The sequence below is a fragment of the Apodemus sylvaticus genome, chromosome 8 (assembly GCF_947179515.1).
Source record: "Apodemus sylvaticus chromosome 8, mApoSyl1.1, whole genome shotgun sequence".
Taxonomy (NCBI): domain Eukaryota; kingdom Metazoa; phylum Chordata; class Mammalia; order Rodentia; family Muridae; genus Apodemus; species Apodemus sylvaticus.
In genome coordinates this window covers 113,269,577-113,391,472 of record NC_067479.1, presented here as the reverse complement: position 1 = coordinate 113,391,472, position 121,896 = coordinate 113,269,577, and the positions used below count along the sequence as shown (strand labels likewise).

Sequence of the window (121,896 nt, the reverse complement as noted above, 5' to 3'; positions counted from 1 at the left end):
AGAACTGGAGAGATGGCTCAGTGGTTGAGAACATTAGCAGAGATTAGAATGCAGTCAACACAGACCTTTAAGTGGGCTATGGGGAGCAGTAGCAGAAAATGTTTTGCGAGCACTGGAAGAATCTCCATTGTAAGCAGAGGAGTACCAGGCCCACCATGAGAACACAAGGCTCACCAAGAGAACTCACCTCAGATCAGGCGGGCAGTGAGCTCTACCAAGGCAAATAGTGAGAGACTCCCATCCTGGTAAACAACAGTAACAATAGTCCTGTGTGTGGCAAGTGTAAACTATCTCCCAAGTGTAACAAAACTTTCCAAAGTTATATTTTTCTTCATCTCACTCCCATTACTTAACAATTTTACAATGAGACTCAAAAAGGTCTTCATGTGAAAAACAGGAACAAAGTCAATCCAAGTCAAAATAAAATTAATCAAGAAAAACAGGCCTTGAGCAAAGAGGTCAGTGTTGCCAAGAAAATAGTAACACGCCAGAGTAAAGGTTTTAAGTCTAAAACAGAAGCAAAAGTGGGACTGACATTTAAAATGAACATCACCTTCAACATTTCCTAACTATAAAGATGCCATTATAAAGTCATTTATTTCTCCTTCCTTCTCTTCTTCCTCCTCCTTCTCTTCTTGTTCTTCTTCTTACTCTCCTCCGCACCCCTCCCCCCCCCCCTCTCTCTCTCACACACACACACACACACACACACACACACACACACACACACACACACACACAGAGAGAACTGGATGCAGGAAGCAGAAGCCACTCTCTTCCCTTTCTCCCACCCCAGCTTAACCAGAAAAACATTTGCAGCTCTCCTAAAAAAAGTAAAAAAAAAAAAAAAAAAAAAAAAAAAACAACAGCCAATGACTTGCTATGTAGACTTTTATTGCTCTTTCAACTTCCAATAACATCTACAAAAAAATAGTTTTCTCTAACAATTAGGAAACAAATGTGAAAAGCAGGATGGTTCACATTATAGACTCAGGTAGAGACTTGCACTTCATATAGATGAAAAATATCAGGTCTACAATTTGCTTAATTGACTTTGAATTTTATTACAAAAGAAAATACCATTGCAATTATAAATGTCATAAAAATTGTAACTGTATTGAGAAGTTACACAGGTATCAAATATTATATAAATGGACGATAAATTTAAATTTTAATTTAAGCCTAACATAGTAAACACTGGAAGACACCTTATCCCTACAAAGTCAAAAATCTTAAACAAAGAAACAAAAGAAAAGCTACAGAACAGAAACAATGAATGTGCAAAAAATGATTTGAAACCACAGAACTTGGGCTTACACTCTAAGTACATACAGGTTAAAATTTTAAAATAATCTTTACATGATTCCTTTTGACAATTTACTTTGCAGAAAGTTAAAAGAGACCTTACAATTTAAATGATAACATCTTTTGATTAGAACACTATTTTAAAAGTTGAATGTAACTTGTCTTTAAATTTACTTTCATGTATCTGCAATACGAATGGTAACAATGATGGAACCTACCTAAATAAATTTCAGACATGTAAGTTAGTTAAATCAACTCTTTGAATTACAATGCTCGAGTAATGGCTCACACACCCCACTCTGAGCACTCGGTCAGGACACAGATGCAGAGGTGCTGAGCCGTGCGCACTGAGAAGACTAACTCTGGCTCACACACTGCATTGCCAGATAGCATTCTTCTTTCTGTACAATTTTGATCCTGCCTTTGGGACAGGAAAGCCGGAAAGCCAGAAAGCTTATACTCAAGCCAAGCCTTCCAGTATGTGGAAGAAACATACATTTTGGGGATGGAAACAAGAATTAGTGATTCTCAGCAGTAAACAAATCTTTATAAATACATGCATTAACACACAAAAACATTTCATCTTAGAACATGTCTTAGAGAAAGCTTGGCAAATCTGAACATTGGTATGCCACGAGTTTTTAAAAAGTTAAGAGAGTTAGGAGTGATTTCATACACATACACAAACACACACAATATTTTTAAAGACCTTGTACTTCACTTTTGCATATCTAATATTATTAAAAAATATATAGAGAGAACCACCCCTTTAGCATTGGGAAGCTAGTTTACTGTTTTCTCAAAAGCTTCTACTTTAGATTGAAATAGCAATAGAAAGGAATTAAGTATCAGATAGTTAACACCAGGCTTCATTATAGTCTTTGTAAACACACATCTATAAATAAATAAAATATGGTGGAGGGAAGAATGTCCTGAGGTGGCCCCATGGCCATGGTGTTCAGTAGCACTAAGCTCCATCTGAAAATCAAGGCATCTAAGAAAGTGCAGGGCTGTGTCTCTGAACTTATTCTGTAAATGGGTATGTACAAGTTTAATTATTTTGCACCTTGAGGTAAATCAGTACATAGCAATTACTACTACTCATATACACCTATTTAAGGCAGCATTTAAAAATCAATATATATATACTAAATTATCTCTCTTGCTGTCTTGCAATGAATGTTATTCATGATTGTTATTTTCAAAAATAGCACAAGAAATGTAACCACCTGAAAGAAGCAGTGAATTACCTCTGCTCTTCAGGGGAGTAGTCGTATCAGATCTCTTTATAAGTCAAGTAGTCAAAAGAAAGCAGAAGCCATTAATAACCAAAACCACAGTGAAACATCTTAGATGCAAAGTATTCTGTATGTCATAGTCTTTTCTCTCCTGGCACTGGGTAATATATATATATATATATATATATATATATATATATATAAATAAACAAATCAAAGGAAGATCATGATAACAGGTAGTTTTCAGTTCAATTTTAAAATCACTTCCTGTAAAATAGATTGAACCCTTTGATGTCCTGACACAAGGAAATGGTGTGAGGAAATTGTCTTGTTGGGTACATCAAGGGTGGGGGAGGGGATTATAATTAGCAGCAAATGGAAACTTTGGAAATCAATGTGCTGCTGAGTGAAAAGGAACCGCTTCAATGGAGGCCACCTATGACCATAAGCACCATGGCGACATTCCCCCTCATATGCTAAGGAAGTCCACTAGTACTCCTTAGATAGTACCAGATGTTGCCAACTATTATTTTAATAAGAATCTCACTATGTGATCTCAGACGAGGGAATCACATTAATTTGTATACTGTTTAGAATAAACTAACATGATTTCAAACTTGTTAAAAATAATCTACTTTGGGCAATTCTATGCACTTGATTTTAAGATCAGTTTCTTCATACTTTTAAAATTTAGTCTGCAGTGGCTAGAGAACATAAGAATTTCCTTAAAACGTTTGCCCAAACCTTCACGTTCCATCACCTTCGGTGTTTCTGGGGTTTCTCACCATTTCTATGCGTTATCTATCCTTTTGCCAAATCAAGTTTCACGGCCCCAAACATTCAGTCCCAAAGGCTAAAACGGCATTTACCTATTCTGTGGAGAGCTATGAATATTTGCTACATGTTTAAGAGAAAGCTCTGAAATACTAGAAACTCAATGCTATCACAGAACAGAAAAAAATGCCATTGATCTGAACTGTACAGGAAATATCCAACTTCCTTTTAAAATATAAATATGGCAGTGCTTTATAGTAAGGATATGAAACTTGTCACCTGCTTTCAGGATATAAACAGAAATGCAAGTAAGCACCAAATATTTACAACAGGAGCAGTTTACTCTATATTTGTTACTGTCTCAAATATTTATATATTTAAGTATCATATCAATTATAATAAATAAAATATTTTAAAAGGAAATTATGGATAGTAACCAATTAAATACACTGTATATAACAGAAAGAATAAGCACAGAAATGAAAGGTTTCTTATAAAGGAACACTGATCACAAGCCTACCTGAAAGGGTGCTGACGTTTTATTACTACTTACAACAGAAAGATAACTGACCCTGAAACACTAGACCACCTAAGTAAAGAAAAACAAAGAAAAAGGACAGTGGGACTCTGGTTTCTAGGCAAGTACTGAGTAACAAAGGTAACAAAGTTTAACCACTATAAATGGGCACTTCATAGGTTTTAAAACTGAAAACATTATGACTTGTGTGACTGTTAAATTAGAAGTGGCATAAAAATTTTTAATGTGTCCATCAAAATGGAAGCTCAGATATGAAAGTTTTAAAATTTAAAATTAACTCCTAAGACATAAAGTTCCTTCTTAGAAAGTTCCATTAACTTATAATCACCTCTATGTTCATCACCTGTGAAGTATGATGGACAGTTACATGAAGAAACTCCAGAGAAGCCAGGACACGTCTTTCCCCACCACATGGGCAGATTCCTTATTCTACCTATGAACACTACCAAAAGGGAAGAAAAAATCTTTTGAAATTCAGGTCAAAATTTTAAGTATATAGACTAAGTATGTATCACTGAAGATTGATAAGGTTGATTGCCACTGACAGAGATTAAAGAAAAGCAGATTGAACACAGTTCTCCACATCTTTCTATTGAATAACAAAAGGCTTTACCCTCCAAAAAAATATCTGAAGTAAAAAACCGTGTACCTCACTTCTAAGAGACTACTTCATTAATGCAGTCTCCCTGGTGCTCACAACAAACATCTGACGCTACTTGAAAAAGCCCCAAAGTACTGTTATACATAATGGCATGGCACATGTGCTTTTTATACATATATATGCATATATATATACAGATAGGCATATATCTCTATATATTCCTTTTGGTTTGACTTTACAATGAAGTTTCAGCATCCATGTATTTTTTTGATGGTTCATCTTCGAAATTTATTGTCACACTCACAGGCTTTTCAGGGCTGTTTAAAACAAACAATGAGGAAGAAAAATTATTTTTTAAAAAAAAAAAAAAATCAACCCTAAATTCTCAATTGGTCAACAAAGAGTATCTACAATATACCTCTGAGTTATGCCAATTTTTAACTTGGTATTATAACCTGGTCGCTTTTGTTTATTCTATAATCTCATACACAAATATTATGTATTTTATCACATTCACCCCCGTACTCTCTTTGAACCCTTCCCTGGTCCCAACACATCACTTTTTTAGCATAAGAAAGGGGAAGATGGTTTATTTACACATGTGGTTTTGAATAGAGGGCCAACCCACATGATAAGCTGGAGATGAAATAGAATATGGATTTTATGAAAGGAAAATGAATGAATAAGTAAATACTTATCACAAGGAAGAGCTCAAAGAGAAAGCTGCTACACAGAACAGGTTGAAAAGGCCTGTCTGGAATTATATTAACCTAGTACCTGGGCAGAATAATCAACACCCAGCAAGCACCTGGCACAAGCCAGGTCTGGAAGAAACATTCGCAGCATATGAAAAACTGAGCACTCCCAGGAAGGTACCTTGTTTCTTCCAACATAAGAACTAAAGTTCTAATATTATCAAAATAAGGTCCCTGGGGTCTCGGGACTTGAAGTGGGAAAAAAAAAAGTACTGCATAATAAGAAATGCAAGGAAAGGCTCAGAAGTTTAAATACATGATTCGCTATAAAATTGGATTATATTTACTCACAGACACAGATATATATGGTGATAAAAATGGTTTCCTATGTGTATGTGAATTAAATTTCTTCCAAATTATCAACCTGAGAATAAATGTGTACCTTACCAAATATGAATATATATATATATATATATATATATATATATATATACATACACACACACATACATATATACATAATACACTAAATAAAACAAAAAACACCAGGAAAACTTTTTCTTTATTCTTGGGACAAATGACAGCATAGTCATTTATTCACGTATTTATTTACTTGCTCGCCTGCCTATCTATCTACCTACTACTTACCTATCTAATTTGTTTATTTAGACAAATGAAACCTTGGCTGGCCTGGAACTTGCTATACATACCACACCAACCTTAAACTTGGGACCCTCCTCCTACCTTCAACCTCCCAAGGACTGGAATTACAGGTGTGAGTCACTATGCCCAGTAGCATTCAATTAATTTTTTAACTGAAAAATTAAAAACTTTTTAAAAGAAAAGTAACTTTCTTTTAATTTGAATATAATTATATTCAGTTTAACCTTTAATTGTGACTATATATTCAATCTGCTAATATAATTATATTCACAAAATATATATGCACTGCTATGCAGAAATTATTTTTATTATAAAATGGCAAAATCCTTTTTTTGAAAAATGCACTTTTATATTTAAAAGCTATAAAACATAATCATCACAATCCGCATCAGAACACAATTAAGCAAGAAGAACAGGTGAAAGGAAAGGGACTGGATTTTTTTTTTTTTTTGGTCCAGCAAAGAAAATATATTTAGATACATTAGATAAATTAATATGAGTAGAAACTAGCAACAGTTAAAAAGGCATAAACAGTTATAACTACCTCGTGTTAGGTCTGGTTACTTTGGCATTCTCAGTATTCATGGAAAGTGCCTTCCACTGGGCAGTTTTGGCCATTTCATCTGATATATTAACAACTGAAGGGTCAATACTGAAGAACAAATATACTTTTTGGTTAGTATCCAGTACTTGCAAAAGCATTAATGTTGTCATTTTCATTAGCATCAAATAATTTCTTGTTTTCACCAATTTAAAAATTGAGAAAACATTTGGCATGCACTTAAACTAAGATGTAACAAATTATTATAAACTTTGAATTTTGTTATCAAGTCTTCACAGAGAAATCCCTGTTCCTTAAACACCCAAAACTATGAAGAGTTGTTTATGATAGCAAAATTCACTTATAATTCTTCACTGCAAAACTCGATTTGGATTTATGGAGTTCGTCTTTAGTATTCCAGCCACAATACCTTCTGATCATCTGGACTATATCACTGAGTTAACATAAAAACCAGGTTAGAAGCCTAAAAACAGAGATTTATTCAAATCTCTTACAACTGACACTCACAAGTAAAAATTCAAAGTATAAGAAAAAAAACCCTTCTTTTCCAAATTAAAACACACACACACACATACACACACACATACACACACACATACACACACACACACAACTGAAAATGAAGCTCTGAAAGTAGCAATTTGGCAACAAAAAAATGACCTCACAAACTTTTAACTAGATATTCCCACAGGTTTAGCGTCCAAGTGTTATTTCATCAGATGTATCAAAAACAAAGAATAGAACCTTTCAACATTCTGTGAAATACTGAAAAACGATGTGATGTCAGACCCCTCAATGGGATGTTCATACCTATAAATAACATGTTCAATGGTACTGGACACAAGTAATATGAATATCCCACAGGTAAAGTTGCAGGATATCTACGAGCCCCTTTTCTTTACAAAAAGAAAAACAAGCCATGCAAACAAGCTGCAAGCACAAACGTCACAGCAGACCATATGAAGGAGATGGGCAATGCAAGCATGTAGGACATCTACCCAGAGGCAGAGCCTGAAGCAGCAGACCATGGAAGCCCACGGCAGCTGGAACTCAGTAAGACCCTGTCTAAGAACAAGCAATCAGATGTGGGTTGGTGTGCTGGCTAGTTTAAGCCAACTTGACAAAGTGGAGTCATTTAAGAGCAGAAAACAACTGAGACAACACCCCCATAAGAGCAGGCTGCAGGCAAACCTGCAAGGTATTTTCTTAATTAGTTATTGATGGGGAAGAACACATTTGGTGGTGGTGGTGCCATCTAGCAGTCTTGGGTGCTCCAAGTAAGCATACTGAATAAATTATGAGAACATGCTAGTAAGCCAAAATCTTCCATGACCTCTCTGCATCAACTCCTGCCCTGAGTGCTTGAACAGTGATAAGAAAAAACAAGGAAAAATAAATCCTTCCCTCCCCAAGTTCCTTTTAGTCATGGTGTTTGATCATAGCAATAACAACCCAGATTTTAAAAGGTAGGGAGTAGCTCAGTGGGGCTTTCCAAGCGTGTACACAGTCCTAGGTTCAATACCAGATACTACAAAAGAAGAAATTAGATGGCATTAAAATAACAGTGCCCCAGTTATCTTATAAGCAACTAACACTTTACTAATGCTTAAAAAACTTCCACCTCTGTTCATACTTTACATAATAATGTTTCAGGTTCTGCAGCTGGGCATGGCGGACATACCTTTAATCCCAGCATTCCGGAGGGAGAGATAGATGGATCTTTATGAATTGGAGGACATACTAGTCTACACAGTGAGTTCCAGGTCAACCAGAAAGGCACTGTAAAATCTTGCCCAAACACACCATTAAGACTGCAGAGTGGTATCATAAAATAAAGGCAAAGCCTTGAAATGGTTACCAGGCTTTCACCACATCAATCAAATGTTCAATGGCCAGTCTTCTAACCTGCTATTGTGCTTACCCTGAAGAACATTTACTCACCATTATTTCAAAAAAATATTACATGCCTTATCTGTACACTTGGCACATGTTAAAAAAAAATACAGCATACAAAATAAAGTTGTATCTTACCTATATTTTAGGGTTTTCACTGGAATTTGTAGGAGACTCCCTCTTTCAAATGGAAGGTGCACGGTATCCTCATCATCCTGAAGCATCCTCTCAGCTTCCTTTAAAGCACAGACATTAAGAGATCACTACCTCCAAAACATCTCCAGGAGGGTCTGTTACCAGAAATTCCCCTAAAGACTTGGAAAGCCAAACTGATGGCATTATTTAAACGACGTATCTGTGGTAACTGAAAACTCTGGCAATATGAACACATACTTACAGCATGAAATTAAGATAGCTACTTGTACATCCCCAAGGAATAACCTCTATTTCTGAAAATGAATACTGTATAAAATTAGTATGACTTAAGTCTGAGTACTAGTTATCATACATATATAGCAAAGAAGATAAAACTGAAATCTCATGTCTCAACACAATGCAGAGTGAAAGCACTGTCTATGAGGTTGAGTTTCCTCAGTAACACTGCTTGTTTTAGGGGAACATCTGTGGATACAAGACATTTTTCAAGTCCAAATACAACTGTGCCACTGTCCCTCCAGTGGTGATAAAAAAAGGTATCTCTGATACTGAAAATGTCCCTTTGGTGGGACATCATCCTAGGTTGAAAACCATCTGAACAAAAAACATGAACTAAAATTATGATTCATTCCTAATAGAGAAAGACCCAGAGAAGTATAGGGTACAGAGAGTACTCAAGCACATCATCTCCCTATTATCAGAAATCCCACCGTTTCCAAGTGACAATGTAATGGTAACTTTAATATAAATTTATGCTACACCAGTCAGAATGGCTAAGATTAAAAATTCAGGAGACAGCAGGTGTTGGAGAGGGTGCGGAGAAAGAGGAACACTCCTCCACTGCTGGTGGGGTTGCAAATTGGTACAACCACTCTGGAAAGCAGTCTGGCGGTTCCTCCGAAAACTGGGCACCTCACTTCCAGAAGATCCTGCTATACCACTCCTGGGCATATACCCAGAGGATTCCCCACCATGTAATAAGGATACATGCTCTACTATGTTCATAGCAGCCCTATTTATAATTGCCAGATGCTGGAAAGAACCCAGGTATCCCTCAACAGAAGAGTGGATACAAAAAATGTGGTATATCTACACAATGGAGTACTATTCAGCCATTAGAAACAATGAATTCATGAAATTCTTAGGCAAATGGATGGAGCTAGAGAACATCATACTAAGTGAGGTAACCCAGACTCAAAAGGTGAATCATGGTATGCACTCACTAATAAGTGGTTATTAACCTAGAAAACTGGAATACCCAAAACATAATCCACACATCAAATGAGATACAAGAAGAAAGCAGGAGTGGTCCCTGGTTCTGGAAAGACTCAGTGAAACAGTATTTGGCAAAACCAGAACGGGGAACTGGGAAGGGGTGGGAGGGAGGACAGGGGAAGAGAAGGGGGCTTACGGGACTTTCGGGGAGTGGGGGGGGGGCTAGAAAAGGGGAAATCATTTGCAATGTAAATAAATTATATCAAATAAAAAAAAAGACAAAAAAAAAAAAATATATAAATTTATGCAGCAAATTAATATATAGCAGCTGTTTTCTTTATCCTAGTCTCTTCCCCAACAAACGTCATAGAAGAGACCAAGATTTATTTAACCAAGGTTTACCACAATAACTGGTCACTCATTGAACTATTTTAATCCTCTAAAGTAACCTGGCTACCTCGCAGACAGACCCACGAGACATTTCAGTACTGCCTGGCTCTCTGGGCTTTAGATATATTTTTTCCATGATGTTTCTTCTTCTCCTTGTGGCTCACTCTGCTTTACTCTTCTCTGTCTTCCCCCTCCCCTGGCTGGGATAAATCCCACCCTTTTCTCTTTTCTGCCCAATTGTTGGCTGATTGACAAGGCACAGAACAAGATGGTAAAGTTGTTTACACAAACTTGAGACAGGAGATTCTTTATGTAAGCATTACAATGCGTGTTCAGATTGAAGCAAGATATGAGGGCATATACTTCATTCAAGTAGTTACAATGACGATTCTAGTTATAATTCTGACTGAGAAATAGTATATCCTTTTCCTATCTATGAGAAATCAATATTTGAATAACACAAGAATAATCTTTACACACTATAAAAACATTATGCCTACATGACAATGTACCCAGATTTACAATTACTACACTAATATCCCAGCATTCTTTGTAACTCAGTAGGGAAGAACTTGGACAAGCTGAATGACAGTTTTAGAACGTTTCCTCCAAACAGATAATGTCCATTTTTTTCCTGTGCTTTCTTTCTCCTGCTTCTGTTCTTGGATAATAGTTGGGATTTATCAACTATTCTGATCCAGAACGCAAATCTGAAAATGGAGACTACATGCTTGACACAGGGAGCAGTAACACAGAATCCCCAAGAAAAAGCAATGAGAAAATAGATCCCTAGGCATTTAAAATGCATTTTCACTTTTGTTCTTTAAATTTATATGGTTTTGAACCAACTAATACAAAAGGCAAGCAATATATTTTATATATTTTGCAAATAAACAATATCCTACAAGAAAAATAACCAATAACTTACATATTTATGCATGCAGTGGTAAGGGAATCAAAACTTTTTATTTCAAAATCAGAACTTCATTCAAGTAGATATAATGACTATTCTAGTTACAATTCTGGCTGAGAAGTATATCCTTTTCCTATCTATATTTAACTAACATCATGATATTTTAAAAATTAGTACTTGATATAAGCTAGAGTCTTCAGAGAAGGAAGAGCCTCGACTGAGAAAATGCCTTCATAAAAATCCAATTGTAGGCAAGTCTGTAAGGCATTTTCATAATAAATGACTGATGGGGAAGACAGGTGGAGTTACCTCTGGACTGCTGGTTCTGGATTCTATAGGAAAGCAAGATGAGCAAGTTATGGGGAGCAAGCCAATAGACAGCCCTCCTCCATGGCCTCTGCATTAATTCCTGCCTCCAGGTTTCTGCCTTGCATAAATTATAGCCTTTACTGCGTTTGAAAATAACTGTGAATTTGAAAGAGACCTTTTCCTCCCCAAGATGTTTTTTGTCATGGTGGCTAATCTCAGCAATGGTAACCTAACTAAAACAAAATACTACAACCAACAAAACAATGTTCAGTTTCTACTTTCTATTTAGTAACAGAATAAAAATAGTTTAAAAAGAAAACATCAACCCCAGAATACAGTATTTATTTTTAAATATAACTGTGTAGATCAATTAATGGTGGTACATAACAGGGAATATGAGAACAAAAAGCAGGTCAGAGAGAAGGCTCAGAATGAAAAGGGGGCTGCTGCTATATAAGCCTGGCAATCTGATCTGACCCATAACTCACAGAAAAGTCAACAAGACCGGCTTCTCCACATACACATTCTGAGCATTACACAAACACAAAACAATAAATAAACGCACTTTAAACCAAAGCCTAAAAAATGGTGGTATGCCTTAATTCCAGCTACTTGAAAGCTGGGGAAAAGGATCCTTGTACCCAAGAATTCAACAGCAGCATGGACGAGACTGCTATTCTAAAACAGTTTGAGGGACTTATGTTTGATTATGGGTTTATTGCCCCCCCCCTCTGTGTGTGTGTGTGGGGGGGGGGCTGTGCGTGGCTGTGTGTGTATGTACCTATAGAGAAGAGAGATCATCAGGTGTCTTGCTAACTATGGTGATTTGAATAAGCTTGACTCATGGGATGGAGGTATGGCCTTGTTGGAGGAAGTGTATTAATGTGGGAATGAAAAGAGCCTGTGGAATCTAGCTTCTTCTGTTTGCCTTTGAATCAAGATGCAGAACTCTGGGCTTCTCCAGCACTATGTCTGCCTGCAGTCTACTGTGCTTGCCACCATGATGATGATGAATTGAACCTCTTCAATTAAATGTTTTCCTTTATAGGAGTTACCTTGGTCATAGTGTCTCTTCACAGAAATAAAACCCAAACTAAGACAATCACACATCATCTATTGCTTTTATACAGTTGTCTCTTCCTGAATCTGGAGCTATGCTTCCTGTCTAGGATCCAGAGGTACAAACAACTATACTCAGCTTTTAAATTGTGTGCAGGTAAAGACTGTGAACACAGGTCCTCATGCTTGTACAGTAAATGCTTTTATCAGATGAACTACCTTAAACACATTTAAACTTCCTTAGTGTATATCAGACCACTAAAATACTGTTACTGTACTGCACATTAATATAACTAGTGTATTTAAGGTCAGGTGAGTCATAAAATTACTGTGTGATGTTTTAGTACTAAACCTTAATTTTTTGTTTGTTTGTTTGTCTTTAGTTTTACAGACTATGCAAGATGGGGAAAAGGGTGAGAAGCAGTGCTTGGGTAATACGTAATACTGCCTACCTCTCTGCTTCATTTCAGTAAAACAAAAGAATCAACAGTGCTGGTGCTTCATAAGGTTCCTTGAGGACGGTAACAGTATCTGCTACATGGTGCAAATGCTTAAACAAAGGAATGTCTTTTTACCTCTTTCTCTTTTTTCTTTTTGTCATCTTCTTTCTTTTTCTTACTTTCTGGCATGAGGTCATCAAGCCAACTGAGTTCTCTCTTTGTGAAACACAGATCCATGAGCTTGCGCACAAAGACTAATGCAAGAACCTGAAGAAGATGGGAAACAGAGACATAATACATACATTAGGGAGAAAGCAAATCTGCAAAAGCAAATATAAAATAGGAAATGCTGCATTCATTTTGTTTAAAATTTTGTTTATACTACACAGAGAAATCCTGTCTCAGAAGCCCTCTGCCCACCTCAAATTTAAATCTAATAGTAGTTTTCATTTGACTGTCTAGACAATATGATGGAAACACAGAAGTAGACATTAAAACTCCATTCCTAATTATTTCTTATTTTCTTGTGTAAGTCTAGATTTTTAATAAAAACATAATTTCTACATAATAGGGAATAATATTTGTACAGTTTGATGTGTCTGACAATTATACACGTATACACCACACTCAGAAGATACAGAACATTTTTGCCAACCTGGCTTTTAAAACTTGACATTGCTTTCTCTAATTTTCTAAATCTCTTTTAAAAATTAATTAAATAGTTAATTAATTTGAATCACAAACATTGCCCCCCCCACTCCTCTTTCTCCAATTTTCAAAATGATTTTTCTAGTTCACAATAACACTATCATCATCACGACACACACATTTCAAATAAAACTAGTAAAATTCATGCTTTAGTGCTATATCCTATCTATATACACTACTTCTAAGAACGGGGAGTTTTATAACTCCATGAGCTACCTTGCAAAGAACCTAAGAAGCAGCGAAAGAGCGACTCCCTGCAGTTTCAGAAGCTGATACTGAACCTACACCCTGATTTCACACTTTTAGTCTCCAGAATTTGTTCATAGTAATTTTTGTAGTTTTAAGACACAAGGATTGTGAAACTTTGGGAAAAAAAAAAAGATGTAAAAATTGACAAGTATATTACAAAGCTTTTTTTTTTCTTTTAAAAAAAGTGTCTCACTTTTAATCCTTTTATTTCAGTTGATCCTTAAACATTTTCTGGAGTTTAACCACTACTATCAGATTGTTATTTTCCAAGTTGGATACTCAAAATCCAACTGTTACCAATAGTAAGGTTCTCCAGTCTCTTCATTAGATCACAACTGAAGGGCTAACAGGTTGATAGTTCCTTTTGATGCTCAAGTATCACTGTCTGCTTTATTATGGTATATGCTATTTAATAGTGCTAAGCTTATACATGCTAGCATTTTAAGCTGATTGTATTTAATAAGAAGATACTATATATCTTTCACAATTTCATTAGGTTTAGTACAGCGTTTCCTTATCTCTAGAAATATGATCAATATCTGATCATTCAACATTCATCGACCTGAGCCTAGTACTCTCGGCTACGTTTCTAGCCTTGTCTTGCACCTGGATTATGCCCTGGTTTAACCCTTCTGCTTGAACCACTTGTAAACATTCATTACATAGAACACTATGACCCATTCCTATAGATCAAGACGTGGCACTGCATAGGCCCTAGATAAAACATGGACCAACAGTCGTTTCTGTAGAGCTCATGAACTGATGTACAGAAAACTTTTGAATAATTCTGAGAATAGAGGTTTTTCTGTTTTCTTTCTCCCTCCCCCGCCTCCCTCTTGCTCCAGCCTGGCTAACTCAGGCCCCTGCCCACACCCCTATCCGGCCCCCACTGGGCCATTTGCAGTGGCCCATAGGCTCTTTATTTGTTTCTCGTTAGTGAGAGATGGTTGGTTGTGAGCCACCAAGTGGTTCCTGGGATTTGAACTCCTCATCTCCGGAAGAGTAGTTGGTGCTCTTAACCGCTGAGTCATCTTACCAGCCCTCCTTCTCTATTCCTCCTTTATTTCAGTGCTAAAAATCAAACTCCATCTTTTCACATTCTAAGCAATACTGAGTAACACCCCAACTTTGGCAATAATGAAGTATTGACCCTGAACCTGAACAGAGTGAAATGTTCCCTCAGTGAAAGAGAATGTCATTCTCTTTAGTACTTCTACACGAACAAAAAGTCCAAGTATTCCTTTAACTTTACAAGTAACAAATTATGAAAATGTATTTCTCTCTCATATTGTTCAAGTACATACAGAATATTTTTCTGACCAACAAAGCCTAAAGTATTTACTATCTGGCCCTATACAGAGACATATTCACTGACCCTTGTGTTCTAGGTGTACAATGGACTGAAGTCCACTTGAGTCTCTTGTGCACCTGTGGCTACATCTCTTTTCTTCTTGAGCTTACATAAGCACTTTATTCTCATATTTTCTTTTACCCCAGACTTGGAAGACACTGGTTTACTACTGATTTTTGCTACATTTATTTTTTTCCCTTAGTGGATGATAAAACCTATATATGGTACACATCTTCCACTGAGTATACAACCCATGCTCAAAGCTTCAGAAACATTTTGTTACAATGTTTTTCCTTAAGTCCATAGGATTATTTAGCCTGGCATTTTATATAGGGTTTAATTTCTAAATCTGTAAGGTTACTTTAATAGCTTCGCATTGCCATGAAATTTAAACATGATTTAAACATGTTAAGACTCAGCAAGTCTTAACAGTTGAGGCTTTTAATCTTCTAAAGCTAAATCACTATCTTTAAACAGTACTCATAAAAGACAAATATTACCTATGCATAATTCTTGTACAAAAATAATACTGAATGGTGATTTAATGAATTACATGGATTATGATTTATTAAAATCCTCTATGGCCTTCCTAAGTCTTAAACCTTTAGATCTGTCAATTTCTAAAAAAGGTAAATTATAGAATCCCACTTCAACGCCAAGACAGTTTAGTTGCTTTTCTTTATGCATCTGCCTATCATATTTGTTGTAGGAATGTCCTAAGTATCAGAGTTACTTAGAACTGCAAAATAGAGCCCTCCAGTCCAGGAACTAAAATATTAAAAATAACAATTTCAGAATATGAGAATACTCAAAATGAAAAGTACAGTTTATAACTAGAAATAATCCATCAATATTTTAAAAATAATTCAGATATTTAAAGGATACATTTCTTCCTCAAGGCCAATTATAATTTTTTAAACATTACAATGAAAATAATTCCATTATGAATCAGTAACAAAATGAATCTAAAAAATTCACCATCATGGGAAAAACTACTGCAGCAGCAGAGGCTTTGATCACCCACAGCAGGACTAGGCAGGTCAGCTGGACGACCGTGAACACGTGCACCTTCCACAGGGGGACATAGCGGAGGTAGATTAGGTCCGGCTGGTGCTTGGCAGGCATTCCAAATAACTTGATACGGTCAAAAAACTACACATGTAATGAAGAAAAAGAAAAGAACCCATCAACAAAAAACATCTTGGCTATCTAAGAAATAATATTTTAGGGAGTGTGTGTGTGTGAGTGTGAGTATATGTACGTGTGTGTGTGTGTGTGTGTGTGTGTAATAAAATTGTAAGATCTTGGGTATGTTCTAATAGTACCGAAGAATGTTCTAGGAAAGAATCTCTGGATGTAAAGAGAAAGGAGAAAGAAAAAAATAAATAAAAGCAGACAGAGCTGGTGGTTTATACCAGTAATCCTACACATTGACAATGAGGCAAGAGACTTCTGTAGGTTCAAGCCAGCCTATGAGGGTAGCCTTGTCTCAAAAAAGCAAAACAAAACAAAGTATTTTACTTTGGTAGATTATAATATTTTGATAAATGTATCTTATATAGCCAGGTTCCAAATGCCCTGAATCTCTGAACTGTTTCCAGGATGTAAAATTAAATGCGAAGTTTTCTGAGGTTTTTCTCAACTTAATACCACTAAGGCTATGAACAGAAATCACCAATTCATTCATTCATTCAGAAATTGGATATTTCTGAACTTTAATTTCCTCATTTATGAACTGGAAATGATCTACTGAGCTCACAAAACTGTTACAAAAATTAAATCAGATAGTATCATCATCTCTTCACCATGATTGATGTGGTGGTTTGCATAAAAATGGCCCCCATAGGCCAATAGGGAATGTCACTATTAGGAGGTGTGGCTTTATTGGAAGAGGTGGGTCACTATTGGGTGGGCTTTGAGGTCTGATGCTCAAGCTAGCCCAGTGTGGCATTCACTTCTGCTGTCTATGGATCAAGATGTAGAACTCTCAGCCACCTTTCCAGCATCATGGCTGCCTGCTTGCTACCAGGCTTGCCACTATGCTGACAATGTACCGCTGACCTGTAAGTCACCGCCAATTAAATGTTTTCCTTTATTAAGAGTTGTTGTGGTCTTTGGCTCTCTTTACAGCAATGAAACCCACCAATGATAGCTTGGTGACTGTGTTTCTTGATTATTAGTGGCTGTGGCCTTGCTTGTACATACTTATATTGAAAAGGAGCAAGCTGAGCATGTAAACATACAAAATGTACCAAGTGAGAAGAAAAGACACCAGGAAGTGGAATGGAGATGAGTCCTGTGTTCAAGGAGATAAAGGTTAAAGAAAAGCCTGAAGTTAAATGGAATAAAGGAGTGGCGACCTCAAGGCAAAATGCCACCCACATAACCTTCCAACCATGAAAAGGAAGGGAAGGAAAGCATAGATCTGTGCATGGTGGCATTCAGTCTTCAACCTCAGCACTGGGAAAACAGAGGCAGGAAGATTTCAGAATGCCAGGATAGCCTGATCTACAGATCCAACATCCTCAACATCCTGGTTTATACAACAGGAAGTCCCCCTTCCCATCAGTCATCATTTTAAGAATTACAGAAAACAATTTATGTGCTAGGCTTCCTTGTGACATACACGTTTATAAAAGCCAGGTCTTTCCAGCCTGACCCTTTGATACTCCCTCACTACACTAGTCTTCACTGAGTAGGTATATGACCTTTCATTGTGTTTTAGTAAAAGGAGGTTGAGTTGATCATCTCATTCTTTGGGGTAAGATATCCAATGATCAATAATCACATGGTAAATGTCGATTTAATGCAACCAGACCAAAAATAGTCACAAATACAACTTCTGCAATTTTTAAATAGTTCTATTATTAAATACTTGCCTGAATTCCTTTCAGTGATGAAACTCCCATATAAAGGAAAACACCGTACAGAACTGGCATTGGGATAAACTGTAAATAAAATTACTACAATTACAATTCATCATACTGAAATTTTACAGTAATGAGTGTACAGAAATATATTTGATGAGTAACTATGGTGACAGAAGTAAAAGTTCTTTTGTGAGAAGGACTGGGCCAACATTCGCACAGAAAAGAAGCAAAGAGGTGTATTGTTGATCCATTTGAGAGGCAGTTGTTCTACAGACCATTCATTAAAAGGGAGTGTGCTCAGGTATGAGGAGCAAGGGCACTGCAGTCAACAGTTTAATTTTTTTTTTTTTTTTTAAAAAGAAAAACAGCCTTTCTGTGCTTCAGTTTGCTGTACAATTAAATTTCTTTAAATACATAGAACATTCATTAAAGTGGCTGACACCCCACCAGTCACTACAGTATTAAACTGCTGCTGCCCAGCACCAATACAGCAGCACAAGGTTTACTAATAATATCCTTCCAACATTCCAGCATAAGATGCCAAACCGCTATCCTGGCAGGTCTTCTGTAGGAAACCCTGGCTGTGTATATAAATTAAGATACTTTAAATAGCTACTACCAATTTAAAAATAACAGCAATAATATTACTAACCACGATAAGCTGGCATAAAGAACACTTTGAAGAGGGTACACTTATCTATGTATATGTGGGTGTGAACTGCCAGATGCCTTCCTCTATCATGTCCTACCTTTTTATTGAATTTACTTATTTGTTTATTTGACTGATTGTTTTTCAAGGCAGAATTTCTATGTGAAACAGAGTCCTGGCTGTCCTATACTTGCTCTGCAGACAAGAACTCACTCAGATTCTCCCTCCTTCAGCACGCTGGGATTAAAGGAGTGTGTCACCATGGCCAGTCCTTTAGATTTCTTCTCCATCATCATCATCATCATCATCATCATCATCATCATCATCATCATCATTTAGAGAAAGTCCCTTACCACATCCAGACCTTATCAATTACAAAACTGGCTAGCCAACAATCTCAGAGGATGTATGTGTCTCACCTCCAGGATGGTAGGGCATCAGGCTCTTTACCATGGGTGCTGGGGATCTGAAATCACGATTTATGCCTGCCTGCACAACAAGCACTTTACCAACTGAGCTAGGCCTAGGAATACAATTTTATGAAAATCTAGTTTATAAAACAAAGTGTAATTATAGAATAGCACTGTTTTATATTTTGTAATTCTCTTTAGTGCTGCTTAGCAGGAGACAAAAAGTCTTCAATGTATGAAAATATGCTGCAATAGACTCTTTTAAATTAAATACGTAAAATCCCTGCCTTTCACAGATATGTAGCCCTTAGAATGGAAGACCCTAGTGGAATCCTAACAGGATGTCAGGGTCTCCAAAATGCCCTTGGAGCAGACTTTGAAAATCTCTGTTCTGCCGGGCAGTGGTGGCGCACGCCTGTAATCCCAGCACTCTGGGAGGCAGAGGCAGGTGGATTTCTGAGTTCGAGGCCAGCCTGGTCTACAGAGTGAGTTCCAGGACAGCCAGGGCTACACAGAGAAACCCTGTCTCGAAAAAGCCAAATCTAAAAAACCAAAAGAAAAGAACATCTCTGTTCTAGGAAACGTAAGTATAAAAATATAATTATAACAGTACTTAAGGTTACAATGATGGTAACTACAATAACTTACTTCCTTTCTTCCTTTGTATGTGTGCATGTGCGCATCCGTGCACGCATGAATGCCTACACATGTGCATACACGTCTTGATGTACATGTGGAGATCACAGGAAAACTCAGTAATCAGATCTCCTTCCACTATGTGCATTTTGGGCAATGAAAGTAATCTTTACTAATTGACCCATCTTGCCTGTCCTTTTACTTCAGTGCAGGGTCTCACACTGAGCCTGACATAGCCTGGAACTCACTATGTAGTCTAGGCTAGTCTCTAACTTAAAATTCTGTCTTAGTTCCATCCACACCCCATACTTACCCAAGTGCTAGGACTATGGATACAAGTCATCATACCCAATACTACAAGAGCAAGGTAAATAACAGAATTGAGGACCAACCAATGGATCTGTAAGTCAAAGCCCTGCTTGTAAGCCAGACAAACTTTAGTGTTGTCTCTGTAGCCCATTACAGAAGGACAGAAACTCATTTTTTTTTTAAATATTTGTTTATTTGTCTATAGCTGTCCTCAGATACACCAGAAGAGGGCAATAGATCCCATTACAGATGGTTGTGAGCCACCATGTGGTTGCCAGGAATTGAACTCAGTACCTCTGGAAAGAGTCAGTGCTCTAATCTGCTGAGCCATCTCTCCAGCCCCTCAGAAACGGATTCTTAAAAGTTGTTCTCTGACCTTTATATTCCCACTATTGTATATGTGTGCACACGAACACACATACATAATTTTTTTCTTAATTTAAATCACTAAGTTGAAAGAACTGTCTATGAAGAATTGTTTTTGAAAAGTGAAAATCAATATGGAGCCTGAGTTTTATTTTAGAGTTCTCTTCATGTTTGAGTTGTATTTTGTATGCGACATATATTTGCTACTTTCATTTTATGTGCTGTATCAAGAAACATGTATAAAGAACATATTAAGTTCATTAACAGTACTTTAATGAAACCAACTTTCTTACATATTGCTTGATTACTTTTGTTACTATGGTCTAACCACCCTGTTGATTAACTTCTTCCAATTGCAAACTGTAACTAATGGATCTATAGGCTATAATTTATAAGCCCAATGTTTGCTACACATAAAAAACTCGACCAAATGGTATGTTTAAACTTCTACAGATTTTAAATACAGGGGGAAAAAAGCTGGTTTTATATACTCACACATACTTCAATGTTTTATTTCTTTATAAGGTAAGTAAGATTGTTGAACACTGCCACAAGGATTTTACCTTTAGTACTGAAGTCATGAACACGGAGAGGCCCATCAGGATAAAAATCATGAGCCCTGTAACCCGCTGCTCACGAATCCCCAGAAACTTGGGCTGTTCCCCTGGAGCAGAACATTCAGACTCTACTTTTAAGCTGTTGACGTGACTTATAGACAACACTGTTGCAGCCACAAACCACGGCAGGCCCATGATAGAGCAAACTCCCAACATGACACCAACCATGAGCAAGTCAAGGTGATAGCCAGCTCCTTTCTGAAGAGAGAAATGAAGACTCGTAAGTCTAAATTGTTCCTAAACTGTTAATTCATATTAAAATTAGAATGTTATAGAAAATGTGGCAGGCCCTCAAAGAAGGTTTTCAGCATTACCTTGAGCTTGTGCTCTTTTCTGTTGATGATTACAGCCGTGATCTGCTGATCCATAAAGATGAGAATGGTACAGAGGAGAGCTGGCACTGCTGCAATCAGCAAGGTCCACCAAGGGTTATCTCCCAAAGGGCTTATGATCCAGCCCCTACTTGGATCAGTAGGCTATTAAATTTTAAAAATAAGAAACGATTTCATTTCTTTATTGTATTAAATTTCCACAGCACATAAGAGGATCTATTTCATAAAATACCAAGGAACAGAAAAGAAGCTACATTAGGATGTGTGGTAAATATTCTCGAAGACAGAGAAACTCATCCTGTGCCTACACAAGTATGCCCCTGTCATGTGACTTACCCACTCTTTATCTAGAGTGGTATCTATTCCCTCTTCAATTCAAGACAATCTTGTAACTTAATACACTGTAGTGGTGGTTTAATAGAAATGGCCCCACAGACTCATGTTTGAATGCTTAGCCAAAAGGGAGTAGCACTATTAGGACATGTGGCCTTGTGGGAGGAAGTGTGTCACTATGGGAGCGGGCTTTGAGGTCCTCCTATGTTCAAGCTACAAAACCAGTGGGACACCCAGTCTCTCCTTGCCACCTACAGATCAAGATGTAGAATTCTTGACTCTTCTAGCACCATGTCTGCTGGCACACTGCCAAGTTCCCATCATGACAATAATGAACAAAACCTCTACTGTATGCCAGCCCCAAATAATAAATGTTTTCCTTTTTAAGACTTGCCATGGTCATGGTGTCTCTTCACAGCAAAGAAACCTAATTAAGACATATACAAAGAAAGACTAATGTGACATGTATAGTTTTAAATTCTGGATGCAAAGCTGCAGTTTCTTCTTAACCTCTCCAAGTCCTAAGATGATGACTGTGCTGTTGAATACAGTTTCTTTCAGGGAAAGACACGGTAGGAGCAGAGAAGACTACCTACCACTCCAAGTGTTTTACTCCAGGTCAGTAAGTGAAGTTAGAATGACCCCCACAAAGCCACCAGATTACTAGACATGTGAAAAGTGTAAGCCCTAGACCAGACCACATTCCACCTGGGCAAGCCCAACTGCTAAAGAACCTATAAACAGGTTTATTATTCAAAGACAATCTTGGAGTTGAACTTTTGGTTTTCTTTTCCTGATTTTGTTTATTATAAAGAGACAAGGTGGTGCTACAAAGTCTAGGCTGGCCTGGGACTCACTATTTAGTCCACACTAGACTTGAGCTCACAAGTCTCCTGCTTCAACTTCCTCAGTTTAGAATTGCCGACATGCACGACAGTGCCCATCTTAGATGTGTTTGACAAGGTTTGGCACACAGAGACATGTAAGTAAACTAGATGACACTTTAACACGGCCTCATGTACACTACCCATGGTGAAATAACTCTCCTGTACCAGTTCCTAAAGTACCTTCTATTAGATTCTGGACACCAGTGGTCATGGCAAGGTACCATGAGTCAGAATTGGCACAAAAAATTATTGATAAAAATCTGGCACCTTACCACATTCAAAGACATTTCAATGATGTAACATGAAACTGATTTTTAGAAAAAAAAAACAAAACACTGTAGATATGAATTAGAGAATTTTGTACTCTGAAGGACAAGAGATACCAAAATTTAAATTTCTATTTGTCAATGCAAAAGGGAAATTGAGGAGTACAGTTCACAAGAGCTCTCATTAAGAACAAGGTGGTAGGTTCAAGTGCTTTCCTTACTAAGTAGTTTGGTATTTCCAAAACCTAATAGCCACTTGTTTTAATACTTACCTCAAACTTTTCAGGAACGTGAAGTTTAGGAGATGGAATTCCTACAAGGTAGTCGATTGCAACCATTATTACTATTGTGAGAAATACAGCAAAGTCACTGATTGTTGATCGTACCTACAGTAGAGGGATTACAATAGTATAAACATAGGATTACTTCCTATCCTTTCTATTTAATTCATATCTTTCTTATATATTACTAACACATAGATGAGACGTTTAGTAATTAATAATGTAATATAAGTTTATGTCTACCTCATCCTTAAAACATTAGAAACAAGTCACAGCATCACAACTACCTTCCACATTCTCACAGTACTATCGTCTGCCTCCTATGTGCTCAGATATGAGAATGACAGGGTCTCTTTGTCTTGGAACTAGCTCTGTAGACCAGGATGGCCACAAAACTCACAGAGATCCATCTGTGTCTGTGTCCCAGGTGCTGAGATTAAAGGCATGTGTCACCATGCCTGGATAATATTATTTTTTACTAAAAGGAATTTCTTTTAACTATTTAGCATAAAGCACTAACTTTAAATAATAAATTCTTGCTTTGATATAAGCCAGGTATATGAAAACATAAGTATTACCAAAATTCAATCCAGTTACCTTGGTAGGAAAATATCTCTTGGTCTTAAACTGCTTGAGGAATGAAGACAGAAAGAATGTCGTGAAAAACAGGACGACACACCAGAAGAGCACATCAGGAACGTAAGGCCCGTGAGGCCCACAAGCTGATCCCACAAACATACCATGGAAGGTCTTACACTCCTGAATGGGTAGGAGAGGGAAGAAGACAGAGATTCTCAAGTATCCAATAGAGTACTCATGAACATGGTTGAATCTAAGATGTCAATTTCATGCTTTACCTAGAGAGCTTCTGTTAGGTAAACTATTCCACAATATCAACTAGAGATATTCTAATATTCCTATCAAAATCACTCAAAAAACATTTCACCAACTTTCTCCTTTCTTTCTACTGCATGTTCCCTTTAGACTGTGAAATATTTCCTCTACATCCCCGTAGGCCACTTCTGCAGTGTTTGAATAGATGGTTTAAATAAAAGCAACGGACAGAAAATCATGCTGCAGTCTCCTCAGACGCTCAATAGAGAAGGGGTGAGGCACTGCCTTAAAGACAACCAGAGCTGAGGATGGTGCAAACACCTGCATTGCTTCTCTCTCTCAAAGTGAAGCAGGACAGAGAATTGAAGGTGAGTTTCAGTTATTTATAATTTAATGCCAACCTGAGATAAATGGGACTTAACCCATCACCCCTTCCCTAGAAAAAGAAGGAAAAAAAAGGCAATCAATTTAGCTCTGACTTGATTAAAACATGGCTTTTCATGAGCAGCATGAGGTCAATAAAATTTTACTGAAAACACCCCATTCTGGTCTGGTGCTATAGCTCAGCAGTGAAGCACTTGTCTAGCACATGTGCAGCCCTGGGGATAAGGCAGCAGCTCTCAACTTGTAGGTTAAGACTCCCACGGGGGGGTCAGACATTTATGCTATGATTCATAACAGTAGCAAAATTACAGTTTGAAGTAGAAATGAAATATTTTTGTGGTTGGAGGTCAGCAACTGTTTTAAAGGATTGCAGCATTAGGAAGGTTGAGAACACTGGTCTGAGGCCCGACACTTAAAAAAACCAATATAACAGAGGCTACGGAAATGGTTCACAGGTACAAGTTGCAGAGACCCACACTGGGTGCTCACAACCACCTGAAATTCCAGCTCTGAGAGGGATCTAATACCTTTTTCAATCTTTGTGAGTATCTGCACTCACACCCACACCCACGCCCACATACATGCAGATAAATTAAAAATAACAATTGAAATAACAGAACAACATATTTTGAAAACAATCTATATATTCATTATCAAGAAAGAAAGTTAAGTAGAATTAGAAAAGGCTGAGAAAAGCTGGACATGGAGGCTCAGATTTTCAGTCTTAGCAAAGGGGAGGCTGAGACAGGAAGACTGCTACAAATTCTAGGCCAGAACAGGTTACTGTGTGAGACCACCTTTAAAACAAAACAGGGAGAGAAAAGCTAGGTTCCCATGGACCTAAGATACTTCTCAATCCCTAATGTACTTACAGAAACCGTAAGGTTTCCCCAGGAAATACTGTATGCTGTCACATTCTTTCTCTTCCACAGTTCTAGAGTTTCATTGCTAGGGTTAGATGGCTCAGCACATACACATCTGGAAAATAAGCAGAATAAGTGTTTAAGTATCCTACACTTAATTTCTATTTCTTTCTACATCAATTGCATAAGGTGGTAAACATATCAGCATTTCTTCCATGTAGCAAACATACAGAGTAGGAGATGAAATAGAAAGCAGAAGCAGGGTACCCCAAGTCTGAAGCCATGGTGGTGTGTTACAGGGTACTCCAAATCAAGAGTTATATAGAAAGACCTTGTCTTCTACAGTGGAGGAAGAAAGAGGAAAAAGGAGAAAAAAAGAAGAAGTCTGTCAATGACAAATTTACTTAATAACAAAGATTGGATATAACATTTGGGAAGGAAAAACAGACACCACTTTTTTGTTGTTCATTTGTTTTTTCGAGGCAGGGTTTTTCTGTGTAGCCCTACCTGTCCTGGAACTCACTTTGACGAGGCTGGCCTCGAACTCAGAAATCCGCCTGCCTCTGCCTCTCAAGTGCTGGGATTAAAGGCATGCGCCACCACTGGCCCGTAACACCACGTTTACAGTAAGACTTTTATCACAAGCTTATTTCCTTGGCCTGCCTCTACAGCTCTCCCTTGCTTTAGTTCAAGACAGGGTTTCTCTGTGTAGCCTTGCCTGTCCTGTAATCAGCTCTGCAGGGCAGGGTGAACTGCTGTCTCTCTATGCTCCAACAACACATAAGCATTCTAACAAACTCATATCACCACTACTCTACTCCTGCCCACTATCTTTTAAACTCAGGTTTAGTATGGTGGTAGCACAGACCACAATCCCAACACCCTGGACGCACAGGTAGGAGGAGTAAGAGTTCAGTCATCCTTTGCTAATTAGGCAACCTGAACAAAAGATAAGAAACCATCCCTTCCCTTGTAATGCTAGGGATAGAAGCCAGAGCCTTAGGTATAATAGGCTATCACTACCTACGTTCTTAGCCAGTAATACTCACTATTCTGCAAATAAAAGTTTTAAATTCAGATGTGATATGAGATGATTAAAATGAGAAAGCAGTCCATAACTAATTCAACTACCACTTTGTAAATGCCAAAATACCAAGCAAAGAAGACACAAAAAAGACATTACACATGAGATTGAGCATCAAAGTATCTAGTGTTTTCAAGTAGGTGAGTGTTATACAATAACTTTCAGATCCCTTTCTACTTTGTCCAAGGCTAAGACTGTGCAAAGAAGGTAACAAGGGTATAAAAAAGGACTGAGAGACGAGGAAAGGGATCTGTGGCTTAGGGCCTTTTGTTTTTGTTTATTTTGAGTCTGTTTGCCTTTTATAGCTAGCACTGCAATCAAACTTACTCAGGGCTACCTTTGAGCTCTTGGTCTTCTCGACTCCCGGGTGCTATCTACAGGCATGAGCCCCCACCCCCAGGCTGGCCACCCCCACCCCAAGGTAACGGTCAAGTGATGACAACTTTCAGGACAGTTCTCTCCTTCCACCATGCGGGTCCTAGAGAATGGACTCCAGTGTCAGTTTTGGCAACAAACACAGTCCACTCATTAACCAGCTCTCCAGTACACTTTTGTGTTCTAATGCTTACATTTCTCCTTCCAAGTCAATGGAGTGGAGAGCCACATTTGCATCACACACAACTGTTAGAAAAGATCTGGCTTCAACATCATTTGAATTTTAATTTTATGTATCTCCAACTTTAAGAATCTGTTTTAGTTTTATTTTATGTGCTTTGATTTTTGCCTGTATGTATGTCTGTGTGAGGGTATCAAATCCACTGGAACTGGAATGACATACATACATACATACAGACAGACATACATACATACATGGAATTACAATTCCCCGTTGCTGGGAATAGAACCCGGGGCCTTTAGAAGAGCACCAGTGCTCTTAGCCACTGAGTCACCTTCTGCAACCCCAATCAATATCTGCAACGCTTTACAACTACTACATATGACTTTCCCAATCTTCTTTTATTTTAAAGTTTAAAATTTTCATTTCCCATTCAATCAGAGGGGATTTATATCAAGCACTATAACCCAGCCAACGACCTTTAGCTATTGAGGGTGAGAGGCAAAGTTACTGCCACCTTCCTAAACTAGCACAATTCCTAGTTACATTCTAGAAATTCATATATTCAACTATGTGCAATCTCTACCTTCATCTAAGAAGCTTCTTTTTGCAGCAGAGATCATTACAAAGAACCACAATGGATTAAATGCAAAAAACAAATGACTGTGGGGTGTCTTTCCTCAATTGGTGTATCTAAAACACAACCTGCTCAGAGAATATTGCAAAGGAGAGAGTAGAAAGACTATAAAAGCCAGAGGACCAGAACATCGGACCTTCTACATAAGGCAGCAAAGCTGTACCCATGAAATCTTAGCAATACAGTCAAGACCTACAGTGACATTAGCAGAGACTCCACTGGGAATGAAGGCAATCTCACAAGGCCCTACCTCTAGAAGAGCTGCAGACACCTAATGGCTGTTATGAAAGGGAGACTCATTTTCTGACAGGAACAAATCCCGATGGGTTATCCAAATGGTCAGCCCTAAACACATACATATTTGATCACTATTAACTAGGGTCAGCAGGTTGTATTTATATACACATGTGTGTCGGTATGTATGACTGGTATACACATATATGCAAAAATAGTAGTTAATAAGAGATCATGATCCAGGGCTACACAGAGAAACCCTGTCTCGAAAAGAAAACTAATAATAAAATAAAATAAGAGATCATGATTTTAAGAAAGGAATGGATATTGGGAAGAGTTAGAGGGGAAAGGGTTGGGTAGAAATGCTGTTAATAATATAGTACTTATAAAATCCCACTCCCAAAAAAGCAAAAACAAAATGAATTGAATGGCACTTAGAAGTCAGAGTTCAAGTCCAACCAGGTCTATGTAGCTAGATCACGATCAACTAAGAATATATAGTGAGACCTTATCTTTTAAAAATAATCAAATGAAAGGCTGGAAATGTTCAGTGATAAAGATTGCCTACCATACAAAAAGCTCTGAGTTCCATCTCTAGTGACACAAAAAAAGTACTAATGAAATACCTTTCTTGATAGCAGTATACTATATGCAAGGATGAACATTTGTTGAACATTCTATAAATTAAAAACATAATAATATAAAGTGTGAGGAATACTTGAGTACAAAAAATACACTCTACATCCTTCCATATACCTAAGAGGGATTAAAGAATACAGGAAAACACACAGAACATAGACTGACAACTGTGTGGTGGCAGCTGAGACAAAGGGACATGAAAAAGGAAAGTTTTGCTTTCTGCCTGCTTGCCTGCAGTCTACCATCACTGAGGCCGCCCTGATAGTAGAACCAACTTCTTTCAGATTCCAAGGTACAATGAAGTTCAGCAGCCCTCCAGAAATTCTCCAGAATTCCAGCACCTACCCAGGACCGATGAGACAGCAGCTAGCCTCTCAGAACAACTATAGGTTCTCAGCCTCTTCATTGTAGAATGATCCTATAAACCAAACTAATAAACCATTCCCATTCCCCTTACCCCTCCACCCCCACATTTTTCATTCTATCAGCTCTGTTCCTTTAGAGAACCCTGACTAATAACATTTAAATTTGCCAACCCAACTCCAACAGAAGACCACATACTTCAGTTACTTTGTTATTTCAGTTATATTAGTTTTATTTCCTATTGCTCTAATAAAATACCATGACAAAAGCAACATGGAGAGAAAGAGTTTCCTTTTAGCTCACAGTTCCAGGTCTATCACTACGGGGAAGGCAGAGTGGCAGCAGCTTCAAGAAGCCAGCATGCTGCGTCCATAGTCAAGAAGCATGTGCAGACCAGTTCTCAGCTCACTTCCAAGATGCCCTGCACAGGGAATGGTGCTACTCCATTCTTGAGATATCTCAAGGTATCTTCTATCCATAGAAGACTGTCTTCTACAGACATGCTCATAAGGCCAACCTGATCTGGCAACATCGTATCAAGCCTCTTTTCCCAGGTAACTGGGAAAGTTGGTATTACATTCATAAACCAAAGTAAATAAACTTCATCAATTATAATTCTACTCGTGAATGTTTTACCAAAAGTTCATCTGAAATAAATATTTCAATTACCAGATACTGTTAAACACAATGAATACTACATTATAAAAATTCCATTTTCTTTCTTTTTGTTATGTAGCCCAGGTGAACCTTTAGCTTGTGTTATTTACTCTGGCCTCAGTCTCCTGAGTCCTGGGATTAAAATTTTAAAAGTGTATACTACTATGGCTCTATGGCCAGCACTTTAAAAAAAAAATCCATCTTTCTTATGCTCTGGTATCTTAGAAAAACTATATTTTAACATAAGGATGAAATAGAAGCACTTACGTGTAACTGGTCAATTCATCCAAGTTGTTGTGCATATTAAATGCATATATTTCTCCTAAGTGAAAGAGTTTCTCCAAAGCTTCATAGATGAATATGATACAAATGAGAGCCGCAAAAGCTTCTTCTGTGAACCGAGTAATGTAACAAACGAGGCTGCTTGCATCTGTTGCGACCAATACAATGCACAAGAAAGAAGTCCACAGACCAATACTGGTTCTTAATGATAGATAGGAAAGGTGATAATCTCTGTTTCGAAATATAAGTGGAGACAGGATCACCATGTACATACAGATTTGCACCTAAAGTTTTTCATAACAAGCAGTAAAAACACAAACATAGGATCCCTTTTAAAAAATCACAATTACCAAATTGCCAAGTAATGATTAGATGAAGCTCTGTGTCTTTTGCTTCAATTGGAGACTTGATTACTTTATTAAAGATTTACAGTCAAAATATGCTAGGCAATAAAGGGATAAAACCATTAGACCTCACTTTAGCAATCAGCTATGGGAACAAATAACAGATTAAAAACAACCATGGCAGCCGGGCGGTGGTGGCGCACGCCTGTAATCCCAGCACTCTGGGAGGCAGAGGCAGGCGGATTTCTGAGTTCGAGGCCAGCCTGGTCTACAGAGTGAGTTCCAGGACAGCCAGGGCTATACAGAGAAACCCTGTCTCGAAAAAACCAAATCCAAAAAAAAAAAAAAAAAAAACAACCATGGCTGACTTTTTCTGAAGATAAAGAATTCGTATGTGTCAGTAGGGTAAAGACAACACTACCCCAATATCTTACCACCACTATACCTATAGAATTTCAAATAAGAAATTACTATAAAAGGCTATACTTTAAGTCATTTCATTGATTACTAGTCAGTGGAACATGTTACATCAAAATTATATTCAGGTTAACCAGTGAACAGAGAACTAGAGCAAGAGAATGACAACAATCAAGTATTAAAATGTCTACATTGTTTCAGATTAAAAGACTCAAGTCATATATGTCATATAGGGAACAATATTGCTAATGCTGAATTCAAAGTCTATTAACTACAGTATGCCTGTGATACCCAACAGCCTAGTCATAGATACTAACCCTACAATTTGATGGCTTTGAGCCCTTGGCTTTCAAGATCTACTTCAGTGTAAATTTCCTCTGTAAGACCTACATTTCGCCTAACAAACAGGTTTAATTTTGTTAGCACTAAAAATTTGTATTGTTCCTCAAGTGATTTGCTTATCATTACTCCAATCCATTAAATTAGCACTGATGGCCAATCTTATTTTTCCTCATCTCTAAATTACTGGGGTGGAATGGTAATAGGAACCTTGGTAGGACAACTACATAAAAAAACCCAAAGACAGTGAAGATACACATATTTTTAACAAAGCCAAATGTTGTTTACAAACAGTACAACATAACATATACTTAACAGGTATACAAACACAGGGGATAAGAATTTCTACTTACCTACAGAATTTAAATAAAATTTTTTCAAATACTAGGACTGGACCTGTGCTCCCCAGTATTGTTAGAGGTTGCCCAGCAAACAGTGAATAGGCAATCCCAGTTAATGATGCTCCAAAAAGAGATTCTATTGCACTCTGTTTAAGGGGAAAATGAACAAAAGAAATACATCAAAAAATTATCCCTAACCTACTATAGCATATGTAAGCATATGAAAACATGGGTAGTAGCCAAGTAGTTACAAAATCAAAGCAACGACAGTATTGTGCTTTAAAACTAAGTCATATATATGGAAGATTACAAATATATCAAGTATATCAATATATGCAAATTACAAATATATCAAATATATCAATAAAATTAGTTTATTTTGCATATTTAATTGAAGTTTTGGCAAGCATCCTTAATTTAACACACGATACAGTAAAACACAAGGCATAAGGGGAGACACGGGGCTTCAGATTTTCCTCTGTGCTGTTTTATTTGTAAGCCTAGGCAAGCAGAAAATCATGTGTTATTTTTACTAGTTTTATATGACTGAAGTAAGTATTTTTCATTCTGAAAATAAAAAGCACATTACTCAATATAAATAAGAAGGCAAATGTGTGACCCTTTCTCACTGTTTTCCATAAAAGCAACTTTCCATATACTTTTTGAAAATTAGAATGACAGCTTTAATTGATTTACTTCAAAATGATATAAGTAACATAAATAAGGTAGATGGGGATGTGTAAAAAAAAAAAAATCACAAAAACAATGTTAGTTATTTTATCATTAAAGCCCATCAAAATGAAACAAAATAGGACAATAACTCAGAGGAGTTTAGTGAGTAAGACATAGTAATACTGGATTTCAGTATCAGCATTATAGCCTTGCAAAATGAGGTTAGATGGTAAAGCAATGACAATGTACTATGCCACAAGACAAAGGGTAAGATCAGAGAAAAAGGAAAAGAATTTATCAGTCCTAAACTCAAGGCCAACTAGGATATGCTATCCAGAAAGGAGAAAGGCCAGGATTGGTAAAGGCAAGACAAGAAGTAGTAAGAAAGAAAGGCCCTGAAACAAGAGACAGTACAAGACCAGGCAAAAACAGGGCTGCCTAGAAGCCTGCAGGACCAGGGTCTGGAGAGCAGCTGCGGGGCGACTTGTTCCCCTCTAAGTGCCTTCACTTTCAAGTGCAGGTGATGGTAATTATTACTCTACTAGTGTTTGTAAAGGCGCCCTCAAACCCTGTCTGCTACTTAGGGCATATCACACAAATGGAGCAATTCTCTCCATCAAGTCTAACACCATCATCCAAAACAGAATCACAAAGTAGCAGAATAAAATATAATTGAACTATCAGCAATATGGGGGGGAAAGAAAAGAATAACCATATTAATAATGTTAAATGCAAAGAATGTTTTCTTTTTGAAAAATAGGGCTTTACTACAAAACACAGGTCCTCATCACCAACTCCTTAATTCTACTAAAATATGTACATTTTAAATTGAGTTTGAGAAGGTGGAAACATCTATGTGAAATTCAGAAAAAGAAAAAGTAAAAACTGAAAAGGATATCACACAACTCAACTGAAGCAGGTGAGCACAAACTAGACCCCCCCCCCCCCCGCCCAAGTTGTGGGTTAAAAATACAGACACCACCACCAGAAAATGCCTTTACTATCCCTACCCACCAAGGCCGTAAGACCCCCAAGCTACCTCTTCCCAGTGTGGAACTGCTTTACATCCCACACTTTTCATCCTAAGGCTCTGGCTAATTTGTTGGGCCAATTTACTCCTTCTAGTCTATAAATTAGCTAACTTTCTACCTTTCCTTCTCTCCCTATAATCAATCCTCAATTTCAACCCTCATTGACACTTGAATGGTCCAATATTTGTACTTTCTTCTGCTACTATATAACCTCTAAAAATGAGTTCCCTATAATGCCATTTCTGTAATGGACACTGGAAGCAAACACCATACATTCACATGGTTTCTTCTGTAAAATGCTTGCTTTCTCCATTTTTGTAGCTTCAATTTCCACAGCTGTCCTTTCTCACTTGCAACAGTCCAGCAAGCACAGGCTACCGTTTCCCTCCCATGTTCCAGTCAGGTGGTCCTACTACACTTGTCTCTCTCCCTGCTCTAGTGTGAAACACAGTCTTGGCACATGGTGTCAAAGGGCAGAAGCAGAAGACAGACAGTGACAGTCCATGAGCCAAGCAGCAATGCTTCCAAGAGCTAACAGCTAAGCCACATTTCAACAGGGCATGGCAATGTTACAAGCACTATTTTTGACAGTACATAAAACAACAAAAACATGTATACTTGAAACAATGATTAAAGTCAAAAAGGTAGAAAGGAATCTAACAAAAAATAAATTCAGAATTAGACATTTTCAATTTTTAGGTTTTTCACCTCATCTTCTAAAAAAGATATGCCTTTATATTGAATAATTATTGCCATTTAGATTTAGCTATTGTTTTTTACCTTTTATCTATAAAAATACAAAATTTCTTTAAATAGTAAATATTATTTAAAAAAAACTTCAGAAATGAGAAATTATAAATCAAGTCACCTATATGCCATTAAAATATATTTACACCTCCCATAATATGCCATTCAAGATTTTATGAAGAATCAGTTCCTAGCACGGTATCAGCATGTACAGCAAATGGGATTCTACGTTCACATGAAAAAAAAAAGGGGGGGGGGGGAGGCCATATACAATTACAAATAAAAGCTTTGGCAATGTTCAAACAGATTTAATAGCAAAATGAAAGTAAATGTAACTTTAAAATCCCACCCTCTCTACAGCCACATTCTGCTGTTTTGAACAGTCTCAGCTCAGTCACCAGCTGGGGCCATAACCCTGATCCTATAAGAGCTAACAGGACACAAGATGAGGACTCCCATGGGTACATTTCCCACCATGACCCACCCAAAGCATCTCCCCCACAATGCACACATCCCCTTACTCAATTTATAGCCATTTCATCAAGCAAGGGAGTATAAAACTGTTTGGTTTTTTTGTTTATTTATTTATTTATTTATTACCTCAACTGTGCATCTTCTCCTGTTCAAATGTCTTCCCCATGTTTTCCACAGCAATTACCTTTGGGGGAAGTCTGCTTGGGGACAGGTTAATGCTGTGGGGAGACTCTTCAAATACAAGCACGAATAGTGAGACAAATGCATACAGACACTTGCCTCTGAGGAGCTGGGAGCCTGGCCACTAGCAATCTTTTGTACTCACTATTCTGCCTTCTGTAGCTTCTCCAAGCAGCCCTCCAAAAGTGATTACAGGAGACATACAGGCACAGTATAGGAAAAGAATCGAGGCCAGGCACTGCAGACTTAATGCATCCTTGAAGTCACTCAAGAAAAAAGGTGCTTTCCTTTTGATGTCAAGTATCAAACCACCAAAAAGCCTAAATAGGTGAGATGAAACTCGTCAAGCTGTAGACTAGAGGATTCTAACTAGTTCAAACTAAATCTATGGGCTACATAAAATTGTAGGTGCTTACTGTTTTGTCAATAAAAATTTAAATCACAGTATAACTTACAGAAGATAAGCTCATTGACTCTAATGAAATGATGTCAGAGGAAAGATATAGCTCATTAAAATAAAGGAAACATTATATTATGGGTTATATGCTGAAAAGGCTGCGGGCAAATGACTTTATAGGGAACAATTTTAACTTTGAATGCAAATATATATACATAGTGTATATATATGTATATACACTAATAAACATACAATAAACAAAACCTAACTAGCCATTCATGTAAATGTGCAAATGCAACTCTATTCTTTATCTATAATACAGATCTGAAAGGCAAGGGGCAGAAGTACAGAGAAGGCAATTATATCTTACTTAGTTCTTAGTGTGACTGTGGCATGCTACGCTTTTAATACTGAAGTTGACTAATAACTACTCTTATGACTTTTAACTATTTATTTATATGAATAATTCTGTTTGGGAAAAAGAAAAACCATAAAAGCTATTTCTGTTTACTATTATTTATATAAGTTTATATTAATAAAATTAAGAGGTTTTAGAAAGTATAAAAATCTATGTTTGCATTAAAACATCAAAGCCATACCATTTCAACTTTTTTAAAAAAATTAAGCTTTTTTGATATTTTTAATCTGAAAATGTTCCAGTAAAATATAAACATCCTAGGAAATAAAGAGTCTTCATGTTCAATGTCATATCTCAATTTAGCTGAATACTTCCTGGTATACAGACGGCACCAAATAAATACTGCTGAAATGGAAATTCAGAACAGTCTTATGCTTCAGGAAATGGGTGATTATGTATATACTAAATACAAGAATATGGATAAATGTTAAATTTAAGCTATAGAGGGTTTGGATGTTCCAAGCTTTACCACACTAATTTTTTAAAGTTAAATACTAAAATAAACCATGAAGGCATGTTGACATGTAGAAGTGATTCTATAATCTGTAGCAAAAGGAATCAGTTTTAAATTAAGAAGTTGCCAATGACAATGTAGAAAATAAATCGCCACCATCAAATAAACAACTGACTGTTAAGCAGGTGGCAAAGGAGGCTCTCAGGTGCTTAAGATATCCATCGTAGGCATTGGTATTTCTCAGCAACTAACTGTACCTCTAATGTACAAACAAATGGCTGCAGCTAATAGGAGACCAGCACTATTGGCATAGAGATAAAATCTTATTCTGCTACATTCATAAAGGCTCTTACACTTCTCTAGTCAATGATTACAAATTTAAGTCTACACTGAATATATTAGTTACTATTCTTGTCAAAAGTGAGTATGTATATACGATATTCTAATTTTATAAAGCTTTCACTCCAGGTCCTTCTGTTCCACAGTGACTACCCGTACGTACACTGTGCAATACCAAGAGCCATACTTCTCTCCAGTATGGGCATGCTGTCACAATGAACTACTGCAAAGTAATTTAAACATATTTTATTACATTTTACATTTCTATTCTTTACTCTAAAATTAACTTTCTAGTTTCTCTAATAAACCTTCCCGATGCTAATTGTAGGGTCTGCTTGTCTCTACTAATCATGCTTGTCCATCTAAATTTGTATTATTTCAAAAAGAAATGTTCACATAAATTTTAAATCTTGCACAATGTACAAAAATCATTCAGTACAATTCCATTTTCATTCCATAATTCTTTAACTTGGAAAAAGATACATATTTCCTTTTAGAACCTTCTGTAGAGGTCACCAAAAACCCACATACTATAATTCTGAGTATATGTTCCATTATTTTAAAATAAAGATTGGTATATATTATTAAAAATGTTTTAAATGTATGAAAATTTCCCTTAATGTCATACTATCGTATAGAAAATGCATTTTTTAAAACCACACAAAACTAAAAGTACAAGATTAAGTTCCAAATACTTGAGGAATTAAAAACAACTGTTGGTGCCTTTCCTAAATCCCCAAAGTAGTATGTGTACCCACCGTCCAGTCCTCTGCAGCTCAGGCCCAGCATGATGATCCGCCTCCTTAGGAGGGTCAGCAGACATTGGAGCAGATCCATTGGGAAACACAGGAATCTTCCTTTTTTCCTGAATTCCACAAAAATATATTTTCAGAATTCAATTTTAAGAAAACTGGTATCTCAGATGGCTAGAGGGAATATTACATCTCATAAGGATTTTACCCAAGTATTCTCTGGGGAAAAAGTTTCCTAGTATAACTTTTTAAAATAATAGCAATTAAAAAGGAGATAAATTTAGAATAATTTACCATCTACTTTTGTTCATATTTTAAACTTACAATCCTTTCTTTATTATATTCTAACATCAATGCACTATAAGATATATTCATAAAACCATGTCAAATTTCTATTCTACAATAGCTATTGTTTTATTAAACTACTACTGCTGACCAACACGCTGAACACCAAGACCAAAAGCCCCTTGGGGGAGAAAAGGCTTTATTCTTTCAACTAATGTGTCCTGATCACAGTCCTTGGTGAAGGAAGTAAGGGCTAAGAACCCGAGACGGGAAGTGAAACAGAGACCATGGAGGAACACTACTTCCTTGCGTTTCATGGCTTGCTCAGCCTGCTTTCTCATACCATCCAAGACCACCAGCCCAGGGGTGGCACTGCCCACAGTGAGCTAGGCCCTTCCACATCCATCAAGTATCAATCAAGAAAATGTCCTATAGTCCTGTCTATGGAAGCATTTTGTCAAGTAAGACTCCCTCTTCTTGTACAACCCAACCAAAATACCAGCCAGCCTAGCTATGAATATAAGCATTCTCCCAAAGAAATAAATATTTCACCAAAATATTTAGAATACTGTGGTTAATTACCAAGGAAAAAATTTAACTTTTAAAGATACTACTTTCTCCACAAACCTACACTGCTAGCTCTCAAAAGGCTGAGGCAGGAAGACTGTGACTTCAAGATCAATCTGGGCTACAAAGCAAGTTCAGAAAAAGAAGATGGACAGAGGAAAAAGTAAAGAGAAAGAGAAAGCCAATTATTAAAGTATTTTTATTAGGAAAGTAACACAAAAAATTACTTCAGTATCATCTTATATTTAATTTTAAAAAATCAAAACAAAAAACCACTTCTAAGATACAGAATCTTCTCCCCCATGTTAACACAAAAGGAATATTTCAAGTTACCCAAAGAGAGAACTGGCTAAAGAAATATCTGTGTGCAAATAAGTACATATAATGAAAAGAGGGGGGCTGGAGAGATGGCTCATGGTTCAGAGCACTGACTACTCTCCCAGAGGTCCTGAGTTCAAATCCCACAACACTTGGTGGCTCACAACCATCTGTAATGAGATCTGATGCCCTCTTCTGGTGTCTGAAGACAGCTACAATGTACTTTTATATAATAGATAAATCTTAAAAAAAAAAAAAAAAAAAAAAAAAAAGATTAAAAAAAAAAAAGAGGGAGGAATGGAATACATGGAGAACAACAGAGAGACACAGTAAGACATGTAGTCCTAAAAGCCCCCTGAAGTACAAAGACTTAGAAATACATTACCATATTAACAGAGTAGCAAGATTACAAAAGTAAGGTCACATTTGAAAATGCCAAAGATAAAACGAATGTATATCTTAGATCAAAGGGGAAACAGAACACATTATAGAACAAGGGAACATACTAAATATTATAGTCTGAGTAGTATCTAAAACAATATGAGACTATAAAGCAGTGGCTCATTCTTCCAATTCTAGTACTTAAGACACTAAGGCAAGAGGATCACTGCAAGTTTAAGTAGTCTGGCTACATAGTAGGTTTCAGGTACACAAAGCTATGCAGTAAAACACTGTCTCAAAACAAAATTTTCTTTTAGAAAACATTTTAAAAGATAGGGATTGGAGAGTTGGCTCAGCAGTTAAGAACACTGGCTATTACTTTTCAGAGGATCTGAGTACAATTCCCACCATTAACATGGTGGCTCACAAGTATGCATAACCCCAGTCTTGGGTTATCTGATCCCGGGAACCAGGGATGTGTGTGGTACATATTCATTTATGCAAGCAAAATACTTATACATATAAAATAAATCTAAAACAAGCAAACAAAATAATTAAATATACCAAAATTATAAATAAATCTTTACTGAAAGATAGTAGGACTGAAGAAAATCAGCTAAAAGCAGAAATGAAGTAGAAAAATATCCACATTTAAAAAAAATTTCCTATTTGAAAAATATAATAAGTAATTAGCCTACTAGCTAAACTTGATATATCAGTATGGAACATCACAAGTCAGAGAGAGTGTAATAGATAAAACTTTTATGAAAATTTCAAATCTGGGTAAATGGGTAATATACCAGGCAAACAAAATGAATCAGAATTGAATTGACCTAAGAAAAAAAAAGAAACTCACATAAGGCAATTTTCATAAAGAAACAAACAACTTGTTAAAGCTCATACTTGGCAAGTGATACAGTTCAAAAGTGTATGCCAAAAACTTCCCAAAGATGCAAAAACAAATTATTCCATACTATTTAAAGTGCTCAAGAACCAGCACCCCAAAGTTATTTGTGAATATTTGTTTTTGTGAAGCAAATGTACTAGGAATAGCACATGTAGATTTTTTTAAAAAAACCTATACAATGATCCACCTAAAATGACGCAAATAACAAAGAAAGCAACAGGCTGACTATAAATATCTACATGTCCAGGTAACAGAATAAATATCATGATCACACAGCTAACAATCAACATTATCTGTTTGGGGTAGAGATGTACAGGGGCCTGGTAATACTGGTCCATCCTCTGATCTACCACCACCAAGCGCTACTCACTATTTTCAGTGCCAGGAGTCAATGCTAAAGAAGAGCTCTCACTGAGCTCTGCAAATAGTTCTAAGTTTTGTGTCATAAAAACGCATAACTTACATTTTTCATGAAAAGTTTTTAACTTAAAAGACGAAAACAAGTCCCAAAGTATATTTCTAGACTCTTACCTGAGAAGGAACACTTTTTGGTGGCTCTATGCGTATGGAAGGGTCCCACTCTCCGGGAGGAAGGACAGTTACTTGATCTAAGAATTCATCAATTCCAGATAGGAGGTCATTTCGATCTTTTGCTTTATAAGCCACATCATGAAAAATCTACAAAAAAGAACATAGCGAGCACAGGATTTTACAGTAGAAAGAAAAATCCACCTGTGCTATAAAATGCACTTTAGATACAGAAATACTGGGGTAGTCCATGTTACCACCACACACTGCTCACAGGACAGGCTTTCAGTTCCCAGGACTGTGAGGTGGCTCATAGCTCTCTGTCAATTCTGAAGGAGATGACACAATCCTATGGACTGTATTGGACCTGCACTAACATGTCACATACCTTCCGCCCTCCTGCACACACACACACGCACACGCGCACACACACACACACACACACACACACAAACACACACACACGTTAAATAAATAACAAAAATAAAGTTGCACGCAAACATGCACACACACACAAATGACATAAAATCTCATCAGCGGCAGGCATCCACTCCACCTGGCAATATTTAGCTCATTATTACTATTAACAGATGAATCAATAACAAACAACCAAAAAGAGTGATGCGTTAATACAAAAAAAAGTTTCACAAATAAACAGTAATTTGTTAAAAATTAATTCATAACAATAATGTCAGGTCATTCTATTTCTGCTATTAAAGTGTTATTTACCTTGAATGAATAATTATGAACAAAGAAGTTACTTTGTTTAACAAATACTTATTAGTTAACTATGACAAGTTAACTTGTTAGGTGCAATGCTGTATGTGACCAAAAAAAGAAAAGAAAAGAAAAGAAAACAAAACAAAACAAAACAAAACAATGCAGTCCTCCCAGGCAGAACAGTGAGTTACATAATTACCCAGAATGACAAGCTTCCAAGAGGAGCAAACATTCAAAAAGCAAAAAACAAGCAAATAAAAAAATTAGGCCAAGTACAGAACAGAAAGCTGACAGAGAAAAGTAGACAGTCAAGAAAATGTCTGCCTATCAGAAAAGACTGATAACTCTGACAAGTGAATACAGAGGCAGGAGAATTGCTGTGAGTTTGAATATAGTCTGTGCTGGACAGCAAGACTTTGTAAAAACAAACACCAAACAGAGGGGAAATAGAGCTACAGGTAGAGTGGGTAGGGTTGATGAAAACACAAGTCACCTTTGTAACATATAGGGGTATAAACAGAAAAACTCATCCAAGAAACAGAAAGGAAGCAGCTATTGCCAGAGCAAAGTGAGGAGGGGTAGGCACTATCAGGGCGCAAGCATGGGGAAGACAGCAAAGTCCTCTGACAATACCAGGAAAGAGTTTGGATCTGAACTTAGAGCAAGTGTGATGGCTCATGTCATTACCCCAGCAACTTAAGGGGCTGGGCTATAGGAAGACTGCCAAGAGCCCAAGGAAAAGGCCAGCCTGGGCTCTGCGTCTGAGGCATGCTTGGGTACACACACACACACACACACACACACACACACACAAATCAGGACATCATGAAATTCTAGTTACACATGAACATGTTATTATCAATATAGATAAAAATTAGTAAGTCACTTAAATTAAAAGGTCAGAAACCAGAAAAATAACGGATTATAGAAAAGTATTAGTAGTTGACACAGATCAGGTTCAGATATCCAAGGATTCTGATGCCCTGGACAGATAGATGCGTTGTAATGTCTGGCAAGAATTGTTGGAACCTTCTCACAAAGAAACAGAAGTGCTGATCACTAAAGAAGTTACAGCCAACCATGACATCCCCAAACCAGAGAGTGGTAAAGAGACACAGAGAAGTTCCAAGGAAAGGCCAAACAAACATTCAGAAATTTTAGGACCAAACAAATTTCAAAATTTCAATACGATCAATGAAATATAGGTTGAAAACTACCTATTCCCGAGCAATAGGTCTTAAAGCCTCAACAAAGGCATGTGTTAGAATATGAATACGAAATAAAATAGCACAGACATCAAAGAGAACTTTATAAGCTTTACTTTGAGAGAATGGACTATAATTGCATATCTACTGTCCAGCTCACAAGGATCTGACTGCATTTTAATTACCTCATCTGTCATGAGAGTTGCTATGGATCTGCCAATTTCATGGTATTGTGGGGCCTTCCCTGCTGGGCCCAGTAACAGAAACAAAAACCTAAGAAAAGATTAAAATATGCATATTTTAAAAGAAGCAACATATATACACAAATCTAGAAACTTTCAAAAATTATTCTATTATAAACATAGGAACAACACTGAGACTTTTGCAAGCACCTACAGGTACCGATAAAATAATGTTAACTCTATTTAAAGCAGATCTTAACTGAGTGTGGTGGACAAGCCTGCTGTTCTAGCCCTTGGAAAGCAGAGGCAAAGAGCATCTGAGTTCAAGGTCATCCTCGGCTGAGGCTAAAGGAAATCTTATTTCAAATACTAAACAAAATAAGCAAAACTCAGATCAAGAAACTACAAAAGGACCGGGGTGATGGTGGTCCTTTAATCCCAGCACTTTGGGAGGCAGAGGCAAGTGGATTTCAGAGTTCAAGGCCAGCCTGGAACAGAGTAAGTTCCAGGACAGCCAGGGCTACACAGAGAAACTCTGTCTCGAGAAAAAAAAAACAAAATCAAAACAAAAACAAAACAAAAAAAAGAAACTACAAAAGGCAGTCATAATTTCTTTCTTTCCCAGCTTCCTTAGTGTAAAACAGTTACTAAAAAAGTGTTTTTTCATAAAAATTTCCTTCTTTTATATCCTCCTGGATTATACAACTAACTCTGGTCAGAAGTGACAAAACAAGCAAAGTTGCAATAATCCTCTGAGCATCTGCTATCACACTGCTCAGTCAGTCTCTGCTTGCTAGGCTTACAGGTTAGCAGCACTTCACTGTTTCCATGCTAATTCCTCTTTGAGAAAAGAGTTATATATCTCAGAATGGCCTTAGCTTACAGTATAGCCAGAGGTAACCTTGAACTCTGGACCCTCCTGCCTCCACTGCCCCTTCAGCCCCAAGAGGTGGGATTACAGGTGTGCCCAAGCACACCCAGTTTATGTAGTACTGGGAACTGAAACAGGCTTCATGAATGCTATGCAATTGGCCATCTGAGCCTTATCCCACACTGATTTCTTAAATTAAACATCTGTCAAATCAAACAGTTTAGAATATACACACAAAAAAATTCTGCACTCTGAAACTATTCTGGATCAAAGCCTTAACACCATAAATATGGCATTTAGTCAAGTAATCTATTGGGGTAGAAAAAGGATTTCCAGCTTCAACATCAAACCTGTTATTTTTTAATGTTAAATAAAAGTATTTAGCTGCATCCTTGTTAACACTACAGTAGCAGATAATTCATATTTCAACTGTTTTCGTATGTTAGCATATAAAACAATGGGTTTCATCAATACTTCATTCTTATGTAAAATAGTAATATTCTTATCCAAATATGCATCCTCTTGTTTTATGAAAATTTACATATAAAGTGATCAAATCATTCTCTTCACTTATCAACACTGTATCCTTAGTGAAAATGGGAGTTTAAAAAAAACATAAAATGGGTATATTTCTGTCAAATTCCTATTAATTCTTTATATCTTACTGAATCAGTCATGACAGTACTGTATCAACTAATCCTCGTCATGCTACTATGGAACCTCCTTGATTTAAAAACAACAAACAAACAAACAACCCTAGCTCAGTTGCACATTCAGTAAGCTAGGCACTCAGAAGGCTGAGGCAGAAGAAATTCCAAGGATAGAAATTCAACCTGGGCCACACTGACTTCATCTAAAACAAACAACAAAAACTTTCAACAAAAATATACTTTCAAAACAAGTCACATTCACATTCTGATGTTAATAAACCACAGAGATGTCCTTCCTTTCATGGTTTATAAAATGGTTAACACAACTTGCTAATTATTCTGTATAGCCTGATAAAGACTCACGCTAGCCTGGACTTCATAGTAAGTTCCAGAATGAAACTAGCTAACAGTGTGGAGAAGGGGATGTTAACCTGTACTCTAACACTCAAGCATTTGGCACAGTGACTGAGTATCAACAAGTACTAACTAAATAGTACTTCTATTACAGAGCAGATATTCTTCCAGCCAGCAGATCAATATGAAGTCATAAAGAAAAGCTGCTCCTTACCTAGTGGGCACAGGGACCTCAGTCAACCCTGAGAGAAGAACTGCAGGAGCCAGTCTCACAAATGCAATGATAGGTCTCTCCAAGAAGTCCACTTCTCCTACCAAGACATTGGATGCCTCAGCTCCTGAAGGAATTTTCCTCATGAAATTCATGTCAACCTATTGATAAATATTTTGAAATATGATTACTTAGAAATGAATGAAAAATGTATTTTAAGACGACTACTGTCAATCAAAACTAAGATCTAAAAGATGAATACACACCAAAATTCCTACATATATAAAGAATGGAATACACAAATACAAAAGATGGAAGCAACTCACCATTCATTGTAACTACTACAACCTTTATTACTTTAGAGCTCTATAAAATCAAACATAAACTTCGAATTTTTTCAATGAATAGATTATTCATTAAAAACTGGTAAGGACATACAGTGCACAAACTAACGATGGCTCATGAAATGAAATTATACACAGTGCTACAATATATTCATTACATGATTTTCTATTATTCAGACTTATTGCTTCATGTCTTTATAAATCCTTGTTTTAAAAAAACTATGATTTCCTAGAATTTTCCTCAAATGGAAAAAAAATGTTATTATAGCCTTGATTGATGAGACATGCGACAATGTGTAAGGGAGACTCAGCTGTCTGTGTATAATTACAGAAGGTTACAAACATGACACCAGAGTAGGTGAGGTTCTCATTCATACACAGGCTCACACAAGCTACTAAACAACCACTAACAAGACTATCTATTAAAAGATAAAACCAGCACTTACAGCAGGCCTCTTGAGTCCCACACCCAGTGTGCCACAACTACAGTGCCAGGAGGCAGACTCCTGCCCAACAAGAGACAGGGAGGGTATACAATAGGCCAAGTAAAAAAGTCAAACTGTGACAGAAGAACAAAGTCATCCACAGCTGCCACGCCCAGACCAGAGTTATATAATGTCAGTCAGTCATTTCCTTATTCAACCAACAAAGAATAAACTCCAGTTTACATAGAGAAACTTTCTGATCATCTGAAACAGCACCAATGAAAGCAAGGGACATTAGAAGTCATGGCTGTAACAGCCTTTTATTGTCTGTTTTGTTTTTGACAAGATGTTGCTATTTAGTAGTATTTAGGAAATTTAGCTATTTGCAGTAGTCTAGAGCTCAGTGTGTGCCCCAGGCTAGCCACAAACTTGAGATCGTCTTGCTTTGGTCTTTGGGTAACTAGGATTATAGGCATATGCTGGCATACCCGTGTGAACACGTTCAAAACAGTCAAAATCCCTACTGGCAAAATGTGAGGGTACAGAGCTCCACAAAGCGACAATACAAATCATTTCAACTTTGTGTTTCAGAGAGGTGTGTGTGTGTGATTTGTGTACAGATTGTAAGAATAAAAAGCTTAAAAAAAAAAAAAAAACGGGATCCTGTTTGGCATTTAAAACAAAGCCTTAGATATAAGATGTACAAATGTTAGTGTTAAGCAGTGTAGTGGTGGTATATGCCTTTAATTCCAGCACTTGGAAGGCAGAGACTGGATGATCTCAAGGTTTGAAGCCAGCCTGGTCTACAGAGTAAGTTCAGGACAACAACAAAAACAACAAAAAAGTTAATACTGCACAAGTTAATAGTCAATTGACAGGCAGCACATTAAAAGTACACGGCCTGCCCCACCCACTAGAATGTGGTCAAAACTCAGCCGTCACTTATGCTTAGTGCTCTGGTCTGTCTTAATAAGGGTTGTTTGTCCATTCGTTTGTTTGTTTGTTGTTTTGGGGGATATTTGTTTTTATTTTAATGAAGCAAAATAAATTCACAGCTTCTTCTTGCCTTTGTTGATCTGTGCCTATTTTTATTGACTCATGCTTCCCAGTGGCATTTCAAACAGTGCTAACCCCAGACGTTAGTAATTCTGAGATGCAGTCCAGTCCAGGAAGAAGGCTCTGTTAGTGCTGCAATGCCACTCCCCAAAAACCTCTTCAAAATGATTCCAGTGTCATGGTATTGATAAGCAGGTACAAAGAAAAAAATGTCATATTTTTTACAGTGTTGGCTTCTTAACCACTGAAACTGTAAGCATGTAGTTATCCAAATTTTTGGAGCCTATCCCAGTGTCTGTCCATAACATCTCACAAGCATGACATGCAAGTGTATGTGCACCAGTCTACTGAACAGTTACTATAAGCAATGGCAATAAAGCAACACGTTCTTCAGTAGAAAAGCTAATGAAAATTTACAGTTCCTGAGTTACCTTGCTAAAGTCAACAGTACTATTTTCTCTGCTTCCTCCACTTCCGTTACCTTTCATTTCACCACTTTTACTACTGTCCAAGTTTCCAGGAGCAGACTGTGGAGAGGCCAAAATCCCTGTATTTAAGAAAACACACAACCCAAATCAGTAAGGAGGAAACCCACCTTGTAGCCTGAATCTGCTCATATCCTTAAAGCGATGGTTGATTATAAAAGCAAATGTGAGCGGTTAAAAGGTGCCAGATGTTAGCTTCATACCAGCAATATGAATTAGAACACACGAACAAGATAAAGTTGTGTATCTTAATATTCAAAGCCTTATACTAGAATCTACACAGTAGCCTTTTGAAACGTGGGTCAGTGTGAAACTACCAAAGATTTGAGCTAAGACCAGTCTTATGGCTCCAAATACGTCTTTTGATATCCCTAGCCCATGTAAATTGTATGGAATTCAGTGAAGTCTGGCTTCATCTAGGATGCTCATATCAATACTGTATGAATCCACTGACAAATTCTTAGTGTAATTCAGAAAAATTAAGATCTACATTTAATCTTTCTTAATCTTAAGTTTCTTCAAGATTTCTTCTGTAGTATGTCTAATTTCTACTGTCATTCTTCCTAAGAAATCTAAGTAAAAGACCATAAACAAGTCTTCCAAGTACAAAGACTAAAAGTACATAATCCATGAAATTGGGCTAAATAATACTCATCACTTGTAGTCATGTGCTTAACTAATCCACTCAATCTCTATGGATCAGCAAGCCTATAAATTAGTATATGAATAATACGGTAATTATTGGTTGAATTATTGTGTTAGTATATTCACTTCAGGTGACAATTAGCAGCAGTGCTTCATGGTAAGAGAGCTTAAAAGCATCACCTCTACTAATCGATCTTGACCACAAAAAAGCACTTTTATAGAGCTTTTATAAGCTCAAATCTCAAAAAATTTAAAATCTAGGTTGTATTATGATTTCTACCATTAAATACATATTTTTCTTCAAAGATAAAATATCTACTCCAAGAATATAAACTAATTAATGTTTCAAACACTGAACATTTTAAGACAGAGACTGTAATATAATACAATCTACCACTGTATAGAAATTCAGTTAATATTTATTAGTATCAGTCCTTTGTTATAATTAGTATCACTTCTGCAATTTCAAGCATATCAGATGTACTTGATATATCCAAGAGTGTTTATTCTTATAAAATAGAGGAATTATAACTATTGAATATAAAATTAAGGCATTTGGGTTCAAATTTGGACATAAATTCTCTGAGATATTTACTTCTCTGTAACAAACTGGGGTATCACTGTAAATGAAAAGCCTGAAAATTCTATAAATTCTGAAATAGAAGTTACTTCTATTTCATCCTATAAATTCTGAAATAGAAGTTACTTCCTAAAATAAGTACTTTTTGAAATTGTTGACTTAACATGGAAAATATATTAAGATTCCTTATGTTTGACCTTTGCTTCTATGTTTTCAGAATAGTGTTTCTTCCTTGCCCAAGAAGGCTGAGAGGAATTAACTTTATGGGTGGCTTCAAAATGCTCCCACATAAGAAAATCAAGAAGCATTTTATTAAAACTCTGGTGGCATCTGTGATTGAGTATTAGCCACTACCAACTGTTCAAAGGTATTCTACAGATAATTAAAACAAACTTATAATACAGTTTTTAGAAAAACCCAGCCAGATTTGAGAGCTAAGAACAAGGAAATTTGTTAGGATAGGAGGCCAGGAGTATGCAAAGTCAGGAAAAGGAAGAAAAACTAAAGTTCAGTTGAAATTGCTCGGTCATCTTCAACCTGTTCCTTTCTCAAAATGGCAGGTGCATGTTAAGAACATTTCACTTGTCAATCACAGTGGCACGATCCTATTACTAGCAAATGGAAGGAAGAGACAAAAGGATCAGAAGCTCAAAGCTACACAAGACTGTGTTCTTAGAAAAGAAACTCTACTGAGAGTCTCTCTTTCCAAACGCAGCTAAATTAAAACTGTCTTCTTAATTAGTCCTCTGGCTAGTCAGTTCCTACAACTAAGAATCAAGGTAGTCAGAAAATGAAACTTCTTATCACCGCCTAGTCCTCTATCTATCAGGTTCTAGGGAGTCCTGCTAGAAATGGCTCAATGTTCTAAGAAAAAATGGCAGTGACGAAAGAAGTAATGATGGCTGGTCCTGTGACTTTTCCTCAGTAACAATGACTTTTACTTTACCTTCAGAAATCCATCCATTTCCATTTCATCTATTCAAAAAAGCTGACATATCTTGTCATAAAAATTCATGACATAAAGAAAAATGTGTACCTAAGTTTTCAATTAACAAAAGATTTTACCTCAGAAGTATACTTTCTTTTTAAAGATTCTGTGCGTGTGTGCGTGTGCGTGTGTGTGTGTGTGTGTGTGTGTGTGTGTGTGTGTGTATGTTGTGAACATGTTCATGAGTGCTCTGAAGACACCAGCAGAGGGCATCAAACTCCAGGGAGTTACAGGCATCATAAGCCATTTGACAAGGGTGCTAGAAATCAAATCCTGGTACTCTGTAAGAGCAATATGAAATCTTAATCATAGTAATCTCTGCAGCCCCATAAACAAGTTTTGTAATTTAAAAACAATTATAGAGACTTCAGTTCTGAAAAACATGAGGGAAAACTTGGACTACTGCAGTTATAAATAAAAAACTACGTCTGTTCCAAAATACTTTACTCCTCTTTAAATAAAGACTCCATGCAATTATAAGAGAATTTCAATCTTCTCAGAAAAAGAATAGGAAAATGAACATGGTATCCTATCATACAGGAAAGTAAAAATTTACTACTCTTTAGAGAAAAGCATCAAGCAAATTCAAAGGAGCCTCTTCATTACCATTCTGTGCTTCCTCATCTTAAAAGTGCACAAGAAAAGTCATCCTTCTAAGTTCACATCAAAAAATGTTTCCTAAAGCACTCCAATATTACGACCTCTAAAATCCCAGTGGAAAAAATATTTAACCGTCTGACTTATGTAGTATCTTTATACCCTAAATTTAATAAATGTATCCTTTCTATAATACACTGTAAAGAACAAATCATGCAGACATCAATCATAAGCACTATCTACATATGCTGCTCAAGCTATGTGCTGATAGGCATTCTCAGTGCAAGTGACCCAGAGGCAGAGAGCACCACACGTGGAGGACTCTGGACAGTTGCCTGGAGTGAAGTCAGTATTTTCCTCATTCTTCTGCTCTTGGCCTTTGAGTGCTTCTATGTCTTCCTCAGGCGGATGAATTACTACTCTGGGAATATCATCCCTGTCAGGTGTCACCAGTACTTCTGGGGCCTGAGGCTGAGTCTGTTGGGAACTTCTGGAGGCCAGGCGACTGAAGCCGGGGCTGGAAGGAGGACTGCTCTGGGGAGTGGGTACTGGGGTGGTACACCTGGAGCCTGCAGGGGTGGCAGCTCTTGAGGAAGGAAGAAGATGACTGAGAAGAAGGGATAAAGGTGACTCTCCTCTCAAGGAAAGGTTTGAGGCAGACAGACCTGTTCGCAAAGAATGGCGGGAGGCTGACAGGCCTTCCCCTAAGATAAAACAAATAAGTAAAAAATGATGTTCATTGCATTAAGTAACAAAGAACACAAAACAACGTAAACCACAAATTACAAGCTTTAAAGTCCTCTGTGAGGGTTAGCAGGTCAGTCAGATTGTTACCTGTAACATCACTGAAAAGTTCTTAAACTGTAATCAGTTCCCTGGCTGAATGGATATTTAAAAAAAATTTTTTTTAAAATTGTACCAACATCTATAAATCATTATCTCACAAAGAGCCTACATTAGCATTACCTAATAATTAACTTAAAACTGGTATTAAATGTTTGTAACAGGGTCTGGCCAGTGCTCTTAAGAAAAGTTTTAAAAGGCAAGATAAATCACAGGAACTATTTTTCAAGAGAATTATAGCTAGGAGTGGTGAATCTCTTAATTCAAGGCTAGCCTGGTCTATAAAGCAAATTTCAAGCCAGATGGGATTACAACAGTGAGCAGTGAAGCCCTATGTTTAAAAAAATAAATAAAATAAAAAGTGAGAGAGACAAAGAGAATTATATCATTAAGTTTTAAATCAGTATTCCAAAGCACGTTGTCTTGCTTCTACCATAGTATATCATATATATAATCACTGTACTAGCTAACTAAAACCAAAACATTTAGCAAGAACAATAAGAAGTCTAGAATATTTCAAAAGTATAGGAATATTTATACTTAAAATATCTGGTACTACTAGTAAGTGTGGCTTAAAAGAGAAACACTCTCCTTTTTTAAACTTTTTTTAAACTAAACAGTAGTTGCATAAGAAATGGAACGATCTTTTGTAAGCTGCATAATCAAAGCTACATGGTCAGAAGAGTCAAATATAATACAGATAAAGAGTGTGGTAAACCCATTATTTGTTTGATAACTAAAATAAGTTAACAGACAACTGCCAATACATAAACTAATATTTAGTTTTTAAGAGCTACATGCAGAAAAGTTGATTACATTATAATTATAATGCAATGAAATTAACATAACACTGCATTCAAAAATAACCATTGTGTTATGATGAAAAGAAATCAAACTACAGAGAGAATAAAGAGAAAACACTGCATAAAGGGATAAAAGCTTATTAGAGTCCTTCAGATGAATGAACACACTTCAGCACAGTGGAAAACACAATAGAAGAATGACACCAGAACTATCCCATGTATAACTTCTATCTAAATTAAACCTAGATCCCTTAATGTACCATGTCATAATTTTAAACAGATTAAAAGACTCTTTAATGACTAAATTAAATATCTTACTCTGAGCTACAAACAATGGCTGATGTTATCCCCAACATGTTAAGGCCTTAGACAACCACTTGCCAGCCATTCAGGGACTGACAGAGCAAAAAGCTATGGTGTCCCAGGTCCCTTTATCACACACTGTGAGCCTCCTAGGCTTCCAGTTAGAAGCAGTAAGGACCCTGAGAAGCATCTGCATCTGGGCTTTCTAGGTTTTGTTATCCCAGTTCCATTTTAAGAAACAAATGAAAACGAAACTGGTATATTCCTACTTGAGACAAAAGCAAGTAAAGCAAGGCAATGTTCAAGGTGCATTAGATCTAAGAGACAGACACCCGTCTGGCTCTTAAGGTGCAGGAGAAATGGTGAGAGGTGGGTCATCAGTTAAGCGACTTCTTAGCGTTCTTCCAGAGGAACCGGGTTTGTTTCCAGCACCCATGTGGTGGCTCACAACCATCCTTAGCTCTAGTTCCAATGCCCTCTTCCAACCTCTCAGTCATGTGCAACAGATACATATTTGCAGGCAAAACATATACACAAATAATATAAAAGTAAAGTTTAAAAAAACAAAATCACTATCTCCCAAGTCCTATAAAACCTGCTATCACCCTTCAAAAGGAAAGGCAGAACTGAGTCTGGCCACCTGGGTCTGACCCATTCTCAAGGACTGAAAGATACCAACTTGTCTACCATTTGTATAAGATAGGCCTATTATGAAAACCTTCCACGAAGTACATAAATATCTGAAACCAGTTCCTAAAACACTTGTTTATGATTAGTACTTTTAGCATATTTAGGAGGGGAAAAAAAATCAAGTAAAAAGTCTGATACAGGCATAAAGTTCAAACTCAGTATTTAGAATTAAAACCATTAAAGTTTCAGATCATATTTATGCCTCTTAAATAATTTGTACAAGAAACCTCAAATCAAAATTTAAAAAAAGCAAATGTGATTTAGGGTAAGGGATAGAAATTTTATTTATAGACTACTTAAAGAAACATGTATGACATTTTATTAACAGTGAATGCTTTCTTCTCATCCAAGTGTTTTCTGTCTCACATTGGCCTTGTTTATACAGGCCTGTGATTCTAGCCATTGGGAGACTAAAAAAGGAAAACCAAGTTCAAGGCCAGTGTAATCTACAGTTGCAGGCCAGCCATGACAGATAGAGTCTAACTCAAAATAACAAAAACAAACAAAAGGAGCACTCAAGAAATGATAATTCTGAATAAATAAAAATATTTATAACAGTATAGAAATAGCACTTTTCTTGCAACACGTATTAACTGTAACATACTGGAATGCCGTTAGAGAAGTGTTAGGGAAAACTGGACACCACAACTGATCTCACCATTCCTTTCAAGCAAGTGAGGATCAGAATGTTTCTTGCCTATATCTGCAAATGATCGAACCAGGGGAATCCGACTCGTAAACCTTTTCTCATTTTGATGATGATGTCTCTTTAGAAGAGCTTCGCGGACGTTCTCCCTTATGGAGTCATCTAACTGGCCAGAGGCTATCATGTTGTCTAACACCATATCTAGTCAATGAAAAAAGAGATCAGAGTTAATGTTTCTATATAAACACTATGAAAGCATATGCATAAAGATAAATATGAACACTATCCATCCAATGAAAAACAATTATTGAGACTTATTTTACTAAGCAGTATATTTTAAAGAGATATGGTGAATTCTAATTAAAAAATGAAACAAATTGTAAATTCTATTTAGCTAAATATTCAATGGCATAGGCTTCTAAACATTTCCTCCAAGTGTCTGCTATGCTCTGCTAGGAGCAGGGCAGTAGAGTGATAGCTCTTACTCTGCCAGAGGTACAAAACCAATGAAGATGATAAAATCCCTGACATAGTAAATTCTGTCAAGAAATAAAAGGAATGGGAGAATGAGAGGCCTGAAGGCCATGCCCTTCTATGAACTAGTGTGGTCAGGCCCTTCTTTCAATGCATTGTACAAATACGTACAAAGTTTTAAAAGTAATTTATTTATTTTATTTTACCCGACTGTGCCTGGGTGTACATGCATGTGTGCCATGCGACTGCATGAGCCTGCAGAAGTTTGAAGGGAGTGTCACATCACCTGGAACTGGAGTTACTACTATGTGAGCACTGGTCATCGAGGCTAGATCCTTTGATATACCACAGGTATGAACATTTCAAAAAGTAAGTAACAACATTCTTTTTGGGTGTGGTGTCCCCAATGAAGGAGTTAGAGGGCGAACCAGGGGAGCTGAAGGTGTTTACAGCCCCATGGGAAGAAAAATGAGGTCGGCCACCAAACACCCCAGGACTCCCAGGGACTAAAACATCCATCAAGGGGTACACATGGTTCCAGCCAAAAATGTGGCAGAGGAATGCCTTGTCAGGCATCAGTAGGAGGAGAGGTCCTTAGTCCTGTGAAGGCTCAATAGATGCCCCAACAAAGGAAAATGGGAGGGGGGGGAGTGGGAGCGGGTTGGGTGGAGGGGCATATAGTTGGAGGCAGGGGGTGGGAAGAGGGGTTGGGGGTTTTCGAAAAAGGGGAACCAGAAAAGGTTTTAGCATTTGAAATGTAAATGAAGATTATATTCAATAATAAATAAATGTATGTTCTATTTTGTGACAACTATAAAATGAAAGGGAAACTCATCTGTGCATACTGAATATTCCTAACTCTAACTCAATTTTTCAGCCATTCATACATAAATGGGATGTGACAATTCAAAGATCTCCAACACAGAGTCAAATCTAACAGATAAAATTCAAGTTATTTAGAGCACACAAATTAAGGGTAAGTTTTTGGGTTTCTTAATAAACCAAAATACTCTATATATTATTTTTCTGTGGGAGCAATCAGTACTGACTACATAATATTTGGTTTACAATAAACATGATGTTACTGAGCAATTATAGACTGAAATCATTAAATAAACACAACTTTTTCTACTTTTCCAAATCTAACTCCTTATAGTCTTTCAAGTCTGTCTTGTTTGCTTCTACTGCTGTATCTAAGACCAACCTTACTACCTCACAAACTCCAAAGAAATAGCTAGACTTCTTGTTTCTATTACCAACCCAGGATAATATTCACAAAGTACATGTGAGAATCACTCCTTTCCCAACTTAATCACTAAAACTTCCCACAATGTTTCAGGCCAGCAAGTCAAGGGTGACCATAATCTGTCCCTTTTTTGTAAAAGGGGGAAAATGAGGTTAGGCCTGAGCCTAAATAACATCTAATTTTATTTATATTAAATGTAAAAAAAAAAAATCAGTTTGTTATATAACCTGCTATTTCGTCAAGAGTGCTTGCTCTCATATCCAGCATAACTGTTCCATTTAGGATACAACTCCTCAGTTCAAAGAGACTATGCAAAGACAGAGTTGCCACATAGGGTTTACTCCATCGGTCACCACCATCTTCAACGTCCTCTTCAAATTTCAGCCACCTAAATAAATATAGAGAAACTAAAAAAATCATGAACATTCCATTTGTTTATTTTAATGCCACAAACATAAACTTGATTTTTAAAAAGAAAAACATGGGGGAAAAAAAAAATCACTACCAGAACAAAATAGTGCTTCAAATGCATTTCCACAAATTAGGCCAATGGTTTACACTGTCTACAGACATTAAAGCCTAATACCTGCATCTCATGATAAGCCTGAGGTTTAACGATATGTAAATAAGTCATCACAGTTTCTTCCTTTGTGTGATAAACAAAATTTATATTTAAAAAATAAGGCCACAAAAACAAAAGTGCAGCATTTCACATCTTTATGTAAGATATTAACTTCTGTAAAATTTGTTTAAAGCAATCTGAGTATCACTATTATAACCCCTCTTATAACATATTAAATGAGAATATTCAAGGGAATAAATTGAAGGCAAAGAATAAAAGAACATTTCCAGGCATTAACAAGTACCAAGTGACTTGTTCTTATAAGCCCAGCACTAAGCAGAGAGAATCAGGAGGACTAGTGCAAGTTTGCTGCCAGCCTGGGCTACATCCTGAGTTCTAGACCAGTCAGGATTATAAAACAAGACCCTAGCTCAATAAATGAGTAAGTAAGCAAACAAACATCAACTACATCTTGTGCTTTCAAGTCATAAACCAGAGTGAGCAGTACTACCTGGCCGTCTCCTTCCACTCGTACTCTTCCCCATCTCTGTAACAGAGCTCGTCCATCTCTGTGAAGAGGTCATGGGGAATGTGCTCCTCATCGTCATCTTCAGTCCCGAGGATGAACTGGACCCTCTGTGATGGTGTGTCTTAACAAAACAACAGTACAGACATTCTGGGTACAGTCTGAAACTGAAACACTTCTGTAGCTGAAACAGATTTTGGTGGGGTGTGGTGGCTCACATGTATAATTTTAGTCTCCAGAGGGCTGATAAGAAAATAACATCAAGCTGTGGTCATGGTAAGTCCTGGACCAGCAAGGACTAGGTGAGTCTTACTTCCAAAATCCAAAATATAAAAAGTGCAACTTCAAGCTACCAATATGTATAAGTCAGCTTTCCTCCTGTTCTACAGAAATACTGTCAGTTGGGGCTTATAAGGTCAGGATCATTGCTAGAAACATACCTGCAAAAAAGACACTAGACCATTAAATAATAGAAAAATCTTAAGACTTTCAATTAAAAACAAAATCAACCCTGCTATGCATGAGAAATGAGTTCACACTAAAATTTAGCCCTAAGTAAACAATCCTCCAGGCCCTGAGTGCAGCGAATAGCACACCTGAAGAGGACAGTGAGTGAGAGATGGGAAAACAAATGCCTGGCTTCAGAGAATGGGTGAGTTTTCACAGGTTTTATGTTGAATGAATGCCCAGAGGCCAAAGCAATGGCTATGGGCAACTGCTCTATTCTTGAGACGTGCATGATTTTTAATGGCTTTATTACTAGAGAACTTGTTTTAGAGCCACTGTAAGTAGTATTTTTAACTTCCATTTCTGAGTATTCATTGCTACTAGTGAGAAAAGATTGGTTTTCTACTGTGACTAACAAATTCAATCAGTATCATAGTTCTGCCTACTGTTTAGAATAACTGACTCTGGACCCTACATCTGCAGAGACATTTTACTTTGTTGTAATCCATGTGTGATGTGTATACCACACACACACACACACACAGGTTAGGTGCTCCAGGACAATGCTGTATAAAGGTGATAAGACAGGATACTTCAGCGTTTTTCTGAGGCACTAAAAAGAGGTTTTTAAGACATTTGGCAAAGGGCAGCTTTGAATGTGGCCCAAAAGTATAAAGCTACATAAAATATTATGAGATTATTTGTTAAACACAATTACATAATTCTTAAGCATGAGCTTTGTAGATCACAATGTGTGTGGTAAACTCAAAACATAAACACAGGGACTATGCAAAGTTCAGCTGTAAGAGTGCTTTCTCTGCAAGCATGAGAATCTTAGATCAAATTCCCAGCACCCACATAAAAACCCAGGCACAGACATGCATGCCTGTAACCCAGCACCAGGAAAGAGATACTGCTGTGAGTTGAGCCTCACAGCAGAGAACAATAAAGACACAAAGTCACAGAGATCCACCTGCTTCTGTATCTGAAGGCTGGGAATAAAGTATGTATCACTATGCCCCATGATTTATTTTTTAATTATGTATGTGTGATTGTGTGGTGTTTGTATGAGCCTACATGGGGCCAAAAAAGGGGTGTTGGATCCCATGTAGCTAGATTTTCAGGTAGTGTGAGTTGACTGAGGTAGATGCTGAGAACTGAATACATGTCTACTGATAGATCAGCAAGTTCTCTTTACTGAGCCATTTAGCCATTTGCTCATATCCCAGCTTAATATGTTTCACCTTTTCCCTTAATCGCTTAAATTAGAAAATAGTATCACTGACTCCCACTCTTTGTAACAAACAAGGAAACAAGAATCAAATGGCCTAAGTCTCTAAGCATGGCACTGGTAGCACCTGAATGTCTCTGGTGCAGACAGTCTGGCTTCACACAGTTCTGCACTGAATGAAACCTGTGTTATTACTGATAGCTGTGTTGTGTGAGTCTCTACCTGTGTTGCCCGTATAGTTCTCACTCTCAATAAGACTGAAACACTGCACTGCTTTTGAATTCTTCTTTAACCCAGACTCCTGAGAAATGGCCAGGTTCTGCCTTGTGTTACCAGACCAGAAAAAAGTTCCTGAGGAACTAGCTTAGGCAAACACAGGGCTTACCCTTCTTGTCACTTCTCACAATTCAGAGTCTGGACTACCTACCAGAGACTGAACTATTATTTTTCAAAATCTGTCCACCGGAGAACAGTTTCAAAGTGCAAGTCTAAGGGGAGTTAAAAATAATGTATGGTATAACTGCAACTTGCTCAGAGAATGACTATACTCTAAGTCTTCACACAAAGACACCTTGATTAACATAATTTAAAAATCAATCCACAACATATACATAGTATGGCTAGACTATGTACAATCACTAGCTGCACTGGATTATAAACACATGCCATCACTGGCTCTTATGTGGGTACAGGGAATCAAACTCAGGTCCTCTGCTTGAACAGCTAGTTCTTTATCCACTGGGCCATCTCTATAGCCATCAAGGGTGTACACTTGTTAATCTCTTTTCAGAACAGAAGGAAAGCTGGATGTGCTGCGTACCTATAATCCTACCACTCAGGAAGTAGAAGCAGGAGTATCTGAAGTTCAAGGCCAATCTCTGCTACACAGCAGAGTTTGAGTTCAGTCTCTGCTGTAGAAGATTCCGTCAACAAACAAAACAGCAACAACAAAAGCACAGATGTACTTTCCTACTAGAGCCAGGAAGAATGGCTCCTGCAAAGAAAGGTGGGGAGAAAACTAAGGGTCATTCTGCCAACAATGTCCCTTGAATACACCATCAATGTATGTGCTGACAATAATACATAAGTGTTTCAATTGAGTGGACTTCAAGAAGCCTGCCCCTCAGGCATACAAATCCAGACATTTGCCATCAACGACAAGGGGTCTGCAGATGTTTGCATGAATATCAGGCTCAACACAGCTGCTTGGTGTACATTCGTTCAAAAAACATAAGGATGAGAACTCACCAAACAAGCTCTATACTTTGGTAACTGACGTTCTTGTAACTACATTCAAATATACTCTCTTTTCTCTCTTCTGTTTTTCTCTCTCTGTCTCTGTTTTTCTCTGTCTCTGTCTCTGTCTCTGTCTCTCTCTCTCTCTCTCACACACACACACACACACACACAATCACGCACCACAGATTTTGGTCTAGGAGAACTGTCATATACTTCTGATGAAAACAAAAAATGACTACAGCCACTTTGAAAGTCATTCTAGAGGTTTCTCAAGAAATAAAAATAAAATATGCCACATAATCTATCAATACCACTCCTGGACATATACCCAAAGGACTCTAGACCCTGCTAAAGAAATGCTTGCCCATCTATGTTCATTGCTGTTCTAGTAACAGTAACTAGGAAATGAAAATGAACCCAGATGTCCATCAACAGATGACATCTGTTGCCTGTAAGGAACATATGATACATCTATGCTATGTTACAGAATATTACTCAGCTATAAAGAAAAAATAGTGAAATTTAAAAAGATGGAACTTCTTAGAAAAAACATTAAGCCCTCAGCAGAGGGCAACTTCTTCCTACCATAAGACGGAGACTCCCGTCCATCTTCTTTATCTGAGTCTTTGTCCTTTCTTCTCCGATGGTGATGTTTGTGCCCACGATGCTTGTGACGCCGACGACTCTCTTTACTAAATGGTACATGAACACCAACATATACAGCTCGATGACCTATTTCAAGTTTTTAAAATATGTTAATAGTTTAACCAAAGTGAAAGTATGATATTCAAGAAAGCACACCACACTTTATTCTAGAAACAAAGAATTACATTTAAGCTCAAAGTTAAGACGTCAACGACTGTCTTCAATTATTTATTTTATAAAAGTGTCACAACATGTTACAGTAGAGCTTTGCAATAAAATTGATCATTAAACTAGCCACATGGATTACTCATGTAAGCATAACTTTGTCATCTAAACTCAATCAAGAGAAGCTACATATACCATAAAATATAGGATAAATTTATTCTACCTTCCAGAACTCAGGAAGTTAAAGAGGGAAGAATGAGAGTTCATGATTAACCAGGGCTTTGAAGAGATAGGAAACAGGCAAACAAAACAAAACAAAACAAAACCAACAAAAAGCTATGTACTTTTAAAAAATATTAACAAAACTACTTAAGTGTTTAAGTATACAAACACAAATATACCTATACACATTTATTCTGCCCACAATCAGGACTAACTCAAGTTAGTAGACATCCTTAGTATATGTCTTAAGGGTTATTAGGTACCTCGTGTGTCATAATACACTAACATTTAAGTAAATGTTTGTTTACTATTTTTTCAGTGTTTCAAAGGGTTTGTTTTTTGATTTAAATAACATCAAGCTTCAAACATAAATAAATAATCTAAAAGCATCAATCAGGGATAGAAAGATGGTTTAGGGGGTCAAGAGGGCTTGTTTGTCTTTGAGTCTTTTCAGACTTATTCCCAGCACCTACATAAAAGCTCAAAACCATCTGTAACTCTATTGCCAGGGGATTCAAGACCTCGTCTTCTGACCTCTGTGGGTACCAGTATGAACATGATACATACATATATATAAAGGCAAAACACATAAAGAACTAAATATGTCTTTTAAAAAATTAGCACACTTTATATACACACTATACACATAAAGTAACTCCATTACTGTGCTTTTAGAATAAAAAAGTTACTTCTAGGAAAATATTATCCTTTGTATTCTAATCCCTCTAAGAAAAACAAAAGGTAGTCTCTGAATGAAATGGACTGGATACATATAGCAAAATACTATGTCCACTACTGAAAGGTGACAACCTGATTCCTTCAAATAGCTTAACCAGTTCATTATTTAAGTTGCATTGCTTTTTTGAAAACAGAGAGATATGAACTATAAATTTAAAATAAAGGCAACTATAGAAAACGAAAAAAAAACTTTTTGCTTGCTTGTTTTCTTTATATATAACATAAAACATTATGCTGAAATATTGGGCTAATAATATTCTTTTCATAAAAAATTCATAAGATGGTCAGGAAATAAATATATTCAGAAACACTTTACCCTGAGATTTTTCTGTTGATGTTTGATCTGTTGCTGTATTGCAAGGCTATATACTGGCCCCCAAGACCTGGTTGCCTTTGGGACAAGGAAACCTCATATACATCAAATGATATTATGTAACCTTGCTCCTTAACTTAAAACTATTAGTTGACATTGGACTGAGCACAGAGTCCCCAATGGAGGAGCTAGAGAAAAGACCCAAGGAGCTGAAGAAGCTTGCAGCCCCATAGGAGGAACAACAATATGAACCAACCAGTACCCCTAGAGCTCCCAGGGACTAAACCACCAACCAAAGAGTATACATGGAGGGACCCATGGCCCTTGATGCATATGCAGGCCTTGTTAGGCATCAAAGGGAGGAAAGGCCATTGGTCCTGAGAAGACTCGATGCCCCAATATAGGAGGATGCCAGAACAGGGAAGGGGAGCGGGTAGGTTGGTGAGCAGGGGGAGGAGATAGGGGATTTTCAGAGGGAAAATGAGGAAAAGGGGATAACATTTGAAATATAAAGAAAATACCTAATAAGAAAAAAACTACTAATTAAATAACAATGCCTACAGCCTACCTATAACTGGGCAGAAGAGAGGTATGTGGGGCTTCGGTTCCCTGGTTTGGGGTCTGAGGAGAGACCACAAGGAGAGAGGAGAGTGGAGAGTAAAGAGAGAGAAGAGAACACCATGGGGTAAGAAATCATGAGAATTGGCCATGGACTTGCCAGTCAGAGGACAAGTTTCTCAGGTGGAATGTGACAAGTCATATCCTGGGGGTTATTGACAGAGAAATAGGTAAAATAGCTTAGAGGACTGATATCTTCTGCTCTAGTGCTATTAAGGCTTATTATAAATATAAAAGTTTTGTCTTTTATTTGGAAACTGAATGATCAAAGGTGAGGTAGAAAGCCCCAATTAATTTTTACTATAAACAAATTTCTGTTCTCATTTTAGCATTTCACACAGGGTCTTGCTAGACTAGCAAAGAACTCAGAATCCTTCAGCCTCTGAGTGTCAAGTAGGGATTACAGGAATGTGTGGCCTCATAGATGAGTTGGACATGTATACTCGATCCTTACCAACTACATTTGAACCCAATGGTTTGTCAATTTCCTACTTGCAAATATGCTGACTTGATATCAATCCAATAAATGAAGCTGGGCCTGGTGGCACAGCCCATTATCCTGGCACTTGCGAGACTGAACGCTAAGTTCAAGGCTAGCCTAGGATATTACCTATTTTTCTAACATCAGCTTTCTGGATGTTGAGACCAAATACATGACCAGCAACTTTTTTAAAAGGAGGATTTACTTCAGCTTAGTTTGAGAACACACATTAAGTCTATTAAATGCAGTAAGGCATGACAGCAGACACATGAGGCTCTTGCTCATTCCTATCTGGACAGATCAGGAAGCAAAGACAGGAGGCTTCAAAAACTCTGCTGTGTTCTCTGTTTTCCTTGCCACCCTAATGCTGTCTTTCTTCTTTTTCCCTTTCTTTCAGACAGAGCTCCTAGGCCATGGGATATAGTTTTCCTATCATTAGAGGTAAGTTTCCCCTCTTCAATTAAAACTCTAGAAATAGCTACACAGGTGTGTGCTTCTAAAAGCTGACAAGGAAGACTAACCACCAGACCGAGGCTACACAGCACCACCAGACCGAGGCTACACAGCACCACCAGGCCCAGGCTACACAGCACCACCAGGCCCAGGCTACACAGCACCATCAGACCTAGGCTACACAGCACCACCAGACCTAGGCTACACAGCACCACCAGACATAGGCTACACAGCACCACGAGACCTAGGCTACACTGCACCACCAGACCGAGGCTACACAGCACCACCAGACCTAGGATACACAGCACCACCAGACCGAGGCTACACAGCACCATCAGACCTAGGCTACCCAGCACCACCAGACCTAGGATACACAGCACCATCAGACCTAGGCTACACAGCACCACCAGACCAAGGCTACACAGCACCACCAGGCCTAGGCTACACAGCACCATCAGACCTAGGCTACACAGCACCATCAGACCTAGGCTACACAGCACCACCAGACCTAGGCTACACAGCACCACCAGACCTAGGCTACACAGCACCACCAGGCTGAGGCTACATAGCACCATCAGGCCTAGGCTACAGAGCACCACCAGACCTAGGCTACACAGCACCATCAGACCTAGGCTACACAGCACCATCAGACCTAGGCTACCCAGCACCACCAGACCGAGGCTACACAGCACCATCAGACCTAGGCTACCCAGCACCACCAGACCTAGGATACACAGCACCATCAGACCTAGGCTACCCAGCACCACCAGACCTAGGCTATACAGCACCATCAGACCTAGGCTACACAGCACCATCAGACCTAGGCTACCCAGCACCATCAGACCTAGGCTACCCAGCACCACCAGACCTAGGCTACCCAGCACCACCAGACCTAGGATACACAGCACCATCAGACCTAGGCTACCCAGCACCACCAGACCTAGGCTATACAGCACCATCAGACCTAGGCTACCCAGCACCACCAGGCCTAGGCTACACAGCACCACCAGGCCTAGACTACACAGCACCACCAGGCCGGGGCTACACAGCACCATCAGGCCTAGGCTACACAGCACCATCAGACCTAGGCTACACAGCACCACCAGACCTAGGCTACACAGCACCACCAGGCCGAGGTTACATAGCACCATCAGGCCTAGGCTACAGAGCACCACCAGACCTAGGCTACACAGCACCATCAGACCAAGGCTACACAGCACCATCAGACCTAGGCTACCCAGCACCACCAGACCGAGGCTACACAGCACCATCAGACCTAGGCTACCTAGCACCACCAGACCTAGGATACACAGCACCATCAGACCTAGGCTACCCAGCACCATCAGACCTAGGCTACACAGCACCACCAGACCTAGGCTACCCAGCACCACCAGACCTAGGCTACACAGTACCACCAGACCTAGGCTACACAGCACCACCAGACCTAGGCTACACAGCACCACCAGACCTAGGTTACACAGCACCACCAGACCTAGGCTACACAGCACCACCAGACAGAGGCTACACAGCACCATCAGACCTAGGCTACCCAGCACCACCAGACAGAGGCTACACAGCAACACCAGACCTAGGCTACACAGCACCACCAGACCGAGGCTACACAGCACCACCAGACCTAGGCTACACAGCACCACCAGACCTAGGCTACACAGCACCACCAGACCTAGGATACACAGCACCACCAGACCTAGGATACACAGCACCACCAGACCTAGGATACACAGCACCACCAGACCTAGGCTACACAGCACGCTCTTGAGCAGAGTGAGCTATCGAGCAAGGTCTTGTCTCAAAAAACGTATTAAGTAACTGAGCATTTTTAAAATAAAAACTTAGACTTTAAAGTAAAAGCCAGACTTAAGGAAGCTCACTTAACTAATTTGTTGAAACATCTCCTAGTACCCAAGTACTCTTCCTAAAATGCTAAGAACTTGATACAATCTCTACAGATATTAAGACTTTATTATTAGGAAAATTATACCAGAGCTTAGAGATTTAAAATTTAATTATTCAAGGTTTCTATGGGGATGACAGGCATGCTTCTAGAACTAAAGCTGTGACAGTTGTACAACAATGACATGTAAGCACTGAACTGAATGCTTTTAAATGGTTAATTATACGTGTGAATTAGAATGCACTAACTAAACCCAGTGATTTTACAACTCTGTTTTAGTGAAACTATAATGAAGAGGCAATTCCCCATTGCTGTGTATTAAGATTACAATCTCAAGGCTCCAACTAACCCTTGGCACATTGACCTAATACAACCTAAGATAAAAAGTTCTATGAGTTCATAGCAGAAAGACTAGAAAAAGATGAGACTATACTAAAGCTCTAGTCTTAACTGTTTCTTTTGCTCTTGTCTTTGGTATCCTCTGTTATAATATATATTACACTTGGTACTTTTGGACTTTTAAGTCATTTTTACCCAGGCATGTTGGCTCATGAAGATATAAGCCCAGCACTCAGGAGGCAGAGGCAAAAAAAAAAAAAAAATTCAGACTAAAACACAAAGGACTCAATTTCTTTCTTAAAAGCAACAGATTAAGTATCTAATATAGGACAGGAACATTTTAACAGAAAAAGTTCTTAAAGTGTCTATGCAAACTTTTCCATGAACATGAATTTAGCCAAATGTTCCACATTAATTCATCAGTAACATGATATAATATCTACAGCCATGTTGCATGGTTCCTTGCTGTGGTACACACTTCATCTCAATCTTCAAACTGTACAAAGTTACCCCACTTACTCTCCTCCACTGTCAGTGTCATGACCACCAGGCCAGAATGAGAAACTCATACTGATTAGAGGAACCAAAGGAGACACAACAACCTAAGAGTAAAGGTACCACATATCTCAAACTGTGTCAACTGGGGTACTCACTTGGAACAGAAAAGGCCAGTAGTAGAAAACTAGTCAATTCCAAACAAAAGCTAAGGAAACTGTAAGTAAATCCGCTTCTAGTTTCCCAGTGTTAGCTTTTGTATTTTCACAAATGGTATGATTTCATAGTATTAACATTAGATAAGCCCGTGTAAGGTGCACACAAAAATGTTCTATATTGTGTGTGCTGACATTCTATAACTCCAAAACTATTTCTGAAACCAAAGGAAGCAAAGAAATAGGATTTCTTCCCATTTAAGGAGGATAAAGAAATCATTTGCTGCATAATTCTAAGTGGTGGCTACTTTAGCACCAATGAAATAAGCAAATGATACCCGTGGCTTGAAATCTGGTACTCCAGCAAGGCTACCAAAATCAGGGGAAAGAAAATACATTTTCTAATCATTACTTTTCTTTTCACAAGTAATATCAACTGTCAGTGAGGTGAGAACAGCTTTGGCAAATCTATCTATGCCAATACTTCGAGAAAGTGAACATCAGGAAATAGCCTGGTCACAGAGATGAACATCTGAACTAGAAAAGCACTCAACAGTCTTCTAGTAAACAGCATTTCCAGAAACTGTATGTTAAGCATAAGAAAACACTGACAAGCGCATTACTCATTTCCCTGCTAAACATAAATTATTTTAAATGAACTTACTTTCTAATTCTTCTTTTTCAAACTTGGTGTTCACAGTTGAGCTAGTTTTGCCAAGATCCACAACAGCTTCTTCATCAGGACCCTAAAAACAAGGCATTCTCCTTTACTGTAATCCAATGCACACAAGAAACTCATCTTTATTATTTCAAAGAGCCAAATGCAGATGCCTTCTAACAAAGTAACATTCTGAGTGACCATATCTTTTTAAAAAAATATTTACAGCAAATTTTTAAACCCATAATTATAATTCTCATGGTAAGAATGAAAGTAACAGTGTCATAAGCCACTAAAAAAAATACTAAATTTATCCTCAATAAAATATACCCAGGACCAAAGAAAACAGAAATTTTATGTCAAAGGACTGCTGTTCTAAATGCCAGAATGTTTGCTTGGACATTTGCTCCAAAGTCCTATAGTGAAAGAAAAACAACTATTGCAACAGTTAAACACAAAACTGCCCAAAATAAGTGGTAGGCTCAATGTGTAGTACCATTTTTACTTGTTAGTTAACAAATAGCAAGTAAAAGTGAGAACTTTTCATTTCCCTAAAAAGGAAAAGCCGAAGTTGTAACCTCTAGGGAAATTCTGGTTCGTATGTGAAATTAAGACTTAAAGTCGAAGTTTCACAAAGTTCCCTTTGCCAGAACTACAAAAATGATAGTTATGTAAACACATTTATTACAAAATACTGTTTGTAGCATCTTAAAAGAAACATGTAGTTTATACTTTCTCAAGTCCTAATGACTTTAAAACAACATCATAATCACCATCACCTACACAGTATAAACTTATTTGTACAATTCTTTTAAACAGATGCAAACAGAAAATACATACCCTATCTCTCAAAGTCTGGTTCTGGGTCTGAGCACAACCACATGCAGCTACTCTGGACCCTGTATAGACTATTGTGCCAGGAAAGGTTTGCACAACCTTTAGTAGTGCTGCCCTGCAGTGTAATGCTTTTCCATACACACACAGTACACTGACAAGCTGTTTAATAGCTTTCCCCCCAATTCTCACTACTTAAACTCAAGGTCTGGGTTGGTCTGCTTAATTTTTCAAGTAAATTCTTCCTAGCTCAGCTCTCACTATCTGATCCACAAACTTCAGCACCAGGCATAGCATACCAAGGAAATACAGGTTTTCTGCTGTCTAAACTTACTTTCTAAAACTAGACAAACAAAGAAAAACTCACATAGATCTCTGAATGGTAGCATTTAGATTAATTCAGGGAAGTTAAATGACTTCCTCAACACTTCAGCATGCTATTACTATATTCCACACAATAAACTGAGAAAAAAAGCACGTTTGTCTGATTAGTCTAAGTTCTTCAAACTTCCTTAGTAATAAGGCCAAAGTCAGAAACAACACCAGGCTCAAGAGTGAATAACAACAAAACCCCAACTCAACGAACATCTCGTCACCCAATGAATCCTCCAATTTCAGGATGAGTGAAGTCTAATTGAGGTGTTGACCGAAGGGGACCAACCCAAGAGCATCCCCAAAGCCAGGACATTGCCAAGGTTTCTGTCTGCTCCCCACAAACTGATGGTAGGCCTCATTGTTGAAGATGGCAGGCACCTGCACACCTTACTCTGCCTGGAGAAGTTGAGCTGGTGCCTAACTAGAGACTTCATCCCTACTAATAGTGATCATGGTACTAAGATGCTCTATGTCTTATCAGAGGAGAAAGTGAAACAGCAACCCAGCTACAACCCCTTTAACTGACAATGGTAACCGGCCTCTAACATCTACTGGTAAAATAGTGGCACAAAGCTTGTAGGAGTAATCAACTAATATCTGTTTGGTTATAAGGCCTACTTGCAAGAGAAGGAATCCATATGTGACACTGCTTAGGTGGCCAAGAACCTGAGACTACATAAAACATGAATTATGGAAAGTCCAAATATGTTCTGCTAAAGGAACATAGACAATAAAACTACTCCTAATGAAATTCTGCTAGACACAAATCAGTGTCTTGTTCAGCCATTGTTCCTGCAGCAGATTGGAACAAATGCAAAGACCCACAGCTAGACCACGTGCAGTGAGACCTCAGAGTACTAAGTCCTAAAAGGAATGGCTCCATCAAGGCCCCACCCCACCCCGCACCACCTTGCCGCCTCTTTGGGGCTCAGGGATCCCTGCAAAGGAGTAGACTGAAAGAGTGTAAGTGCTAGAGGGGATGAAGGACTCCAAGGAAGCAAAGCCTTCTAAACACAACAGGATGGATGCCCAGATGAACTCCTGTGGCAGAGTGCACAGGTTCTGCGTGGGACTAAGCCAGATGGAGTCCCAGCACTGACAGGAGGAGGGAGACACAAGCCCATCCCTAACCCAGTATCTCCAACTACGTTCTCTCCAATGGAGTCTCAATGGATATGTAAACACTCTTTAAGAACAGACCCCACACCCAGCAGTAGGCAGCCAACACAAAACAAGCTGTGGCATTTTTTAGAAGATCTTTGTCTCATAATGCTTTGTCTAGGCATCATTTTTCTGTTTCTCTTTATTCTTGCCTTATAGGTCTTTTACATTTGTATTAATGGTTTCTAGTGTGTTTTTATGGAATTTCTGTAGGTGGTTATGTGTATCTCTGCATCTGTATGTATTTCTTGTATTTTTTCTGTGATTTTTTACTTGTTTTGTCCTATTCTGGTTTGTTTTTATTTTATCCTATTTTTTTTAAATCACTGTTTGTATTCTAATGAAACAAAGGATGTGGATTTGGTAACTAAAAACCCCCTCCATTAAAAATTTTAGCTGCCCTTCAACAATTACATGTCATTTAAGTTCCCACACATGCATCTGACAAGCTCTCTCCTGAACCTAAGAGGCCAAGTCTGTGTCCTCAGAGGCAACATACTGTCCACACTAAAGGGATTAACTGCTCCCATCCAAGCTTTCATTTAGCCTGCACAACTGCCAGGATAAGAAACAAAGCAATACAACTGCCTCCTGACCTCAAACAAAAAACACAACTCTACTTTACATGTTCAGACATATTAACAAATGTAATCAGTTTGCACTAAAAATTACTCTGCCAGCAATCTACCATTTACTTTATATTTACATTGCACTTATTTTACAACTATATTAAGTTAAAATATACAAACTCTACCATTTTAAGTTATCTGTCAGAGAAAGATACTTCCACCTGCACAAAAAAGCAGAATCCTCAGATGATGTGGATGGATACCACTTTTCCTGATCTACTTAGTCTATTGCTAGGAGGCTACACAGTACAATTCACTTCCACTCTTAATATAGTGGGCTCTGGGTCTTTTTGTTATTTTGTTGTTGTTGTTGTTGTTGTTGTTGTTGTTTTCTGACAAGGTATCACTGTGCAACCATGATTGGCCTGGAACTCTCTATGCAGACTAGATTGGTCTCGAACTCTGAATAACCTGCCTGTCTCTCGGCCTCCTGCACCACACCAGACCTAGAATTTCTATTTATAAAGAAAACAAGTAAAGAAACAAAACAAGTCACTTGTAAGAGGACAATCTTAAACTAAGAAATACAATGAAACAGTTGGGGAGTCTATAGGATGGGAATGTAGCTGTGTAGGAGAATGCAGAAGGCTCTGGGTGAGTAACAGAGGAAGACACAATACCCTGTTCTAGCCTCACAAGCATGCAACAAACAAACATGCACACTGAGAAAAGGGAGGATGAGGCTTCAGAAAACTAGTTATTCCAAGAAGGAATACAAACACACACAGATACAAACTGGGTAGGAAGCAGGGCACTGGTGACCTTTAATCCCAGCATTTGGGAGGCAGAGGCAGGTAGATTTCTGAGTTCAAGGCCAGCCTGGTCTACAGAGTGAGTTCCAGAACAGCCAGCTACACAGAGAAACCCTGTCTCAAAAAAAACAAAACAAAACAAAACAAAACAAAAACCTGGGTAGAGGAGCGAAATCTGAAAAGTGAAAGTAGGTTTTATAACAACAGCAAAGATTAATACCAACCAACACTTGAGAGGCAGGAAGAGGAGAAGTTCGGGAGGACTTTAGGGTACAAACTGCATTCAAGGTTACCTTGAAAGTAGATCATCTAAACACATACTTAGGAAAGATCTCAAGATTATATTATTTAGTGAAATATCAATTTACAGAGGTATAAATAAAATCAGAGATGTTAAAAATCAATTAAGCCAGTTTTGTTCCCAGATGCTTGTTTCCATGTTTGGTTATTTGTATTTACTAATAAGACAAGGAAAAGGTTTAATAGCATCTACACTAAATTATGAACTGCTCAGAAAATGTGACTGAAAGAAAACAAGGTCAAACATCATCTAGTTGCTATTACATTTCTCAAGTGTAACTAGCATAAAGAAATAAAAATAGACAGTTCTTGGGACTGAACCTATGACCTTTTTATGTTAGATGAATGCTCTGGCACCAAGTTTTAGTCCTAGCCCTAAAGTAAAGGGGGAAAGGAGGGAGGGAGGGAGGGAGGGAGGGAGGGAGGGAGGGAGGGAGGGAGGGAGGGAGGGAGGGACTTAATTCTGTAACCCACACTAGCTTTGAACTAATGTCAATCCTCAAATTCCCAAATGCTAAAATTAAAGGTATGAAGCACCAAAATTAGCTTAAAGGCAATTTCTTTTAATCTAAAAATATTATATACATAGGGCATGTGGCGTAGGAGTAGTGTGATTTGCTTGTAATGTAAAGGCAAAAGAATCAGTTTAAGGGTCATCTGAAGCTGCATAGTGAGTCAACGGCTAGCCTGGGCTATATGAACACTGTCTTTTTTTTTTTAAGATTTATTTATATATTATATGTAAGTATACTGTAGCTGTCTTTAGACACCGCAGAAAAGGCCATCAGATATCTCATTACAGATGGTTGTGAGCCATCATGTGGTTGCTGGGATTTGAACTCAGGACCTCCGAAGAGCAGTCAGTGCTCTCAACCACTGAGCCATCTCTCAGCCAAAACCCTGTCTTTAAAACACACACATAACTTGCAGCACTAACTAACCAAAAATGGAGAGGAAACAAATAACAACTATATTTCTCTCTTTTCCACTTTCTCAACTGTGAAACTTGAGTAGTAAAGACTCCATCTGCAGAGGCTGTATAAAAACTGGCCATCTGGCTATATGATAAAACAACAACAAAAGTACACGGGGTACATGTGGCCACAAACTGAAACTCCCAGAAGAACGAAGGCACTGAGTATTGAGATTCAGTCTGTAGCTATGTATCATAAAGCTGAATTCTGTACCAACGGTCTAGTTGCCTACCTACCGGTGAATTTTCAAGTTTACCAGCTTTTGTTGTACAAACCCTATTCCTTAATTTAAAACTGTTAGTTAAATAAAAATGCCTACAGCCTGCAGTTGGGCAGAAGAGAAGCAGACAGGGCTTTGGCTCCTGGGCTTGACCTCGAGGAATGAGAAGACAACACTAAGGAGGTGGATCCTGAAAACATGGCCCAAGGGTCAACCAGGTGGAGCAAGAGCAGCCCAGGAGGAACATGGCAAGTGATGTCTCAGGGTTATTGACAGGGCAATAGACAAAATAGCAGAGGGTAGATATCTTCCCAGCTCTAGTGCTTTAAGGCTTATTGTAAATATAAAAAGTTTGTGTCTTTTATTTGGGAATTAAATGATCTAAGATGGGATAGAAACCCCCCAATTAATGTTTATTACTGCAAATGACTATCTGAAAGGGATAATAATTTCTCCTAAATTCATGGCTTTTAGATGTGATTGTTTTGGAATAATGCCTTGTACCATTTTCAATACACAGTATATTAATACTCCATGCAAAATGTAATTTTTGTTCTTTTTAAAAGTTGACATAAAAATACATGTGCATATTAAATGTTTGTAATGAAGCGGTCACTGAAGACATACTACTGAGCAGAGCCTGGCAGTCCTAGTAGAATTTCTTCTCTTGTGTAATGTCATTTTTAAATATTCTGCTTTCAATGTCAAGTATTTTTACATTTTCACATAGAAAAGACCCTTTCCACATTTTTGCCTTTATAAACATAGTAGTAAACTAAAGACAGCAATAGCTAAGAACACCAACATAAAAATGTTTCCTTCTTAATCTTAGATCTATCACATCACTTACTAAGCCTACCTAAAAAAATAATGCTTTGTCACAAGAAAAATAAACACAAAACAATAAAAAGAAAAGCATCCAAATTATACCAATGTAAATGGGGCTCAGTCTAATCTTAATATCATTCAGCTCTGAAGCCATTTTTTTAAATTTATAAATACCACTATAGTGTATCATAAAAGATAATAATTATACATAAGACACATGAATATCTTATTCCAGAAAGAGATACAGGAAGTTAACAAGTACCCAAGGTAATTTACTACAATAGTGTAATAGTAAAAGGCTGGAGACACCTAGAATTCCTTGATAAAGGAATGTCTCAAGAAAGTATGTTACACAGAGATAAGGCATAATAATCACCGGTCAGGTTTGAGACAAGGCCTCAATCTATACTCCAGGAGGGACTGGACTCTCTCCAGCCAAGGAAATCTTCCATCTCAGCTCCTGGACACTGGGAGGCAGGGACAAGCAGCCATACCTGACTTACTGAGCTGGCATAGCTGACGTTTTAGTGCCATGACATTACACTGGAACTTGAATTTTAACTAAAGACAATCCAAATTCGAACAAAAAGTCTCTATAAGAGATGAAGGAAGGAAATGTAAAGATATGGAAGGTGTGAGAACAGGGAAACTGGTATAAGCATGAAACAAATACTGGCAAGAAAAAGCAAGAAAAATGAGGGTTTAGGCATGTGACACAGAATTACTGTGACAAGCCAATTCATAAACCTCAATGGGGTTCCGTGTGAAACTGCAAACCATAGTATTTTTACACTATTTTACAAGGAGATGTACTCACTCCAAGATTTAACCAAGACACACAAGAATACCTTAAGAGTCATCAAATACATACAAATTAATTGAGATAAAATTTTTAAATATTTCAAACAAGAAATGACTGATGTTAGCCTGAAATAGTGGCTCATGCCTATAATTCTAGCATGAGAGGCCAAGGCCAACAACTATGACAAGTTCCACTCTTGACTCTAACAGCATTTAGAACAGCTTAGGGTACAGAAAAACATAACAGTACACATCTGTAACCCCATCAGACAGGAAGCAGAAATCTGTCAGAAATTCAAGGCTAGCTAGACCTTGTATCAACAAAAACAACAACAAAAAAACTAAAAAACCAAAAACAAAACGAACAAAAAGACCTCTTTATTATAAAAAACCAAAGTGAGATATGATTGAGCAGATTCTTTTCACAGTCCATAAACCAGGAGGGAAGGAGGGAAGGAGGGAGGGAGGGAGGGAGGGAAGGAGGGAGGGAAGGAGGGAGGGAGGAAGAAGGGGGATTAAGACTCATTTCCTTAAGGACTTGGAACTAAAAACTCATTCACTTAGTAAATACCCAGGGCACGTTTTGAGTATTATACCACAAACGGGTATGTGTCAGTGATGAAAACTGATAACTCAAATCTCCAAGTTACTGGAGATTTAAAACATGACTCTCTGACAGGTGGAAGGGGGGATCTGGAGGCAAAGGAATCATCTTTTGAAATCATGATGACTGACACATCTATACATCTATACAGACATTTATAGAGTAAGCTTTGCTCCAGTTCAGTTTCCCCTTCCATTCATTTTTTTTAATCTAAAAGATGAAAGACACACACAAAGTTGAAGCTGTCTGTTCAATCACATTGCCAGCAAAAGAACTACAATGAAGAGCCAGGGCATTCAGACAGGAATGCCATTAGGTGAATTCCTGATCCCCTAGACTACATATCAAGGTCACCTGTCATACACACAATATTTCCTACTTAATAACAAATTCATGGAATCACTTAATTATCTTGCAGGCTGAACAGTAGATTACAAAAGGTAATAACTATGTATGGTTTATTTTCCACTGATATAGTTCTCAGCATCAAGCAATATCCGGGCCCTGGGACATCCCTTTATTAGTTAAGCATTGAATGTCCAACATAGCTCAAGGTATAAGACATTATTACAAATTTATATTGGGTTCACTTAAAGATCCCTTCTGGGTACTGGAGAGGCGGCTTAGCAGTTTAACAGTACATACTGCTCTCCCAGAGGACTCCTAGGCTGCTCTCCTAGCACCCACCCACATCAGGGAGCTCACAAGCACTTTGTAACACTAGCTCCAGGGGATGTGATACAAGTTCACATGCACACACCCATATACTAGCATATACACCTACACATAGTTAATAATGATAAAGCTTTTAAAAGATCCCTTCTAAACATAGAACATAAATATAATACTTTAAAATTCCATACATCAGTTTATATTTTTAAAAATAAATTAAAGTCCAGAATCAGCATAGTGAAAATTCAATTCACAAATGAGAATCCTGGCCAAAAAACAAAACAAAACAAAACAAAAAAACAAAACAAAAAAACAAAACAAAAAAACAAAAACAAAAAAAACCCAAATTGTTTTTACTAAAAATACATGCTATATGTATATAACAGATATTACTAATTTATTCTCTTATTTCTCTTGCCTGCAAAACTAACATTTACAACATATACTTTTCTTGGTTAAATTATGAAAACATGGGACTTACTTAAAGGCATAGCATAAACAATATATTAAATTTCTTAAAATGTACTACAAACCTAGGATAAGAGCTTCTGACACCAAAGTTTGTGAAAGCAATTATTAAAAGATAAAGCAAAGATCATTAGAAATTTATTTTTCTATCACCTAAGACATGTGGCTACAACCCAAGAGAAAGACCTCCCACAGATGCTGATTATTAAATATGTAGAGAGTAATTTCAGCTACCTGCTTCTAAACAGGCTTTATAGGATAATTTCCTTCCTACTATTTTAGCCACCTATTTTTAATTATTTATTTCTGAGATTATAATATATTTACATCATTTCACCCTGCCCTATTGATTCTCGTAGTAAAGATGTTGCAAATGTTCCTAACTTTATACAGGCTTTACGCTTCAGCAGATAAATTCTACGGCCAAGGACTGAGGGAATGAATGATAACAGTCTAAGCCAGTGCTAATAGGCACTACACTTCTCCAAGACTTACTATTAAGCTTAGAAATACTGAAGTATGCAAAAAAAAAAAAAAATCCCACAAATCCTAAGTATCCTAGTGGGTACCTACATGTAATTTCCTTGCCAGCCGAAATCTTTCCATAGTAACACGGACAGGATAAGTCTTGTTTTCGGCAGTGCAGTAAATCTCTTAGAGTCCAGGGACAGTGAGGACACATCTGATTTAGGTCACTGTGCTTTATACAGATGAACTCCTCTAAGTTGCTTTTATGGCACAGCCAATCACTGTCTTCTACATTAGCTAATCTTCCAAGCTGATAACTACAACTTAGGGACAGTGCACTAACCAGTAGTAGACCATCTAGCTGGGGAGCGTTCCATGAAACTTTATCTTTAAAACAAAGTGTAGGGAAAGAAAGGGAGGAGTGAGAAGGAAGGATGAACTGAAAGAATGCAGCAACCAGTTTAAGGAAGTTTCTCTACATTAGAACAAAAAGAACATAGTCTAAGTGTCCTGTGTGTGGATATTAAATGTATGTGTGTCCCTTATTGTATTTTTCAGTAAGTTGGTGACCAGTAAGCTTGTTACTTAATCTCACCAAAAGCCAAGCAATTTTAACCCAGAACTTGTTTTTAAATATTACTAAATTTATAGCAGATAATCTTCAACTTGAGCTGTATTATTAACAGTATTGATAGTCATAATTTATATAACAGTTTGAAGGGAAGACAGAAATTCGCAGCACTGCTCCAGCTCTTGGGACTCAGAACTCTTTCAAACTCTTATTACTGGAGGATTTGAGGTGCTTTTGCTTCTAAGAATTATATCTACCTCTACCATAGCAAAAATAAAACTCAGTTAACTTCAGATTTATTAAAACAATATTATTTAATAAAACAATAAAAAAATACATGATAGTTTATGTAACACCTTAATGGAAATAAGTGTATCAAAACTGTCCAAACTTCAGTGAGGATAGTTTTGTGGTTCTGTTTGGTTGAAACAAATTCTCCCTATGTATTCTAAGCCAGCCTCAAACTTTCCATCCTCTTGTTTCGGCATCCCAAGTGATGGGGTAGTGGTACACTGTCATACATAGCAAATACTTTCTTTCAATTAACAATGGATACTCTTCTTTGATACTAATTCAAGTCATTTCTGAAAAGTTAATTGCAAAGTGAAACCTAAAGCAATTTCAAATTTATATTGCATATATTGTTATCAAAATCCATTTGTATTCTTGTCTTGCTTTTTGTTTTGGTGTAAGTATCTATGAGAGGAGGGAAGCCAGACAGACAAAGTTCCTTATTAAATGGAGTTTAACATTTTGGATAGACTGGATGGCAGGTAAGTCTCCAAAGATCTCGTCTCCGGATGCTAGCACTAGAGTCACAGGTACGCATCAGTTCTGTTTTTATGTGGATAATGGGAATCCAAACTCAGGTCTTATGCTTGTATTTTATCCATGTTACCCCTGAATAGTCTCTTCATTCATTAAAAAAGAAAAAAAAATAAGGTATTTATTCGACAGACTAGAATGATAGAAGTCCCAATAATCTTCCTTATTTAACTTCCCAAGTGCCCCAGCTCTAATTTTTGCAATCTGAATGAATATGATACTAGGTATTAGTGCCTTTCTAAATGTATTTCATGACATGATAAGAAAAATAAGCCCATACATCTATCAGTAAAACCATCACCATGTATGATTAAGACCAAGTATTGATCTGGAATGGGGGAGGGGTATCCCAAAAGCTGTTGTCTGACTGTGGGATATGTTCTTCTAGCTGGGCTGCCTTGTCTGGCCGCAGTGGGAGGAGAACCTAGACTCACAGTAATTTGAAGTGCCAGAATGGAGGGATACCTGGAGGTGAGGAGAGGGGGTTGTGAAGGGGTGACCAGGAGAAGGGGCAGTGAGCAGAATGTAAAACAAATAAGTAAAAATATAAAATTAATTTTGAACACACAGAGAGAGAGAGAGAGAGAGAGAATGAATGAATGAATGAATGAATGAATGAATGAATGAATGAGAATCCAAGTATTGAGAAATACCAGTGTCAGGCTGGTAGACTGAGTTTTCCAAAATCCTTTTTGTCTGAAAGTCCAGATTATTATTACAGAAAAACAAAGCAGAACAAAACAAAACACACACACAGACACACACACTCTCAAAGCCTATTAACTGTCTTACTTACAGGGAGGATCTCTTCATTTATGCTTGAGGAAATCTACCAACTGCTACACTGTCAACTGTTCAAGTGAAAACAAGAACTACAAGAGAGAACAGTAGATGTGATAGGCATGCATCAAGGTCGAGGTTCAATTCTCAGCCCCAAGTAAATAAATTCACATGTTCATTCATTCATTGATCCATACATCCATCTACTTAAGAAACCATGTCCTACTTTGAGAAGTTACTCATTCTTTACTGGGCTATTCAAACATTCTTAATTTCACAAGAGTTCTTTAAGTTACCATGAATGGTCACTATTTAAATCAAGGACTAGATATCCAACACTGCCTTACTTCCTACTGTTATTTTAATAAAATAATTTTAAATACATAAAAATCAGCTGAAAAACCTTTTTATGTGCTTGCAAGTATTACAGAACAAGTCTTCAAGTTGTGGTCTACTGAACTTTCACACAGGGAAATGGCTGTAAAAACCAGAGCACATAATCCATATCCTGTAACGCCAACTGACATTTGTCTGCACTGTTTGTTGGTTTGTAGACAGAGCCCTGCTATGCAGCCCATTCAGAACTCTGCTGCTACATTCTGTTTAAGATGCACTGAATCCTAAGACAGGAGTACATATATGTAATCCTAACAATATGGCTGAAGCAGGAGAATCATTGCTAATTAAAAGTCATTGAAAGTACCAGAACAGCCAGGGATATAAAGGGAAGATTCTGTCTCAAAACAAGAGGGGCCTATTTTGAGCCCTAGAAAATCATCTTGAACATAACTTAAAATAACATTCTCTGCATTTACCTCAGTAAATATGACACTCTTGTTTGGTTGCTTAGTAGAAATGACTATTGTCTAATGCTTTTCTATTGTTTTATTTTAGTGGATTCAGCTGCCTAAGAAGTTTGAGGCAGTCTGCTTCTCCTTTACTTTACTCCTTTACTTTCTTACCCCTGCTACTCCTTTTACTCTGATCATCACAGTTCAAGCCTCTATCTTCACTGGCCTGGAAAATGTGATAATTTTCTAGTTGGCTTCCATCTAGAGGAGATAGTACTGTCCTCAATTAACACCCACAGCTCTCAGAATGAATCCAAGTCAAAGGTCTACCTTACATCGCTTCTCCACCATTGTCTGTGGTCTACCTTGCTATTTATGTGTATGTGTGTTCTGCCTACATGTATGTCTGTGCACCACATGCACGCATCGTTGCAGGGGATTAAGAGCTGCCACAGATGTGCTTGGAAGAGCACCTAGTGCTCACCACCTGTGTACTTTTCCTTCCTGTTCTATACCTCAACCATTCTCAACTTATTAGACTTCAACTAATTTTTTTTCTACTTTTGAGTCTTGAAACACTGTATTTCTGCTCCTTGATAAATATATTAGATAATTGAGTGAATAAGGAAATAAAGTCTGATATTGAAGAAAATGAATACTATTTATTACTTAAAAGTGGGTACTTGTTTTATAGGTCCTATTGATTTTCCAAATGAGTAATATCACCTGCATTCACTTAAATCTCCTAGAGATTCTATGAAATTCCTCTACTATTCTACTATCCTCCCCTGTTTTATTCTTCAAATCTTCTCTCAAGACAGAGCCTCACAATGCAGCCAGACTGGCCTCAAGCCGGCAATCTTCCTTCCTTAGTCCAGTTTACTTTCCTTAACTTTGTCTATTTACCCAAACCTTTGGTCTAATGACCTCTGAGATGTTTTTCTTCACCTCTTATTTTCTGTAACTATTAGTTCTGTTACTATCATTATGGCCCCACACATGCTAAAAGAGAATAGTCCCAAGCTATAGCCCTGCCTTCTTTTTACTTTTTGTTATGAGATAGGGCCTCAGTAAGTTGGCCAGAGTGGTCTTGAACTCACTCTGGAGCCTATGGGGATTCAACTTGTGATGTTCTTCAGCCTTCCAACTGGCTGGGATTACAAGTCTGTGCCACCAGGCCCAGCCAGGAGGTATTTGTATATTTTTATATTGTTAGAGAATATAAAAAATACTGGGAGCATGTTTGGAATCTCTGCGCCTTAAAGAATGTTAAGTAAAATATTTGCTAAAATTATTTATTAATGTATTTGAAATTTTAGCTTATAATCTGTTCAGCATGGTGACTGTTGCACTATGAATTATCATTTGAATATGGGTTGTTGAAATAAATGTCCAAGAGAAGCTTCAAAGAGTAGCTTTGAATGCAGGCAACAAACATTTTCTCTAATTTGGTAAAGACAACAGCTGACCTGCATAACAATTTGACGATGTTTTAATCTGAATTCTTACTTTATTACTATTTCATTTTCTCACTACTAATTCTTATCTCACTAAGAAAACAGAAATTCTTCTCTTGGTTTCTCTAGATATTAGCACCTTGTTTAAACTTTCTTTCTCAGATTCTTTCTGAGATCACACAGAATTCTCTGTGGGCTCTAAGAAGTTGACGAGCAAACACTAAAGGGCAATGAGGACAGGCTCTCAGGGAGTAGCTACCTCTAACCTTGTCTCTGGCATGCATTTCTTTCTCAGGTCCACAAGAAACCACTATCTCCATTGGCTTCAGCTCCATTTTCTCACAACTGAGTCTCTACTCTGGATCCTTCTAAATAAGAGTAAGATTATAGATTTTAACAGATTAGTCAAATAACTGGACTGCAGAAGAATTCACAAAGCCAGCAGGGCAATCATGCCTGTCTGTAATCCAGCACTTAGGAAGCTGCAGCAGGCAGGAGGATACAAGGCTGTGTTGGCTGCCAGGTACATCTGGTGGTGGGAAGACTGTGTGAAAGACTGCGAATGTGTTGCATGTGTTGCGCCGCCTTTTAATTTTCTCATATTTTGAAAGAGTTTGTAAGAACTTGTGATAACTTCTCAAATTTCCTATTTTCTTAATAAGACAGCTAACAAAGTAAAAAGTTGAATGAGGGCTAAATTTATTCTGAATGAATCTCGGGTTCTTAGAAAACTGGAGACCAAGTCTCCCAAATGCAAAAATATTCCCAAGAGACACTGTACCCAGCAGGTACAATGTGCAAAAATACCCACAGTAGTTCCTCCTGGACAGACTGACAACTGGAGTAGAACATTCACTCTTCCTAAAAGGTCCCACTGAGGAATGCACCATGAGGCTAGGGGCCCAGCTTCAATCCCAAACCCCAAATCAAAAAATCAAAAGCTGATAAACTATTAAAAAAAAATTACTCTTACTAGAAATGTAAACAATGATTTAATCTGGTGGCTGTATTTATGTTAGTACCCAATAATTACATAGGTAAAGCAATAATTATTTAAAACTGTACCTCAATAGCTGAGCAATTAAATGATCTACCTTTACTTTCTAAACTAATCTGGCTACCTCCCAGCCCCATCCCATATTTGCATATTATTATTGATCTGCTACTTTGGGCTTCAGGTGTGTTTCCATGATCTCTCCCTGGATCTCTTTCTTATGGCTTCCTCCATTTTCCTTGACGATATAAATCTCCCTCTCTCCCCTCTTCTGGTTGGCAAATGGTCCACCGTATTCTGTGTTCTGCCCATCCATTAGGTAATCCACATTCATTGACAAGGCAGACAATAAATGGTAAGAACTGTTGACACAAACTTGAGCCAGGAGATTCTTGGTGCAAGCATTACAATTAAGTGTCCTGATTGAAATATGACGGCAGAGAAATCATCATCTGAACAACACAAAGGTAAACTTTACCCAGTGCACAAAGACATTATGCCTACAATAAGCACCAAAGGTTCCTACTGTATAGTAATTCTAAAGATGGAATAGAAATAACACAATTTCAGCACTTCCAGAATAGGCAAACAGCTGTCATCAAAGCTAAGCTTGGAAATCCTTGTCACTGGTCACATACATAAAAATCCATGCTTTCCATAAAGCAAAATCCACACAAGGAAGAGCAAACAAGAAAATACATACGGTTTCCAAAAACGAATAAACATTTAAAACTGGTAAAAACTGATTTACATTTTTCTAGTATTCAATACTTATAACCTAATTAAACCCTTACTTCAGGTTAAATGAAAAACAATACCCAAATGACCACATTGTGACTGTAGCATTAGGAAGGGCTAAGGAAGAAGTACTAAACTCCTGGACAGCCTGGGCAATAAAGTAATTAAAACTCACCTCAAAACAAAAAATAAAAATGCCCTCAGAGTATACTGTTGGTTATAGCACATGCTATAACCTTAACTCAGAAGGGGTATGTGTACATTTAAGGCCAGCCTGGGCTACAAAACAAGTCACTGTCTCAAAACAACAGAAAATGATCTTTAGTGGAGTTTTGGCATTTATATTACAGTGCTGTATATTCTGTGAGCACACACTAAGGCTTATACTAAAATACAAACATAAAAATACATTAATAAAAAAAATTTCAAGCCAGGCAGTGGTGGCGCACACCTATAATCCCAGCATTTGTGAGGCAGAGGCAGGTGGATTTCTGAGTTTGAGGCCAGCCTAGTCTATAGAGTGAGTTCCAGGACAGCCAGGGCTACACAGAGAAACCCTGTCTCGGAGGGGAAAAAAAAAAAAAAAAAAAGACCAAAAATAATTCAAGAGAATCAAAAAACGCATCTTTTCCCCAAAAACTTTAAAACTTTAAAAACTTGGTTAAATGAAAATAATTTCCATAGAGTAAACTCTCTCTTTTAAGGAAGTTAACAGATGCAACAACACACGACTGTATAAAAGATATAGACATATGACTTCATTCCTGGGGAGTTCATGGAAAATGGTGAAAATCAGAAACGCAATGAGACTGGGATCCTACAACCATGTCAACATGAGCTCAGCAAAAGCCAATTCAGTTGAGTCAGTTGTTAGGTTTATTTTTCAGGATGTTGGAGATCTAATGCAGGCACCAGAGCACCCGAGGCAAGTGTTTTACCACTGATACATCCCAAGCCCTTGGATAACTTAAAAATATTTATGAATCTCAATAAATAGTTAAGTATTTTCACAAGGGGAAAAATCTAAGTTTAAGCAAGTATATATACTCCAGCTTGGCACAGTGGCAAACACCTGGAATCACAGCATTCAGGAGTCAAAAAAGATCACCTAGAGTTTAAGGTCAGTCAGACCATCTCACAAAGAAAGAAGAAAATCTAAGTTAGTTGAACATAACTGCCCTGCTTGCTTTCTATGGTTGCGCTGAAGACCATGACCAAAAACAACTTTGGGAGAACAGGGTTTGTTTTTTTGGTTTTTTTTTTTTAACATCAGCTTATAAACCAACAAGAGAACTCCAGAAGAACCTGCAGACAAGAACTGAAGTACAGGCCACAGAGGAAGCCATTTACTGGCTTGTTCTACATGGCTTACTCATCATGCTTTTGTAGACAACCCAGGACCACCTGCCCAGAGGTGGTCATAGACATGTCTAGAGGCCAGTCCGATAGGACTCAAGCTGACAAAAAAGCAATACAATCACCAAACTGTGACCACCTTATGCCTAAGCCACTACATTCTAAAGACTGTCTCTAACTTTTCCTTTATGCTTCACTGACTCAAATTCCTGAGTAAATGTAAACAGGATTAGAATACCAATAACTACAAACTCAAATTACAAAAGGATAAATGAACTCAGTAAATAATTGGGTAAGAGGTATGCAGTTTATTGACATGTTATGAAAAATGGTATTTTTTGAAATACCATTATAAACTATGGTATTGATAAAGTACCTTTACAAAATGAAAATTAAATAATTCTTGTTAGATTCTATTAATAACCTCTCAAAAAGTATGTCAACACATGACATAAGGCAGTATTAAAAAAAATCATCTACTGGGCATGGCATTATAAGGAGACTAAGAAAGGAGGATAGTGATTTTGTTCAAGAACAACCTGGAATACATAGAAAGTCTGAGGCCAACCTGGGCTACACAGTGAGATGTCCAATCAGGAGAAGGAAGGAGGAAGAGAGAAGAGGGGAGGAGAAATTAGAAGCTGGTATGGCAGTGCATATATGTGAACAAGTGAAATACCTTAAGTTTGAGGTCAGGCTGAATTCAAGGCCAGCCTGGGCTCAAATTTTTTAATATGTTTAAAAATAAAAATTATTTATATAAAAAGATTACAAATTCCAGTGTACTGATACAGATATTATATTCTTACTTTTCTTTTAAAGAAATCCTGTATTTAATTAGACAGATATTATATTCTTACTTTTCTTTTAAAGAAATCCTGTATTTAATTAGACAGATATTATATTCTTACTTTTCTTTTAAAGAAGTGCTGTATTCAATTAGACCTAGCTATCTCTATCAGTACAAAGAACCACCACCCCCCTCGGCAACTGTTTGATGGCATAAGATGGATATCCCATAATTTACTCTACCTTTGCCATACAAGGGGGTTATTTCCATAATGTTTTTTCTGTTTCTTTTGTTTTATCTTTTAAGATGGTGTCTTCCTATGTAGCCCAGACTTGTCTGGAAGTCACAACAATTGGTTTGCCTGTTTTCCAGGTGGTAGGCTTGAAAAACTGAACCACCATACCTGACTTAAAAAGCAACTTTTAAAATGATACAGGGTTTTTTTGTATAGCCCTGGATGTCCTGGAACTTAATCCATAGACCAGGCTGGCCTTGAACTCAGATATCTGCCTGCCTCTGCCTCCCAAGTGCTGGGATTAAAGGTGTGAGCCACCACTGCCCAGCAAAATGATACATTTTGAATCTCTTCCTATACAGTTAACTAAAACATAGAAGTCTGTCTTATACAGGTTTACATATTTGGTTTCATACGATTTGCTCTTTCAAGGTCTATGGCATCTATTAGTGATTTGGTGCTCATGCTTTCTAAGAACAACTACATGTGGAGCTGGAGAGATGGTTCAGAGGTTGAGAGCACCCCTCTACCAAAGGTCCTGAGTTCAATTCCCAGCAACCACATGGTGACTAACAACCATCTATAATGAGATCTGGCACCTTCTTCTGGTATGTAGGCATAAATGCAGGCAGAACACTGTACATAATAAAGACATTTAAAAAAAAAGACTGCATGTGGCTGCATTCTCTCATCCAAGTTTAATACATTTATCTGTTACAGTATTTCTCAAGAGCCTTTAATATGTTGTTATAAATTATGAATTTCTAAAAAGTATGTGTGACATTTCTCAATTTTATTTGGTTACAAATAGTTCTTTGACAGAATCTCTTATAGACTTCACAATCTGAGAAATAAATTCCAAGTGAATGTTATAGGGTGGATGCAAAAATTTCTAACAACTATTTAAACAAAATATAAGCAAACTTTAAAGATACATAGCTAAACTATGTCAATTTTTAGGACATGTTCTTTAGCTGTCTTCTGAATTCCTTTGAGATTTTAATATAAAGCTATTTGTATCTCTCCTAGAAAAAGAAAGAAAGAATGAATGAATGAATGAATGAACTGAAGTTTTGCAAGTGATTCATAAGCCCCCAGGTGCCATACCATAGTTACCTCTAGTTTTAAATCAATTTTAAATACAGTGCTGTATTAGGAGGTACCATTAATACTTTGCATTGTAGGACAAAATCCAGAATTATTTTCATTTCACACTAATGAAAAAAACCAAATAATTCACCGAGGTTCTGAGTCAAAACAAGTGAACTGACTTACAAGAATCACCTTTCACAATCATTAATTAAGAAAACAGCTATGGAAACTTTTAATGTGGTTAATTTTCATACAGGCATCTTTTTTTATATAAATCACATTCTCACAAAACAAAAATTTGGTCTTTAAATTCATTTCATAGAATATTAAAAAAAAAAATCAAGATTTTCTTTTCTTAAGGGCTTTACTACATGAACTAATGGTGGTCTTGTGGATTAAAGCAACCTCCCTGCATCAGCCTCCCAGGAAGCTAAGTACAACACAAGCATACATAAGACTCAACTTCTGGGAGTTTTCAGAGAGCAAGGAAGTTTATGCATCAAAGAGTTGGTGCTAGGGAAAAAAAAAAAAAGAGAGAATTCTGCTGCCAGTGTAGGTGGAGAGATGTAAACACCAAGGAGAGAGAAACTGCATTTTAAATGTACTTCAAAGCAGCTCCAAATAGTAGGTAATGCAAGCACTCTGGAGGGGCCAGCTCAATGTTCACAGTTCAAGAACAGCCCATTCTCCAGATAGACCAAGGACACACAGCAAGAGCTGGTCTGGGGGGAGGGGCGGGGAGGAAGTGTGGAGGGAAAGGGAAGGGAAGGGAGAGGGAGGTGAGGGGAAGGGAAGGTGAGAGAAGGTGAGGGGAAGGTGAGGTGGGGAGGGGAGGGAAGAGGAGGGGAGGGGAGAATGAACCCAGGAAACTTAAAGCACTGCCTCAGAATTACATCCACAAGGACAGTGAGGACGCTGAAAGCCAACCTTCCAGCTCCACTAAGCTTTGCCACATCTGCCCTAAAGATGTCTCTAGGCACTCATACCCTCTATATAGTCTATGGACATTTGTCTTTCCCTCACTTCCCTGTTCTCTCCCTGCTCAAACTCCAGCCAACCAGCCGTATCAAAGTAGTAGTGAACTTTGAAAGATATTTTCGTAGCAAAGTGTAAAATTATTGCACATCAATAATTTGTTTTGACTGGGTGTTGTGGCTCATGTCTTTCATCAGGAGGCAGAGGACTTTGGTGAGTTCAAGGATAGCCTGGTCTGTACAGGCCAAACAGGACTACATAGTAAGACCCTTAAGACCCTATCTTTAATTTAAGAAATATGCTTCCTAGAAGACTCTTACCAAAAGCATCTGTAGTTATACAGGAAGACTCAAGAGAAAGAAAGACGCTACATAAATTTGATTCATTTTCTTGTTAAAGACACTGATTTTTAAACTAAAAGAAATTCTGTGTACTTTTAGTATTTCCCCAAAATAAAGAATACCAGTAAGCTAATAAGCTGACACACACTTGTAACTCCAGCATTCTGGAGGCAGATGGAGGAGGGTGACTAAATTTTCAGCCTGAGCTGAGGCATGAGTACCAAGCAATCCTAAACTATATAGCAAGACTTGTCTCAAAAAGAATTTGTAAATAAATACTAAAGTAGGAAATATTGTGCATATAAAAATGTAAGAAGTACATGGACAACAAATCATTAATTATACATTACAGTTGTAAGAAAAAAGCTTCTATCAGCCTTCTCTTTACTCACTCTGTAGAAACCATTCTACACTCCTTCATTATCAAATATGCATCTTGTAATTTAAAAATTACTTCCCACCTTGAAAGTAAATGTATTTTCATGGGTATAGTCTTAGATTTCTCATCAGAAATGATATACAATCAACAGATCCTCAGACTGGACAATCTGATAGAAAATAAGTAATACAATCTTGGACTCCACAGGCAGAGGGAGATCTCCACTAAGATGTGAACAGAGTGGACTATACAAATGTCATAGTCCACATAGCATTCTCTGCACAAGAAAGAATAAAGTATTTAAAACAGTGATACAATTTGTCAAAATATTCTGTAACTCTTCACTTCTACACCTTGGAGGGAAAAAAGTCATTAAACACATTAAAATTCAAACAGTATCAGCTTTAGATAAAATGCAAATCTGTATCATAAACACGTAATTTCTAAATCTACTCTTGTAATATCAGTCATGGCACAGCCTAGCGTTTTTCTAGTCATTCAGCCCTCAGCAGTGCTACAGCCTGTATCACAGTGTCAATCACAGACTTTCTTGATTCACCAAAAACAGAAACAATTCTAAACTTTTCTAAATTGTTAAATCTCAACAAAATATGTGATGCTCTCAAGTAAAGAAAGCAAGTTCAAATCTTATTGCTAATAAATGTTGTAATAATTTTCTTATTACTACATGATACAACAAAATTAAAAATTACTGAATGCATAAAAGAATAAAAATGCATGAGGGTAAACAGTTCATGTCTATTATTGCCCTAACTTTTGTATGAAAGTTGTGGCACAAAGGTGGTGAGTTAGAACTGACTTCACACCACAAACAACTGACCACTACTTATTCTTTTGTGCTCTCTCTCTCTCTCTCTCTCTCTCACACACACACACACACACACACACACACACAAAGTAAATATGCACGTGTAACAAAAAGAATGCTTAAACTCTGCATATCTATCTATAAGTAACCCATAGCACTAACCTTATAAACAAGCCTTAACATAAACAGCCCTTTCTGTTACTGCAAGGCCTATCCATCTTAAGATCTTATTTGTGGTAAGATAGAGTAAGAGAAAGAGGAAGAAAAGCAACCCATTACAGGATGTTGACAAGTAGCTACCAAAGTTTAAATATATACTGGCTAGCACACCACATGCCACTAAAACGTTATACTAGGTCCCTCCAGTGCCAGGGTACTCTGACTTTCAATTTAACCTATTCAACTAATGAGAGTTTAGTGTAGGAGCATGCTACTTTTCATATCCTCTGCCTGGTCAAAAGTAAACCTATGTTCTTAAGTCAGCCATTGCCTGGTGTCACTATCAGACACAACTGTCCTCCAATCTAAGTCTAGTTTTACTTGGACAAGTGACAGGCGTACTGCCTCTCCCTTAACTGTTACAAATCCAGAGTATAGCCTCAAATTACCAAGAATAAGCCAAAAAGGTAACGGAAGTTCTGGTAATATGCCTGGGATGCCATATATGTAAAAGTTGTCAGTAGCGAAAGTGATTCACAGTTCCCCAAAAGGAGGATATTTACAAACTCACAAAAACTAGATTGAGTCTTATTCCTTCTAGCCTAATACCTATCTTTTTTCTAAAGAAATACTTCTAACAGAATCATGAAATATTTTAACTGGCATTCACAAATTGAATGTAAAGGCCATCAGCATGTTCACTCAACATGCCAAAATAAACCCTCTGAAAGCAGGGCTCCATCTACCTAGCATGACTATTTTCCAGTACCCAGTATTCATGAGATACTTAGTATCTATAAGGTGAAGCTGGGTAAAGCGAAACATGCCTTTAATTCCAGCATTTGAAGTGGAGGCAGCAACTTTGATGCTGGTCTGTGCTATGTGGTGCATTCAAAATCAGCCTCAAACACACAGGGAAACCTTCCCTTTAAAAAAGAAAAAGGAAAAAAAAAAAAAAAAGCCTAAAAATGAGAAAAACCATAGAAGCAACCTTTTCATGGAACAGTCTCAAAATGCTCAAAAGAAATCTTCCTTGCTAAAACTAGAGAATTGGTACTATATGCTACAACCTACACAGGAAAATATGACTAACAAGTAATTACTTATCCAGCACTAAAACAGTAAGATTCTGATAAATTCTAAATGATACCTCAATGGTGACATTTTTATTAATGCGAAACAAATGCTCCAGCCAGATGTGGTGGCACAAGCCTAGCACAGATAAGCCTCCCCCTCACCCAGTTCAATCCCTCAAAACAAAAGATAATGCAAGGTAAAAGTTTTCCTTCTAATGCTATGGTCAGTGAGAAATCATAATACTAAACTATGAGGGGGATGGGCTCCATTTACAAAGTAATATGAGTGGCCTCCAACATAATGGCTACTCAAATAGTTTTGCATAATTATAAAGTTAAGGTGGTATATAAATATGAATTTCAGTCAACTCTTTTGGCTAGGCCAGTCTATTGTGAAGTAAAAGTTATAACTGAGAGTTGGACATAGTGGCCCATGCCTATAATGCAAGCACTAGTGTGGCTAAAACAGGAGGATTGTAACAAGGTTGAGGCCTGCCTGAGGACACTGTGGGTCCCTGTCTCAAAAAAAGAAAGTTATAATTGACAAACATCACAGTATCTCATTTTTATGATTTTCACCTATGCTCTCCACTATTTTAACCTATTTTCACTGCTGCTTTCGGACTAGGAGCTTACAAAATTTTCTCTATTATAATTTATTTTTATTGCTATTTTGCTTGCATGTATTGTGGAAGAAGAATTACAAACAGCTGTAAGCTGCCAACCGGGTGCTGGGAATTGAACCAGGGTCCTATGAAAGAGCAGTCAGGGCTCTTAACGGCTGAGCAGTCTCTCCAATCCCTTATTTCTATTACTAATTTCTGTATGTTTACTATTGCCAAGTTTTATCCTCCCTAAGACTTAGGGAGTATAACCTTCCAAAATACTCTATCATGCTACTAATAACAGAACTGAGAGTTCCTTTCCATCTGTTTGTCCCCTGTCCTGTTCCTCTTTGTAGACACATGCCCATACCCAGACCCCTCTGAATGAAGCTTCTATTAGGGAAAAACTGGTTCTACTCTGGACACTACAGAATAGATTCTCAATAAGCTACTACACAGAATGAATGAATGAATGAATGAATGGCAATGGCCTTATTATGTACTACTTCTGATACACATTTTGAGAATACATCATTTTCCCCAGGTTTATGAAAACTGATAGTTTACTGTTCAGCTGAAAATGTGCAAATAAGGTTAAGAACAAGCAACCGTGTATTTGACAGATACTCTTGGAGAAGGTCCTAAGGATCATTCACAAGCCATAAAAAGAATCCTTAGGAGTTTCCAGTACTTCATCACTGTGGCCCATCACACCCATAACCACTGCAGAACAACTTCACAGTCTTAACACTGAAGTTTTCCTTTACATTTAAAGAGCTTATATTTGAATACTGTGAAGTAATAAATGACCACTGCCCACGGCCTCCACAATAACCTTTAAAATAACATGGGAAGGGGACTGGGAAGGGGACTTTAAGGAAAATTCTACTTTAAAAAAAAAAAGGGAAAAATGTCCTTTTCCTTGCTTTGAAAAGACTGGAAAATTCATCCCTGCAACCTTCCCTCCCCTTTCCCTGGTCAGAGTAAAAACTGGGAGTAGGAAAATTAATACCACCCCATCCTTTGAGTCACAGACTTTGAAAGGAGAAGGCAGTTTCCTCTGTGGGGCACAGACCCGTTCCTGTTTCTGGAGAACGGGCCACTTGTGTGCCCCACCCCACCCCCACCCCGTCTAAATGAGAATCCCATTTCTGCAAGTCCCACGTCTGCCCTTACTCAAGCTGCTTGCTAGTCTGGCTGGGAAAGCGGGGTCGGCTGGCTGGTGACGCGCAGCGCAGGGCACTGGGGTCTCCCTCGGTCTATCCTCTCTATGGAGCCCGGAGGAGGACATTCCACGCACGGTCCTTCTCCTGGGCCTGTGACCCAACACTCCACACAGCGCCCGCCCCGACGGCCGGTCCCGACTCCGGCCACGGGCTCAAGGCGGCGGCCGCAGGAAGAGCAGCCCAGGCTGAAGGACGGCAGCGTCCACGCGGCGGGAGAACACGGCGGCCGGCGCCCGCCGCGCGTCCGAGAGCTGGGCACCGCGGCGGCGGACACGCGCGTCCTCGGAAGAGGCGTGCCCGAGGGCTCCGGGCCGGCCGTCCCCCGCGACCCCCGCCACACAAAGGCGACGGCGGCGCGCAGCCGCCAGCACAGGCCGCCGGCAGCCCCGCCGCCACGCCGCCTTTGTCTGCCGGCCTCGGCCTCCCCGCTCCTTACCCGCGTGAGTAGCGGTCTCATCTGCTCGCCGGCCCCGTCTGCCTCCATGGCCCGCCCGGGAGCTCTGAGAGGCCGCGACCGCGGCAGAGACGGGCACGCGGAGAGCGACCCTGTGCGGAGCGCTGGCCGCGAAGAGCTGGCCGCCGAGTGCGGCGCCGGCTGCGGGCGCGGGACGTTCTCAGCGAGAGAGGCAACGGCGTGCCGCGAGGACTGAGAGAGCCAGAGGACGCGGCGCGGAGGAGGCAGCCGCGCCGGGGCGGGGGCGGGGCTGGCGGGCGGGGGCGGGGCGCGCTCCGGCACGCCCCCCCGGAGCACGCCCCTAGCTTGTTTGGCACCAGGGCCGGCGTGGAGCGACCGCCTCCAGTGGCTAAGGGGCTTAGAGGTTGGGCGGAGGCAGAAGCAGACAGACATTCGTATCAGCCAATCAGCAGCTCGGGTGGTTCTGTCCGCCCCCGCCCCCCACGGTCAGTTTCCCGGAGGCCCCGCCCCTCTTTGTAAAGGCTTAATTGACCGAGGCTGAGAGTGGAACTCGGTTTTTCGAATCGGAAGTTCTACAGACTTTCGAAGTGGAATGGGGTCATCACCCCCTTCGGCTCCTCACCACGTGTTTTACAAGCAGGAGGGAAACAGAACGACGCCCGATTCTTTCTCCGCCTCTGCAAGTTTCTCTCCTAGTGGTAACTCTATCATGGGTCCTGTAAAAGAGAGGACACACTTAGCCACTTGCCATGTGTACTCTCTGCACTAGCCAAGTCACACGACCCTGTAGGTAGGGCGCTTGTCTAATATCTACCTGAGTGTGGAGGTGATGGTCTCCATCACACATGGTCATTGAAGGATTAAGTACATTTCTGCCCCTCTGTGAAGGTATGTCGCTTGTGGTGTGTTAACAGGATATTCATAAAGACAATAAAAGGTTGAGCTGAGAAAATCTAAATTCGACTATGGAAGGAAATACTTATCAGCAGGTCAAGACTCACCTTCTGCCCATTATCAACAATAAATAGCAAAGTGTACTGGGTACTGGATAACTTTTCCTGCTTTGGGTCCCAGACCCCTTCCCACTTTGTTCTAAATTTCCCAGAGAGGTACAGGGTAGGTTGGCACATGCCTGTCTAAGAGCAGGTGTGCTTCCATTAGTAACAGCTACCATTTGAAAAGACCTAGAATTACAGATGGTGACATTTTGCAAACATGTCTCCTCTTTAATCCACACAATACTTCAAAGTATGTTTGTATGTAATCTGACTGTGTCCCCCAAAAACCTGTATTGGAAACTTAATCCACAATGCAATGGTGTTGAGAAATAGGGTATTTAGGACACAAGGGCTTCAGGAGTTCGTGAGCAGATTATAAACCAAGCGTCTGGGACTGCAAAGGCATCCCTGGCTCTCTCACAAACGCTCATCAGACCTCCTGCTCTCAGATCCGGGTTGACAGGAAGCGGTCTCTCTCACAAAATGCAACCCTCCCACCTTAAACATCATGATTTTCAGAACTGTGAATTTTTTTTCTTTATAAATTACTCAAATTATGTCATTCTATACAACCACACTAAATAGAGAGGCATAGTGTTATATTCCCATTTTACAGATAAAGAAGTGGAGACTTAGAGAAATAAGTAACTCGGAGTTCTACTAAGTAGATCTCTTCTGTTCCATCTAATACCTCACTATACTTTTAAAAGATGTCAGTAAAGGAAGAGGAGTCAAAAAAGAATGAAAGGGAATAATTGATTGAGCAATGAATTTGTTGATGTTTTCTTTTTTCCGTACTAGGAGTTTAAACTGGGACCTTGCTCCTGCCAGACAGGTATTGAACCACTGAGCAACATCCCCAGCCCATGAAAACACTTTATATTGAAGAAGGAGTCTGGCTTGCTGGATAAATTAGTTGCCCAGCAAGTAGGAGAACCAAGTTCAGATCCCTATAACTTACATGAGATCCGGACAGGTGTTGCAGTTACTTGAGATCCTAGTACTTGGGCATCAGAGAACAATGCTCTCCCAACCAAGCCAGCTTCCTAGACTTGTCCATCACATGGTCTGGGTCCAACCGAGCAACCCAGACTCAACAAACAAAAGTGGAGGGTAATTCAGAAAGACATCAACTCAGCTTTACACCTCTGCTTGCACACATAAATTCACATGTATCTCCACATACATGTTCCCACAGACATAACGAGCATGCACACACACACAATTTTTTCCCAACTCTCATACTAAAATATATAATATCAAAGTTGGACAGGATAAACCAATAGAAAGAAAATAACTCGAAAGAATGCACAAGAATCATAGCCCCACTCTTTTTTTTAAAGAATTGTTTATTTTACATAAATGAATACACTGTAGCTGTCTCCAGACACACCAGGAGAGGGCATGGGATCCCATTACAGATAGTTGTGAGCCACCATGTGGTTGCTGGGACTTGAACTCAGAACCTCTGGAAAAGCATTTAGTGCTCTTAACGGCTGAACCATCTCTCCAGTCCAGACCTACATTTTGACTAAGGAATGTTATAATGCTGTTTCAGTCACCGTGAATTCATATAAGCTTTGATCATGTTGATTTAGAGGGCCTTTTTTTCTTGCTGTCCTCCATCACCTCTGGCTCTTAGACTCTTTCTCAGCCCTGAGAAGAGGGATTTGATGGAGACATCCCATTTAGAGCTATGTGTTCGAAGCTCTCTCTCTCTCTCTCTCTCTCTCTCTCTCTCTCTCACACACACACACACACACACACACACACACACATGTCTGACTGTGGGTCATATTATTACTACTTTTCTTTTTTGACCAGTAGTATTTAGTGTTACCATAGGCACTGTAGGGACCATAGGACCCTGAGCACTCTAGACTGTGGCTCTTGATCCACGTTAGGTATGGATTCCATCGTGTAGAGAGCCCCTTATGTTACTTGATTGGTTAACTCACAAACTCTGTGCTGCCATTTTCCTAACATATATTTTAGGCACATCATTGTAGATCAAAGGGTTTGTGGCTGGCTTAAGTTTCTCTTTTGCACATTACCTTCCTGTAATGTAAGACCCTAGAATGTAGGGGCAAAGGCTCTATGTAGGCACCAGCCCAACCTCTCCATGTTCAATGAGTTGTGCTGGTGTTGTCTTCAGCAATGAGCCTTGCTTTCAGTTTGTGAAGAGAATCCTGTTGTCTTGGCAACGGCTTGGGTTGTTTGAAGATTTTGATGGGTGCTCTTTGCCCAACAGCTCAATTAAATTGTAACCTAATCTTGGTACTAGAAGCTCTTTTGGTACAAGAGATGGCCAGTAGGGGTTCTGTTTCCCCACTATTTGGCAATTTCATGGATGAACAAGTGTCCCTGTGGTAGAATGAAGTGTCCTTTGGATATAAGCCAAAGAGTGGTAAAGCTGGATCTTGAGGCAGATTGATCCCCATCTTCCTGAGGAGCTGTCACTCTGATTTCCATAGTGGCTGTGCAAGTTTGCACTTCCCACCCCGCCCCCAGCAGTGGATGAGAGGCTCTCTTACTCTACATCCTTGCCAGCATGAGCTGTTGCTTGTTTTGATGATCTTACCCATTCTGACAGGTATAAGATAAAATCTCAAAGTAGTTTTGATTTGCTTTTCTCTGATAGCTAAAAATGTTGAACGTTTCTTTAAGGATTTCTCAGTGATTTGTGTTTCCTCTATTGAAAATTCTGTTTAGATCTGTACCCCATTTTTAAAAAATATTATTTTCTTGATAACTTGTTTTTTAGTTCTTTACATATTTTGGATACTAGCCTTCAACTGGACATGTAGTTAGTTGGTAAAAATCTTTTCCCATTCTGTAGAGTGCCACTTTGTCCAAATGACAATGTCCTTAGCCATGCAGAAGCTTTTCCATTTCAGGAGATCCCCTTTAGTCATGACAATGTCCTTAGCCATGCAGAAGCTTTTCCGTGTCAGGAGGTCCCCTTTAGTCATTGATCTTAGTGTCTATGCTATTGGTGTTCTATTCAAAAAGGTTTTTCCTGTGCCAATTTATTCAAGGCTGTTCCCCACTTTCTCTTCTTTCAGGTTCAGTGTGTCACAGTTTATGTTGAGGTCTTCGGTCCATTTGAAGTTCATTGTTTTCCCCTCCAAGGAGACAAGTATGAATCTATTTGGATTCTTCTACATACAAACATCCAGTTTGTCCAGCACCATTGCTGTCTTCCAGTGTGTATTTCTGGCCTCTTTATCAAAAATTAGGTGAACCTGGGTGTGTGGATTTCTGTCTGGCTCTTCAATTCAATCTGTTGATCATCCTGTCTGGTTTTTGGCAAATACCATGCTGGCTTTATTACTATATGTTTGGAGTACAACTTGAAATGGAGACTGGTAATACCTCTACAGTTCTTCTGTTATTCAGCATTGTTTTAGCTTTCTTAGAATTTTGTATTTGCATACACAGCTGAGATTAATCCTTTTAAGATCTGTGAAGAACTGTGTTGGAATTTTGATAGGTATGCATTGAATTATTTTTTATTACTTTTAGTAGGATGGTCATTTTTACTATGTTAATTCTACTGATGTATAAGCATGGGAGATCTTTCCATCTTCTGATATCTTCTTCAGTGACTTGAAATTTTTATCCTACAAGTCTTTCACTTGCTTGGTTAGAGTCATCCCAAGATATTTTACATTATTTGAGGCTAGTGTGAAAGGTGTTGTTTCGCTGATTTCTTTCTCAGCCAGTCATTTGTAAAAAGTTAATTTTTATCCAGCTATTTTGCTGAATGTGTTTATCAGCTGTAGGAGTTTCCTGCTGGAATTTTTAGGTCATTTATGTATGCTATCTTATCACATGCAAATTCAGAACTCTGACTTCCCTTCCTGCTTGTATCCCCTTTATCTCCTTCAGTTGTCTTACTGCCTTAGCTAAGATTTCAAGTACTATAATGAATGGGGATGGAGGGAGTAGACATCCTTGTCCTGTTCCTGACTTTAATGGAACTGCTTTGAGTTTCTTTTCATTTAAATTGATTCTGGATGTGGGCTTGCTCAAAAATATGTCCCTTGTACCCCCTAATCTCTCCAGAACTTTTATCTTGAAGGGATGTTGAATTTTGTCAAAGACTTTTCTGCATCTAATGCGGTTTTTGTGTTTCAGTGGGTTTATTGGTTGCTTACATTGATCATGTGGATGATCTTTTTGATGGGTTCTTGAATTTATTTTTGCAAATATTTTATTGAGAATTTTTGCTCCTTTGCTCATAAAAGCAATTGGTCTATAATTCTCTTTGTTGAGTCATTATGCGGTTTGAATACCACAGAGTACCTGTGATCTCATTACATGAATTGGACAGTGTTCCTTTTGTTTTTATTTTGTGGAATAATTTGAGGATTGGCATTAACTCTTTTTTGGTTTGTTTGGCTTTTTTTTTTTTTTTTTTGAAATTATAGTAGAATTCTGCAATAAACTCTTCTAGCCTGGCCCTAAGCTTTTTTCTTTTTCTTTTCTTTCTCGCCTTGCCCTCCTCCCCCAGCCTTTTAATGATGACTTCTGTTTTACTGGGAGTTGTAAGTCTATTCAAATTGCTTAACTGATCTTGATTTAGCTTTGGTAAGTGGCATGTATCATGAAAATTCGCATTTTCTTTTTTAAACTTTCCAATTAGTGGAGTACAGTAATTTTTTTAAGATTTATTTATTATATGTAAGTACACTGTAGCTGTCTTCAGGCACACCAGAAGAGGGAGTCAGATCTCCTTACACATGATTGTGAGCCACTGTGCGGTTTCTGGGATTTGAACTCAGGACCTTTAGAAGAAGAGCAGCCCATGCTCTTAACCACTGAGTCATCTCTCCAGCCCTGGGGTACAGGTTGTAAAGTATGTCCTTATGATTCTCTAGCTTTCCCTGGTACCTGTTGCTCTGTCCCCCTTTTCATTTCTAATTTTATTTATTTGGAGAGTTTCTTACTGCCTTTTAGTTAATTTCAATAAGGGCTTTTTAATCTTATTGAATTTTTCAAAGAACCAACACTTTGTAGCATTAATTCTTTTTTTTAATCTATTTATTGATTTCAGCCCTGAGTTTGATTAATTTTTGCCGTTTAATTCTTTTGGGTGTAATCTCCTTTGTTGTTTTTTTCTTTTGTTGTTCGAGAGCTTTCAGGTATGCTGTCAAGTTGTGAGTGTGTTCTGAGAAGCCTGAGAGGTGGAAGTTGGGGAACTTATAGAGACACAAGATTCTCAGGGTCAATGAAAAGTCAACCCGAACTAAAGAAACTGCTTTGACAGTGGGCGGTGAAGTCAGGCTACAGGGCCAGAACTGCAATAGAACTGAGTCCAGATGCAGAAGAAAAAAGCCAGAACTGAACCCAGACAGACAATCAGAAGGATGGACGGATAGTGGGTCCTAAAGACAGACAGGAGGGCCTGCCGATGGCAACTCAAGTAGGCCTCACCCACAGAGGGATCCAAACCAAGCTAACCCTTAAATAACAGTGAGGTTGTCTGTTACTACTTAATCCACACTAGTTGGTCAGATAAAAGATGGAGTAGGAAGGAGGGAGGGATCACCATTTCAGTACTAGGTATCCATCTCTTTATGGGGTTCAGGTGAAGGGGCTGTACCCCTTTCTTAGTCTGGTGTGCCCAGTAAACTCTCTGTCCTGATTCCTTGATAATATTTTAATACACCTATGTGCCCCTCACCCAGTTCACCTCAAATAAACTGGAGTTGAGAAATAAGTAAGTCCCAGAAATAAGTCATCTATCAATCGTTGCTATCTAAATGTGGGGTCGTCCTCATACTGAAAATGGGGTGCAAAGCTGCTTATTAAAGGAAGTCTCTCAGAGCTAGGCACAGTCTGGAAAAACACCTTTGAACAAAATATCAGACAAGGCACAGCCTGATCTCAGACAGAAATAGCAGTAAGATCGGTGATAAAGCTGCCAACTGTGGCTAGGACAGCTCGAAACTGATTCTCTGGGCTCCTAGTTATGAATTTAGGTGAATCACCTCCCCTTAACAGCTTTCAGAAGCTCTTTGGGGAATAAATGCCGTATCCTTACAGACTTGCAGTAATGTTGGCTAAATGCAACAGTTAAGTAACAACAGGTAATGCACAATGTTATCTGACTGGAAGTCACGCTGGGGAGAGGTGAGCCCAAAGGACGAACCTTGGATCTCAGACTCCCAAGGAACTGACTTGGCTCTTCCTTCTCTGTACCCTTCTGCTAACTAATCCTTAAGGTGAGGCTGAGGTCCACTCCCTGAGGCATGACATTCTAAACTCCAAAGAGAAGCCTCACCTAAGTAATTAAACTATTAAGTGAGAACTAACCCTTCAGATTCAAAAGGCAGAGAACTCTGTTGATCTCTGTAATGCCCTTCCTTACTCTAATTTTGTAAAAGCAAATATGTATGTTTTAGGAAAACATGGGAGAAGAGCCTAGTGTGGCGCCTATAGTTTCAGCACTCTAAAGAGAAGCAAGGAGATAGCTCAAAGATAGCTTGATCTACGTAGAGATCTGTGCCAGCCGAGTTACATAACTGAAACTCTGATTCAACACCAATCAAATAAACAAACAAATCTAATGAAACATAGGAAAAGTGGAGAGTGTGAGAGCATATGCCCATGATCCCAGCATGCAGGAGGATCACGATGTATATACTAAGAAGAGCACTAGGGGAACGGACCATAGGAGATGGGCTGTGTTGAAGAAACACATTTACAATTTGATGTTTAAAACAAAACAAAACAAAACAAAACTGGGCAGTTGTGGCACACACCTGTAATCCCAGCACTTGGGAGACAGAGGCAGGCAGATTTCTGAGTTCGAGGCCAGCCTGGTCTACAGAATGAGTTACAGGACAGGCAATTTACTTGGTACCAAGCCTGATGACTCCTGAAACCCATAGGGTGGAGGAGGAACAACCCTCAAGTTGTCTTACCTCTGTATCTGCATGGTGCCATATTTCCTACCTCCTACTAAATAAAATGTGAGTTTCAAAAACTTAAAGAATTAGCTGGGCATGGTGGTACACACCTTTAATCAAGGCACACTGGGGTCTGATATGGGAAGATCAGAAAGAGTCCAAGATCATCTTCAGCTACACTGTGTTTCTGGCCAACCAGAGCCTCATTAAGAGACACTATGTAAGTTAATAAAATATAAACTTACATAGCTGGCGGTTCCCCAGCAGGTGGTGCTGTTTAGGGAGGCTGTGGAACCTTTAGGATGTGGATGCAGCAACTAAAAGTAGGTCACTAATAGCTGGTCTTTAAAAGTTGTAGCCCCACCCCTTCCAGCCATGGTCTCCTGCTACTGGACTGGATGCCAAGTAACCATGAACTGAACTGTCTGAAACTGTGCACCAAAAGCAATCTTTTGTCTCTTAAGTTGTTCCTGTCAGACATCAGAGTAATGTTCAAGTAACTGATGTAGAACCATACATTAGTGGATGCCATCTATGGAAATGCCTCAATAAATCTAACCTAGGAGCAAAAGATGAGACTAGTGGGTTGCTCTTTCCAATTTTTTTTTTTTTTTGGATTTGTTTTTTTTTTGAGACAGGGTTTCTCTGTGTAGCCCTGGCTGTCCTGGAACTCACTCTGTAGACCAGGCTGGCCTCGAACTCAGAAATCTGCCTGCCTCTGCCTCCCAGAGTGCTAGGATTACAGGCGTGCGCCACCCCCCCCCCCACAACCCCCCCCCCCCCCCCCCCGCTAGGTTGCTCTTTCATTCCCTTGATTTTACCTGTCTGTGGTTCGACACGTTTTATTATGCTTTGCTTTGAAAGAGAACACCATGGCATCCTTAATAACATAATGATAATTTCACTTGTCACCTTTCAGTTATTTTAGGATTTATTGTTGTTGATTAGTTTGTGGCAGGATCTGAGGATGGCCTTGATTCTCCAGCCTCCGCTCCCCGAGGGCTAAGATTGTAGGTGTGTTGCACCTCTTTCTGCAGGTGTCTTGCCAACTGTGCATCTGTTTCTAATTTCTTTTTGCACGTATGCATCTATATGTACTACACTTATTAAAACTGAAGGCGGGAAGTACTCGTATACTTAAGTAGCAGTGAGTTATAAAGGACCCTATTCAGGCTAAGGACCCATTGTTCTTTTGTAGTTCATATTATTTAAAGGCAATTCAAAGTCATTGACCCTCTAGACTTCTCAGAGGGAAGCTTGAATGTTGTAACGTAACTTTGAGTAACAGGCAGGGAGTAAAGAAGTGTGTGCTGGCCCACTCCCAAGATGTCCCAGCATAAAGATGCCATGTGTGTAGATGTCAGCAATAGTCTTTAAAAGAGTCCATTCTGATCACACCTAAGTATGCCTAGGGGTGGGTTACAATCCTGTTACTTTCAAGAGATGGTTCCTCTTTGACAATGGAAGCATTAGATAGATCCCTGTTGTCCATTTTACACAAAGAATACCACTCCTTATACAGAGCAAAGTTTTCTTCAGTAACCCTCTCATAAACGTGTCCTCAGTGAAGTCTCTGAGGTACAGTGCAACAAGCTTAGAGAAAAACCCTGCTCTGATGGAAGGAGACCTAATGTCCTAGGGCACATTTGAAGAAATAGGAAGGTGTACTAGACATCTAGAGAACCAGAAATCAAAGGAAAAAATGTCTTACTGTGGAAGTGCAATTCTTAAAACACAGTGATATCATTCATTAAGGTGTAAGTTATTGCTTGAAGCTGGGTATGGAGGTGTGTGCCTATAGTGCCAAAATTCAAGATGTGGAGGCAGGAAAAAGTTGGAGGCTGACCATCTGACTATACCGGGAAATACTATGTTAAAAGAAGTAGAAAAAAAAAGAGGAGGTGGAGCAGGAGGAGGGAGAGAAGAAAAAGGAGGAAGAAGAGGAAGAAAAGGAGGAGGAGAAAGAGAAGGAAGAAGAGGAGGCCACTGCTGTGCCATGGTGGTACGGGCCTGTAATGCCAATTATTCAGTAGGTTTAAGTAGGAGGATCATAATTTAGAGGTCAGCCTTGGCCTACAGAGTAAGTTCAAGGCCAGCTTGTATAATTTAGTAAGACCTTGTCTTAAAAAATAAAGCTTTTTTTTTTAAAGCGTTGGAGGTATGGGTCAGTAATAGAACACTTACCCATGATGATGGGAGTCGTAGGTTCAACTACTGCGATCTAAAATTGCCAAAGAAGAGTCAAGAGTGGCAGAACACTCCTGTAATTCCAGGACTCAAGGCAGAGGTAGGCAGACCTCTATGAGTTCAAAGGCAGACTGCTTTTCATGCTGAGATCTGAACCAGCAAGTGAGACATACTGAATGCCTGTATCAAAAAAGGGCAAGCAAGCAAAGCGAAAAACAGACGACAAAACAGAAGAAAGGAGACTTGAGTATACATGTCACTCGAGGTGTAGGGATAATCCAGCCCACAGTCCTGTCTCAATTGTAAGGTCCATACAACTTTGAAAGATAAACAGCACTTACTCCATGCTGGGTGTGGCTCCCATGGCGGAGCACATGTCAGACAAGCTGTGCTGCACCCCCAACCTCAGATGATGTTTCTACATAAGCCAATATGGGAAATCTTGGCCTACCAGAATTTCAAACAAAGAAGGAAATTCTAGCTCCTAACCAACCAGTAATATCAGGAGCTCTCATTCTAAAGAAGGATTGTTTGGAAAGTCTTTGAAGATTTCTCATAACAGGTGGCAGAAATCTCATCCCATCCGACTCTGTGTTTGTCCAAGCTGGTGTCCTGTGGATTTCACACAGTCCCAAGGGAGTTTGCACTGCTGGGTAAAGGCTGCTACCCACTGGCTTTTTTCTCTTAGACTTATCACTTTCTGAAAGTCCTTTAGGTTTCTTTGTTCGGGTTTTTTGTTGTTCTGTTTTTCTTTTGCATTGTTTTCTTTTCTACTTCCATTATCTAGAAAAGTTGTTGTGGAAAGTATTTGCTCTCTGCTCTAACAACCACTCTTCGCACAGCATATGCTTATGCCACATGATTGCCCAGAAAACTCCTGTGACACATTCATCTTTGGCTTAACCTCAGAGAGGGAAGGCCGAGTTAGCAAGTCATGTGTGCTGTTAAAAGTGCACTTACAAAAAAAAAAAAAAAAAAAAAAGGCCCCTGGTTCTGGAAAGACTCAGTGAAACAGTATTCGGCAAAACCAGAACGGGGAAGTGGGAAGGGGTGGGTGGGAGGACAGGGGAAGAGAAGGGGGCTTTCGGGACTTTCGGGGTATGGGGGGGCTAGAAAAGGGAAATCATTTGAAATGTAAATAAATTATATCGAATAAAAAAAAGTGCACTTACACTTTTGAAATTTATTGTGTGAATTTTTTATACAGGTATATATTATTTTTATTCCTCATTCTTCTTGTTCAACCCCCCTTCTCTTTCAACCCCTCCTGCCCAACTTTGTGCCTATCTTTTATAATTCACTCACTTTTAAGCCACTGAGTCCAGGTGGTGCCGTCTATGAACACATGGGCATGGACTCATTTACTGGGGCATGAACAACCTTCCACTGACCACATTTCTAAAAAAAAGTGATTCCTAATTGGTTGGTTGACGTTTTGTCCTTTTGACAGTGTCCTTTGCCTTACAGAAACTTTGTAATTTTATGAGGTCCCATTTGTCAATTCTTGATCTTAGAGCATAAGCTATTGGTATTCTGTTCAGGAACTTTTCCCCTGTGCCCATGTCCTCAAGGGTCTTCCCCACTTTCTTTTCTATTAGTTTCAGTGTGTCTGGTTTTGCGTGGAGGTCCTTGATCCAGTTGGAGTTGAGCTTAGTACAAGGAGATAAGAATGGATCAATTCGAATTCTTCTACATGCTGACCTCCAGTTGAGCCAGCACCATTTGTTGAAAAGGCTATCTTTTTTCCACTGAATGGTTTTAGCTCCTTTGTCAAAGATCAAGTGATCACAGGTGCGTGGGTTCTTCACCAACCCTACATCTGACAGAAGGCTAATATCCAATATATACAAAAAACTCAAGAAGTTAGACCCAAGAAAACCAAATAACACTATTGAAAACTTGGGTACAGAGCTAAACAAAGAATTTTCACCTGAAGAACTTCGAATGGCTGAGAAGCACCTTAAGAAATGTTCAGCATCATTCAGCCATTAGAAACAACGAATTCATGAAATTCTTAGGTAAATGGATGGAGCTAGAGAACATCATACTAAGTGAGGTAACCCAGACTCAAAAGGTGAATCATGGTATGCACTCACTAATAAGTGGTTATTAACCTAGAAAACTGGAATACCCAAAACATAATCCACACATCAAATGAGATACAAGAAGAAAGGAGGAGCGGTCCCTGGTTCTGGAAAGACTCAGTGAAGCAGTATTCGGCAAAACCAGAACGGGGAACTTGGAAGGGGTGGGAGGGAGGACAGGGGAAGAGAAGGGGGCTTACGGGACTTTCGGGGAGTGGGGGGGGGCTAGAAAAGGGGAAATCATTTGAAATGTAAATAAATTATATCGAATAAAAAAATTAAAAAAAAAAAAGAAATGTTCAGCATCATTAGTGATTAGGGAAAAGCAAATCAAAACAACTCTGAGATTTCACCTCACACCAGTCAGAATGGTTAAGATTAAAAACTCAGGAGACAGCAGGTATTAGCGAGGAGGTGGAGAAAGAGGAATACTCCTCCACTGCTAGTGGGAATGCAAATTGGTACAACCACTCTAGAAATCAGTCTGGTGGTTCCTCAGAAAACTGGGCATGACACTTCCAGAGAACCCCTGCATATACCCAGAGGATTCCCCAGCATGCAATAAGGACACATGCTCCACTATGTTCATAGCAGCCTTATTTATAATAGCCAGAAGCTGGAAAGAACCCAGATGTCCCTCAATGGAGGAATGGATACAGAAAATGTGGTATATTTACACAATGGAATACTACTCAGCAATTAAAAACAATGAATTCATGAAATTCTTAGGCAAGTGGTTGGAACTGGAAAATATCATCCTAAGTGAGGTAACCCAATCACAAAAGAACACACACAGAATGCAGTCACTGATAAGTGGATATTAGCCCAGAAGCTCTGAATACCTGTACTGGCTGGTTTTGTGTGTCAATTTGACACAGGCTGGAGTTATCACAGAGAAAGGAGTTTCAGTTGGGGAAGTTCCTCCATGAGATCCAACTGTGAGGCATTTTCTCAATTAGTGATCAAGGGGGAGGGCCTCTTGTGGGTGTGGCTTGGCTGGGCTCTCTGAAGATGATATTTAGCTGTGCATGGTAGCCCAAATCCATAAACCAAGAATTCGCTTGAGACAGCAAAGACATTAATTCGTCCCTAACAATTACAAAGTGTTTTCCAGCCAGCTAGGGGTCATAGTGACATCTTGTTTCAAGCCAAAATGAAGAAGAAAAGAAGAGGAGAAGGAGGAGGAGGAGTTGGGGGAGGAGGAGGAAGAAGAGGAATGGGGGAGGATGAGAAAGAGGATGAGGAGGGAGAGAGGGAAGAGGAAGAGTATAAGGGAGGAGTGGGGACAAGATCAAGGAAAGAAAAGGGAACATTGAAAAGCTTTTATAAAGCATTATAAGATGGTATATAGAGACAGTTACTCTATAGTTCAGGCCATCCTGTCATTCTCAATGCAGCTGAAGCTGGGCATCAACTCACAGCAGTCCTCCTGCTTCTTCAAGTGGTATTTAAATTATTTCATCTCAACAATGCTTACTTTTCCTGAGTATAAGAATGATTTATTCTTCATAGAAGTCTGTGGCACTCTGCAGCCTATAAAGAACACAGCTTCAACGGGAGCTTCGGGACAGCTGGCTAGAAGGCAGATTCCCAGGATTCCCTAGGGCTGATGAAGCCGAAGAACTCTCAACTGACACAGGATTTCTTTCTTGTTAGCTACTGGGTTTTGTTACATTCTTTTAGTGAAGGGATGTTGTGGATTTGGTCTAACGTTTGTATTATATTATTTGGCTTCCCAAAATTACTTGAGAATCCGCATGAAAGACACCGAGGGTCCCTGCCCCTAATTGGTTTTGTTTAATAAATAAAGTTGCTGGTGGCCAATGGCTGGGCAGGGAAACAGGGGCGGGACTTCAGGATTCACAAGCAAGGAGATGGAGAGAGGAAGAAGTAGTTAGAACCACCATGGGGGGGGGGGGGGGGCAGGGGTTGGGAATGGCCCAACCATTGAGCTGTTTGAGGCATATTAAAAAAGAAGGCTGTGTATATGTGTGTCTTTCACTCAGGAACCCTGAACATTGGGGCTGGGAGTGAGGAACACAAGCACCAATGCCACCAGGTTGATTTGAGTAGGTTTATTTGCCTACGGCAACAGAAGGAGAATATAATAGCTTATTGAGTATACTTAAGTGGGCAACAGGCTGGGCAGAGACGAGGCAACTTCATGTAACTTTGTAGCATGTTTGGTTTGGCTTTGAGTTTGTGTGTGTGTGTGTGTGTGTTTTGAAACAAGGGCTTTCGCAGACCAGACTGGCATTGAACTCTTAACTCTCCTTCCTTCAGTTCCCAAGCATTTGAGTTACAGGTGAGCACTATCGTGCCAAATTTTGAATGACATCCTTAAAAGAAAAAAAGAAAAGGTGGAGCTGAAGGGAGAACTCAGCAGTTAGGAGCACTCACTGCTCTTGTAGAAGACATGGGTTTGGTTTTTGGCATCTTAATGGGGTTCACAACCCCCAAACTCCAACCAGGGATCCGATTCTGTCCTTTGACCTTCAGAGTCATCAAGCTCTCACATGTGCACACACATAGATGCAGACAAAACAGTTATTTTTGTAAAATATATGAATTCCTGGACTAGAGGAAGTGATTCCTTAGGTCTGGGATAGAACCAGAATATCCAAAATTTGAACAAACGGTGTTTGAGAACCATGATTTTACAACCTTTTCTTTTCTAGCGATTCTTATTAATGGTATTTACATGATGTCCTTATTTGTTGGGTGACTTAATCAGCATCTGTTTCTACTACCAATTAATAAGTTCTGTCAAAACCAGAGATGGGTCTGCTTACTGTACCACCCCTAAGGGCCAATGCAGCATTTAGAATATATCTCGATACAGACTTTGACATTAAGTATGTGCTATTGTGACAGTACTAGGAAGGAGCGCTTGGCAAGAGCTCCTAAAGCTCATGCAGCCCCATATATGGGGAAAGGCTGAAGTTTATGCAGCCCTGTGTGATGGGGGGTAGCCAGTCTTAGCCACTTTGTGGGTTCTTCATTTTTTCACCCTTTATCCCTTTAGTTTTACCTTCATCACCAGATAGGAAAGAGTGTACAGAAGACAGAGAGGAGAGAGAGAGAGACAGAGAGAGACAGACACACACATACAGAGAGAGAGAGGGAGAGAGAGAGAGAGAGAGAGAGAGTCGCAGCATGCACGTGGAGGTCAGAGAACAAGTTGCAGCAGTCAGTTCTCAGGTCACTCATTTGGCAGCAGGCCTCTCTCCAGCCCTCTGCCCAGGTGAATCCGAATTCAGCTTGCCATGTTTATGCTGCCCATCAAGCCAGCCTTCCAGCCTCTAGACATTTAAAAATTATTTTTATTTAAAATTTTTTATACGATATATTTTGATCATGTTTTTCTCCTGTCCCAACTCCTCCCAGAGCATACCCAGTTCCTATTCCCTACCCACCCAACTTTATGTTCTCTCTGTGTCTTAGAAACAAATAAATAAAAATAAAAGCAAGCAAGGAAAAAAAAAAGCCTCCACAGAACCACAAAAATGAAAATCAAATGGGCAGAAGATCAATAAGAACAAAAAAATTCCAAAATGAAGCAAAAGAGTTCACAAAAATACCACTGAGCTCCTTTAATGTTGTCTAACAGCTCCTCTGCAGCTGGCCTGGCCTGGAGTGTGGGTGATATACCCAGTGACACTCCATAGGAGAAAATTGATGTTTCTCTTGCTGGAGTGTACCAATTTCAAGTAGCTTCTTGGTTAGGACTGGGCACCGGTATTCACTTCCTGCTTGGTTTGCATGTGGGCAGGTCTTGTGTGCTTCGCCAAAGCCTAGACATTTAATTCATTCAGCACACATAAATTGTGCAAAATAGCTGCTTTCCTTACCCTTCTGTCCACAGCTCCCACACACTTTGCTTATCGTATTCACGCATCTGTTGTCTTCTCTTGTTCCTCCATTTCTCTTCCACTGGTCTCCCTCCACTTCTGCTGTCATATCCTTTAAAAACAAATCACTCTCCGCATGAGAGAAATTATGCAACAGTTATCTTTCTGAGCCTGGGATATCACACTCAACTGGGATATCATGATCTCCAGTTCCATCAGCTTTTCAACAGCTGGTCACTTCCTTCTCCCCTGTGGCAGAATAATAGTCCATTGTGCACACATAACGCGTTTTCTTTGTCCACCTGTTCATGAACAAGTGGGTAGGTTCCGTAGCCTGCCTGTCGTGAACAGAGCCCTGATAAGAACCAGTCACACCCCTCTCTATAAAAGAACTAACTCTGCAAAACAAATAAAATAAGCCTAAGAAAGTATCAGCTGAACAAGTCTTCAGATCGACTAGAAGTCAAATGTCAAGACACGGGTTTCCATTCCCCATAAAAGCAGGGAACTTTGTGCCTGTGTTTCCTCTTCAGGCCGGTGGGGCAGAAGAGCACAGAGACTCAATAAATGCTTCAGAACAGTGCTGTGACACTTTCATTGGCTGTGTGGAAGGATCTACCAAAGTTTAACCAGTCCTTAGTAGACGTTCACTTGAGTGGACGTACAATGGAAGTGGCTGGCAATTTCAAAATTAATTTGGCAATAATGAATCTTTCTTAAGGTATTAGTTGAACAGTTGACCAAAGGATGATCTAGGGCTCCTAATGAAATAAAGAAGAGAGCAAGAAATACCCTGGCCAATAAAATGGAGATGATGATGATGGTGATGATAATAATAATAATAATAATAATAATAATTTAAACACAGATTTAGCCAGAACCACATTACAGAGAGGAAAGCGTCTATTTATTTACTCAGCCAGCTTTCTGAGGGAGGAAAAAGGAAAGCTTGGCCGATGACTGAGCTGCCGTAATCTGAGTCAGGGGTTTGAAAACAAACCCTTCAGGAAGTGAGCAGATTACAGTGTCATTTCCTCAGATGCCGAAGTTCGTAAACAAAATTTGGCAAAAAAAAAAAACTTAAAAAAACACTTTAGGGGGGCTGGAGTGATGGCTCAGCAGTTAAGATCACTGACTGCTCTTCGAAAGGTCCTGAGTTCAAATCCCAGCAACCACATGGTGGATCACAACCATCCATAATGAGATCTGATGCTCTCTTCTGGTGTGTCTGAGGACAGCTACAGTGTACTAACATATAATAATAAATAAATCTTAAAAAAAAAAAAAAAAAAAAAAACACTTTAGATTCCTACATCCTCTAAAGTAGCAGAAGTAACTAGTGCCCTGTGATAAAAATGAACAGTTTCCCCCCTTTCTCTCTCTCACGCACGCGCGCACACACACACACACACACACACACCCGCCCGCCCCGTGTTGTTTCCCCTTGAATACCTGACTAACACTGTGACCTGCACAGCACCAGAGGTCCTTTTTCTTACCCCTTTGTTGAGCAGTAAATGCCACCTGGAGCTTCGTGGGCACTGAGTAACACACTTGGCATGAAATCAGATGATCGCCACCTGGAAACTTTCCACTTTGCCATTGCCCCCCCCTTCAACGTCTTGTGGTCCAAATGACTGGCAAGAGGAAACTGTCTCTGTGACCTCTCAGGCATAGCCCTGCGTACCTAGTGAAGCTAGCAATAACTTTCCATTCTCCCCTGTCCTTACTCTTAGTGGGTTCCTCTCGTTCCTCAGAATTCATGTGGTAACCTCAGAGGATACAAGCCATGTCAAAACAAGCAAGATGGGGCCAGACGGGTGACTCACGCCTGTAATTCCAGCACTTGGGATGCAGAGGCAGGAGGATTTCTGAGTTCAAGGCCAGCCTGGTCTACAGAGTGAGCTCCAGGACAGCCAGAGCTACACAGAGAAACCCTGTCTTGAAAAACCAACCAACCAATCAACCAACCAACCAACAAACAAACCAAGCAAGACTGACTTATCATTGTCATAACGGAGAGGAAATAATGGCAGGTCATGGCCTGCATCTTCTAGGTGTCATATGCAAGCTTCAGACTGCCGGTATCTACCTCCATCAGAGACCACTTCCCTAAACTCAGGAAGATGTCCCTCTCTGTGCTCAAAGCAGGCTCTCTCTCTCTCTCTCTCTCTCTCTCTCTCTCTCTCTCTCTCTCTCCTTCCTCTCCCTTCCCACACACACACAAGCAGGCACACAGCAGTTAGAAATCCATTGATAAGCCAAGACTCAGATTTGCTAAACGTAATAATTTCACAGCATCTGGATTCTTTTCATGGCCTCCTTCTGCTCTGGACTTGTTCATGTGAGTGATGAGCTCTGCTGCAAACAGTTTTAAAGAATGAGTCTTTAATGCATTTTGAAGGTTTCAGCCCGTGCCGCTGAGGCACTGTTCACAGGTGTTCTGAGTAGTTAATCTTGGTAGCAGTGACCTTGACTTTAATCCCCGCATTCTAATAGAATACACAATGTGGACTGAGGCCCATAATTAAGAAACAGAAATGGTTTTCTTTTCTTTTTTTTTTTTTTTTTTTTGAGACAGGATCTTATTACCCAGACTAACTTCGAATTGGTCCCCAGAGTGGTGTAATTATGTTTTAGTTTTAGTTAATTTTCATTTTATTCTGTACTTTTTCCTTACCTATAATGGTTTTTTTTTCTGTAATTTTTTTTGTTTATTTCTCCTTTTTTTTTCTGTGACAAAGTGAATGTTAATACTTTCTCTTAGTTCCTCACAGATTAATGAACTCTCCTTTGCCTGATAGTTCATAATTTACATCCTTTCTGGAAGCTGTTTGGAGCTTGAGAAAGCCACCTTGACAAGGATCACAGGATTTTCAGGGGAGGGGACAGCAGTAACTCCAGAGGCCTGGGCCTCACCTCACTCTGAAGGGCTGTCCTGCACAGCAGCCGTGCCGTGCCTTGTCACAGTGCGGCTCAACCCACGGACCTTCTGCAGAACAATCTGAGTCTGGTTCCCAGGAACGTCCCTAGAACTTCTAAATAAAATGAGATGACTGAGAAAGGTAAAGCGTGTTGAGCCCATGGCTTAGGGGTACAGCTCCTGCTTAGTGTTTTGAGGCCCAGGGCTCCCTCCTGGCACTGCACAGAGAGGGGAAAAAAAAAGAGGAAATGAAAATAAAAATGTTTTCATCTTTGACTGTAGCTGTAGCTCAGTGGTAAAGTATAAGCTGTATTTGCTTAGCATGTCTGAGGTGCTGGCTTTGACTCCCCAACACCCAATACATAGCTGCCAGCTACGTCGCTTTTCAAGTCATATACAAAAATGGTGTTACAAAAATCAAGAGGTACCATACATATCTATTTTACTAACAAAAACTTATGGAAGAAATAAAATACACACAAAATAATTGTAACAGCACTTGAAGTAGGAAAGGAAATTCCTTTTCCTGAAAATAAATAAATTTTTATTACTTTCTTATAATAAAGTGCAATTTACACTCATCTCATAATTAAAAGATTATGATGCCTTTTAAGTACAAATGATTGTGAAGATTTTTTGAACTAAAATTTTCATCTCTATATCTCTTTCACTGTATCTCTGTCTCTCTCTCTCTATGTCTTTGTCTTTCATGTGTGTGTGTGTGTGTGTGTGTGTGTGCTAACTTTTTGCAAACCCAGTCAAAATAAATGGATACAGAATGGAGAGTGAAGGCTTTAGTTGTTTATTTTGAGGTATATTCTGATAATATGGCCCATGAGGACCCTCCAACTTGTAACCCTCCTGCCTCTACCTCCTACACACATGCATGTGCCACCACACCTGATAAGCATGAGGCAAGGAGCTAGTTTTAAATAAGAGACAAGATTATTCATGAAAACATTTAAACATGAAATAGGTAGAGTCGATAGTAAAGTAAACCTAAAGACAAGGAAGACAACATCCAAACATGTTGGCGTACATCTCTAACCTTAGCACTCAGGACACTAAGAGGAGAGCTCACCAGATGGGCTGCTCCATCCCAAACCACAAAGGAAAGAAAAGATAAAAGGCCGTGCTTCTGAAGGGCATCTTGGGAAGAGACATCAACACCCTTTACCTGCTGCCTGCTCTTGTCATGTTCTAGTTTGCTAGTCCAATGTTTTGTGTCTTCCTCTGCTCTCAGATTCATATGTTGAAATTTGAGATTTCGAGGTGATGGTGTAGGAAGTGGGCCTTTGGGAGGTGGTTGCTCAGAGAGGCCACCAGCCTTCTGAGACTACTGAGTGAGTCCTCTTGTTGCTCTTTCCACCAGGGGAGTTTTCAGTGAGATGACTGAATCCTATAAACTGTCACTGGATAACATCCAAACTGCTTACTACCTGAAGATTCAGGAGCTGAGATCTGGCCAGAAGGAATCAGGTTTGCCAAAGGGTGAGCAATCCAGAAAAGGCAGGGAGGATGGACCTCAAAGCGCCATCTCCTGGACCTCAGTGGCACTGGGGTTTTCAGAGGCTGGGGCAGATGGCCCTCATGCTGAGCAGTACCCTCGTCCCCTGTCTCTGGGCTGCCAGGGCATCCCAGTGGACTTCAGTCTCGGAAGGCGACGGCTAGCATTCTTTAAAGTTTTCGGATTCATGTGTAAAGTAAATAATGCACTTCAATATGGCATGTCGATACATCTGGGCCATTGCACTTTCTTCTTCACTTCTGGTATTTTCTTTAAACTGGCCTATAGTGTTTTCTGCAAATTGAATCTTAAAGCAACTAAAGTAAGGAGGAGTATTAGAAAGCTGATCAGATAGTCCATGCCTGTCTATCTAAAGAGAAGTCATTTTATATCTCAAATGTTAGGTGGACTTCTCTTGAGTTTTGAATATCCAAGGAAAGAAGAATCAACTTTATAGGGGGATTAGTGAAGGGCCATGGACCAGGAGGTCTGAAGGGGCAATGGACCCTGACCTGAAGTGTGCTGTGGTCCTCACCCAGCCTGAGGTACTGGGTGTCTTGAGTTTGAACTCCCAGTGTCTTCCATGTAATTGTCTCTGGTAGCCTGAAGTCAGTAGGACCTAGGGGGAGTCAGTTCTGTGAGCCACAATGAGCAGGCCTTAAAAGATAGAACACTAGAACACAGGGTATGATAGACATTTGCTTCTTACGATTTGAGTCATGGCTTCTGGCTGGCTGGTGGTTCTTCCTCTCCCTTGGCCTCATCATGCTACCCAAAGCTCACCAGGCAGGGCTGTCTTCTCCAAGGCTTCACTGGGCTTGGCTAGTAGCAGGGCAACTCAGAAGAAGTTTGTGGTTTGAAGTAAAAAGAGGAAACTTACTTTTGGATGCATCTCCCAGTCACGCAAGAAGGATTTTTTTTCTTCTTTTAAAAACAATTATTTTTTTATCCACTTTATATCCCACGATCACAGTTCCCCTTCTTCTTCTCTTCCCAGTCCTACACGTACAAGTCCCTCCTCCTCTTACCCCCTTTAAGATGCAAGAAAGATCTTAAAGGTTTTATCTTAGATGCCTGCTGCAACCCAACAGGAGCAGAGATGAACCTGACACCTAATGCCAGGGAAATTCTAACCCTTCCATCATACCTAGTTGATACGCTGCAGGCAGCCAGGGCAAGCCTGTGCACCCAGACAGGACAGATACCTCTTAGGAAGGAAGAACCCAGACTCACAATTGGCTTTCCCCTTTACCTCTAATGAAACAGACACTTTGTTTAGGATGGTTTCTGAGATTACCGTAGGCCTCCTCATCTTGGGCAATGCAATTCTTAGGAGCTAGAATTTCAGTCTTGAAGACCAATTAAATTTAGCCAACTTATTTTTTTAACTTTTGTTTTTTTCAGAAAATGAAGTGGATACTTTTTACCAGATGACAATTAAAGAAACAAATTTTCTCTTGATGTTTATACACAGGTGGGGGGGATCAGAGAAGAGAGAAGAGAGAAAAAGAGGGGAGAGAGAGGAGAGAGAGAAAGGAGAGAGAGAAGAGAGAAAGGAGAGAGAGAAGAGAGAGGAGAGAGAAAAGAGAGGAGAGAGAGAAGGAGAGGAGAGAGAGGAGAGAGAGAAGAGAGAGAGGAAGAGAGAGGAGAGGTGGGAGAGGAGAGAGAGGAGAGAGAGAAGAGAGAGAGGAAGAGAGAGAGGAGAGGTGAGAGGGGAGAGAGAGAGAGAGAGGAGAGAGAGAAGAGAGAGGAGAGAGGAGAAAGGAGAGAGGGAGAGGGAGAGAGGGAGAGAGAGAATAAAACAAGACAAAAAACCCAACAAATCAATATTCACGTCAGGATTACAATTTTATTTTGAAGATAGCAAGTCTGAGGTTAGTGGCATTTCTTTTATATTCACTCTCTTAGATCACAGAGAGCAAATAAATAATTCACCATTCTGAAGATGACCTCCGGGGAGAACTTACTTTTCAAGGACATTCCTAAGGGAAAATCTCTCAGGTTTATGAGTCAGACAAAACTGCCTATGTAGGTCATTTTTGTTCTGTGGCCTGGACAGTTAACTTGGGCCTGTCTACACACACAACAGCAGAACAACAAAGGACACTACTCCCCGAGACGTCAGCTGTGCTTACCAAATCACTCTGATGATTGTATCTTGTTTCAATTATTTATTTCAAACTAGTCATACAGTGTGGGTGGATAATCTTTTTTTAAATACAGCCCCTAAAGGAAAACTAACCATGTAATTAATTTAGAGATGTTTTTCCTTAAAGACACATTAACCACCAGCATCACTTCCATTCAGTTAAGCAAAGAAAGCAAAATAGCATATAATTCTTACAAAAATTTTTGTGAGGTATATGTCATTGCCATGGTATATCAAACTGAGCAAGACAGGAACAAATAGGAAAGATGAAGGCAAAGGGAGGAGAAAGTAGAGGGTAGAATCTGATGAGGGAATGAGTGGACACAGAAGGGAGAGACAGAGAGGGGTGCCACAGGTGGTAGATGAGAAACGCAAAGCCACTAGGTCAAGACCCCCCATGGGGTCTAGAGCATAGGAGAGAGGATGAAGCTGAAGACAAAGCATGAGTTTGGTTTTTGTTTTGAGATGAGTAGGGGATATGTATCCAAGTGAAGAACAGAGGAAAGGAAGCCAGGGAAAACAGAAAGCCTATCATGCTAGCCAGCCCAGCCCAGCCCAGCGGTATTCATAACTGCACCTGCGTCTCCCAAGTTGATGCAGAACTTGGTGATAAGGAGAATGGAGAAGGCCACACCTGGTAACAGGAGACACCATGACTTGCCCTCCAGATTCTTCCTGGCTTCTTGGGGATTCTGAAGAACCAAAAATTAGTTATGATTGAAACTCAAAATAGTCCACAAAATTTCATGTTTTGCTCCCTGTTGTGGATTTAGTCTAATGCTTGTATTATGTTAGTTTGGTCCCCCAAATTCTGCATGTAAGACGCTTGATGGTCCCTGTCCCCAGGTGACTTTTGATTGGTAAATAAAATTGCTGGTGGCTAGTGGCTAGGCAAGGACACAGAGGTAGGATGTTATGATTCTCCGGCAAGAGGACTAAGAAGAGGAAGAAGGATTTGGAACCACCATACCAGGAGGTCCAGGCCTGAGAAGTGCAGAAGAGAGAAGATACCAATCATATAAGAGCAGCCCCAAGAGGTTCCCCCCACTGGGTCTAGGGCAGCAAAGATGGAGTATAGATTTTAGTAAGTCATAACTCAGGAGTTATTACTGTCAGTACTCAGGAGTCAGTACTGGAGAGGTGTTTGCCAAAGTGGTAGCCCAGCCATTGAGCTGTTTAAGGCATATTAAAGTGTGTGTGTGTGTGTGTGTGTGTGTGTGTGTATGTGTGTGTGTGTGTTTCATTTGAAACAATTTCAGTAGAATTAATTTGCCTACTGCAACAGATCCCCAGCTGGTAACAATATTTCAAGAAGCTATGGAATTTTGAAGAGGTGTGGTCGCTCTGTAGAAGAAGGTAACCTAGGGTAAATGTTTGAACACCTACCTTCTAGTCTCTGGTCTACCACGATGTAAACAGCCTCCTTCCCATGTGCCTACTGCTACAATCTGAACTGTTTTGCCTATTTTGTGCTTTCCCTGTCAGGATCGAGTGAACCCTGGGAAACTATGAGCTAGAATAAATCTTTCTTCACTGGAGTTGTTTCTGTCAGGTATTATAATTATTATGATTCAAAAAGAAGTCATACAGAGAAGTTTGGAATGTAGCTCAGTTTGCAGCATCCTTGTATGGTGTGAACGAGACCCTGGGCCCAACTGCTAGTGTGTATACGCTTCAGACTCCTGTATATCCTGGGCACCGGGGAGGGAAAGAAAAGAGAATCAGAAGTGTGAGATAATCTTCAGCTACAGAGAGTTCAAAGCCAACCTGGGGTTCATGGGCTCCTGCCAGAAAGAAAGTAATTAATACTGGATTGAAATAATTCCTGCATTCTAGAAGCTTAAACAAATGTCAGTGACCAAGTTCCCACGAGGAGCTGCTCCTGGCAATGGTATAGTGAAGGCTTCTGGATGATCCAGAGCTTGATCTGATATGTGGAAAGTGGCCAGTTTGGATAAAGAGAATAGTCTAAGCTGTGCCCTTTTGGAAAGAGGATAGAAAGGCAGAAGAAGAGCGACAGAAGATGTAGAAAGTAAAGGGGCCAAGGATTAAGAGCATTTGTACCTGCCTGATGCTCAAGTATCATGATAAGACACACCTGTGGGCAAGCATGGCTGGCTCTTCCAAACACACATGAGAAAATGTCATTTATAAACTGACATTTTGGAAAACCTAACTCATGATAAAGGATAGACGCAAGTAGACATTTTCAGTAAAGAACAGGTAGCATTTTTTTTTAAAAAGGGATTCATTTTATTATTATTACTAAAATGTGGTTCCATTGTATAGACATATCTGCCCTAGAACTTACCACAGAGACCAGGTTGGCCTCTAACTCACAAAGATTCACTTGCCTCTGCTTCCTGAGGACTGGGATCAAAGGCATGCACCACCACCCAAAGCTAAAGATTGACATTTATTACTTAAATATATGAGTCTGTGTGAGTGTATGCCACATGTATGCAGGTATACTTAGAGGTCAGAAGGGGGTTTGAGGTCCCTAGGAGCTGGAGTTCCAGGTGGTGAACCACAGGACACTGGTGCAGGGAACCAAACTCAGGTCTCCTGGCAGAGTTGTAAACATTCTTAACCATAGAGCTATCTCTTTAGCACCATGATGGCAAATATTTTATACTTCTCCAGAGATGCAATTTCTGTTCCTATCTCTCAGCTCTATCATTTACATTGAGAAAGTAGTCCTAAGCTAAGTGAATGGACATGTCTGTGTTCTAATAAAACTTTATTTATGTTAACAGCTGATAGTCTGTATTTGGCCTTCAGGTCTTAGTTTACTTATTATGAGTACAGACTTGCTCATGTAGACTTTAAATGATTCAGCTCCTGCTATCAGGCTGACTATTCAAACGTAAGTGGAAAACTGGGTCTTAAATGTGATCACTCTAAAAATTAAGTGTTTCAAGGTTCAGAAATAACATCTCAAAAATATAGGCAACACTGAAACATCCCCCAACTCTTAAAAAGATAAGGTCTTTCTAGTTAACTTCAGTGGACCATCTTTTCCTTTGGAAACTTGAATGTCTGCTGTAGGTTATAACTGCAAAATCTGTAAATTAAAGCATAAGCAACTACCATTTTATGATGTAGAAGAAGTATTGAGCCATCTGTTGGGGTTCAAGGCTTTATTGTGTTCTCTGTTACTGTTACATTTCTTGAGTATTTGCTGTGTGCTAGGTGCTATGCCAATGGATAGTCTCATCGATGGATAAGTCATCAGAGTCTCTCAGATGATTAGCTTTGAACCTAACTCTCTCTCTCTCTCTCTCTCTCTCTCTCTCTCTCTCTCTCTCTCTCTCTCTCTTTCACACACACACACCTTTACACCACCCAGGTCCAAGTATAAGCTCCCATAATTAATTAGCATTTAAAACATTTCAAAGTTCTACCACCTTGCTCACTAGTCCTTATGCTAATCCTACATAGAATGATTATTAGTCTTCATTTAACTGCTAAGAAGACTGAGCTTCAAGAGGCTCATTATTTGCCTTTTTATGGAGAAGTAAAGGAAGCCTACAGGAAGCTGCAGCTATAATTCAGGCACAGCTGACTTCCAAATCTGTGAGGATGGTCTGCTCTGCCTGTCTTGTGTGACAACTGCTGTGCCCTATCTCTGGGGATCTACCACATGACTTTCTGGGCTAAGGTGATTTCCCAGAATGGGGCACTGCCTGTTACTGTGGTTCTGGTTCCTTTGACTTGGTTCAGAAAGGAAATGACTATGGAGGTCAGTGCTTCTTTCAGTCCCAGGCACTAAGAAGAGCCAGAGGAAGTTCTCTGATACTCTATAGCAGACAAGAACCACCACTGGGGCCAGAGAAGGGCTCTAGTCACTTCTAGGGAGGCTGTGCTGGTAGCATTCATCAGGGTCACATGAGGGTAGACACAATCCAGAGCCACAGATATCAGAAACAGGTTAGGAGAAAGGAAAAGACAAACGGCTATTACATAAGCCAGACGAAGACGAGGACACAGGAAATTTGAACTGAGTCTTAGCTGAGCAGCAGGAAGTGAGAGGGGTTGAAATTGCAGCTGTGACTAGACAGACGGCAATGGACATACATTCATTCACAAAGGAGAAAGGCAGGGACTCCCCCCATGGAGTTAGACTGGGAGGTTACTATAGGGAACTCAGGGAACAAACCCAGGTTCATATCTGACCAGGGAGGAGCAAAGTGTTACTGTGCTCACTGGAAATTTAGTGAGAGGCATTGCTATATCCAAACTGTGTAAGTGCACCAGGTCTATGCCTTACGGTGGCACAGTGTCACAGGAATTAGATATTGGAGACCTTGGGGATAGTAAACACTGGGCACAACACATTCAAGGCCCTGGCTTCTCTTTCCTATTCTGTCAAACAGAAACAGAAATAAGGACAGCCTGCCTCTAAAGCAGGGTGACAGGGCAGAGTGTACACATGGCTGCCGGGTCCTGCATCTCACAAACCTTTGGTGTGTTTGTTGTTTGTCTTTCCGTCTTCAAGGCAAAGAATCTATTTTGGGAGTTTACGAGTCTCTGTTCTGGATGTAGTAAAATGTGGCTCCTGTTCAACATAAAGAATTCTTTTTAAGGTTCTCTGTGAACAAGCAGAGACACAGATAATAGGCCAGTTCAGACACCCGAGTCCAAAGAAAATCTGAGTTAATTACAGTAAGCAATTTCTCCGCTCACACTGAGGCCCACAGCCATCTGACAGTGAAGGAGGCCAAGGTGTCCCTTGACAGGAGGTGCCTCTGAAATCAGCTCCTCACTTGCAGACACATTAGTCTTAGCAGTTAAAACTCTGAGAGTAGAAAGTGCACCTGAGATGCCAAGCTGCGATCACTGGACTGCAGCTTGTTTCCCACACAGCTTTCCAGGCTCAGAACATGGGAGTGGTTTGGGGCACAGTGCTTTTCCAACACGATGGTAGGGAGCAGGTCCTGCCTGGGGCACCCAGTCTGAAGAACTTCCCAATTGACAATGACCCTGCCCCACCAGGTGCTTGGTTGAAGGCCATCACAAAAGTTCATGTTGGGGTCCAGCAAAATACAACCAAGGAAATTCCTTCTATGGGCATTTTTTAAATTATAAATCCTTTAACTCAGTTAAATTACTTAAGTGTGTGTGTGTGTGTGTGTGTGTGTGTGTGTGTGTTGCATGAACAACTTTGTGGAATCATTTTTCTCCTTTTACCTTATATTAATCCTGGGATTGATTTTAGCTTGTCAAGTTTATATAACAGTGCTTTTATTTTCTGAGCCACCTGACCAGCCTCTAGAAATCCCTGAGATCAGTAATATGAAGAAAACAAGTTGAAGAGTGACTGAAAAAAAGAAAGGAAAGAAGGAAGGTAGGTAGGAAGAAAGGAAGGAAGGAAGGTGTCCCCAGAGCAAACATGTTGACTGAGTTTAAAACTATTAACACATTAGTGTGTAGCCACAGTACTCGCCTTGGTTGGAGTGTTGATAGGGCTCAGGCCTAGACTGGAAGTGTCATGGATACCTCAGAGCAATGCCTGAGCTGTTGAGATCTCCACAAAGGTGGAAGCTGCTGCCCAGCATATTCCCTCACTGTCAGGGAAGTGTCGGCAGGAAGATGGCAGCATATGGTGCTTTTTCCCTAAGTAGGAACAGAGCAGGCGGGGCCCAGGCCATCTTCTCAATTGCTTTATGGCATGGTTTGTTAGCAATGTTTGCTCCTACTTAAAACAGGAACACAGGCTTCAGTGATGGCCGACAGCTGTGGCTTGGAGGTGGGGGGTGTGTATGTATCTATATGTGAAGGAAAGTTCTGAACTTATAAAATTTCACCCTCAGCCCCATCATTTCGTGTGTATCATTCTCTCTCTCTCTCTCTCTCTCTCTCTCTCTCTCTCTCTCTCTCTCTCTCTCTCTCTCTCTCTTTCTCCCTCTCTCTCTCCTTTTCCCCCCACTCATGGAACTTGCCATGTAGACCAGAGTAGCTTCAAACAGAGACACCCTGTCTCTGCCTCTTGATTGCTGGAATTAAAGGTATGGGCCACCACACCCACCTCATGTCCCTTCCTATGTGTACCAAAACTCAATTGAACACTGAGTTCTGGGCTGCAAAGGAGGATTTACTTTTACAGCTGCTCTTTGTGCCTTTGTCAAGTGATCACTTTTGAAACTAGTGGCAGAGACATTTTAACCCAAATAATAAGAATTAAAGACGGAGGGAGGCTTCACAAAATCAACGCGAATGCTGTTTTCAGGTGGAGGAATGAGTTCTGATCATGGCAAAGTTAGTGAAGAGAGTTCAAAGCCCAACGACCTGCTAGGAGTGTGGCCCCCTTCCTTGAAATGTGCTCTCTCTTTCTTTTACTTTAGTGTGCCAGGTGCTACAGAGATGACCAAGGGCTTTTGAGGAGTGTTTCTCTAGAAGGCTGTATAGACCTCACCACAGCCATCAGAATTACCATATCACAGAGCTCTGGCCTCTCTTACCTCTAGTACCTCCTTCTCCATCACAGGTAATCTTCTCACATCATAAAATTAGGTGTTATAGAGCCACCCTTCTGTGTGTAAGTAAGTTCTAATCACCCCGGGAACAATCCTAAGCAGTGTAACCCAGGGCTGGATCAGGAACAGTCTCTATCTCCTCTCCCCAGGGCATAGTCATCCTGAGACATATTTCTACCATTTCCCAGAGTTATGATGGATGCTTAGGCTCCAACATTCCACAGAGAAAATATCTTGTCTGCCTTCACTTCCTGTTCCACTTCTCTTCCATCTTGCTACTGGTGCCTCTAGATCATTCCCAAATAAACCATCTGCTTCTGAACCCTTGCTTCTGGGAAGACAGTCAGGGATGGATGTGCCTTCTCACAGGATCTCTTTGCTCAGTCATCAGCAACCAGCAGGTCCCTGTTTCATGGGATGGTAGACATCAGAGAGAAACTGAAGTCCCAAGATGTGTCTTGAGTTCAAGGATACGTGGTGTTAGAAATGACAATGGGACCCGGGTGGTGGCACACACACTTACTCCCCACACTTGGGAGGCAGTGGCAGGTGGATCTCTGAGTTTGAGGCAAGCCTGAGCTACAGATGGAGTTCCAGGACAACCATGACTACACAGATAAAACAAAAGACACCCAAGCAAACAGAACAGTGGGGTGACTATGATGTTTTATAAGCCCACAGAAGTTACTGAACATAAGGGCTTATGCCAAGCAGTCATTCTGGTGTAATTTGGTACTTAGCATTTGCTTGATTTTCCACAAGCCAATAGCATTTTTGACACAAAGATGCCAAGAAATCATATCTGCCTGTTTTTTTCCAAAGAAGCCACCTGAGCACACCTGCCTTGATCTCTGATAGCCCTGCAATGGTGAAGTGGACCTTCAGAACACATGCCCTGAAGGTTAGATGGGAAATCCCTTAAGTACCCAAAGTAACCTCACAATTCTGAGGCTCTGAGCTAAGATGCTGCAATTCACAGGCCAAGATGCATTCCTTCTCCATATTAACTTCTTCAAAGAGCTGAGTAGTTTCTGTACCTGTGCACCTCTCAAAGCTTAAACTCCACCTCCTCCAGTTCCTTTGTTTGCTTCTTCTCCAGCCCACCCCCTCTTCCTCCCTTGAGCCCCTCTCCTGCAGTCATGGGACCATCCCCTTCTTGTTCCAAGTTACCACGTACTCTATTCTGTGTAACTAGGTCCTCTTTATGGACACAGCAGTAACAACTCTTTATTGGCTATGACGCTGTACTTTAACAACAACAATAAAACAAATGACAACTATAAAGGACTTTCTGTGTGTCTGTGTGTCTGTCAGGAAGGAAAAACAAGGATATTTGTACAATTATGTTATGAAATAATGTGGTGTCTATTAAAGAGGAAAAAGTAGAAGTCTATATAGAAAAACATTTGTGCCAATTAAAAAGAAGTTAAATCTATAAAAATACACAGAAGATTTTAAGTGTAAATTGTGGCCAGCCGCAAGTCTTAATGAACCCACACACCTATGGCCACTTGATCCTCGACAAAGGAGCTCAAAACATCCAATGGAAAAAAGATAACCTTTTCAACAAATGGTGCTGGTTCAACTGGAGGTCAGCATGCAGAAGAATGCGAATTGATTCATCCTTGTCTCCTTGTTCTAAGCTCAAATCCAAATGGATCAAGGACCTCCACATAAAGCTAGATACTCTGAAGCTAATAAAAAAGAAACTGGGGAAGACCCTTGAGGACATCAGTACAGGGAGAATGTTTCTGAACAGAACACCAATAGCATATGCTCTAAGATCAAGAATTGACAAATGGGACCTCATAAAATTACAAAGTTTCTGTAAGGCAAAGGACACCATCAAAAGGACAGATCGGCAACCAACAAATTGGGAAAAGATCTTCACCAATCCTACATCAGATAGAGGGCTAATATCCAATATATATAAAGAACTCAAGAAGTTAGACTCCAGAAAACCAAACAACCCTATTAAAAAATGGGGTACAGAGTTAAACAAAGAATTCTCACCTGAAGAACTTCAGATGGCAGAGAAGCATCTTAAAAAATGCTCAACTTCATTAGTCATTAGGGAAATGCAAATCAAAACAACCCTGAGATTTCATCTTACACCAGTCAGAATGGCTAAGATTAAAAATTCAGGAGACAGCAGGTGTTGGAGAGGATGTGGAGAAAGAGGAACACTCCTCCACTGCTGGTGGGGTTGCAAATTGGTACAACCACTCTGGAAATCAGTCTGGCGGTTCCTCCGAAAACGGCACCTCACTTCCAGAAGATCCTGCTATACCACTCCTGGGCATACTCCCAAAAGATTCCCCAGCATGTAATAAGGATACATGTTCTACTATGTTCATATCAGCCCTATTTATAATTGCCAGAAGTTGGAAAGAACCCAGGTATCCCTCAACAGAAGAGTGGATGCAAAAAATGTGGTATATATACACAATGGAGTACTATTCAGTCATTAGAAACAATGAATTCATGAAATTCTTAGGCAAATGGATGGAGCTGGAGAACATCATACTAAGTGAGGTAACCCAGACTCAAAAGATGAATCATGGTATGCACTCACTAATAAGTGGATATTAACCTAGAAAACTGGAATACCCAAAACATAATCCACACATCAAATGAGATACAAGAAGAATGGAGGAGTGGCCCCTTGTTCTGGAAAGACTCAGTGAAGCAGTATAGAACAAAATCAGAACAGGGAAGTGGGAAGGGTTGGGTGGGAAAACAGGGGGAGGGAAGGGGACTGATGGGACTTTCGGGGAGTGGGGGTCCAGAAAAGGGGAAATCATTTGAAATGTAAATAAATATATCAATAAATTAAAAAAAAGGCTACATATAACATTATCCCAACATGATTGTAGTCTAGAAAGGCCAATGTAAAAGACATAAAAAGATCAGGGGTTGCCAGGTGCAAAGGTTAGACAGATGAATACTTTTAGTACAGAGGATTTTTAGGTCAAGGAAGCTATTGTGATTATAGACATATTATTGCACTTGGCAGAACCTACAGAATATACAAGAATGAACCAGTACTCACTTATTGTTTGAGCAGACGCACCACATCCAAGCAAGATTTCAGTAATATGGGGAAAATAAGAGAAATATTGACT

At 39.1% G+C, this 121,896-nt stretch overlaps 1 protein-coding gene and 1 non-coding gene across 5 annotated transcripts; both read right to left on the bottom strand.

The window, feature by feature from the left end:
• Positions 1 to 873: 873 nt before the first annotated feature.
• Slc4a7 (solute carrier family 4 member 7) lies at positions 874 to 89,955 on the bottom strand. Of its 4 annotated transcripts, XM_052190363.1 has the most exons (26): positions 89,701 to 89,951; positions 64,966 to 65,047; positions 58,348 to 58,494; positions 54,831 to 54,969; positions 53,985 to 54,145; positions 52,050 to 52,238; positions 49,088 to 49,456; positions 45,889 to 46,004; positions 43,636 to 43,793; positions 41,550 to 41,637; positions 39,443 to 39,589; positions 36,460 to 36,566; positions 34,239 to 34,413; positions 31,002 to 31,135; positions 29,534 to 29,779; positions 25,106 to 25,211; positions 23,613 to 23,774; positions 23,007 to 23,120; positions 21,231 to 21,392; positions 20,863 to 21,114; positions 17,939 to 18,007; positions 16,038 to 16,211; positions 12,887 to 13,018; positions 8,408 to 8,505; positions 6,359 to 6,466; positions 874 to 4,773 (listed from the first exon to the last, which is right to left on the bottom strand). In XM_052190363.1, the coding sequence occupies exons 1-26, from the start codon at positions 89,746 to 89,748 to the stop codon at positions 4,692 to 4,694; spliced, it is 3,765 nt and encodes a 1,254-aa protein (XP_052046323.1). In that variant the 5' UTR covers positions 89,749 to 89,951; the 3' UTR covers positions 874 to 4,691. The 4 variants fall into 4 exon arrangements, with proteins under 4 accessions (XP_052046323.1, XP_052046321.1, XP_052046320.1 ...); XM_052190361.1 differs by lacking the exon at positions 49,088 to 49,456 and having other exon boundaries at positions 52,089 to 52,238; positions 89,701 to 89,955; XM_052190360.1 differs by lacking the exon at positions 49,088 to 49,456 and having other exon boundaries at positions 89,701 to 89,949.
• A 28,370-nt stretch (positions 89,956 to 118,325) lies between these two features.
• LOC127691787 (small nucleolar RNA SNORA40) lies at positions 118,326 to 118,444 on the bottom strand. The gene has a single exon (XR_007979365.1). It is a non-coding gene; the product is annotated as a small nucleolar RNA SNORA40 (small nucleolar RNA).
• Positions 118,445 to 121,896: the final 3,452 nt, after the last annotated feature.

Coding starts and splice junctions, on each gene's coding strand:
- Slc4a7 (XM_052190363.1), bottom strand. CDS start 89,748: ATGGAGGCAGACGGGGCCGGCGAGCAGATGAGACCGCTACTCACGCGG. Junction 29,780..31,001: donor ATTTTATTTAAATTCTGTAG/GTAAGTAGAAAT, acceptor ATTTCGAAACAG/AGATTATCACCTTTCCTATC. Junction 18,008..20,862: donor TCATGACTTCAGTACTAAAG/GTAAAATCCTTG, acceptor TTTTATTTACAG/TTTATCCCAATGCCAGTTCT.